Raw genomic sequence first — 144,179 nt, 5'->3', positions numbered from 1 at the left:
GGCCAAATTCTTTGACTGGATTCAGACAAGTGGTTCCCTGTGTTACTTTTGTCTTCAAATTGTTGTCTTCTCAACAATTTATTGCAGAATGAAAGCTCACATGTGTTCCTACAAATATTTTAGTACATATGGGTGTATCCCATTATATGTGAACTGGCCAAGAAATGGGATAATAACAAGCATTTCAGAGTATTATCAGAAAACATATTAAAAGATACTTTAAACCTCATTTCTGCTCCAGGCCTTAGTCATGGGGTGGAGGTAGTCCTAATCTGTATGGGAGGAGCTATGCAGTCATACAACCATGACTGTGGCACACTAAGGAGCGAACACTGCACTAAACAAAGCTGGTAGCAGTGCGGAGGAGGGCAAAGCTCTCTGAATTCTCCTGATAAATCCACAACTATACAGCCGTGCAAATGAGCTGCAAATTTCAGGGTGAAGTTTTAGAACCTAATCCTGCTGCCTTTGAAGTCAAGGGAGAACATGTCTTTTGCTTTAAAGAAATGACTGGGCTCTCGTAAATCTAAAGTATTTTGCACAGTCAGTTATTCTGAGACTCATTACTTGTCCTTCAAAGAGAACAAATAATTCAGTATTTTTAATGTAACTTTAAAAGGCAGGAAGAAAAGATTTTCATGCATACAGTATTCTTTTCAAAACATGTTTCTCAAACCCTTTTCACCAAAATATGTTAGTCGTAGGTATCACTTGCTGCTGTTTATGACTGTGTACTGAGATAAAAAGCTTTCCACTTGCAAAGACAGTATGCATGTGTATACTGTTGAAAATAGTGAAGAGTCCTTTCTGCCCTCTTCATTCTGATGTTAACCTCCCTGACAGCTACATGTTGTTATTCAGCTTCATAAATTATATGTAAAATAAATATGTATGTAAAATAAAAGTAAAAATACACCGAGCACCAATGTTTTCTTAGAGGTTGCTTGCTGCCATTAGATGTTTTCTCTAGAATGAGTGAAAAATGTACTGTACTTTTCCACTTTTTGTTTATTTAATGGCTGGTTTAACATACAGTTGCATGTCATTTTAATTAATTAATGGGATGCACAAACATTGTTACATTCATCTCTTATTAACTGATAGGTTGTATGCATTTCAGGACAGAATTTTTAACTAAACGTGATGTGTAAGTAAAATCAAAAAATATTCAGATTATTGTATATTGCCTAGAGAAGCTGTGGATGCCCCCTCCCTGGAAGTGCTCAAGGCCAGGCTGGATGGGGCTTTGGGCAACCTGGTCTCGTGGGAGGTGTCCCTGCCCATGGCAGGGGCGTTGGAACTGGGTGATCTTTAAGGTCCCCTCCAACCCAAACCACTCTGTGATTCTACAGTTGTGTATTTTTCACGTAGTCAAAGTTTCCTACACAATGATGGGAAATCACTATATAGTAATGTAATTGTTAGCTTTCATCCTAAATTTAAGTATTGAAATTACTGGGAATTTGGTGTTAAGACTGGACTACAGAAGTGAGTAGAATGAATGTAATGACAAATGCTGTATGACAAGTAATACAAATTTACATTCTTTGCATTAACTTTAGATCACAGCAGCAAATAATAGCACCACATAATTAATTCACTGGGGAATATTCATCGTGAGTAAGTAAGCAGCCTGAATGTCAGATCAGGCCTTAAGTGGTAAAGGTAAAATAAAGAGCCAAGGAAGCCTGCATATTGAGGTGTAAAATATCTGTACAATTACATGTTGCAAGTTTACAACTTGATGGTGACTACTTATTTTTTTTCCTTTTTCGTAAGCCAGATGGTGGTAACATTTTTCCCCTCATTCTAAGTATTTAGCATAAATTTCCAACAAGAATTTCACAACATGAAATAATACTATTTCATTTTTCAATTTCTTCTAAATTATAAGCTTGCATCCTCTCTATGGTGTTAAGAATGTCCTTCTGTTCGTACAAGGACAGGATATGAATTATGTGGCAGATACATCTTTTGAAATATATACTAGTAAAAAAGTTTTCTGTGAAAGAAAATGATAGAAGATTTAACCCAAGTATTTTCACTTGAATGTTACAGTCAGTTCCTGATTATTCAAAGCACTAGAGATTTTGAATAAAGTTAAAATACAGACAATGTGAAAGACGTATTTTAAACTATAATATAATAGTAAAATGTACTAGGTAACAGAAAAAGAAGTCACTGATGGATTATTCTTCTGGACAAGTAGCCTTTCCCAGTATTGTATAAGGGCCACAAGAACAGACCAAATAATAGTTGTTTTTGTAAGGATGATCAGTTATCATACATTGTCATAGAAAAAAATCTGAAACCTGAAGAGGCTCCTGAGAGACATTTCTGTGGATACACTTCACCACAGATGAACTTCAGAAAGGAAGCAGGTACTGATTCCTACAAATTCTTTTTTCTTTTCATTTTCTCTCTTAAAAAACAAACAAACAAAACCAAACCCTGAACCTCATAACTTTAGTCTCTCAAAAGTCTCGTTTTGGACATGCACTGGGAAAGCAACTTAATGCAATGTTTTATAATAGACATAACTGCGTGTCAGTTACATAGCAAATTCTGTGCAATTTCATAGGAACTGTGAAGGCTAACATGGATATTTTGAGACAAGGATAAAAACATTTATTTTTGGTGTTGTTTTTTTGTTTGTTTGTTTGTTTTTTTCCAGTTTTTAAGGTGTAAAGGTAAATCAATACTGCTGTCACGGGCCACCAAGTCAACATGGACATTCATCTTCTGGCAAAGGACAGAAGTTAAAAATTGGCCTAAAGGACAATACAGCACAAGCCAACAGTCACTCATGTATGGATTAAAGACATATGAGAACATCTTATCATGCTTAAAATGCCTTGCCACTCCCTTTTTAATGAACTTGCCAGTAAAAGTAAGATTTAAGACAGAGAGATGATTATCTAAATCATGTATGTTAAAAGAGCTTCTTGGGCTTAGGCCTCTAAAAAGTGCTTCTTTCAAAGAAAGCAGAACTTTTCCATTCCTCAGATACTGAGTGCATCTCAGCCAACATACTCAACAACTACCTGTAAACTAAAAGGTTATATGTATGCCTGCGAATGTTGTCTGGCGTTGAGGCTAACAGCCACATAATACTTCATGCCTACGTTACTAAACTCCTTAATTCATCATAACAGGATAGACACATGCATCTACTGCCCATTGGGAATGGTTCATGACTCACGCTAACTCCCAAACTGTGCCCAGGAATTGTTTGGGAGAGTGCACACTGGCATGCTTTTAGTCTGTGCCAAGGTCTGTTTGAACACTAATACACAGTTTTTAGACAAATTATTTCCAGTGTCTCTGAATGTTTTGTGGCAGTTTCATTTACATAACATTTTAGAGACACACCTAATGCTGCCTCCTCAGAATGATTAGTCAAAATGAAGGCAAGTAACAGATAACTGTGGTGCCCCACCTAGAGATAAATCATCTTTGTATTTCCAATTAATTCTTTATTGAAGTAATTCATCATCTAATATTTTAACCACAAAACATCACAAAAAAAAAGTTGATTGGAATTTGGCCATCAAGTTATATACTGGTTCATCTGAAGACATGTGGTTGCTAAAAAACAGTAAAATGTAATTCATTGTTTTTAAGCTAAATACGGAAAAGGAGAAAAGATAAATATGACATCACTAGGTAGTTTCCAAATGATGAATATTCCTCTTACACATTCTTTTCTCCAAAAAGGGGAAAAAAAAAGGATGTTTCCATTTTATAACTGGACACAATTGGCAGCTTGATTCCCAGTGTGGCTATAGGGACAAACATCAGTCCATCTGCTTTGTCAGCACTTCAGAAGATGTGTGGGTGCTTCATTCGTGGGCCAGAAAGCAGTATTAACTTGTCACAGATTTAATTTCTCACAGACTTCCAACACCAAAGGCACAAAGCCTTTTTTTTTTTTTTTTTTTTAACTTCTGATGGGGACAATAGGTCATCCAGAAAATTGAATTGTTGACTTGGAGAAGCTGCCTAAGCTTTTACAATGCAATTACATACTGATAGATATATCTGCCTACGTGATGCAACTCTGTTGCAGAAAAAAAAAAAAGATCGAGAGAAGAATATACCTTTTAGGAATAGTTAACATGGAATTTAAGTAGACATAACTTAAAAATCAAGTCAAAACAATCTATTTATGAAAAATGTCCTTTTCTGCAACATGATCTATGATTCTAGTTTTTCAATGTTCACATTTTTACATTTGCCCTCTGTCTGTTTTAAAATATCTACGTGACCTCATTTAGGTTCCCTAAACATAATTCATACTTTCATCCTCGTAGAGTAGAACAGCATAGAAAATCTTGGCCTAAGAGATACATGTTTGGAAAAACAAAATGATAAGCATGCACAGTTTTCTGAGAGGTTACAGATAAGAGGAAATTGTTTACAAATCTTGACTATAATGAAAGAGCACTGGAATGAAAGAGCACTAGTACGTACAGAATTGTTAATTTATGTTAATTTATAGTTTTAAGTTACTACTGAACATTTTGTGGATTTGCCTACTTTATCTGCTGTATTCTTCATAAAGATTGCAATCCTGTGTAAGTATTGTACTCATATAAAAGAAGACATAGTGACTGTCCTAAACAGGCTGTACTATATATACCTGTGCTTTTGCTTGTCTGTTCTCTGTGGAGATATTTCAACACATTAAGGTAGCCTGTTATCCATAGTATTGATGCTAGATAAAATATATTGCAGCTAGTGGTCATGAGCAGTGCTCTTTAAAATCACTGTAAGAAGCAGTTAAAACTTTGTTGAATAAGAACAGCCTCCACCAGAATATGGGTGCATGTCACCACCCAAAACAAAGGCACATGTGGGCGGCACATGTTTTGTTGGGTATTATTTTGAGGATAGGCATGTGTGAGAAAAAAGAAATGCCATAGAAACACATGCAGAGAAGACACAGAACCCCAGACGCAGACCGGAACAAGCACTCTCATAGCTCTAAGTAAAATGGAGCTAGAGAGATTTAAGGTGACTATCAACCAAAAAGGACTTGAGACTTCATGAGTGAAATTTTCCCTTGGTTTCAGAGGAAAGGCACATATGCACAATCTTTGTAAATTGAATGCATCCAAATATTTGATGCTATCATATAGTTTTTCTGACAGAGACAACCCACTAGTCAAAACATGTAATGTATTTCCAATTTTAAACACTGAATGGATCAGCCTTCTGAATGGATCCATAAATTATAATAACCTCGCAACATTCAAAATATAAATTTTCCTGACAGGAAAATATATATACATGCCACATAAAACACTTTTTATACTTCCATCCACTAGATATTTTCCTGTATTTACTCATTACTTTTGTACTTTCTGTGGTTCCATTTCTGTTTCTCTACATTTCCAGAGTTAAGTCAGTCTTACTCCAGGCTACCCTAGTGATCACTCTCTTCTGGTCAAAGTGTTTGTTTCTCCTGCATTTCCTTGGGCAATGTTTATATTTTCTCTGCCATTAGACTGTTTTCCCTAATGTATTGGAGCGGTTTCCTTCTCACTTGCTCCCAAGCATAGAGGCAGCATACAAAAGCCCTTATTTGCCTTCTTTTACTATCTTGACTTTTCTCATTGGTAAAAATAATTCAAAATCTGAATCCCTAATTGTTCCTCTTAAAGAATCTACCGTCTTAAAAGGTAAGCTATGATCTTACCAGTTTTATTATTTCTGGTAATTGTGTTTACAGACTAGTTAAACGCCCCAAAGAAGAATGTGTCTTTGAGTAGAATGTGAACGTATAATTTGTTTTGGTGAGCATGCCATTTTAATTTCATTTTGCCCTGCAGAATTTATACGGAAAATGTATTTGTGTTTGAATAATGTTTGCATAAAGAAGTCCGTTAAATAAGGGATAACACATCGGTAAAGAGATTAATTGTAAAAGTCATGTTATAAAACTCATATTTAAAGTATAGTACAGCATAAAATGTACTTAAATGAAAATAGGTTCAGAAAGATTGTTATATATGCGTAGACTGAATTACACTTGAAAGTATGATCTTTCCATTTAAATTTTTTTCACACATAGTTCAGGAATCCTCACTTAGACTACACAGTGTAAATGTTTCATTTATTTCTTGATTTAAAATGTACATGTTGTTCTGTGTTTATAGTTGTGAAGAATTTAGCTCATTACTTATACTATGAAAAACTGGATGTTCGTACAGAAGTACTAAAGTTGACTGTTCAGCCTAGAGGAATGTTGAGTCAGGATATACAGGCTATATATTTTGATGCTATCCTCATCTGAGTTTTCTTTAAGTAAGCAGTTTAATGAAAAATGTCTCATCTAAACAAATACTAATAGAAGTTTGGAGGGTTTTTGTTTGTTTTAGAACCTAAATTAATAAAGGTGAATGCAGCTTTTTCTACTCCATTTGAATTTTGAATGGAGAACATCAGGTTTTATTTTACACTTAGTCCTGTGATATTCTTCTGATCACCTCATTTCCTAAATCTTCTCATTTATACCATCTAGAATTTCAAAAGAGAAAAATGCTTAATATTCCTATGTCGTTGGTGACTAACCCAAAAATATTATACGCCCTGTGAGGAAAGGATTGTCACGTAAGTATCTTATGGCCCTTCTGTAAGTTTGTTTTTTTTTTTTTCATTATTGGAATCTTGTGTAACGTAACACTTTGATGACCTTTCACAGCATTGTGAATTTAGTATAAAACTGCAAAACTCTTGAACATTCAAGATCTATCAATCTGATTATTTTTGGCAGTTAAATAATTTTTTCTCTGTTTCAGTCCTTCTTTAAAAATCTTCTTCCCTTCCCAAAATAAAAACGATGTGTGTGAAGGTTTTTCTTACCAGGCTTCTACCACTTTTGCCCTCTTCTAAAAGCAGTTCAGAGATGTCTGTTTGAAACTTCTTTATGGATGGGGCTCTTCACATGTAATAGATATAACTTGTCCAGTACCCCAAAGTTTCTTTCAAAATGCTATATACTGATGCCAATATGCCTGAAATAGAAAAATTTAATATGTAAGTTCAGGGAAGTTATGGAGCGGTAATAATCTGGTAATAGAAATAAAACTACATGCCTAGGTAGCTGTAGAATAATAGCTAGTTCTTGGCTTGGGAATGTTTTCTTCGCATTGGCAAAGATTTAAAGGCCAAGTTCTTGCAACTGTTTATGTGCCAAGGAAAAAGTTACAGTACAATTAATCTAATAGGTTTCCTCTTGTATACACACTTTCCCATACACACTTTCCTTTGACTGCAAAAAGATACTGCAGCCTTTTTCTTAATTAAATGCTATTTTTGGTTGTATGTTAATTTAGAGCTCAAGAAAGGTTCTGGATTGCTAGTTTAGTAGATTGAAGTCCTTATTTATCCATAAAAACAAACAGAGCAGGAACAACAATTAACGCATTCTTCCTTGTGCTGTTTCACTGTTGTGCCCCAGAAGGACCACCACCAAGGTTATAATATAGTTCAATCTCTTCTCTGTTGCATGTGTAGACTCTGTATATACTTATGTTATGACAGTATTACTGCTTATACTCTGAGCTGGTATGCAAAATTGGGCAGACAAGAAATGTTTATTAACTATATACAAAAAAATATAAACTAGAAGAGGGGGGAGGGCTTTCCCAAAGATTATACCCTTCCCGTTCACCTCGTTTTAGGCTCTTAATTTGTTTATTCTGTGTGGTTTCGATTCACTTTTAAGTTTCAGAGTTTCTCAGAGGAAGTGGGCTTGGCACTTTATATTTGCCTGGGAAGCATTGCACATGCTTATGACTCTACAGAAATATTTTCAGTATGATGGAAAGCTCTCATGTTTATCACTAATAAGTTGCTCTTATACCAGCTACTTCATGACCATTTTAAGTGACCTCCTTTTCTTTCTAACTAAGCTCAGATCAAAGGACACAGTTCCTTGCTTTCTTGGGAAATCCTTATTAAGACTCCACAGGATAATAATTTAATAGCAAAAAAAAACATTTCTGTGTAACATTTCTGCGTATGCATTCTTCCATTTTAAGCAGATCTATGGGAGCACAGCCACCATTACCAAGTGCCCCAGCCCCACCACCCAGAGATCTGGAGGCACTGGGTGCCTCAGCGTGCCCCGGGAAGGTCCCAGCTCTCGGTGCTCAGACACCTGCTGTGGGACCCGTCGTTTGTTACACCTCCACTAAGCAGCTTTTGGCTCAGAAGGGCAGGTTAGATTACTGTCGGCACTACAGAAAGCCACCAGACTCCTGACTGAGCAGCAGCACCCTGGGCTGCTCCGAGGCGGCCGCTGCCCCCCCTTTTGTCACTCCCAGCCCCACTGCTACCACCGCTCTCATGCCCGCCCATTTCTTCTCTTCTCTCAGTCCCACGCAGGTAACCGGGGACTGACAGAAGCAGCCCGTGAGGAGGGAAACTCCGGTGATGCTGGAGGAGGAATTCAAACCGGCTCTAAAAGCCCCTACAACTCCGTGCCGGCCCCAAACGCCCTACCGGGTGCCGCCGCGCCTCCTCCCCCAGAAGAGGCTGCGACACGGCCCGGCCGCCGACTGGAACTGAGGAGACCTGCCCTCAGAATTTTACCTCAGCTTCACCTCTTTCCGTTAACAGATCCCCTCCTCGTTATTTATAGACACTATTTATCCATCTTCCTTTGAAATTTTGTCATGAATTTTAGAGCGAGTAATTAACAATGTGGAAGCAGGCTCCCCCCCTCCCCGGGTAATGGAGCAGTCCGCTGGGTTCCTTAGCGCCGACTCTCGGCTTTTAACTCCTTTTCCGCCAAACCCTGACCCTTACGTGTAAAAGGTCATTTCTTTCAGACAAATGGCTCGGGTCCTGCCTCGAGCCCCGCCGCACTTAAACATCTGGGAGAGGGCGGTCAGGGTGGTAAGAGCCCTCTCATATGGACGGTGCAAAACGGTGGAAACGGCTACTGTCTCCCCAGGTGGACTTAGATGCCACCAGGTAAAGTCACCCATCGTGAGTTGCTATGAAGTGTTGTGGAGATAAGTGACAATGCTTAAATATTGATTGGGTAAACGGCTTCTTCTTTCCTTTTCCTTTTCCTTTTCCTTTTCCTTTTCCTTTTCCTTTTCCTTTTCCTTTTCCTTTTCCTTTTCCTTTCTTTTCCTTTCTTTTCCTATTTTGATTTGCAATGTAAACCTCTGTAGATCCTGCTTGTTGGCTACCTGCCATCGAGGTCAGTGATCCCCCCCTCTCTGGAAGACATGCCTCAGTCAAGAGAGAGCAGTTGCTCCTTTCAGGTAGGTTAAGTCACATTCCAGAAACAACATTTTTTTTTCTCTTATCTAAGTTGTAACTGGAGATAAGGAGATGACCCAACCTGAGACCTGGGGTCCTACCCTACAGTTCTCAATTTAAGCACTTAAGTGTCTACGGTGAGACAGATACAGGTTTGGTCTTTCCTGATTACAATTTCTAATGAATTAAATAAAATTGTACCAAAAGTACTTACATATTAAAATAATGTACCGTGAGGAGTCTTAGATCGAATTTCTGTTTCTTCGACTATTCTTCCATTTCTCTATTCCTGCTTCCCTTCAAGTGGCAATTCAATCCCTCAAAAAGCTTCAGTTATACTATGTAAAGCTTATGAAAAACCTGTTGACGTCTTTTCTGTTCTCAGCCTCTTCAGTCTCTTGACTGTATTGAACACTAGAAACCCCGTTTCCCTTACTCAGAGTTTCCTCTTGGATTCAGAGCACTGTCTCCCTCTGGTATTTTCTGTGCCCCTCTGCAAATGTTCTTTGGCTGCAAATGTTTTCCTCCTGTTATTTTCTTTCTCTTATATCTTTGCTGGATCAAGATCTTTCTTTGGACCACATTTTTTTTCCATTATCTTTCACTCTCTAATTCCCTCATGATGCTGTTCTGAACCATACTCAACCATATGGTAAGAACTATTTACCTTTTTAAAGTAAGAAATGGGGGAATATGGCTTGAACTAAATGCAGAAGAAAATTATTACTTTTACAGCAGTTTATTAAGATTATAAGGGATGTGCTGGTAGCAGTGAACATGTGGAAAGAGTTCTGGTAGAATTTCTGCAAGTTCGTGTCTCCTGCACTAGAGAAAGCAAAGAATTTCTTTAGTGCAGGAGACATGAACTTGCAGCTGTTCTTCTACCAGAGATCTAGTGTAGGACACACTGGAGTGTGAGGATTAGAGGACTACACTAGTGCAGGAGACACTTTTCCGGAAGCCTCCCAAGTTGTTTGTATGGATGCACATGTGATAACTCATAGAGTGCTTAAGGCCAAGCAAGGTAAGTTACTTATATTGCTGTCTGATAATTAGTGGATACTGGTATCACATTTCCTATAACAAACTAGCATTAGAATATTTAAATTTAGTACAGCTTTATAACTTCTTGTCTGAAAAGTGTTTTACACATTTGGTTTATATTTCAACATTAGGCCAAGTTTTCTAATCTAGAAAGCACACAACTGCAACTACAACCCTTAAAAGTAAAAAGAGAAGGAAACCATTTTGCAAAATAACAACAATAAATTGCAAGATTTTGATTAATACGATGCATAAGAGAAATGTCTGCTTTTGCTTAGGGAACTTGTGCAAGTTTTTTTTAAAAAAGGGTAAACAAGAGTATTGTATTCACTCTGTGAGTTTAGTTGTTTGCTTCTCTTCGGTCAAATGTAGAGCTTTTCCTTTTCATATGAAGTGTTGGGAGCAGTGGGAACTTCCAAAGTTGTGAAGTTGTGGTTGATTGAGTTGCACTCCCAATTTCTCTGGTTAGGCTACAAAGAGCAGCTCTTTTCTCTCCCACTGCAGTCTCAGAAATGCTTATGATTTTTATTTATTTATTTATTTATTTTGTAAAAATCCACAGCTTATTTTTCTTCCTTCTTGTTTGGGTTGTCTTCATCTTTTCAGAACAGCCATAACTTTTCCTTACAGTAGGCACCTTGACCATCTGTTTGTTGACATTTCAGGCTCTCCATACCAATGCTTTTTTTGCAGTGCCTTAAATTGAATGTCCCTCATGGCATCTGTCAGCTTCTATCTAGTTCTCATGTCAAGAAATTCAGTATTAGGATTATATTTGCAGTAAGTTTATTTAGGTATAGAAATACATAGCTAGGTCAGAAGAAGAACTCTTAGTCATGACATGTTGAGAGAGAAATGACACTGTTTAATCATTTAATTCTGGTTTGGAAAATACCCTAAAATATCCTAGCCACAATAAAATGTCTGAATTACAATTCCCCTTTGATGTCTGTGAAAATACCAATAGATCTTTTACATTTTAGCACTGTTTTATGTAAAATTTGTCCTGCAACCCATTTTTCCTGTACTGCTTTGATGGGATTATTGCTTTATAGATGCAGTAAGAGAAAATGTTATGTCTTCCTTTATTCTGTGAAATTTTACCCTAAGATATGTTTTGCTGTAGTGTTTTTCTCTTGTCCTTATTTCAAGGGTTGAGCAAATTGTGTCCAGTTGTTCTATTTCCATAAAATAATCATGCCAGTTTTGTTGCTTGTTCATTTACAAGAAAATATCATTTGTAGAGAATGTTCACTTCCCATCACAGCAAGGCAATAGTTTAATTTTTAACCTACAAGAATGGAATTTATAGCATTTGAAAATATCCTGATCGTTTCTGTCTGAAATGGTAAAAGGTTAAGACAGGCGATGTACCCAGAGCTGTTGGGCTGTTTTTGTTTGTTTGTTTGTTTGTTAGTTTTTAATATTTCTGGTCTAACATCCAGTCTTCTGAGAGAACATCTGGCAGGATAAAGCAGGTAATGTGAAATCCATCAGTTAGGGCATTCAGTCAAGGATCTTCTTCCAAACCAATGAAGTTTGGAAGCATTATGTGTGCATCTGTGGAAAGTAACAAGTGTATTCCTAGGCACTGTCCTCAAGAGCAGGATCGACAGAAAGCAACTACTATTACCGCCTATCCACAGCCATTGCTCCAGTGCTTCATATTTCCTCCCCACTAGATGGTGATATAGGAAAAGCTCTGTCTTCCCTGTTTGAAGGAGAACGGGTTAATCTCCTATGAGCTGTCAGAAAGCAATACGTTCAGTCTTATGTAGTCTTTTAGACGTAAGTGGGCAATTAAGTGTGCTCTCAAACAGAACTTTTCTCCTGTTTTGTAGAAGGTGCAGTGTATGGTAAGATTAGGAAGAAAGATGAATTTAGCTCATGTGAGTCTGAATAATTAATATATAAATACATGTGGTGATAATACTAATGTGCAAACTTATTAGGACACTTTCGAGGAAGATATATTTTAGAAATTTGACATTCTAAGCTTGTCTAACTTGAAAAGAATGGTTTAATTCAGCACATAGCAATCATACAGCATGACTGACTGTGTGAAAGGCCCTAGTTGTAATCAGAGAGAACAGTGTCTGGAACTGCTTGTGATACAGGGACTTAGATATGTAAAGACAGAAGCAGAAACTGGAGCTATGTATACATTTAGAAGAACTGGCATTTTTGACAAAAAAAAAAAAAACAAAACAAAATAGAAACGGTACAGCATTAGACAACTGGATGTTACAGAGCTGTGCAAAAGTAATAGTACATATGGAAAGTAAATGGTGACAATTCAAAGTCTCACATTTCTTTCTTAAATGGGGAACGTCAGTTTCTTAAAGAGATGAAAATCCCCTTCACTTTAGCAGTTTATAAGTGTGGGTCACATACAAAATATTTACTCCACAACTCTTACTCCCCAGTAATTTTTCTGCTGCTTTCTCTCATGCTCTATATGTTATCTGAGTGCTTATTCTCAAGACCTGGTACTTCTAAAAGGGCGTGGGTTTTCAGAGGTGCAGGCTACCCCCTTGTAAATATAAGGTATGGTATACAGGGCAGTGAATAATAAAATTCATTTGGAAAGCCTTTTCTGGGGACAGAGGGACCATCCTGCATCTGAGGAGAGGAAAAATCTCTAAGTACAGGCTGAAGTTGAAATTGTCATGATCAAAGGGCACTTTAAACATGTTCATCTCTGAGACATGAGTATCATTCACAATATTTTATAAAAAAGTGAATGTGAGAAATTTTACAAGACACTGGCAAGTTTCGAGATGCTACTCTGCTGTGGCTCAGTGTCTCTAAAATACAGAGGCAAGACTTATTACTACTTTGAAAAAGAAATCTGAATCCTGTCAACCAAATAATAGAGACATTACTTTGCCTTCCTGTTTCATAAGGCCTCATTTATAGCTAATATTTATGCTGTTACATTTGTATTTATGTAATATTTGTATTTATAATAGTGACAATATATACTACATTTATAAATTAGTTGAAGTCTGAACTGAATATTTTAATAGACAATAGGTAACTCTGATTTCAAAATGCTAAACAACTTCAAAAATTAATAGAGGAGAAAACTAGAGATAAGTACATGTCACAAAGTTTGTTTTTGTGGTATTGTAATCATTAGAATTAGGTTGTCTGAAATAATTTTGTTTAGATAGAAGATTTTATAATATCTTAGTTTTCATTATCTTGGCTACAGAAAAATTAAAAATACCTGAAAATGTCACAGAAATTATTTTCCTCTTTGTATCCTGCTGTCTGAAAATCAGTGGGATTATCATTTCAGAATCAGATACATACACAAAATTGCTGTTATTTTAATTAATGTTTTCTGTAGATAACACTTTATCTGTTACTCTAAGCAAGATTTTAAGTTTATTAATCATTGATAAGTTAGATTTTTTACAGAGAGACTCAATGAATTGCTCAGAACAGTTAACTAATCAAACAATTGCTTCACTGCCCACACTGAAAAATGAGATTTGCTGGTATGGATTGTTTTATAAGTATGATTATTAACATTGGATACCAACACAACCTGTCTGAACCTGAGTAGTTCGGACCTTCCTTTTGACTTCATGAGAGTACCTTGAGGTTATCCATCATCCCATCTTACCATATCTCTTATAATTACAAGACTGTCCTCTTCACATCATTGATACTTATTATCCCATCTTTACAGGGACATCATAATGGAGAAATCTGTAAGCATTTCTCTTTATTACTATTGCTCTGATCAGGACCAGATGACCTGCATCCTGCCTACACTGTAGCTTCCACCGTTAGAAACATCAGTAGAGCTGCATTAGTGGAAGGAAGACAAACAAACAAAACTCCATACAAAGATTTCTTTAAAACTGTCCTACGTTTGCTGGAATTTCCATATGCTATTTCATTTTCCCTCTTATCTTGACTGAGACAAGTGTTCAGACATTAGCTACTGCAGAAAGGTCCTGTCCACCTTACTCTGGGAACACATATATTTTTAGCACATTTTTCTAATGCCTTACTTGGTTCCCACAGTCATTTCAGCTTCTAATCTGAAGTTGCTGTCTTCATTTTTACAACGTACCATAGTCTTACATTTAAAAGAGACAGCTAGATACCCTCTATTTAAAAGATACAGGTAAAATCATTATTTCACAGTCTCATAATTGGTGTGAATGATTTTTGGAAACACAGTATTAGATACTAGATTTCCAAATTTGAAACAGGAAGACTTAACATAGCAAAAAAATAGTGGAAAAGTGTAAAAAAAAAAAGTGTAAAATAGGAAAGTTAATAAAGTGGTAAAGCAACAGCATTATCAAAGTAGTCAGTGCTGAGCAAAGAAGTGATTTTTTCCTTCTTTTGATGATGCGTGTCAGCTATCACAAAGTTTGGGTGTCTGCCAGAAGCTAGCCGAAATTTGAAAATACTATAATGTAAGAAAGGATACGAGAGCATTCTGAGTGAGGAATACATGGGAACTGGGAAGACAGTGTAATAGGAAAATTAAGAGCTGAGGTACACACTGGAGCGGTCCAAAAGATCTGTGAAATGTGATTTGCCTCTAAAGAGAAAAGTTCATGTTTTCCCCTATACCTGTATTTATCCTTGTGTCCATTATTTGTATGGCTTAGTATTATTTCTACCAATTTGCCTGGGGTGAACATCAGACTTTCTATGCTGTGGTTCTAGCTCTGGTGGGAAAATAATTAATAACAATAACTTTATCTGATGATGACTATGTTGTGATGTGGGAATTATAAGAGTTTTACAAGAAGGAAAGAAAAAAAGTAATCTAGAATCATGTCTTGAAATAAACCAACTAACATCATTACATTTAAGTGATAGAAATAATGGCTTTAGAGAAAAGTTTACAGAAATGCACTGAGAATCAAGTCTTAGTCCAACACAGTGGTGAATTTATTAATCAACACAAGATTTAAAATGGTGCTTATATATCATAACAGGTAGACACAGCAAATACTGACACTCAAAACTAACAACCAGTTTATGCTGCTCTGGAACATGATTTATGTCTTGATTTTTAAGACTCACAAATGTGAATTATACTTTCTTAACTATGTTCCTACAAATTCCATACATACAACCATGAAATAATTGTTCTTATAGTGTAGCTATTGAGTTTTACATCTAATTGACTATTTGCATGAATGAAAAACTGCCATATCATGTTTCTCTCCTAAACAGAATCAGTACATGCCATTGTGCACATAGTAATTTTTGAATTCAAACCATAGAATCTGATGGTAATTTATTGATTGTACAGTGTCTTCAGTAATACACACATATTCTTTATTTCCATTTTGAACCAAATCACTAATTTCATAGTACTTTTGGGTAACCTTGACATATATAATTTTTTTTTCCAATTGAAGAGAAGAAATGGATTGCACTGCAGAAAAAGTTGTCTGTAAAATAACTGTGTTTCAGACTTTGTGATAATGCTGAACTGACTACTGGAAAAAAGACATCCCTTGTTTGAGACCCAGTCACTGTTGTTCGTTGTACAGTCTTACTGTAAAGCTTGGAATTTTCTTCACAGCAGCATTTGGCTTGGGCAATTTCAAATATATGGGAGCTATAGAATACCAGATTTCTAGTTAGAAACAGTTAGTTTTCTGAATAAGAGCTACATTTATGCTACAGTGATTCATTTGTGTCTCATTTTCAACCCTGTATGTGCCTTACAGTCCTTTAACATTAGCTTCTCCTCTGTCCTTTTGTTGTTTCTTGCCATTGTTGCCACTGTCAGTTTGTGTTCATTAACTCCTGGGATATGGATCTTCGATCCCTTCCAGCTCAGCTAATTTTCTGTTTTCTGAGCTGAAGTATGGAATCTGTATGGAATTCTAATCCTCATTCTTGATTGCTAAAAAATCTAGTGACTTTGTTTGAAAGAGAATATACGTGTTGTTGTTTATAACAGTCATTTGTTAGTGGAGAGCGCCAGCAATCTTCACTGACAAATACGAAAGTGAGAAAACAACCCCTCAACCAAAATAGTTTGTGGCTTAGATAAGCAGCTAAGAGAAGAAGGATTGAATGAGAAAGAAGGCAAAAGTAGAACTGAGCAGTTTGTTTAAATTCTTTTGTTTGTTCCCTGATTATTAATTTATTTGCTTAGTAGTTTGAAAATGCAGAGTATTTTGTTTCCTCTTACTAGTTTGTGAATGTTTCATTGTAAGGAGATCTGACATCTGTGGGCCTTTAAGACTATAATCAAAATATAGAGGGAAAAAAAAATCCTCATGTTCTTCTGTTAGAGAACTTAAAAGATTTGTGTAGCAAAAGAAAAAGGAATGTTTTTAACAAGCTATTATTGTAAATTCGGAGAAATAATCTATTGATGTCAGTACATCAGACAAATCTCATTTCTGCAGAGTATTACATTATTCAACCTTGGGATGGGGGCAACAGTTACTTTAGTGTTCACTATGAGATTTTCATTTTTCAGAGAAAGTTACTCTTTCAAAGAATCTTTGATATGATTTATGTACTCTCCTAAGTTGTGTAAGATTCTGCTAATACAATTTAGAGCAGATGCATTCTCTTAATAGAAAGTGTGACAGGCAAGAGTAAAAGCATTTTAAAATTGTCTCAAAGCATCATATATGTGGTATGACCCACATGGATAAGACTGCAAATACTAGGACCAGGGCCAGGACATATCCAAATATGTTTCTATTTATGGTAGTTTCCATACCAAGAATCTTTTGTAATCACATCAAAAAGATGATGAAAGCTTCCCCAGTAAGATCTCAGGCAAGGTTAATGGTGCAAGTACTGCCTGCTTTCCTGCAAAGATGAATCATTCAGTGGGCAAAGTACAGCCTCAGCTGGAGCAAAGAAGTTTAATTTGCATACTGTATGCCTGCAGTGATGAACAGCCCTCGGAATTTGGAAGAACAATGTGGTGTGTCTTTTCCCTTGGAAAAAGCTTATTTGACAATTACTTTGCTATGCTTTAGTAGCCACTTTGGACAGTGTGATTCCCCTCAAGTCTGATCAACAAAAGAGCTCGTTAAATAATAACATACTGCTTTAATTTTTATTTCACTGGCTAAGTACGTATCCTGCTAGGGAATCTTATGGACTTAAACATGGATTTTCAAACAAATTTCTTGCTCACGATTCTGCAGCCATTTCATTTTCCTAAGTTTCTTTAGAACTCTGTGTGACTATTTCTTCAGACATAACAGATGTCCTGTACTATTATTATTAAATCATATTATTTAATCTCATATAATTTTCATAAATGATTCATTAAACAAGGTATAAAATTTAGTACATTACAATAAAAAATACATTAAAATAAAATTCAGATTAAGGTTTACTTTCCATGAAAGACATATTCTAATTTATAATAATAAGTGAAATATCTTACTAAAACAGTAATTAAAGCAACCATCTGTAGGAGACAATGGTCTTAAAAGGTTGTCTTGCTAGGTTATAAATGGTCTTAAGGGAAATTAAGTGTGAATGTAAGGGGACTTCTGAAATTGTATCAGACAGTCCTGGTCTCGTGTTTAGTGGTGCTGATATATTTTGGAATTACGGGTCTATAAAACAACTTCAAAGTGTTCAATATTTTTTTTCCTATGGTAATAACACCATAATGATCTAAATATATTTTCACACTGGGACAGGTATTTGGTTATAGGCTAATAATGACATTACCATAGCTTGACATCTTCCTGGCGTTACTGAGCTGTTGAAAAATTTTGCATCTAAGATTTGCATCATACATTTTGCATTAAAATAAATAGTTCTATAACTCACAGTAAAAATGCTTATGTTGATAATCTGTTCTAGTGTTCGAGTTTGCCAGTTTTAAAAGAACATGCTAACATTTTGCACTGTTTGGAAACCCAGTCAGTAAAGCACTCGTTTGTGCAGCAAGTATCAAAACAAATTAAGCAGATAACAACTGTACCAAGGTAAACTAAATTAAATATAATAGGAATAGGATTAGATTTTATTTGCAAATGAACATCATAAGGCATTTCATCTAGTAAGGTATACTTAACAAAAAGTATCAAAATAAGGAGGAGGACCTGGAAATCTTATTCCCTAATCAAGACTATGATCTGTTTGGCCTATCTGACTTCATAGGATCAGTCTCATGACTGAAGTATGAATAAAGAGTGCTAAGCCTTATTAGGAAGGAAAGACAAAAGAAGAGGAATAAGATATTTGGCTGTATACTGAGGCATACGAGCTTGGTCTAAGAGGCAGAATCTGTCAGGAGATAAACCTGTTTAAAGTCCATTGTGCCGAAAATAAAAGTACAAAGACCAAAGAAAAATAACAAAGGTGCTTTCATGGTTAAATAGAGTCAGATACAGAACATCAGTCCAAGGCAATGGGGTAGATGAGATCATTTCAGACTTGGCTGACCTTTGGTAGTATTACAGTAGATAGCAGGATGTAAAGTAGGAACAAGTCTTTGGAACACATTGACTTTTTTTTTTTTTATTATTATTATTCAAACAGTAAGAAGAAGAAACAGGGTGAAGTGCATCTGTTGTTGAAATCATGTACAGAGTTATCTGAGAATTCGAAGGTGAAAAATAACAATGGTGAGTGTAGTCAAGAAGTTATAGAATTCATGATCCCTGGAAGAGATTAAAAGAGCATTTGTAAATAAAATCGTATATGAGAAGATTCTTATGGAAAAAGGAGCTCAGGAATGCCAGATACTTAGGAAAAAAATATTAACGTCAGAGATGAGACATATTTCAATGTGAAGCAGGTTAGAATAACCAAATTCAAAATGCAGGGTTGAAAATGTCAATTCTGTAAAGAAAAATCATGGATTACTAGTAGCTAACTTGAATATGTGTCAGCACTGTCATGTCCAATAATAAAGCACGATATTTAGATGCTTAAGTAGGAGTTTCCTGAGTAAGATACAGGAATATGTTCACTGTATTTGAAACTGATATCGCCAAAAGCAGAGTATTTTGTTCAGTTTTAATCACTGTGTTTCAAGAAAGTTGTGGACAACTGGAGAAAGCCTACAAAAGATCAATGAGAATAATGTCCCGGAAGGAATGACATGCATAACAACTTTGAATGAATTCAGGCTGTTCAGCAAAAAGAAGGAAGAGCTTTCTTGAGAAAGCTCTCAGAGCTACGTTCAAACATCCAAAGTGTATCCAAAAATAGTAAGTGGTACAACGTGTGCTCTGGATGAGACAAGAAATAACAGCTAATTTTGTAGGAAGGAAGATTTCAGCTAAGCGTTAGAGAACAAAAAGTCCAACAGTTTAACACTGTGGTAGTTAAACACAGGAGTAGATGGCCTTGACAGGTTGTAGAATCTCTGTCACTGAAGGTTTAAGGACAGGTGCTGTGAATAGCTTAGATTTTGCCTTTGCTCAGGACAACAGACTAAATGAGTTCCCTGTCAATTCTGTTTGGTTATTAGATTTTACTTTGTACTACTTTACAACATGAAGTCAGCTTTGAGAAGAATACAGAGTAGCGGAAAGGTAAATACATAGTTTTTATCTGAATGATTGTCCTTTATTAATACATATAAAATATATACATTATTATTAATTATGCATTAATAAAGGACAATCATTCAGATTTTACATATTTTTTTCAGATATATGCATCATATTTGCTATGTGATTTTAAAAGCAGAAGACCTGCATTTTTTGGTTCCAGCTGGAATGTCAGATTGCAAGAAAGAATATAACCAAATTTCATCTCTCTAATGAGACACTGATGATGAACATGGTTTGTAGTAATTCACTATATTGTAGACATAACGGGATTTATGCCTGTATAAGAATACATTTCTTCAAAGTAACCTGTATAGGTCCAAAGAAATATAAGGAAAGTAAAGCCAGAATTCTTTCTCAAGGAGCAGTGATTTGATCTAGTCTTTTGATTTAAAAGCCTTTAGATTATACTTATCTTAAAATCATTTATTTGTAATGAATCTCCATTAGGCAACAGCTGCAGAGCGTCACTCATGAATCTGATCCTTGGCTGCTGCAATGGCTGTCCTGAGGCTGGTCTTGACAGTGGTACTACATTTAAAATAGACTATATTGAATGAAGTTTAAAGTACGGAGCTGCAGTCAAGAAGCTCTTCGGCCATTAACACTATGTTCATTAGTGGAAAAAAAAAATATTGTCTCTTATCTTTTCTTATTGTTTGTTTGTTTTCTGTTTTGTTTCTTTTCCCCCCAGAGTACAGCAACTCGGAGATGAAACAAGTCCTTCTCAAGTTGAAAACATCAAGGAGTTTGCTATTGGAAATTGTCTTTGATTAACCAGTTTTCTGTTGATACTTCCTGCTTTATCATTATTTTGACTTTATTATTCATGAGCTACCTTTAAGATACTGTAAGAGTAGTGTTCTAGCCATGGTCGTTTAAGGATATAAGTAAGACTAGAATTGTCCAAGGTAATCAGGGGTTGTAGATGTTAAGTCTGATGGTGATGACCTTCGCGCATAAGCATTTTAAGTAGCTCCCATCAGTTAGTCAACTTTTTTGTGTGTGTGTGTGTGTTCTGTAAATTCTATTTCAAAGAACATATTTCAGTGTCTTCTTTGTTTTAGTTACAATATGTATTATGGTTGTTGTATAGTTTTTCTCCATGTATTTGATGCATTTGCTTGATGAATCATTCAGAGATAAGAGACCTGACCTAAAATCCAATACTGTCAGTAAGAATTTCCTATGCACTTAAAAGGAAATAGAGCTAGGCTCTGAAGAAGTTACCATGACTTTCATGAGCTGCTGTTATTCCAAGAAGCTGTTACAATATTGCTCTTATGTCATGTAATGCAGCCTTTGTAAGTTGGTAATATTAAGCAAGACAACGAATTTTGGGATTATCTCCAGAATAGAAACTCACTTTTTTCCAAATATGTGATTTAATTTAGGTTTTTAATGTTTTCTAAGGAAGTGTAACCGGAAAAGGAAATCCAGACTGGTTTTATTTCTCTGTGTATTTGGTACTTTTTTGTTGTTGTTCTGACAGTGACCAGTTGATACAAAATGACTAGGTACCCATCTTTAACTCATTTTGTATTTTACCTATCACAAGTGTAGGTGGTGCATCTTGAAGAAATGCAGGAGGAAACATTTTCTGGAGAATTATTTAACAACTCAGTTCCATTGCATTTTCCAAAGTTTAAAAAAAATGTGGACAGTATTTGCAGGTCATATTCTTTTAGGTTTTACTTATGACAATAAAAACAACCACTGTTTTTTCTCCAGAAGCTTTATTACTAGTACCTGTCCTGCTCCAGTGGTTTACAAACATATGGGAAAGCTGATTTCAGTCTTCACCCCAGCAGCATCCACAGTCTGTACTGCCTGGCAAGCAGCTACTCCTTCAGCCAGCATGCATTATGCTTCCTCTTTTCTTGTCCCTGTGATTGGGAAAAAATCTGTGACAAAAGTACTGAAGCCATTGGTTTCACTATTCATTTCCAATTATTTTCCCATAATGCCTATAAAGACTATATCATGATCATTTTTAGCAAATTACTACATTATGCATAACTGTCTTGTTTAACTGTTACTTTGTTGCCCCTTTCCTTGCATCCACCTTACCTATTTCATTTGCTTGTATTTGAGAGTGATTATTTCCTCTTTTGAAACAATCTTCTTTATTTCTCTTTATTTTTACTTATAATTAGTTCATGACCTGTCCCTTTAGGACCATGATCTACCATTGAGTGGTAGATAATCCAGATAATAACAGTGAACAAGAGCAGAAATGCTTTGTTGGTTTCAGTAGAACTCCAAATTATGCTTTACGTGATTTTAATATCTGGTCTCAGAAATTCCTTAATCATACTTCTTTTGGGGCATCTGCAATGGTTTTCTGGGGTTAAAGCTAGTAAGTTTCAGTGCATAAGCACTTAGTTAATTTGGTTCTAGTTAGTAAAATCTGTAAATCCTAAAGTCACATAGAATCATAAAATCATTAAGATTGGAAAAGACATCTAAAATTACATATGGAAAAAATAAGTGTTTCTCTCTAGAAAAGCAGCACACATTTGAAAGCAAGCCTTGATAAACTCTGTCGGGCTTAATTTCCCATCTTCATCTCTTGATTTTCTCGATGTCTGTAATCCTATTCCTTTAGGGTATTTCTTTAAAAAAGTGCTTACTACAACACTGTTCTATCAGTAGATCAAGGTATTCATGCTAAGGTTCAGTATTCTCTTAGCACTATCAAATTAATGAAAGGCACATCTGTGTTTTTCAGTTTTCAAACAACTATCTCACAGGGCTTTGGTCTGCACTGCAAAACAGTCTCAGAGAATGTTAGTAGGTTTTCATTTAGATGAAACTGAATGAGGATGTGCAGGCCAGTGCACCTTTAACCGCTAATAGTCATTCAGTTCATGGCTCCAAGGCCTGCAACACAGACAGAAAGCACATTGATCCTCAGCACCAACCATTTTGCTGCATAAATTGACTTCTGTGGCATTGTTTTTCTTGCTAACATATACAGCTATTACATCTTCCTTTGAGGTGTGCCCCTTGTTTGGTAGAACTTTTGGCCATAATTAGTTCTTTTGTTACTGTCATGTCATTGTTAATCCATCTCGTAAATTACAAGGTCTGAAATACTAAAAGGGTAAAAATTACAACTGTGAACTAATATGATTAATTTAATCTTGGTCTACCTAGCATTTTTTTCATGTTTATTGGAAGTAATACAAACTTTTCTACCTCCTTTTTCTGCATTGTTACTATTGGATGTAAGCAACTGTCGTAGTAGTTTATAAAAAAAATTGTAGTCTCTTGTAAAGAAAGGCAAGAGGAAAACTTTACTTCAGAAAATGCCTGAATCAGATGTTGTGGTATTTAGTCTTTTTTGTTGTTGTTGTTGTTCCTAATCATAAAATTCATTTACTAATGCTTAACTGATGTTACACGTTGTTTGAAAGTATTTCAACATTTATCTATTCATCCCTGCAATGATTTTGGCTACTCAAAAATAAAGAACATTGTTCCAGGTAGTAACTGTTGAAAGTAAGATTGCAAGGCTGTGAGCTGAGAGGAGGAAATGATTTCAGCTCCCAAATTCTTTGTTTTCCATAGGGTATAGACAAAAGTTTGTAGTTCATGCACAATCGATTAATTGTCACCATTAAACTTCATCACTTCCATCGCATTTAAAATATCAATTCCACCAATACATACTAAACCGAAGGGCAGCCATTTTAAACACTGAATTTTAGTGTAGGAAGCAAATTTTTAGTTTTGATGACTGTATTTTTTACTGTCCTATGAAATGATTTTGGCATGAAAGGTACTTTGGAGATAAAGATGGCGTTTTCCTTCTGTTACTGTAGTCATCTCAATTTACTTAGACTGACACCATTGTAATTGTGGGATGGGAAACAAAATCCCTTGACGATAAAAGACTGAATCCATGTCATGACAAATGAGGTTATGAAATGTAATTACTTTGCATGCCCAGTAATGGTTTTCCAAATGTACATATACGATTATTTTTTAATACAGTGAAATGGCTCTATCTGTAAACTGCTTGAAAATGTTACTACTTACAAATGTAAGTTCAAAACAAGAGTTTATTTTCAACTCAGTAGGAAAAAACAGAAATGTGGAAATCTATACACTGCTTTTAGAAAAGAAAAAAAATAATCAGTACTAATATTATCATATTATTCATGAAGCCCTAGACTATTTTAGAGTATTGGAATATTACAGACTGCATAGTGGGCTTTAAAATAGAAAGGCAACATGGCCTTAATTGCAAGAACGTTCCATGCATTATTATAATAACAATTTGCTCTGTGATTCTTTTCCCAGTCATTAAATCTGTCAGTCTATAGCAGTGGATAGGTGCATTTGTAATAATATATTACTTTTATTTAACACTTCTAAACCAGAATGTAGTTGTCTTATTCCTAATAGTTCAACAGGAATAGATGTAGGCACTTTTGGGATAAAATCTGACAATGTAACCAAAGGAAGCAATGCTCCTTAGGTATCTTTAATACATGAATAAAGATGCTTGTAGCGTGCATCAAAAACTGCAGGAAGAGTTTTGGTAGAAGTGATCTAATTACTTGGGATAGAATATAATGAAATCACAAAAAGAAGGTGTCGTTCTGTTCTTAATGATAAGATTTGCTTTAAGTGCAAATGAAACAGGGATGTCAAAGAAAATAGAAACGTTATTTGTAGTAGATATATTCCTTAGATTCCTCTGATTCAAAGTCTGGCCAATTTGACTTAATGTAGCTTCTCATGTAATCTTGTGATAAAAATACAAGAGTGAGAGTGAAAAGGTATTTGATTCATTCCCACTAATTTTTTTAAAAAAGTAAATTTTTGCTTGCAGTGATCAACAATTCAATTGATAGCTACATGTTTCGTAAGAGAGAGAGATCTAAATATGTGTTCTTTGCATGTAGCATTCCAGTTATATACAAGGAACATTATTGTTGTTTAACCCCTATTGCTTTTTCTGGTTGCTCTATTATGAAAGTTTTGGCTAATAAGTACATGAGAAATGAAGGTTCTGATCTTTTGTATCCCTACTCTCACTCATCTGTGATCATATATTAATGATTCTATTGAAACATTAAGTCCCCTAAATGTTCTGTTGTTCAGCATCTCCATTTTGTATTTGCTTATTTATCCTCTGGACTACAATTAAAATCTGTGGAGTCATAATGCTTCCACTTCTGCTGCAGTCTTTTTTCATTCCATGATTATTTCCTACTGTCAACTTTGCAATTCTTCCTTTAAAACAATCTTAAAAAACAACCAAACCAAACCAAAAAACACGTCTCAAATTTTGGAAAAAACAAACAAAGAAACTACTTAGGTACTCAGGGAGACTGACTGACTGTATTAGTTTATCTTCCTGTATTTTTGTAGAGTACTAATTTTTTTGAATCCATATAATGTGCCCCCATCCCAGGTTTTGTATGCATCTCTAATTTTTATTCCTTCTGCTTCTCGGATCTTATCCTCTTCTCAGTAACTCTTATATCTGTGAGAGAGAAGATGTCAATAGTGACAGTGCTTTAGTCTCTAGGAAACTAAATCTTTGGATTTCACTGTAGATCCTTCTGTTTGTCTTAGCCCTTTCCTTATTGTTTCATAATATTATGAATATCATGAATATTATAAAACTGCAGGGAGTGTATGAAGAGTATGTTATAATACAAAGGTAAATTCTATGCCTAGACACATAGGAACGTTAAATTATCTGTTAAAAAAAAAATCATGTTTTTTTATTGGTCGTTCAGTGCCACCACTGGTAATGTCCAATGAAAATGCCTTGGCAAATGAACCCCTGATATTTCCCTTGTTGTGTATTTTTAACAATAGTACAATATTCCTGTAGTTGTTTTGTTATAATTTATATAGAGACTACTACAAAGGAATTTTGGAAGAACTTTGTTAATATTTTTTCTACCATCATTTTCTAAGAAATAGATTTATTCAGTTCCATCTTCTGAAAAGAAAAGAGGTCATTTTATTTTTAAAGACAATATCATTTAATTCAAGAAAGTATGATTTTTCATATATAAGCTGAAAGCAGAATACCTCCCTTCTGTTCATAGCTCTTCACAGAATCACAGAATGGTTTGGGACCTTAAAGACCATCTAATTCCAACCCCCCTACCATGGGCAGGGACACCTCCCACCAGATCAGGTTGCTCAATGTCTTGAGCACTTCCAGGGAGGGGGCATCCACAGCTTCTCTAGTCAACTTGTTCCAGTGCCTCACCACCTCTGAGTAAAGAATTTCTTCCTGATGTCTAATCTAAATTTACTCTCTTTTAAAAAAAAGACATTCCCCCTTGTCCTATCACTACACTCCCTGACAAAGGGTCCCTTCCTAGCTTTCCCGTAGCCCCCTTCTGTTACTGGAAGGCCACTGGAAGGTCTGCCCAGAGCCTTCTCTTCTTCAGGCTGAACAACCCCAGCTCCCTCAGCCTGTCTCCATAGGAGAGGTGCTTCAGCCCTTTGTGGCCCTCCTCTGGACTCATTCTAATACTTCCATGTCCTTCTTGTGCTGGGGTCCCCAGAGCTGGGTGCAGGACTCCCAGTGGGGTCTCACAAGAGCAGAGCAGAGGGGGAGAATCACCTTTCTTGCCCTGATGGCCATGCTGCTTTTGGTGGAGCCCAGGATATTGTTGGCTTTCTGGGCTGCAAGTACACATTGCTGGCTCATGTTGAGCTTCTCATCCACCAGTACCCCCAGGTCCTTCTCCTTGGGGCTGTTCTCAGTCCGTTCTCTGCCCAGCCTGTATTGGTGCTTGGTTTGCCCTGACTCAGGTGCAGGACCTTGCCCTTGGCCTTGTTGAACCTCATGAGGTTTGTACAGGCCCACCTATCAAGCCCGCCGAGGTCCCTCTGGATGGCATCCCTTCCCTCCAGCGTGTTGACTGCACCACAGTTTGGTGTCAGCAAAAAAACTTGCCGAGGGTGCACTCACTCCCACCATCCATGTCACTAACAAAGATATTAACATTTAGATGTTAGATGTCAGTGCCAGTCCCAATACTGACCTCTGAGGAACACCACTTGTTACTGGTCTCCACTTGGACATTGAGCTCTTGACCACAGCTCTTTCAGTGTGACCATCCAGCCAGTTCCTTACCCACTGAGTGGTCCACCCATCAAATTAATGGCTCGACAATTTGGAGAAAAGGATATCATGTGGGACAGTATCAAATGCTTTGCATAAGTCCAAGTAGATGACCTCAGTTGCTCTTCCCCTGTCCACCAATGCTGTAACCCCATCATAGAAGGCCACCAGATTTGTCAGGCACAATCTGTACTTAGTGAAGCCATGTTGGCTGTCACCAGTCAGCTCCTTATTTTCCATGTGCCTTAGCAGAGTTTACAGGAGGATCTGCTTTAGTACCTTTCCAGGCACAGAGATGAGACTGACTGGCCTGTAGTTCCCTGGATCTTCTTTTTTCCCATTTTATCCCCTCTTCCAGTCAGTGGAGTTTTCACTGGACTGCCACAACTTCTCAAATATGATGGATAGTGGCTTAGCACCTACATCAGCCACTTCACTGAGGACCCATGGATGTATCTCATCAGGTCCCATGGACTTGTGCACCTTCAGCTTCCATAGCTGGTTTTGAACGTGATCTTCTCCTATAGTGAGCTGTTCATCATTGTCCAAGTCCCTGCCTTTGCCTTCTAGGGCCCAGGCTATGTGGCTGGAGCTCTTGCCGGTGAAGACTGAGGCAAAAAATCACTGAGTACCTCAGCCTTCTCCATATCCTGGGTGACCAGGTCTCCCATTTGCTTCTGGAGGCGGTCCACATTTTCCCTAGATTTCCTTTTATCACTGATGTACTTACAGAGGACTTTCCTGCTGCCCTTGACCTTGGCCAAATGTAATTGTAACAGGGCTTTAGCTTTCCTAACCTTGTCCCCAGCTGCTCAGACAATTTCTCTGAATCACAGAATGGTTGAGGTTGGAATGGACCTCTGGAGATCATCTGGTCCAGCCCCTTTGCCAAGCAGGGTCACCTAAAACACATTGCACAGGATGGCATCCAGGCGGGTTTGAATGTCACCAGAGGAGACTCCAGTAGCCTCTCTGGGCAACCTGTTCAGTGCTCTGTCACCCTCACAGTAAAGAAGTGCCCTTTCCTATTCATCTGGAACTTTCTATGTTTCAGTTTGTGCCAGTTGCCTCTTGTCCTGTCACTAGGAACCATTGCAAAGAGTCTGGCCCCAGCTTCTTGACTCCCTCCCTTCAGATATTGAGATATACTGGTAAGATCCCCTCTCAGTCTTCTCCAAGCTAAACAGACCCAGCTCTCTCAGCCTGTCCTCAAGTGACAGGTGCTCCAGTCTCCTAATCATCTTCATAGCCTTCCACTGGACTCTGTCCAGGAGCTCCATGTCCTTCTTGTACTGAGGAGCCCAGAACGGGACACAATACTCCAGGTGTGGCCTCACCAAGACTGAATTGAGGGACACTGCTGGACATCTCACTGTCCACTCACTCATCTATCCCATGCTTCCTGAGGTTGCCTCTAAAGATGTTGTAGGAGATGGTGTTGAAAGCCTTGCCGAAGTCAAGGTAGACAACATCCACTGCTCTCCCCTCACCTACCTAGCCATTGTTTGCTTTCTCTAAAGTGTTAGAGAAGGCCCAATCTGGAAAAAGATAATATGAGATAGGAACCTGTTTTTTATGCTCTTGTTTTCAAAACGTTATCTTCAGACTGCAATTGGAACTGTTGGGAAATGCCTGCTTGGTAACAGCAATTACGTTTTCAAATTATTTATATTGAATTCTGTGTACTTTTCAGTCAATGGTATATACTTAACATGTATTAATACCATATTTTTCTGACTGTAGGTACAAGTGTTAAACCAAACGTGGTATGCTGTGTAGTAACTATGGATGATGATTGATTATGCTTCTACATGACTTGGTGGCTGCTTCTCTAAAAGGAAAAGAAAAAGGAAGGATGTTATAGGAGGTAACATTAGCCTGAAAACCTTTGATTGTCAGACTACTTGAGAGTAAACATTTGTGTACTTTTTACACACAGTTGATTTGCTTAAAATTGTGTATTATTATTATTATTATGATTATCAATAATAATAATTTATATATTTATATATTTATATTTATTTATATATTTATGTATTTATATAAATTTAATAATAATAACAATAGTAATAACAGTAGTAACAACAACAACAATAACAATAGTAATAATAATAGTAATAATAATAATCACCTTGTTCTATCAAGGTCAGCTACCCCCCAGGACAGAGATTCCACAGCCTTTCTGGACACTTGTTCTGTATGAGCACCCGTGTTGGGAAACTTCATTTTTCTGTCTGGGACATCTCCATCTGGAAGCATGGGCCTTGGAACTTCTCAACTTTCCGCCACAGAGCACCTCTGAGAAGACGCAGGCTTCATCTTCTCTACTCCTTCACCTACCTTGACTTTAGCAAGGCTTTTGATACTGTCTCCCATGACATCCTGCTAGCAAAGCTGAGAAGGTGTGGGATAGATGAGTGGACAGTAAGGTGGGTTGAAAACGGGCTGACTAGCCAAGCTCAGAGGGTGATGATCGGCGGCCCAGAGTCCGGCTGGAGACCTGTGACTAGTGGTGTTCCCCAAGGGTCGGTGCTGGGTCTGGTCTTGTTCAACATCTTCATCGACAACCTTGATGAGGGAATAGTGTCCACCCTCAGCAAGTACACCGATGACGCAAAGCTGGGAGGAGTGGCTGACATGCCAGAAGGCTGTGCTGCCATTCAGTGAGACCTGAACAGGCTGGAGAGCTGAGCAGGAAGAAACTGAATGAAGTTTAACAAGAGCAAGTGTAGAGTCCTGCACCTGGGAAGGAACAACCAGACATATCAGTACAGGCTGGGGGATGACCTCCTGGAGAGGAGCTCTGCGGAGAAGGACCTGGGGGTCCTGGTGGACAACAGGTTGGCTGTGAGCCAGCAGTGTGCCCTGGTGGCCAAGAAGGCCAATGGGATCCTGGCGTGCGTTAAAAGGAGCATGGCCAGCAGGTCAAGGGAGGTGAGCCTCCCCCTCTACTCTGCCCTGGTCAGGCCTCACCTGGAGTACTGTGTCCAGTTCTGGGCTCCCCGGTACAAAAAAGACAGGGATCTCCTGGAAAGAGTCCAGCAGAGGGCTACAAAGATGATACGGGGCCTGGAGCATCTTCCGTATGAGGAACAATTGAGAAACCTGGGTCTGTTCAGCCTTGGGAAAAGAAGACTGACGGAGGATCTTAATGTTTACAAATATCTGAAGTGTGGGAGAAGGAGGGATTTGGCCAACCTCTTTTCAGTGGTATGTGGGGACAGGAGAAGGGGAAATGGCCAAAAAATGGATCACAGGAAGTTCCGCACCAACATGTGAAAGAACTTCTTCACAGTGAGGGTGACGGAGCACTGGAACAGGCTGCCCAGGGAGGTTGTGGAGTCTCCTTCTCTGGAGATATGCAAGGCCCATCTGGACACCTACCCAGGCAACCTGCTCTAGGGAACCTGCTTTGGATGGAGGTTGGACCTGATGATCTCTTGAGGTCCCTTCCAACCCCTACAATTCTCTGATTCTGGGATTCTGATTCTCTCCTTACTGCTGATTGAAGGAGATCCCTCAGCCTGCCCTTGTGTGCCGTGTGCCCTGGCCCCTCACTCCCTCGAACGCCCTGGGCTGGGCCCACACTACACACATCAGTACCTTTCCTGTACTGGGGAGACAAGGAGGGGATGCAGGAGTCCAGATGCAGTCACAAAAATGCCACCAATTAAGAGACGAAAGTTGTTTTACTGTTTTTTTTTTCTTTAAATTGTTCTTCTTCTTATTGCAATTTGTGGCCCCATCTTGGAAAGAACTGGTGATGAAGCATCTTGAATGGAATTAATGTTATGCTCCAGTGCTTCTTCCTGGCAGACGTGAAGTCTTCTGCTTCTTGAGAGGAACAGCTGTCTGCGTCACTGTTTTGAGGGATCCGCTGCTGTTCTCCGTGCACTGCCATGGAGGGAGCGGCTTCATCTGCCAGCACCTTCTCGTTGGGCAGCCTTCTCGTCCTCAGGCTGAGACAGCCAAGGCCCAGCACAGCCCTGTGAGTGGGGCCTCCTGCTGCCCCGGTGCAGCAGCCGAAAGGAAGCCAAGTCTACTCTTGCCCTCTCCTTGGGACCCTGTGCAGAAGAGATGACATGTCTGCCCGAGAGGTGGGGATGGGGAATGGGGGATGTGAAAAGAGGCCATCATGCAGGCAAGCCTGCTAGATGGTTCAGGGATGGCCTCCTCCCAGCTGCTGGTGGGGGCAGAGGCTGTGCCGTGTATACGGAGCTTTCCAGGCTCTCCTGCAGTAGTGATGTTGTCTTGCAGGTGGGAGCCCTGGCACGATGACACTGTGCCCAACCCCGTGGGTTGGAGGCGGATCCACATCCATTGTCTCTTTGTCCTCTGGAGCTGGATCCACCTCCATTGGTTCTTTGCCCTCTGGAGCTAGGTCTGCTTCTGTGGGCTCCACATCAGCAGCCGCGGTCGCTCCGCTTCCGTTGGCACTCCTCTGCCTCCACTTCCTCTTGGGTTCCATGAAGCGCTGAGACCCACGGAGTTGTGGGCAGCTCTTCCCCCAGGACCTCTTAATTGCAGCCATTGCTGGCAATCGCTAGAGGGCCTGGAAGTTCAGTGAGTGGTGGGCCAGGTGCAGGGGGTTTTATAGGGGCCCAGAACAAACTGGGGGGCAGATGCCCTTGTGACATCAGGAAGCCTCAGTGATGGCCCCTGTGATGGTGCGCCACGCCTGAGGTGAAATATGGCCGTGTTGGGAGTGGGCTTCTGTGGCTTGAAAGAGGCCCTAATGTGGAAGGAGGCCTGGAGGTGTGAGGAAGAGAGGGAGGTCACTCTGAGGTCCCCCCTTGCTCTCATCTCTAGTGTTAAGGAGGAACCTTCTCACCACTTCTGTCATAGAATCATGAAGGTTGGAAGAGACCTTCAAGACCATCTGGTCCAACCATCACCCTACTACCAATGTCACCCAATAAACCGTGTCCCTAAGCACCACGTGCAGCCTTTCCTTGAACACCCCCAGGGACGATGACTCCACCACTTCCCTGGGCAACCCATTCCAATGCCTGACTGCTCTTTCTGAGAAGAAATGTCTCCTCATTTCCAACCTGAACTTCCCCTGGCGCAATTTGAGGCCATTCCCTCTAGTCCTGTCACTAGTTATCTGCGAGAAGAGGCTGACGCCCAGCTCCCCTCTCCTTCCTTTCAGGCAGTTGTAGAGAGCAGTAAGGTCTCCCCTGAGCCTCCCCTTCTTCAGACTAAACAACCCCAGTTCCCTCAGCCGCTCCTCACAGGACTTGTGTTCCAGGCCCTTCACCAGCTTCATAGCCCTTCTCTGGACATGTTCCAGGGCCTTGATGTCCTTCTTGTAGTGAGGGGCCCAAAGCTGAACACAGTACTCAAGGTGCAGCCTCAGTAGAGCAGAGTACAGGGGGACGATCACCTCCCTGGTCCTGCTGGCTACGCTATTCGCGATCCAAGCCAGGATGCTGTTGTCTTTTTTGACCACGTTCTCAATCCATATCACTGTTCACTCTTCTATGCCACAGTTCTGAAGTTTCCTTTGAGTATGTTGTGATAGACAGTATCAGAATTTTAAATGTTGGACTGTGTGATCTTAGAGTTGTTTTCCATTCTGAATGATTCTACGATTCTATGATTGACTTGCTGAAGGTAAGGTAGACAACATCCACTGCTCTTTCCTCATCTACCCAATTAGTCATCCCATCACAGACAGCTATCAGATTTGCTAAGCATGATTTCCCTTTGGTGAATCCATTATGACAACCTGTGATTACCTTTTTAGTGTCCTTGTGTTTGTGGATGACATCGAGAATGAGCTGTTCCATTCCCTTTCCAGGGGTGGAGGTGAGGCTTACTTGTCTGTAATTTCCTGGGCCCTCCTTCTTACCGTTTTTGAAGACTGTAGTGACAGTTCTTTGAGAAGAGACCCCAAAGTGGGGAGGGAGTAATAACATGTAAAACATTTTACCCCCACTCACTAGTTTGAAGTTTCCTGTGGAGGGATTGCTTGCAGATTTTGTTGCAGGTTAGTGCTATTCCTTCCTACCCTCCCACACTGCCAAATGCTGTACACAACCATAAAAAAAATTGTGGTTGCATGTAAGAAACAGTTCTACTTAGGGGCTGGAAGAACCAAAAATTGATCCTGAATAAGAAAGAAATATAGTGCTTCATGATAATAATCACATTTATTTTCAGATAAATTTGATTTTGCCTCACTAAAAACAGAGTCATTTTTCTGTCCTGAAGTTTTGATATACCCCTTTTTACACAACTTTCCCAGTGGTAACAGGTCCAAGATTTAGAAGGACTTCATGAACATCAGGTAAAGATCATGGCAGACCGTTGTGTTTATGTAAAACTTCTGTGACAGCTTGGTATGTTCTGATTGTTCTTATGCTAACCAAAACTCCATGAACATCAATGATGTAATCCAGAGCCATAAGAAGACATTTAGAATCCTAGTTGATTTAGAATCCTTGTTGATTATGAATAAGTCTTTGTACTGAACTCCACTGAAGACTTGCATACCCTTTTTAACTGGATATTTATTCAAGTAGAACGTTACAGATCTTCACATATGTTGAGTGGCAGCTCTTTTAATGTGGAAGGATGTTTCTCGGAAGTTATTGTAAGACAAGTTGTACAGAAATATTTAACTGCATACAGTGTTAATATAAATCCTACTGTATTATTTACTGCCTTGTGTTTACTATCTTTATTTTGTAACCTAAGAAAACTACATTATTCAATTTTTCTTTTCAGATAAATGTAGTATCTACCTTCTAAAAACCTTAGTCCTTGAAAATACTGTTGGGAAGTAGATTACTTTCCTGTTTATATTTAAAATTTCTAAATTTCTAATTTTCATATAAATTAACAAGCAACTTTATTTCTGAAGATTCTCTTGCTGAGCCTGTAGCTCAATTGAGAAGATTGTTACCAAGAATAAAATCATTCTGTTTGTCAGCTATGTGAAAAATTCTGAGACAGTTTACTAATGTTTATTTTCTATTTAATTATTCAGGCAGTAAAAACTTCTTCACCTTGAGAATTAAAAACAAAAACAAAAACACAACAACAACAACGACAACAAAACCTTTCATGAGACACTCTGCATTGGGTTTATGTGGCAAGGTTTTGGTAGCAGGGGGCCATAGGGGTGGCTTCTGCGAGAAGAATCCAGAAGCTGCCCTATGCTAGATAGGGGCCTCACTGCTGGAGCAGGCTGTCCCCCTGCAGCCCATGGGTCCCACAGGGAGCAGATCTCCACGCTGCAGCCCGTGGAGGAGCCCCCGGTGGAGCAGGGGGATGTGGCCCGGAGGAGGCTGCGGCCCATGGAGAGCCCCCGCAGGAGCAGGCCCCGGGCCGGAGCTGCAGCCCGTGGAGAGGAGCCCACGCAGGAGCAGGGGGTCTGGGGGGAGCTGCCGCCCACCCGTGGGGGACCCGTGCTGGAGCAGTTTGCTCCTGGGGGATGGACCCCGTGGTACGGAGCCGTGTGGGAGCAGTTCTTGAAGAGCTGCTGCCTGTGGGCAGCCCCCGCAGGCTCAGTTCGGGCAGGACGGCATCCCGTGGGAGGGACCCCGCCTGGAGCAGGGGCAGAGAGGGACCCTGAAGGAGCGGCAGAGATGATGCATCAGGGACTGACCGCAGCCCCCATTCCCGTTCCCCTTCATTACTTGGGGGGAGGAGGTGGAAGAGGGTGGATGGGAGGGAAGGTGTTTTTGGTTTCTTTCATTTGTTTCTCACTTCTCTAGCCTGTTAGTAACAGGCAATAAATTTTTGTATCTCCCTACTCTGAGTCTCTTTTTCCTGTCGCGATAATTGTTGAGTGATTTCCCCATCCTTATCTCAACCCCTGAGCCCTTTGCATCATGTTTTCTCCTCCCTTCCCTTTGAGGAGGGGGAGTGAGAGAATGGTTGTGGTGGAGCTTGTCTGCCAAACCAAGTAAAACCACCACACGCTCACATGCTCAAATCTTGAGCATAATGAATCCTATCACCAGAACAGAGCATTAGCTTTCTAACTGGACAAGATTAGGTGGAGTTCAGTGTTGAAGGTCCTGATTATGGCTGAGAAAGTCATGTAGTCTGATTTATGCAGAAATTGCAGAAAAGATTTAAAGATAAAGTGCCATGTCTATGTAATAGCATGGAACATAATTACATATATTCTGAAATGCATGACAAAATAATTGCTGATACCAATAGAAGGAGAACTGAGTCAATAACTTGTGAACAGCAAATTTCTTTCATAGATATTTTATACATAGCTGGCACTTGTATTTGCAAAGAAATTAAACTTACAGGAAGTACAATGGACCTTTGTCAGGGAGTATAGTGATAGGACAAGGAGTTATGGCTTTAAACTAAAAAAGGATAGATTCAGATTAGACATTAAGAAGAAATCCAGCCAGGCAAGATGGGGCTTTGGGCAACCTGGTCTGGTGGGAGGTGTTCCTGCCTATGGCAGGGGGGTTAGAACTGGGTGACCTCTAAGGTCCCTTCTGACCCAAACCATTCAGTGATTCTGTGACCAGTAAAAAGTTATCTTTGATTTAGGGTCAAAAAAATGTGAAGCAGAATAAAAATATTTTAGTCACACCACTTTCTGATGCTCTGCATTAGGAAAGTATGATGATTCTCTTTCAAAGTTCAAAGGAAGAGCCTACTTTGTATTCCTTGTAGAATACAAAGAACCTACAAAAGCCTACTTGCAATTTTCAGGCAGACGAAAAATATCATCACAGGTTACAATAGTGCCAAACTAAAGTGGCAGCAGTGTGACCTGGTCTTAGCTGTGGAAAGAATACTGTAGCTTTTCAACATCAGTTATTCTTCTGGAACAGAATTGGGATAATGAAGTATATTTGTGATTTTGGGAGGAAACACATTATTCTTTGGGGGACTGGCTGAAAAATTTTGCTTTTATACTTTATGTTGTAAAGGAGAGACGTCAGTTTATTTAATATGAGCAGTTTTACAAGTGGGTAGGCAAGCTACCTGAGAAAACTAAAAACTACACTACATTTTGTGATTAGTTGCTAATAAATGACACATTCTCATTACTAACTTATATATTAAGTAAGTAAGATGACTTGCTGTGTAGAAGAGGATACAAAATAAATTTTGGTAAGTGCTATGTTTTAAACTGAAGGAGTGGAAAGACAGAGGACTCCTGGGTATGTTTACAACACGATTCTTACAGACAGATATGCAGTCAAGTAAAAGGAAACCCAAAATGAATCACATACACTTTCCTTTTACTGCTACCCAACATGCTTTTTTTATGCAAGCATATTTGCAAAATGAGATTCATTTATTATTTCCTTTCCTTTCATTTATTCCTGTCACAGAACAACACCCTTTCAGTATTCTTCCCTTCATTGCATTAGCATTACCAGTTATAACCCTAAGCTAAATCCTACTGATTTGAACAATAGCAAAGTGCTTTTTGTAATCAGTCTTCTTAAATTCTACTTAAATTTGTTTGCTTGTTTGTTTCTATAAGATCTGCTGGGATGCATAACAGATTATATTTAGGAGTGGGACTATTTAGCACATTGAAGAGAGGCATACTGCTAAAGATCAAGAGCCTTTGAAGTGTCCAATTTGCCCATTTAAATCACATTATGGGCTGCGTATCCTAAACTGTGAGATTTATGAATTACACCATGTAAGGAATGTCAGTTTACATTTCTTTTTGTATTTGTGATAAGGAGGAGTTCATTACATGGATTATAGCAATAAACTGAGAGTCATTGGAATAATACTACATTTTGTCTCCACCCACCAGAGAATTATGTCAAATATCTATTTTATATGTTGGGGTGTCTCATAGTAGTTATAGTGAATGATACTTTCATTTGGGAGAAATAAAAAGAAAATGGAAAGTCTGTAAGTGGCTCATGTTTTTAAAATACTTGCCATTTGTATTTACTCTTTGCAAAATATATAGCCCTTGAACCATCAGTTGTAGCACAGAAATCAGTACATGCCTTTCATTTTGGAGCTACTGAAAAGTTCCAGCTTAACTTGTTTCCTCCAAAGCAACAGAGTGAAATGTTTGAGGGGACCACAAAGTTCTGCTGAAGAACCCTGTCTGTATGTGGAGTATTTTGAATTTGACTTTCTGTCCCTCATTCTTCTCATCCCCACTTCAGACACAGTGTTATATTATCTTCTTCTTTTCTCTGTCCTGTTTTTCCCCTCTCCTGCAGCTACTACTGCAGACAGTGTTTGCACATGTCATTCAATGGTGAATGGTTTGTGATTATATCCCAGCTGAGAAAGGCTGAGAATTGATACATGGCTGTCTCAGTCAGCAATCAGAATGAAGCTTTGTAAAGCCAGTGTGTGTCATTGTGTTCTCAGCGTGGTGAATCAGAGCTTGTGGTTGCACTGGATAGATGCGATACATGTATTGCGGTATGAGGAAAAATGGTTACATATGAGAAAAGTGCTTGTCAAGCTCCTGTAGCCCAGACTTTCACCATTTACCTTGAAGATTCAAGACACAGATATCTCATAAACTGTTATTAATTGTTATCCAGTCCACATATAGACACACACAGAGAGCACCCAAAATATGAATGTGTACACATGCATTCAATCTCTTAAGAATTAATGCTGGAGTTCTGCCAGATCTTTTTTTCTCTCTGCAGATTGTCTCTGGTGACATCTTTAAGCCAGTTTGTAAGAAAATGACTGACGTGTGCAAGGAGGAGATTTTTTTTTTTTCCCAGCCTCCTACAGTCTCCTTTCTTGTGACTGAAAATAAACATTTTGGGTGCTCTAAGAGAAAAAAAGAATTTTTTTAGTCACATTTTCAAGGTATATCCATAAACACTAACTTCAGAAAGCAATATTTATACAATATCTGTAGTACATGCTCAGTTCCGAAGATCCATGGAAATTGCCACCTGAATGCACATAGTGATATTTGGGATGATGTGAGGCTTCCTGGACTACTCATCTCAAAAGCACAGGGCCTGTGCAATAAGCTCTATGGGAGCCTTTTGCATTTTTATACATTTTTATTTTTTTTAATTTATTTATTTTTTCTAAATCCCTGACAATCTTTCCAAAAGCTAATCTTTAACGTATCATGTTGTTCAAACATGAGGATATGTCAACAGTTATTTTGAAATGCATTATACAGTTTAGACTAAAATAACTGCACTACCGTCATGGTATTTGTTGACTGAAGTTTGGGGCAAACAGACAATTAAAGGTTAGAGATCTTTAATGATGAGTGTTATTGCTTTTATTGTTTTCTTTGATTGTTTTTGTTTTGTTTCCATGCATGATAGTGGTGCAAAAATTCTGAGAGTGCTCATAGAAGAACTTGCTTCCAAAGTTTGACAGCAAAAACAACTCTCAACATTTAAGATTCAGATGATTAAAAAAAGGAGGTTTGTAACAGTTGTTTATAAGGCGACTTATAAACATTTTTCATTAACTTTTCATTATACCTATGAAAAAGACGGAAGTTAGCCTGCCATACATCAGATAAAGCATTCCCTACAGTAATAGGGAATAATTAGTATACAAATACAGGACACTTTTGAGCCCTAATCTGGGCCACCCTAAGCATGACTAGCCTCCCATATTTAAGGGAAATTACCTGAAATAGGAGAAAATTCAAACGTTTTTAACCACTGAAGAAACAAACTTTCATGTCAGCTTTCTAACAGCAGAGATGGTAGTGAGTAACCTGTCTCCTTTTAAAGCAGAGCTTGGTAAATGTATAAGAGAATATATGTTAATACTGAATTTGAAATGACACTTTTAAATGGACATCACTTTCCTTAGTTCTTGGACTGTGGTTATGGTGTCTGTGAAGCTGTAATTTTTCTGCAAATGTCCCTGAGATTTTGTCCCAGCCATTTTCAGTGCTGGCGTTTTATTCTTCTTAAGCAGTTCTTGATGTAAATTGGTAGATCTGGAAAAGGAATTGGTGCACTTACACATCTGTGGGACTTCTACAAGCACAAAAGAAATCTCTTCAAATTCATCTGAATTTGGGACAAAGGCAGTTTCAGAGTTGTTATATGAAAAATTTAAATAACTAACCAAATTACATTTGAATTTCCCTGTAACAACTTTGAAAGATTCTGCCTTTGTCATACATTCCGATGGGAGAAGCATTCCAGGAGTCCCATGCACTCCATTAGTCTGTCAAAATGGCACTATCCTATTTTATTGCTAATTACTTTTTTGTTATACAGTAGCAAAGACACTCTGCATGTGATTTTTAAGTGATTTACTCTTCTTTGTAATTAGATGGTATGATTAAAATATGCTTTATATTATGTCACTGTTTCTTTTAAAGGATGACATTTATGTTGGGGGAGAAGCTCATAAAATAATGACAACCTGCTTTGATATGATCATCCCTTTAGTGAATTCTTACGGTATCAAAAGGCCAATAATTTTTTCTTTGTTCAGAAGTCACGCTGTAAAAAGACAATCTACATTTAAATAGTGTGCTGTAAGTTATTTGAGAGCTTACAGAAATGCTTGTAAGATACTGACTTTATTATCATTCTCTTAGGAAACACACCTTAGAAAGGAAACTTTTTGGCATTCTCAGCTGGTTTACATGGATAGGTATTTTCCCATGAATGACTCATTTTCTGTAGTTGGGACTAGTTCACAAATACTAAGAGATGAATGAAGATATCTGTTAGGTAATTGTGCTCTTTGTTGTTTATTGTTACATTTATAATTTTTCACTATTCTGCATATACTATATATAAAACATTTAATCTCTTACCCCTCTCCCAACCTTCCACTTCTGGCAGTAGGGCACTATGCTTGATTTCAGACAAGATATTTCTCTAAAAATTAATTTTATCATGTTCCTATAGAAATCCTATTAAAGATCTCTGCACTTGGTTTTTAGACTAAGATTTCCAGCCACTGATAGTCTCTAAGTCAGTTAAATGTTAGCACAGTCAGTCTACAAAGTTTTAGCCAGTATGATGTCTGTTGAAACCTGTACTATCACAGCAGGAGCTGGCGGTGCAGTGGAAGGAGGTGTCTCAGTAGTTCATTCATTCACCAAGTGATTGGAAGACCCTCTGTTACTTCAGTAGGCCACAAGGAAAAAATGAATGGCTTTCTAAGGAAAGAACTGATCCTGATCTGAAGGACTGTTCATATATCTGTTCTTGTAAGGCCTTGAACATGTAACTCAGGGTGGCGTCAGTAATACTAGTGAGAGTTTCTTATCAAGGTAATAAGCACACTATTCTGAGGGAATTAAATGGATCACTGGCTGGAGAATCCTAGGCGGGAACATGAAGCTAGAACATGTTTGTTTTCTATTTCTCTATTCATGAATTGTAGTCCTCAGCAAATTTACCTACTGCAGCCCTGCAAAGGTATCTCTGCAGGCCTTATGGGTTGTTAGGGGTCCAAGTCCTCACATTCTTATCACTTCTCCATGGCTGTAGGCCATATCTTCCAGAGGGCTCTGTAAAAGTCTGTGTCTAGCAGTCCACAAAGCAGTTATTCTTACACTGTGTCTTTGAGCTATAGTGCTGTCACAAAGTACAATCCTTGAGATCTGAGCTGTGATTAAAGTGTGTCTGGACTGAGCTTGGATAGAGCTGTTTACTGCTGGGAAAGATCCTAGACAGCATAGATGCTGCTCTGAAGCTGGAGATCTTCACATGAACTGACTAACACCAAGTTCAAGAAAGTCAAGGCTGCATTATATCTACAAAGAAGACAAGAGTTCAGCTTACCTGCCAATTCTATGAGAAGTTGTGTGAGATATTCAGCAAGGAGCTGAACTTTGAACTTCTGACCGTCCAATACCCTGTGCTTTTGGGAAATGCGGCTATAGGTAACTGACACCAAGCAACCTAGTATATAGGGGAAGGACCTCATTGCCAAACCACTGGAGTCCATGTTATCTTCTTCACCATCAGAGAGACTGGGTAGCTGAGAGCAAGTCTCTGGTCTACCAGGAGCCTAGATTTAAAACATTTTTTTCATACATAGCTTACAGCATCCCAAATGCAATCCTATCCAGGGAAGAGGATCCTGGCAAACACCTCATGCAACAGCTACCTGTAGCCCAGTCAGGATAGGCCAAGGATATTAGCACATACCACTCTTAAATCCAGTCTAGGTAGGGAACTTATGTCATACATTATCTGCCACAATCAAAAGATCACAGCTATGAAATCTACTTTCCAGAAGAGCACCTGAAGTAGCAGGAAGTTCTCAATCTGTTCAACATTCATATCGGTGCTCTAAATATGCAGGAAGGAACAGCCAGTGTAGCATCTCACAGAGGAGTTCTCACATAGGAGGCTACATGCTAGTGGTTCTCTACTGGTGGTGAGCTGAAATCACTTCTACTGAGAAATAAGGGAAGACGAGAGAAGTTTTCCAACAGCATACTGAGGACCAGCTCTTGCTGGTGAAGCACAAAAAGCCTCATGTTTATTTCTGAAAATCTTAGCACTAAATGCATGTAGCTGAAGCATCAGTGTAGAGAACATACTGGCTGTAGGAGTCAACAATATGGGTTATCAAACCTGGACACATATAAGGCACCCTCATATACGATGTGCTATAGCAAAGAAAATCTCTGTAGTCAGAGATGTTAGCTGCTCATGATTCCCAGTAAGTGATATAAGCAAACATGGGTAACAATAGCCTCAGAAGGAAGGTAGCTATTGATCTGTTTTTATCATGACTGTTATAATAATTACATTTGTTGATATTTTAAATCACTTTAGGCTTTATGAAAGAAAACAATTTCTCATAATAAAACTGTGAATGAATTTAAAACTGTGAATGAATTGAAAACTGCCTTTCTGAAATGCTGAAAAGGACAAAATCTTTCAAACTCTTTAACAGAGTGAAGCTTCCTGTGAGACTTAGGTATTAACGTAAAAGTAAAGTATAGAGGAAAACTGGAAATGAATTTGGAAATAGCAAGAACTTGCAAGGACAGTGAGAATTCTGCTTTGCAAATAAACATCTGTGAGATACAAAAAATGAGAACTGCATCTAATTAGAACATGAAAGAAAGAAGATCAGATACAAGGACAAACATAGTTTCATTAAGAGATGAAGAAATCACAGAACAAGCCAACGCTGTCATACAAGAGAGTTGTTGTTTCATCCTTTTCATAAAAGGAACAAAAGCATAAAACTACCTAGTTTTCACCACAGTTTTCCAAGCACTGCAGAATCATTGGTACTGAACAATAGGACAAAGCTCTGATGAGCCTGGAGCAAAGAAGGCTTGGATGAATTTCTTAACAGATGTGTGGAGTTTGACTAATGAGTGGTTTGTGACTCCAGAAATAAGCTAACTGAAACTGAGGTAGGTAGTTTAGGTTGGCATAAGTTACCATTGCCAAAACAAAGTTGTCTGCTTCTCTTAATTCATTGCTGCTATCGGCCCCTTGTCTGTCCTACCACAGGTGTTCAGGGAACCCTATCAGCCAGTGAACTAACATTACTTTTGGCCTGTGCTAGTCTTGCTAGGTACTTCACCTCCCGGCTGGGAAAAAGCTTGTACCAGAACGAGGAGAGTGTTACAGAGGCGGGAATGACAAGAAGGTAAGACTGCTTGTTTGGCAGTGTTGCTGGCTTATTTGGCTCGAGACATGCATAAAGTTGTGTCTTGTGTTTCCAGATAGGAAACCAATCAAAAAACAAACAAACAAACAAAATAACAAACAAACAAACAAAAAACAGGTAGAGACAAGAAGATTACAGTTGTCCAAGATGAAAGGGTTTTTTTCATACAGTAACACAAAGACACCCAAATGTAAAAGGAATTTGACATGATTTCAAAAGAGAAATCCCATGCTTTTGAGTGGGGAGATGTAAAATATTAGCACAGTCTTATCCAAAAGACCTAGAATTTGCCTTGTTGCCTGTAAAGGATGCAAAAAAAATAAACATTTAGGATTGGATGTCTTTAATAAACCAGGATATATTCCATGGAACATTACATGTCTCAAATCAACAAGGATTCCAATTGGGTATAAAAAGAATTGAAAATCTTGCAATTAATTTCTTGGTGCTACACTAAAGTCATGTGAACTACATGTAGTGTAGCACCAAGAAATTAATTACATGATTTTCAAATGGAACCAAGAAATGAAAACATCTCTGTGTTTTCTAAGACATGAGACTACTATTAAACAAACCTGCAGCAATGTTACTGGACAAACATAGTAAAACCAGATATGCTAAGAATTATTATAGACAAGAATTTCAGAATAGGGTCTTTGAATGTGAGCATTACATCATGAAAATTGCTCAGGGTGTGATTTTCAGCTGTGCATGAAAGTAAAAACTTTTGGAATCATCAGTTATGTGAAAAAGAAAGAAAGAGAAAGAAAGAAAGAAAAAGAAAGAAAGAAAGAAAGAAAGAAAGAAAGAAAGAGAGAAAGAAAGAGAAAGAGAAAGAAAGAAAGAAAGAGAAAGAAAGAAAGAAAGAAAAGGAAAGAAAACTATACACAAAAATTGCAGTTTCAACTTCTCTTTTATATGTTTCTGTTTGTGTGACTTTCCTTCTTTATTGCCTGAGCAGCAAGACACACTGACAGTACTTTTAAGGTAAAAAGTAAATATCAGTTAATTCTTGGTATGTGATGAACTTGATGACAATAGTGGGCTGTGGAATGCTGTGCTAGGTATGAAAGAAAAGAACTTGTCAATGAAGAGGAGCAAATGCCACAGGACTGAATGAGGTTAACTTGAGACATGCTTAGCAACAGAGGCACAGGAGAAAGGTGAAGGGTATTGTACATGCGGAAAACAAGAGAGATTATAAAAACTTCATGATACCTATTAACTTACTACAGTTAATTCATCCTTTATCTTTTGAAACTAAGTGCTTCCCTCAACATTCCTTGCACTGGCTTTACAAAATAAGGTGAATGAGGTGAAAAAGAAAAACACTGGATGAAACACTGTTTTAAAAATAAACAACAGCAGTGTACTTCAAACCTATTTTGAAATTAATCAATAATACACCTATAATCTTAATCAGTGTAAGCACATGCAGAATGGAAGTCTTTTTCATAACATCATCTAGTTGTTTATGTTTGCAGAGCACTGAGTAAAATGGAAAAGATTGCTGAAACAGGAAAATTGACAGTTTTCAAGTGTCTTCTTGGATCTACAGTCACTGGAAGTCCCATTACACTTTTGTAATGCACTATACCTTTCAGAAAATGATAATGTCATTACAGAATTGTTTGCTAAATGTGAAAAGCAAGCACAGACAGGAACTTCTGAGGCTTGTTTTCAACTAACTACAAATAGTGAAAGCAAAGAACTTCTTGAACAGGAATCTGAAGGGAGGATAACTTAAGACCTCCAATTTTTGTGAGCAAAATTTGAAAATCTTAAAGGAAAACTACCTAATGATCCAATCTTCAGAGCTTTAGAGAAAAATTGTAGATGGATGCTCAACAGAAAATTTCCCAAGCATCAGGAAGCAGAGAAGTGTACTAGGGTTATTGAAATGAAATTGCTCCCGATTATGGCATTCTGTACAAAGTAGTATTCACATTTCACAATTCCCAGGAAATTGTTGTAAGGCTATGTTACAGTCAAAAGCAACTTCATTTCTGTCAGATTTAAACAGTCAAATCAGGAACTTTCTGTAGCAATGAATGCTTTGGATATATTGGTCTGGTTTCTCTAATGGATTCTCATCCCTTCTGACAATAAGACTTGGAAAACTACTGTATCACTGGAAAAGAGGATTCTCTGTTCTCAAAGTGTACTGCTAATTAGTCATTCCAATTTAATTTTGCACTCTTCTGAGCAGACACACCCAGTCTCTTGTGAAAGATTCAGGAAGTCCATCTGACTTGCAAGTTCCTGTGTTAGAAATATGCTTTTAGAATTACAACTAGAATATGTTTACAGCAGTGATCCATTCTTCATAAACAGGAAGGTCATTTTCATTGTCAGGGTCTTGTTCAGAGGGTTATGTGAACACCAAAGTCATCTTTTCAGTGCTCCGTTTTAGCTTTATTCAGAGGATCTTAACTGCAGTAAGTGTTCTATACACAGATATATCTGAGTTACTGAGATACATGATAGCCAGCAAGATCTACTGTCATTAGTAGTGTCTCTTGTTTGTTTTTTAAAGATGGAGATACCATTCTCCACTTTTTAAAATGGGATCTACACTATAATGAAGAAAATTCAGTGAAAGAACATAACGGCTTTATTCTGGGTTACAAGCTACTCCTTGCAGATACTTGTACCCACATTTTTTGTGCAACAGTAGTGTTTGAATATGACACCTCTCCCTTTTGTCGTGTTTGAACTTCAGAAGTGTCAGATTGCTTTCCTTTTTTTTTTTTTTTAAACAAACAGACAAACAAACAAACTGTTTTTTAACCATTTATTAGGAAGTTGTTCTTTGTCCAATGCCTTCCGTCTGGATACCAAAATAATATGACAGCAGGGTGGGGAAGCATTTTGTATTTTGAGTATATGAAGTGCATCCTGCAGATTTTCATGGATAAGGTGTAGAGAAAAAATAGCGCGACGTACAAGGAGGAGGTACAGGGAAAACGTTGCTTCTTCATATGGGACATCAACTGCTGCTTTTTATTTTTTTACAGCCATGGTGTATTATAATGCCGGTATATACATATCATAGAGTCCCCTGTCATTTTGTAAATTAAATGTTGATATATCTAAAACCTTTAAGTATGTCAACATTTATTTAAATAGTAAGTGGCCTACCACATCCACATCAGCACTACACAAGGGCATCATTTTAATATGCTACTTTCAGGAGATTTTGCAGTGAAATTTCTGCTTCAGACATTGCTGCCATCTGCATACAATGAAATGACATACTGTTGGTCACCACTGACCAGCCCGGATATTTGCAGGTCATTTATGATAGGAGAGGAAGACAGTTTCATCACCAAAGTGAGTAATGAAAGAGAGAAAATGTAATCTTGATAGATAATCCTGTTAAGAGGGAAATTGGAAAGTATTTAAACATCCTGCTTGATACTAACAGGCTATTCTTTAGGATTAGATCTGAGATTAATACTCAGTATTCATAGACATAGTTTCCTTTGTAGTTACGATCTTCTCTTGAATCTAAGGTGACTTGCTTTTTTGAAGATGATAAGGACTGAACTTCATCAAAGCAAAACCACATAAGCTTTTAGAAAAAAAAGATATCTTTTTTAAGGAACACCTAATAATGTTTTATTCTATTTGTATTCCATTTTGAAGATACAATTGATTTTCTATCAAAAGTTGACCTAGTTAATAATTTTCTTGAGAGTCAAAAAATGGATGCAAATTGTCTTTGTCCAGTTGTAATGAAGGCAAGGTACCTTTCCTAGGGAGCCAGAGCTAGGTTCTGTTTTACAGATGAATAGTGAAAAGAATGGTTTGGGAGCTGGGCTGCCTTGGGCAGCTCATGAAAATGCCATATTGCAACCTTTTTCAGCTGGGGTGGAAAGGGTTACATCGCATTCCTGCTCTTTACAGTGGAACAACTCTGTAAGCCATCATTAACAGATTAACTCTCAGTGTTATCTTGGGTCTATCTCAATATTGGATCTATGCTAATAACAAATCTATAAATATGTAGGACAGTCATTGTTTTTAACTGCAGCTCTTCATTCTTCACTAGTGTAACAAAGATTACATGATTTGGTTGAAATCTGAAAAGCCATTTAGGTAGCTGAATGCATCCATCAGACTTAATTGAACTGTATAGTTAAAATAAAATGTTTTGGGGGGAACAGTTGTTTCAATCTGCTAGTTTTTATGAGTCCTAATAATGAAAGTAATTTTCACATTTTAACTCATCTCTTTTAACTACTTCAGTGCAAAATTGAGAACTAGAGATTCATGAGAACAAAAATACCTGCAGAAGGACACTGCCAGTAATAAGTACGACATTCTATTGCAGAAATCTGATAAACTGAATTTTGAAATATACACTTGAGATTAGAGGCATATTTTTAGGAGAACTGTCCTGTGCAATCTGTGCATTTGAATTTTGGAGAAAAATACAAATACCTATGCAGTAACAACTTGATTATTGACACTATACTGAAAGACCTGATTCAGTGTAAACCAATGTACGTTTGATCCCATGTACTTTGACTTACTCGTAATACACTCCATTTATTTTTACTTTGCTGAATCAAGACCTGATTTACAAACAGAACAGGCAAGAGGGAAAGTCTTGGAGAGTCTTAGGTTGTCAGCCAGGGGAGTAAGAGATCTTTTCAGCATAGATGTGAGGAATGAAGTGAGAGGTCTGGAAGAAAAGAGGGAGGTTGTTTAGAGTGTACAATATCCAGCATGAATAGCTGTAAGCATTATGTGTGGGGAAATATTCAGATACTGGAAATAAAGAAGCCTGGCAGAAGAATTCACAACATTAAATAAAATTACATTATAGGAGAAAACACTATAGAGATGACAAGGTATTGGTAAAATAATATAACTACAGATATTACTGCTTTTGTCATGCATTCATAACTGAAGCATTTTCTCCTCTTCTTCCTCTTATCATCTTCTGCTCTACGCTACTTCCTGCTTTTCTTCTCCTTTTTCTTCCTATTGAACATAGAAAATATTTTCTAATATGTGATTTATGTGATTTTATGGTATAATGTGTTCCATATATTGTGTTGTTAACATATTTACTGAATGTTCATGTGCATTTTTACTGAAAATGGAGTAAAAACAAAAATATGTTGACCTATGGATGGACATATTGGAAATGAATATGGGATTCAGAAATTAGTAGGCTCTGAAGGTTCCAGATGGAAAGAATGCTGTCAGGCTGCTCGAGGCAAACTGGTGTGGGACCTGAAACTAAAGAGTCACTGTAACCTTCCACCTCGAAACAGGAGATGCAATACAGAACCCTTTCATGAGGTTAAGTGTTATGTTTCCTGCAGACTTGAAACAAAGAGGTATACCTGGATAAAGAGAAGAACAATAATAACAGAAACTGCAAAGCTTCAAAGAGACACCACAATGAATATGTTTATCTTTATGATTGCAGCTACCCTGCATTTACACAGGCTGTGCAGCAAGTCTTACATATAATCAAGCAACATATAGGGCAGCAAACAAATACTTTAACCAATGCCACTATACTTATGGGAACCAGCAGAATATGTTTTTTCTTTTTTTTTTTTTTTTTTTTTCCCCTCTGGGGAAAAGAAGAGGTAAGACTTAAGGTGTATTTTGAGATAGGCAAGTGGAGAATCACTCTAGCATGGGAAATGAAAATTTTCCAAGCACTTGAGGCAGTATGATAACAGTCACTGAATTTCACAAGAGACAAAGAAAGATCTGGAAAGGGGAGTGGGCAAAGCTTCAGTAATACTGAAAAAAAAAAGAATGCAAATAAATTTCTTTGGCCTGTAATACAAAAATTGATTCAGCTTCTACTCCCATGTATTTTTAATTTCTGAGTTGAAGTCTGAGGAGGGTATCTTTTTCATGGTTTTAACTTCTGCAGCACAGAGCTACGAAGACAAAAAAAAAAAAAAAAAAAAAAAAGATAGGTGTACCATAGATGAAAACAATATTGTTAAAGAGAGCCAAAAGCATTTAATTTCATTGTGAAATGGCTCATTCCCAACACTTGACTTAGGATAACAACTTCATCAACAGTGAACCGGGAAGCTGCCACACGTGCTAGCATTGCAAACTCATTTCAATACTAAGAGCAGAGGTGCCTGGTGAGACATCTTACTTCCTCAGGAAAAGTGGACACAGATGGAAAGGGTAGGAGTAAGCTCAAGTTCTGATGATTATTTACTGAAAACAACACTCTGAATCATTGGTGCTGAAGATCTCATCTTGAACCAAGACAGCGCTGCAACCAGGAAGTCCCACCAAACATTCACAAGTGGGAATACAGACCAAATGAGCAATTTCTAATAATACACACCTTCGACACACTGAGTTGTAGTGCAAGCTAAATGCTTCCAAACTTGACTGGAGCAGGGAGTTTATAGTTAGCTCATCTTATCAGTGTTCTACCAAAATGTAAGCATTATGACATCATTAGTATCTTACACAGATTTTTTGACAACACAAAGAGAACATTGAAAGAAATGTATTCTCCTTCCTTCCACAGTGATCAGGGAAGATAATCTGGATCTAGCTAGCGGAAACTTTGCATTCTTTCTTTGCTAGCATTATAAAAGCCACATCAGACCAAATCCACATTTAACGTAAATTGGCTTAGTTTCTCTGAAATTAATGACACTGTACAAAGGCCTTGTACCCTATATTATAGATGATGCCAAAGAGTCTGTCAGTGCTGCTTGGCTGTTTGAAGTTGGTTGCTTTTGATGAGTGATGTATGAACATTACAAACTAATACTGATGCTTTAAATCCTGCCAAATTGCATGTTTGCTTATTACCTCTGAAGTATAAAAAATAAGGAGATATAAAGCATGCATAACATCAAATCCTTTTTTTTTCAACACTCCTTCTCCCCTGGTCCTAAATAAAATAAAATAAAATAAAATAAAATAAAATATGAAAAATTGCTACAGAAATGCAGTTAAAAATCTTCTTTAGTTATAGCACAAAATGAAAACAAACAAACAAAAACCTTTGAATGAAATTCCCTTTTCTTTAGTTAGCTCCCAATGATGTTTACATTATTCTATTAGGATATATGACTCCGTTAGCATTCAATATGAACGATGGAAGAATCTGACTCTTAGCCAGTTTTGAACCACAAGCATAATAAAACGAATTAGTCTTGAAGATAGTGTAGGGATTCTAAACTACTAATTACAGCATGAATATTCCAACATTTTTCAAGAGATATAAATGAGAAAATAACCAATTCACTGGGATTATAGTTATATGGAACACTTACCGCTGTAAAATAAATCATGTGGGAAATAATTTCAAAGGCAGATCTGGGAAACAGGTCTGTTTTCACAGACTTGCTGATACAATTGGATGTCAAATTGAACTCTAGACCATCCAGAAGAAAATGGGTATGATTTTTTTCATTGAAGGTGTGGGAATAAGAAACCATAAAACCAAACATTTTATTGTTTACTAATACTAGATTAATAGAAAACTCTGAATCTTTGAAAAAAAATTTCTCATATTTTCTAGAGAATTTGATGGAACAGGATGAGAATATTTGAAAAATTACTAGCTGCTGTTCAATTTTTAATATTTCAAATTATTATAAACATAGATCTTCAATATTTGCACTACTCTGTTGTCCATAGTGTATAAGCCTATGTTTGAAAAGACTTTTAACTCTGGAGGAATGAAAATAAAATGGTAGTTGAGTTAAGAGATATGACATCAGAAAGGACTTTCAGTTCATTTAATTCTTCCTTTCTTGATTTAATGGATTTTTTTTCTGTATTTACAATAGCTCTTATATAGAACTTTTCATCCATAGATCTTAGAAGACGATGAATAAAATTGTCTTTATATAATTAATTATGTGGATGATATGCTTAGTCAAACACAAATCACTGAGTTTAATGTAACGGTCCCTTTGGCCTTAAAAGTCATGGGATGTTTGTACTTAGTTTACAAATGAAGGTACAGAGGATGGAAATGAGTCAGCAGAGTGAAATGCAGCAAAGCCGAGCAGAGATGACGTAGCTCAAGCCCCTGCCAAATTTAAACAGAAACGAACTACTCTAACAAAAGCTAATGTGACAATTAAGGCCTCTGAGTGGCACAGATGACACCAGAATCTCACCTTCTATTTAGGAAACTAATAACTTTCAAGCTGAAAAGTGGCACTTCCTACAGTCAATTTTGTCAAAATCCAATTGACAACATTTCGTTTGGAGATCAATAACATGGAAGACCATAACTACCCAGAATCCATTGCAGTCTGTGGGTCAATAATGTGTTGTTTGCTGACAGGTTATAACAGTTAGGCAGGTGATGTTTTTATTTGTTGTACCAAAGATGATAGAATCAAGGACTTTATAAAGTTCCTTAGGCTGTTATTATCTATCCAGACATTGACTGTGACAGCTGGATCATAATTTTGCTGTTGTCCCTGTACACATGCATATTGTGTGGACTAAATGCAGACTAGCGTACATTTTTTAAGGTAAGTCCTGATTTTATCCTGTGCTCTAGGGAGTCATTTGTGTACAGGTGTTCCCCATTAGCTCTCTCTTTGTATTACTTTCCTTGTTTTGACCGAGGAGATCCATGCTTCTCTGTAACAGCTAGCAGGCATCACTCAAATCTGTTCCAAGATGCTTGATGAGGAAATGTTGCTCAGGTGCTGCTGGTACTAAGGCTGAGGTACCAAACTTCATAATGTTGGGTACGCTTAGGGTAACAAGTGTTTTCATGCATGGAGATGCCTGTCTTTTCCTCTTCATCTCTCTGCTCAGTACTGAAAATACGCAGGAGTCTTTTTTTTTTTTTAAGTTAATTATTATTATTTAATTAAACAGTTGGTACCTAGAACAGAAACTGGCAGTCTGCAAAAAATGTCATGCACAGCAATAAAAGCAATATAAAGTCTAATGGAATGCCACACACTGAAACTTAGTTGCTTTAGGAGGCCCTAAAATATGTATAATTTAAGTAATTTCCACCACATTACAAAAGCACTACCAGCCTTGTATTTGAAAACATCTTTGATTAATAATTCTATAAAAGGTATTATTATTATTATTATTAGTTTCAGGAAAAGGTACACAAATTTAAATAAATCACATACATTTACCCTTTCTAAGGTCAAAAGTAAAAAGAGACCAGTCTTCCCCAAAACAATTCCCGTCCCGGTATCTGCAAAAGATGATCTCCTAAGATGATCTCCTGAGGAACTAAAAAGAGGTCATTCACTGAGTCTAGATATCAACACAAACTTTTAGTCAGTTTAGAATAAGCTTATATTGTGAGTGGATGTCTCTTGTGGAGAATTAATAAATAACAGCATCCTTACGAGTCTGAATGGGGAATTGTATCTTAAGAAACTATCTGACCTTAATTGTCAGATAGGTCAGTGATAGACAGGTGATATCTTACACGATTTTTAAGATCGCATAGACCAGAAACTCAGTGTGGAAGTAAAGAGGAAGTCATTGTAGCAGACAAAACATGAGTGATGGAAGAGCCATCCTGCTGCCTCTGTGCGGGTCAGACTGCCTCAGAAACATAATGGATAGACTGTTCCTTAGGTGAAGGCAGAAAGGTCAGAAATGAAGCTATCCTTGCCAAACTTGAGGTATAGTCAGGTTCAGACTGGGGTTTTTGATTTTCGGTATTTAACTTGGCAATGGAAGGAGGAGAGGGAAGGGAGTACATGTGCACCATAGCCAGTGCAAGGACACCAGAAGCAAGGGAAAGCGATCTTGCTCGCTAGGCAGCTTCTGGAAAATGGATCCTTGTCTTTTATGTGAAAGAGTTTGTGTTGTCACTACCTGTATTCGTACCTGCAAGTACCACAGCTGCTTGCACAGGTTCAGCTGCATGACTGTGAAGAACATATCTTTAGTTATGGTGTTTACGTATGTAAACGTAAATAAGATGTAAATTTAATCTTTTTTTAAAGATGTAAAAAAAATGTAAATAAGAACAGCAAGGACATTTTGAGGTGAGAACAAAAGTGAACAGTATGCTCATAAGAGAACTAAAGTTACTAATTTTTCTATAAGGCTCAACAAAAATATACTAAGCCATACGTTTCTGAGAGTTCTTATGTATGAAAAAAGAAACGTAGGGCACTTGGATTTTTTTACCCCAGAGTATATTTTCTATTAATTCCAATCTCATTCTGAAGACCTTACTGTTACTGTTCTTCAGTGTTGTTAAATAACTTTATGCTTAATTTAAAATACTAGTCCAGTCAATTTAATTCATACCCACACCTTGGAGGGAGACCTTTGAGACCTTTTAACTTCCACCAAGATTTCTTCAGTTGATTTCTGTTTTTCACTTTGATAGCATGTTTTTATAAGCTCTGATTTCTCTAGTCCCTGTTTTTTCTTAGTTGTCCTGCACTTCAAGAAGCAGAGGAACACTCTTCTAGTAGCTGTGCTGGGTCACTACTGTGGATCAGTATCACTGCAGCCTTGTCATCTAAAGATGTGGGATGGAAGAAAAGCAGGACTGAAAGTCATCCGCAGAGAAGACGAGGAAGCTAGAAGACCTGCCAGGATCAAAGTGGATTAGAGAATTCCCAGGGTCTTTTCAGTCAGGGAAGGAAGGATACGTCAATGAGAGAAGGTCCTGAACTAAGGAAGAGGTGCCATTTAAATAGTGAAGGTTGTGGCCCTGACCACATTACACAGCCAAAAGTTATGCCTGGGTAGGAAAGGGGTAGAAGTTGGTCAGTACCTTCAGGATCTGTGCACTGCAGGTTCTTTGCCAGAACCTTTGTTAGGAGTATATGGACCTGGTCCGCTCACTAAATTAAATCGCAGGCTTGAAATATTTCCATCTGTAGACATGTGGAGACGTCCCTACATTTGTCATGCTAATAGGAAACTCAGTAGACACACATCCTCTTGCCAGGAGAGTGAATTTAATACATTATTCATTATGATATTAGTAAGTTCAGCATCTGGATTTTTGTAAGATTTGCATTGTATTTAAAAAAAATATATTAAGATTAATATGGGTGTCATAGGATTAGCAGTGTCCAAAATAATATATTTAAAGGTGCATAAGCTCTTAGTTACTTTCCAGTGTACCATAAAAGCAGTTATTTCCATAACTAATGATTGGCACAATCATTAGTTATGGAAACAATAATGACACAAACAAATTGCAGTAAGAGAGCATCATCCCAGAATGACACCAAGGGGGAGAGATAATGCAAATACACATCTACTACATGTTTTTAACATAGCAGAATTTTTAATGTAATATTGCTGTTCCAAAAGCTAGTAATCATGTTCATTATGTGGGTACATGCTTGCATGACAAAACAAAAACCCAACAAAGAAGGACTGAAGTCACCTATACAACATCTCTCAGATTTATCTTCTGGCAAAAAGGTAGAACAGGTTAAATTTTTTTCCCTTACTTTGCCTAGTAAGAGGCCTTCCCTGATACACATTCACAGTGGCTACACTTTGAACTTTAAATGCAAATTCATGCACTTTGGTTTTTAGGTTGCTTTTCAGCTCTGTTAGCAGGTGGAGTCCCGCAGATACTTTTGTTTCTACAGTGACGTAACTATAATCTGCACTGTCTTTATTGTCTTTTTTTTTTTTTTTTTTAATATTGCCTAGCACCTCTGGAAGAAATATTTCCATTCCCTCTCTGTCTTTTCCTCTTCACTGTGAGATTTAAGCAAGCACAGGTGAAAATTAAGGCTGTCATTTACAACTAAAAATGCATACGGCTCTTGTTGGTGCTGTAGAAAAGTAGTCATTAAAAGGCTCATAAAAGTACAGTACAAAAACTAGGAAAATATATGCTGGTCAGGCAGGTGGAGCATTTGCAACATCTATGTAATAGCTGCAAAATCTCATTACTTGGAGTGAGAAACTATCTGTATGAATCCCAAGCATTTAAATTAGCATATGCTGTAAGCAGGCTTGGTCACCTGAGTGAACATGATTAAAGCTCAACATATCTTTCTTTTAGGTTTTAAGTCCAAAATCTATTCCAAAACCAGCCATAGACTACTACACATGACAAAAGTCTTCAAGCAGCCTTGTCCTTAGAAATTCTGGGACCTCAGGAAAATCTATTCCATACTTTCTCCATCTCTTTCACTCTCATGCAGTCCATTGTATATCGTTTTTGTTGCGTCTTACCAGAGTATCTTTTTTATTATTATTTATTTATTTATCCATTAATTTATTAGTTAGAGCTACATATTGCCTTTATGCTCTGGAGAGAAAACCTTTTGCAAACACAATAAATAAATAAATAAATAAATAAATGTACTGTCCTGTTACGTAGTGACAGGTCTCCATTCAGTGTCCCTGCAACACATTACCATAGTGACAGGAGGTGTTGCTAGGAAGTTTTCCAGTGGTTCTTAGGATGCTGACCTGAATGTTTAAACCTTAAAGGTGTCGCTAATGTGTGCCTTTACAATGAGAAGTAAAAGAAATGAAATAATTTGTCAATACTAACATATTGTTCTGTAATGCTTTGCAATGAAAGGGGTTTTGTAACAAGACCCCAGCAGTTGTCCAGGGTGATGGACTGGTTTTCTGCTCTGGTACCCTACAGAAGTTCATAGAGCTCAGGGACAGAATTCAGACAACCTGGTTGTCAAATCACAAATCTTTTCTGTGCCACTAAAGAAGATTTTCCGTTTCCTCTAGATAAGAGGAAACTGGAAAGCCTTGTTCCACATGTAGGGAAGTTGACCAAAAAGCTCATTATTGTATTTATGTCTGTGTCACAGCCCAAGGCCTGTATTTGTCATGAGTTTATCTAACAACTGAATAAGGGCTAAGCTGAGAACACATTAAGATAACAGGAGGAGAATGAAGCAAGAATGCAGAACAGGAGCCCTCCATGCCTCATCTACCTTATTCTAGCCCAGAAAATATTCTAGCCCAGAAAAGGGATCCATTCTGTTGATCACAATTACTCTTTGAGTTTTCAACTGTATTGGCACTAATTGGCACTTTACAGTTAATGTAGTCACAGTTAAAATTTTTAAACTAGAAAGTATACAACATTCCTTTAACTATATTGCTTAGAAAATCAAAGCTGAAAGTTTAGTATCTTATCTTTTTTTTTTTTTTCCCCAGATATGTCTTGAAAAATTAAAATAGCTTAGCTCCTTAGAGACTATGTACATAAAAAAAACAACAATGTATAAGCTGCAAAATCTGTAGGGATGTTTTTTTGTTGTTATTTTTTTTTCTTTAACACACTGCTCTTCCACCTGGAATAAAAAATACCATTAAAGCATTCTGATAGATTTTGTGTGTATGTGTATATTTTTTCTGATGGTTTTTGTGTAAGTTCTACAAAACCCAGAATCTAGGATTCCATTTAGCTCAACAATTTCACATTTAAAATATTAGATAATATAGCGTTTGGAAATCTAATTTGAAGAGGAGTAATCTAATTATTTGTGTTTAATTGCAGCAACATACAAGTGTTGGAAGCATTTAAAAGAGAAACTCCTAAGCTTGCAGACAAGCTGATAGCAATACCATCTGAAATAACAAGTGCTAAAGCTTGCTACTTTTACATGTTAATGAGAAGTAACAAAACAGTTATTCCACTGTAGGGTCCAAAGTTAGTATATTAGGCAGGTCCTGCAAGAAAATTTGTAGTTATGGAAGGAACAGTGAGCTGGATCATTTTTCCATTCTTCCAATCTTTTTTTTTGAAAAGAGACATCTATGGAGGAGGCCTGTGTGACACATTTCACAGAGACATGTTTTTGCCTAGAGGTTACTGAGCATCTTCTTCCAGGTCCTTTTAAGATTATATAATTCCTGATTGAATGACTCTCTCTCTCAGACAGGCTGAGAAAGCTGGGGTTGTTCAACGTGGAGAAGAGAAGGTTCCAGGGAGACTTGATAGTGGCCTTTCAGTACCTAAAGGGACCTGCAGGAAAGCTGGGGAGGGACTCTTTGTCAGGGGGTGGAGTGATAGGACAAGGAGTAATGACTTTAAGCTGAAAGAGGGTAGGTTTAGATTAGATATTAGGAAGAAATTGTTTCCTAGGAGCACATTGAGGCACTGGAACGGGCTGCCCAGAGACGCTGTGGATGCCCCATCCCTGGAAGTGCTCAAGGCCATACTGGATGGGGCTTTGGGGAACCTGGTCTGGTGTCCCTGCCCATGGCAGGGGGGTTGGAACTGGGTGATCTTTAATGTCCTTTTCAGCCCAAACCATTCATGATTCAACGATTGCAACTAAACTGCATCATGAATTAATTGGTAAGGTTAGGACTGGAAGAGAGATTTGAGAAGAAGGAATAGGTACAGTCAGGTTGTCCAAGTTTAATTAAGCTAAACTGACAGTACAGGAGAACCTTGAAAGTGCACTTCATACTTTTACTCAAATAGCCTTTAGGACCTGTTTGCTGAGAGGTGTGGCTATTCTGCCAGGATCACAGGAAGAGATTGGAAGGGGTAAGCAATACTAAGGGACATAAACACCAACAGGTACTTCAAGCAAAGGAATTTAGGTCTGAGTTAATTCATGCTCCTTGAGTTGCAGGTAGAGTATTCTTGTAGATTTAAAGTACAGGTTTTGAAGAGAAGAAGCTGGGAAGAGCTCATAGTTTAAGATTTATTCCTTATAAAGACAGAATTTCAAACTTAGGTTGTCCTTGGAGGAAGAAATGTAAAGCTTTTTAACAATTAGGTTCCTAAGTAAAAAATCTTTAAAAAAAGCTGAAATCTTATGTGTTATTGGTACAGGTCCTGTTCTTTGTACTCCTGGTCCAGTTATTGTCATGTTCCTTGTCCTTAAAAATTCTGAGACCTATCTCATCAGTCACAGTGACTACTGTGGGACATGCATAGTTCACCTCTGGTCGACCATTTAGATGAGAGCTGGTTCAGTACCTGTGAGATTTCTGTACTTGCAGCCATAAATATACTATTTGCATATGGCTCTAAGTGTTGGCTAATTTTCCTTTCCTGCTGTCCCTACAATCTTGTTGTTACTAACAAGTAATCTGCCTCGGTGGCCCTCTCCTCTATTCAGACTGGTGATGTGACTCAAACTCTTAACTACTGCAAGGCTGACTTTGAGAAAGAACTGTTAAGTGTGACAGAATATGCCTTTATTTATATACATTAAATCCTGCACTTTTCTGAGGAAGTTTTGCATTCAGCTGAGGGACTGTTTATATGTGAAAGAACAGAGAATAATTTCAGGTCCAGATCCTTTTAATAACTGCTTGTCTGCTATGTATGTCTTTACTCATCTATAGGAGTCCTGGCTACAGGTCCTAGCACATAGTCAGGAAAATAGAGTATTAGGAACCTCTTCAGTATTGTAGTTTTCTTCTCCAAACAGACTTAAAGAATAATAAAAAGCTGCTCTTGTCAAACAAAATCAACAGTACTTGGAAAGGGCATCTATTATGTGCTATTTTGCAATAATAGGACTGCAATTTACTTTAACTGTCCAATGCTGCACCCCGGAGGTAAGAGAGCATCATCAACACTCTGAAATAAAAGAAACTGAAGCATAATGCTTCAGTGCCTTTATGGCCCTTAGAGCTCATTTTGAGCATCATCTAGGACAATTCTGACCTTTCACAACTGCTGTGTATCGCCTTTGAATATTTTGGTTTTGCATTTGAGAATTACTGTAAGGTAGTGTGCTTTGGCCAGGACAAAGGAGTTAGCTGCTGTAACTGCCACTGCACTGCTATGAAACCATCACAAGCTGTTGTCTAGTGATTAAAAATGAGGAAGTACTTGGGTCTGTCAGCAGTTTCTTATTGCAGTGTCTCCTGAACAGGCACCTATTTTGACCCTAGCCCAAGTCCTCAAACATATGAGCCAGCAGTGTGCTCAGGTGGCCAAGAAGGCCAACAGCATCCTGGCCTGTATAAGAAGCAGTGTGGCCAGCAGGTCTAGGGAAGTGATTGTGCCCCTGTACTCGGCTCTGGTGAGGCCACACCTTGAGTACTGTGTTCAGTTTTGGGCCCCTCGCTACAGGAAGGACATGGACGTGCTCGAGCGAGTCCAGAGAAGGGCGACCAAGCTGGTGAGGGGTCTGGAGAACAAGTCTTACGAGGAGCAGCTGAGGGAGCTGGGCTTGTTCAGCCTGGAGAAGAGGAGGCTCAGGGGCGACCTTATCGCTCTCTACAATTACCTTAAAGGAGGCTGTAGTGAGGTGGGGTTTGGTCTATTCTCCCACGTGCCTGGTGACAGGACGAGGGGGAATGGGCGAAAGTTGCGACAGGGGAGTTTTAGGTTGGATGTTAGGAAGTACTTCTTTACTGAAAGTGTTATTAAGCATTGGAACGGGCTGCCCAGGGAGGTGGTGGAGTCACCATCCCTGGAGGTCTTTAAAAGACGTTTAGATGTAGAGCTTAGCGATATGGTTTAGTGAAGTACTTAGTGTTAGGTCGGAGGTTGGACTAGGTGATCTTGAGGTCTCTTCCAACCTAGAAATCTGTGTCTGTGTCTGTGTCTATTGAGTGGTGGTAGACTTCCAGGAGCACCACAGGTTTCTAGATCACTTTCCTCCTTTCTCACCTTTTCCTCACATGCTTTTCATGGCTACCAAGTTCTGCTGGACTGAACTGAAATCTGAAACAAGCATGGAGCACACACTCGAGGTCAGATTTACTTTTGAGCTGCTGCAAGTTTTGGTAGCCTTAGAGTGACAGATGTGTTCTGCAGACATGGCACTGCAGAACACTTGCAAGCCTTCCTTTAACAAGGGATCAGTTCAGGTTTCTGAAAACCTGCTGAAGCCTAGGCAGAGTCTGAGTGTCAGGTGATCCCTCCAGAACCTGAAAGTGTTTGCGCTGCCCCCACAAGTGACTGGAAAATACACATATTAATGTGTATTTTACACAATTAACAGCTAAGTAGAACCTCCTGACAGACGTGCATTCAGTTTATGCAAAATACATTTTCAAATCACACAAAACAATACTCTAAACAAAACACTGCAGTATGCAAAACACTCACCTCTTGGTGTAACTGAGAGCCAAGTAGGCTCTGGTTTGAGTAGAATTAGCTTCTCTTAATGACAGTAAAATGAAAGTGTTGTAAGAAAACAGTGCTCTTCAGAAGATAAGTAGTGAAAGAAACACTGTCTGGGGAGCAGATCAGGTAGCTGCAGACATGAATTTCTGTTCCTAAAGCATTATTTCATGGTGTGATCTTGGCTAAATCAGATTCTATGTCTTCATTTCCTCAGATATTTACCCACTTGTAGGAAAATGCTTTCAAATCCTTAGATTTATGATAGCATCTGAAAGTAAAGCATCATTACTGCTGCAATTCAGTTGCCTTCTGAGCTATTTCTTTTCTGATTCTCTCTGGTGAGCATAGTCTGCTGTACTTCCACTGAGCAAAGCTTGCAGTCAATGTCATTATGGCTTTCTTCCTTTTTGAATGACAAGCAATTTTCTAGAAACTCTTGTCTGTCTGTACAAAAAAAAGGCACTTAGTATCAGATGTTTACAAAATGTGGCCGATTTTACTGGGCTTTGGGAACCTTGCAAGCCCATGAATGGAATGTGCTTTCCATCCACCTTGATGGCAAACTCTTCCTGGATCTTATATTGTCATTTTATAATGCAGCCCTGCAAGTTACAGTTTCTTAAGTTTCAGAGAGGGATCCCAGCCTGTTCTTTGGGACTTCTTAATTATATTAGTGTAAATGTTACCATACTGAAACCAAAGAGAGTTTCATTTCTGTAACAGTTTTTGTATGTGTGAAAGTTGTCAGTTCCTTTTGGATCTAAACACTCTCAAACTTAGAATAACTCTAAGTGGGGCTTTTGTTCTTACGCCTATACCCCTGTGGTTTCAATGGAAGCAGCCTAGAACTTCCTGCTGCCGTGGGTCTTGATGTAAAGGTCCTTCCTTCCTCATGTGGCCTGCATGATCTTATATGGACCTCCAGACTGTCTAGATGTTGGTTCTGCATAAAATCCTACTTTCTGGATTATGGTAATTCTGTCTTTCTTACAAGCATCCTCTTGCAAGCATGCACAAAATGAAGAGTTTAGTCCCAATTTTGTAAAAATAAATAAGCAACAGCCCCCAATTTCTTTACTATTTTTTTTTTTTTTTTTTAGCTATCAATTTCACTGAATCATTTTAATAAGTAATTTTATCACATATCTGTATCCTTAGTTTTAACTGAATAGCCAGCTCTGCAATAAACATAGCAACATGGCTTCAGGTTTGTTCTTCAAAGAAGTACTTGGATATAGGTAATTTGAACAGATTCTATATAGACTTTTCATGCTAGTGGGAGTAAAAGCATCATGTGCTGTTATACCTGATTGTTGCAGATCAACAGATGTTCAAAATTACTTTGTTCGTCCTCAGTTACAGTTAGTTACACACCTTTTTCTGCCTGAAAATGTACTGAAAGATCATAGTTATTCCTGTGTCTAGATCCACAACATCCCACACCACCTCAGAGTACAAATTCAGTGAGTAGAAACAACAGGCATTGTTGCTCATGTCCTCTTCTTTTTTTGCCATAATTTCCAGAATGCCTTCTTTCACATATTCTGTTCAATCCTTGGTATATTTTTTCCTTCATATATTGATGGGCAACCCAGTTTCCTGTCTTCTACTAAAATTAGAATGATGAAAATGTTGAATGGAATAATATATTTTGAGTTCTGTAAAAGGCTCTTTCATATACAAGAGGTTTTCCCATAGAGCCCACTATTTCTTCATAATACACCTTGTAAAATCAACATCATTACATTGCCCTCTGGTGGTTTGAGTTGGTAAAGTACCGTATGTAATGTGAGGGAAATAATTGCCTTGAGGAATTAAAGAGAGAAAATTTAGTTAAGGAAGCAATAATATTATAGTTCAATATCAGCGTAGAATTAAACAGCATTTGAATACACCACCATTTAACTGACAGAGATGAGTTGGATTAGAACAATAGCAAACATAATTTTGAAATAAAGCTGTAGTCAGTTTGTTTTAAGAACTTCCAGTATGCTCCTTTTTTCTCAAAGACTTTCAATATGGTGTTTTAGAAGAGAAGATTGAATTTTAAAGACCAAGATTACAAAAATAATCATCCTTTCTGATGAGCACAAATAATATGATTGCAATAAAAGATGAATAGACATAATGAGAAGAGTCTCATACTATTTGTGTAAAGGACTTGAAGCTGCAGTAATCTATCTGTTGCAGACAGATTTCCATTCTCATGAAGAACTCGCTATGGATTATGACTACAAGGTCAGTATTTTAAGCTGTTTTATTTTAACCAGAATCCTTTTTGCCCACATGAAGCTTTCTAGAATGTATAAACACAAAGAAATAATGAGCAACCAATGATAATCTGCCACATCCCTTACTAAATCACAGTTTCTTATCATGACCCCTCAATATGATACGTTCTGCACAAAAGTCTAGGAGCATGCCTAGGATATTACCTATATTACTTTCTGTGAGAAAACAAAGTGGAATTTTCTTCTATAATCTGAAGTTATTTGATCTGTAAAATTTTATCTCAGTGTTCAAATTACTTGGCATACTCGTGTACTCTCAGGATGATGGTTCTGTACCTGCATCAGTACATTGCTTTCAGTGGGTTGCCTACTTTTTTTTTTTTTTAAAGTGGGAGGGTGGAAGAATTACGTGTGCCACATTCTTCTCTGGCACAGCATGCCCACAACCTGTAGCTGAAATTAAAACCTCTGCTTCTCTCTCTCAGCCCAGAAGCAGAGACTTTGTGGTGTACAAACAAAACATCTAGTGTCAGCTATGTTTTCTCATCACATATTCACATATTGGGGCAACTGCTGAACAGCCTCTCTCCCCCTCACCACTCCTGCACTCAGCCCCTGCATGCAGACCATGACTGTGTGTGACTGGGATTCATCTATAATATTTACTTTATATATATATATAAATATATATATATATCTTTAATATATAATATAATATATATATTATATAAAAAGATATATATATATATCTGTATCCATTTTTATATATATATAAAATGCATATATTATACATGATATATATATATTTATGGATACAGATACTTAACAGTAATGGGCCATAGTTTCACACACACTGTTTCTTTCTTGCCTATGCCATGAAAGGAGAAAGTTGGCATAGGCAGCTGTGCAGGGATTCTCCCAGGAGAGGCGAATGAGCTTGTCAAGCTTATGCTTTGGTTGTAGAAATGCATTTCAGTGGCTCCCACGTCTTCTCCTCCTGCTGCTAACTGCATGTCACCTAGTTACAGTGCAGCATTGCTCTTCCCCTCCCCTCCTGCCCTGTCAGGGCTGTGAGCTGAGGACCTGCTGTGCCTACCAGACCTACCAGGACAGGCAGTGTGCACGACAGTAAGCTTGCTTCCTCCTTTTCCACCACACCCCTGCTACTTAAGACATTTCAGGCAAAGCCGCGTCTACCACATGACATCCTGCGGCCTGATCTGTGAGCTTGGCATGCCAGCGTTGTGCTTTACAAGGTCCCCACATTTTCTTCCTGCAAGCAACATGTAACCATTACAAAAGAAGCACAACTTGACCACTAGCTATACCTGATAAATAAAAGTGGATTTAGAAGCCAAATTATGGACAGAAACAACTAAAATTAGCCTTTAGATTGCTTTTGCCATGGAACCTTGGGTCACAAGGAACTGAAAATTTGCTTATGTGCCAATTAAGTCACAACCTCGACTGATGGTTTTTAGAAATGTATCATGTTAAAACATCAAGCAATATGTTGCCCATCCTTATTATTGCTCTGAGCTTTCTAGAGCATTTTAATGTGTTCATTACGTGTACAGGCAGTGGGTAAAACCTCTTCTCCAGAAAGAAGAACCATAAATCTAAGCATGGAACTGTTCCAAAAACTATCTTCTAAAATCATCCAAAAACATGTCCACCTGGGAATGAAAGTGAAACCATCAAAGCAGACAAATGAAGATGACACTGATCTTAGCTCTGATTAAAAAGGTACAACAGTTTTGTACATACTTCAGATTCTTGTGTACAGAGCTCAGCAAGTTAGTTTTTCTTTAATAAAAAATGAAAATATTTATGTCATCTAGAAGAAATTCATCAGATTATTTCTCATTTCTCTTAAAAACAGTAAAGGGTACCGTACCCAAAGACATTATTTTTGAGGCTTGCTTAGTGATTTTTCTCTGTCAGTTATGAAAATGCTGACTTTAAAATTAGAGAAAACAGGGTTGAACACACAGGATTCTTGTGCCTGTGGCCAGGTCAGGAGATTGGAGTGGATTTAAGTTATATTTATGGTTTTTGTCCTCCTCATAGGTCACTCTGGCCACCAGTTTGGTCACCACAAATCTCTGCAGTGGGACTGGTGTCAGTGGAGCCTCACAGCACATGGGGGAACCAAACACTTCCAGGCACCAGTGGGGGGTACAGGCAACAGTACAAGACTTCTGGCCAACTCATGGCTGCCTTATGAAGTGCCACAGGGGCTCTAACAGGTGAGTTTCTAATGATGCAAAGTCAGTAGAGGTCAATGTGCTTTCTAGAGCACTTCCAGTGTTGTCTTTTAGGACGAAACTCTGAAGATAATGGAAATAGCCATAAAGTTGCCATACATTTTTGTGAGAGAGAAAAGTAAGCCTGTTTGCATTCTTTGTAATTGCTTCACCCTTTCTAAGTCCTTTCTTTCTACCTGTTTCTGTTACACTGAAAAGTGTAGTTAGTATATCTGAGGTAGGTGGAGGAATGCAGCAGTGTTGCATCAGACATAACTGGAAAAAAAACTTATCCTAGTACTTGCCATGAAGCTAAGCTTTTTGGAAGACTACTCAAAGATTATTGGACCAAATCTGAAGATCTGTTTTCAACCCTCCAGCACCTTACAAGCTTGGGCCTGCAGGAATAACATTTAAACTCTCTTTAGAAAGAACCAAACAACTGAGTAACACCATTACACAAAAAGCACAAATAAAGATGATTTATTTGACGTAATAAGTGCAACAAGCAGACCAAAATAAACAATCCTGTCACTGGCAGCCATTCCTTTTTGCTAGCATTTGCCTCCTACTTCTTCTGCCCCATTTTCCTCTTCTGAAAGTTAGGAACATGGCTACTGCCATCTGGCTTAAAGCCAGCAGGAAATTTCCATTGTATCACAACAGATGTGTTCTTCTCACTTACTCTCTCCTTTCTCCCTTCACCTTCCCCCACTCTTCCTTATTTTTAACGAGCTTTGCTTGGCCTGCTGAATGCTCAGAGCTTCACCAACAGCAGAGCAGTGTAGCCAGACCCTGCTCTGGCCTGAGAGACCACAGATCCTAAAAAGCTCCTGATTCCAGCTGACCTCCTGCCGACCCCTGTAGCCTGAACATAGTACCCCATGTCTCATTTCAGCCCAAGTACCCCAGGATTTACCACAGCAGGAGGTTAATCTTGCCTGTGGGCAAATGGCTGTAGATGCTGCAGATAGAGTAACTTGTCATCACTGACAGGACCCTTAGACTAGAAAGACCGATAAAACAAGTAGATCTGCATTGCTGAATTTCCTGTACTCTTGGTTTCTGTGGGGTGCTTGCATTGGATTTGGGTAAGGAGGATTTTATCTAGTGATAGATATTCTGTCCAACTACCATGTTTTGACACCATGGATGTGCATTTGTTCTCTTCAGCAGATGCACAATGAAAGAACCATGTGGGCTTTTCCACAAAAGACAGCACTGTGGCAGCGAGTGGCAGACACTGGGTGTGATGCTTGCCCATTTCTCTTCCTTACTCTATGAATTGTGCATGCTCAGTGCTCTGAGCTTCCCCCCAGAAAAAAAAAAAAAAAGAAAAAAAAAAAGAGGACTCCACTGTCAGTCTCCCATGCAAGGCAGGACACACTGGAAGACAATCCTCAAAAAGCAGATCCTTTACTCTCTGCATCTAAAACTCATGAAGTTGAGTTGCAACAGAATGATACAACAGCAGGAGAAATGAGACATGGCCTGTATGAATGCTTTCTTCTGATCTAATGCATACATAGTCTTAATCTGATTTTACACTGCTAGGGTAGTAGAATTGGATTATTTATTTATTTATTTATTTATTTTTAATAGCTGATAACCTGTCTTTTTGATTATACTGTAACTTTTGCATGCATCCATTTTTTCTGGATATGTTGCATGCTATTATTTATCCCTAATGAAGAAGACAAGACTCCCAGTTATGAATCTGGAATACACCGTGTTGGCAACATTGTACTCAAACATTTCACAAATATCTGTCCCTGCCCATTGGAAACCAGCCTCTCTGTAGCATTTCTCCTACTTCCATAGACTTGTCTTTGATATGTTCTTCCTGCGAAGTATTTGAGGAGTAGGAGAGAAATCTAGAGGAAGAGCATGTTATACACCTAAGGGGTTATACATGCTTTTTTTTTTCAGACTGCCAAGGAAAATCTTGCTTTTCCAATATATGAACTTTATAGTACCTGTGTAAGTTCAGCCAGCAGTGAAAGAAACTTAACCTTACAATTGCATTGCACCTTACAATTGCATTGCACCTAGAGCATTCAGTCATTTCCTGCAGCTCACCCAGGGTGCAAAAACTTGTTTGCCTTTGTCCACAGGAATGATGTTACTGCAAAACTGATCTAGATGCAAAATATGAATTCTCTTTTCCTGCATGAAATCTGGGCTGAGAATCTTGTGGGGAGGACAGACGTAATTGAAAAACTAGGCACAGAGCTGCACAGCGGTAATTACAGGTTTATACTGTGACCAGTGTGGATTATAGTTTTGTTGTTCATAGTCTCTCCAACAAGAAAAACAGACCCCTGATATTATTGTATGTGTAGTTTACATCCCCAAGATTCTCTTCCATGTGCAGCAGCCTACAGGATCAATGTTGTACATAGGTTGATGAGTAGGGACAGGAGAGTGCTTAAATCATTATTTGAACAAAAGAGCCAATTAAACGTCTCTCAGGGCAGAATATATACTGTAATCTCACTAAAATCAATAGAAGCTGGAAATGAGCTAGACCGTAGATGAACTCAGTGCTTTATATTTGTAATATTCTAATCTCTTAATTAACAAGATGCTCTTAACTCTGCCATTTCACTTTTTGGTGATCTTAGCTGATGGTATATCTTCAGATTCTATCTTCATATTGATAGATCACAAACCAACCTGAGTCCTTCTGATCCACCCTCCTTTCATTCACTCATTTCTCTCCTTGCTTTCTTATGAAGTTAAATGTTCACACACTCTCAGCCAAGTCTCTTTATCTTTGTTCCCAAGCTGTTGCTGCTCCCCAGATATCCACCCATTGCCATAATACTCTTTCTGCTGCCTAACCCCTCATAAGCCACATAAATGGGGGCTGCTTTTACTCAGCTTGCAGGACTTGTGGTTTCTTGGCATGAGTGAGGCATAGCTCCACCAACTGCTAATTATGCTAGGGGATAGTTTGCATATCACCGTGCTGTTACAGCACTTCTCTCACATGGCCAGCAACTATTCTGCAGGCTCCGAATGCAGGTAGCTAAGTCAGCCCACCACTGTTTTATATTCGCTCTGAAGAAACTACTTTGCTCTGCACCATGGTGAATTTTAGAGGCATCGGTAGAGTTATATCAGGCTTTGTGCACAATCTGGACCATAGAAGATAGGATCTTCCGCTAGAGATCTGTGGGATGCAAAGCGGTTGAGTGCTTTTGGCAAGGCTGTTTCCCATGGATGTGTTCATTTATAGTTTCTTAGCATTTAATTCTGAGGACGGTAATAGGTTTCCTGTAGCCCTAAGGCGGAAGGAAGTGCTGCTGGAGCCACAGACTTCTGCTGGCCTACAGGGAAGTATGCCAAAGTTACATGGCTGTTCTCCTTGCTCAGACAACCTCCATAAATTCTTCTGGTTCTGACTGTGCCAAGGCAATCCCAGAGGTACTTTCTGTGGTGATGAGGGTTACATGGCAATAACTTACCTGGCTCTGCCTCATGCTTTGGTTTAGTTGCCCTATTTGCATTTTTCTTTGCCCATTTGCAGAGCACACCTCTGTGTCCCTCAGTGAAGGGAGTGGAAGGGCCAGATCTAATCCTTAATGTTCACAAAGCATTTCAAAGATGCCATTACACGACTGCTGTTGCTTTTTTAAAAATGCATTTTCCTCCCCTGTCATGCATGCCGTACTGGGCACTTGCATGCTTTGGGGATGTTCCCATCAGAATTTAGTGTCCCATGTGGAAGCACAAGGTGCTGCTGCCCTGCTGGGCCTGCTTACTGAGCCATACCTTTCTATGTGACTCACGCATCTTTATGCTGCATGAATAATTACTCTCTGAAATTCAAATTCTTCCAACCTATTTGTGGCAGAGATTTCTTACTTCAAATTAACATTAAATGTTGCATGCATGAATCCTGTATGGACTGGAAAGGGAGGGGTGGGTTTGCTTTGTGACATCCACTTCCAATGTCAGATGATAGGAAACTAATAAATGGGTTGGTGACAGGAGCTGGATTTTCACAGACTGGCTAGAAGTGCAGTGGACAATTTTTACTGTGGGGGAGCAGTGGCTGCAAACATGACTTGGGCACAATAACCTAAGAAGAAACTGAGATACTTACTTGAGCAAGCTCTAAAGGCTCAGATTGAGGCAAATTTGGTGTTTCTGGCAAAAATAGATTCCCCAGGAGACTTTAGTCATTTCAAGACATCTGCTTGTAGATTTAGAGAGGGGATATTCTTAGTTTAGAGAACCCTTCTCCACCTGATCTCTCCTGGTATAAATGCCACTTACTTCAAGCAGGAAACCAGAAGAGCTGTGAAATGAGCAAACAACCTGTTCAAATTGCTAGTTACTTGCTGCTCAACAGCACAATAAATACTTCATTGAAAATCCCAGGACCCACGCAGAAAAGTGAGCACACTGTCCTGGCTTAAAAGTGATGCTGGATTTCACCTCAGGCACAGGGGCTGTGTCTGGCCACATTCCTTCCCAGTTCACTGATGTTCTTAGGTAAAACCTGACAGTAAGCAGGAGACATGTTCCCATGGATTTTGGAGATTTACGGGTAGATCCTGCAGGAACACCCATGATCCTACATAGGTTGGAGCACAATGTCCTTATTGTCCACTCAGCACTTTGAAGGAGTTACTCAGTTTGTTGCTGAAGCCAGATGATTTATTTCCCTTAGAAAGTTACCAAAGGAAGGTCTGGGAAGGTCCTTGATCATGTGCAGGGAATTCAGTATAGTCCTCTGCTACCACTGACTCCGGCAGGGCATAAACAAATGTAATTTTGTATCTTGCTCTTTCCCATGCTGCAAAATGTCCTGCAAAACATTTCTGCATTCCCTTTCTTACTTTCCCAGCCCCCCTCTCTTTTCTTTCTCTCCCTCTGCCTGATGCTCAACCTGGTTTTAATGAAGATGCTGCTGCCAGTAAAACAGTGGCTATATTTGTTTAATGAGCCTGTTCTAATGTGTTGTTTAATTGCTCCATTATTTCCTTTGTCAGCACTCTGGATAACAAAGTTATTGGTATTTGACTAATTTTTCATGCTTGAATTAAAATATATCAGTAAATACAACGTCATCTGCAAAGAGGAACTACCAGCAAACTATGGGGATTTAGGGACTTGGTTTTTCCTCTCACTCCCTGAGCGGTAATTACTGAGATAAATGAAACTTCTGGGTACTGTTATTTCAAATTGAGATTTAACTGCTTGCTTCCCGGAAGGGAAGACATCTACTTACTGTTTGAGTGAAGTGTAAACAAGAACAGGTGTGGAGATACTTAGTGAAGGACTCACAGGGAAGGCAGACAGTGGGATGTTTGTGCTAAATGTTATGTCCCTCACATGTAGGTTAAAAAACAAATTAAATTAAGGAACCACTACTAATGTAATGTTTTTATTTGGGACAGTATCATCTCCTCCTCTAAGGAGGTGTACTCACAGAGCACTTCAGGTCCATTTTCCAAAGAGGGAAAGGTTTATAGCATAATCACTGGGAAATGAGAACTCAAAGCTCCATGAAGAAAACATGCTACAGTCCCTATGGCCTGAGCTGTAAGGGAGAGCATAGACCTTGCTTCTATCCTATGACTTCCTTCCCCACAGAGCACCTTTCTGGCCTGCAAACATCTCTCCAGATGAAGGGAAGGGAAGGGAAGGGAAGGGAAGGGAAGGGAAGGGAAGGGAAGGGAAGGGAAGGGAAGGGAAGGGAAGGGAAGGGAAGGGAAGGGAAGGGAAGGGAAGGGAAGGGAAGGGAAGGGAAGAATGTGATCCATAGTGATATCAAGCAAAGCAATCAGAAAATGATGAGTGGATAAAAGCAGCTTAAAGGTCTGTTGACTTTTTGCAAGAGGATACTTTCAAGTAGGAGTGATTTTGAAATTATCTCAAGTAACAAAGACAGGCTTTCCAAAGCCTTTTAAGCTGCAAACGACAGTAGTTTCCCTTTCTGTGCAAGCCCAGGCTTCTATAACCCCTTGAGACATCCTGTCACTGATTAGCGTAAAACATCAGAAAGCCAGAAACTTGGGAAGCTATCTGGGACTGGAACACACCCTCATTATAAAACTTGTGATTGCCGCAGTACAACATCCTTTCTAGCTCCTTTCATTTAAACACAGGACAGCAAAAGTTGAGGGGAGAGCAAATCACTGTAAGTCCTACTGTCAAACTTAGCATAGTGAACAGCAGAGGAGATGAGGAGGCTGGAAATGATGATTGGAGCTTCTGCTGAGACAGATGAACATAGGGGTTCAGGTTAAGATGTGGTAAATCAGGTACAGATGCCGCTTGGGGACAGTGCCCTTGCATCAGATACTCAGGCACTTTCATCATGGTTGTTCTGACAACAAGACTGGAATTCAAGCCTGTAAACTGATGCAATAGTGCTTACAGAGCAGGCAGCAGGGGATTAGTTACCTCTGTGATGGAAAGAAATAAAAGAAAAACTCCTAAACAAATATATTTTAGGCTCTGAATTGTAATTAGAATACAAAGAAAATCAGTGCTGCAGAAAAAGATGTGTCAGATAGTTGAAATTATGCTAGCTGTCAAAATGCTACATTGATCTTAAAAGATAAAATCTAGAAAGTGCCAGTACTTTTCTAAGGTTTCTACATGGGGAAAGAATACATAGGAAAAGCCTTGGGAATCCATTACAGCACAAGATGGGAAATCTTGGAAAAGGCAAAGCTCAGGTTTCCAAGACAAATCTCTGAGTCTGTATTCTAATGATTTTGTACATCTGCATTTATATTCTTATGTTCTACCTTCTGAACATAACAACATATCTTTTGATTATCACATGTTGAATCATGGGGTCGAAATATCTACCTTATTTTAAATGGAATTTTGGTGAATTTGTCGGCAGGCAGTGTTAGGTAACTGTTCATCCACTTGAGAGAAACTCTCTGGATCTCAGTTCTTGCTTCAAGCTGTGTTTGTGTGTTTGTATTCATTGATTGTTTAAGACGAATATGGAAGTGTGCATTAGAGTAGAGACCAAAATATAGATGCATATCCAAATCACCGAGCAACAGAATGACAGTAGTTCTAGCTCAGCTTAATTTCTTTTCCGTGTAGTAGCATAACTTCAAGCACAGGGAGGTACCGTGCTGTCTCCATCTGTCCCCATCTGAAGAGCTTTTTCCAGGGCCAATTCTCACCTCCAGAGTGGGTACACCTTCTGCAACTGTTTAATGTAAGGTACTTTCCTTCTGTGTTATCCAACAATCAGTCAAGGGGAGAGCAGCACCATTTTTTCTGGCAAGATGCTTTTGGTGGAGCAGCAGCCATTCACAAAGAGCTGTCTCTTCCAGCAAGTGTACTAGTGAGCAGGGAGCCAGTCACCACTGGCTTAACCCTGTGATGAGTTCTTGCAGGGAGACTGGAAGCAGAAAGTTACATATTGACTGAAATTTCATTTGAATATTCCTTGAAAAGTTTGGAATATTGCAGAAACTGATAGGAATCTTGTGCTGCTCATAGACGTAATGGATCTATTATTCATCAGTCTACGCACTCTACAAAAAGTAGATTTGTGTGTGTTAATAGTAATTCCTTTGAAGTCGTCATCAAAAACAGTGGGCATGAACTCTGCAGAGTCCTTGAAGTGACTTAACATTTTAAGCCTTTAGGATCTACAGGAAAACATACAATAAAGAGGAATAAATAAAATACTTTGAATGGGCATCAGGTGTATCTATTTGACTGACACACAGTGAAAGAATGGCTGCACTAGTTACCAGGCATTGGCAGATCTTCTGTATATTTGTTTGTACAGGTACGTGTGTGCTGGTGTACGTGTTGCACAAGAAACACTCACTATACTCGTTACCAAGTTTCATTCATGCTTGAAACAGGAATTACAGGATTGCAAGGAAATTATGCTGTAAATTATAACAAGTAGGTTAGAACAGAAAGAATTTATTAAATAAACTGGAGAAAGTCCCAGAGAGAACAAGAAGAAAAAAAAAAATGTTTGTAAAATATGCTGTTAGGAAAGGCTGAGGGAATGAGATTTATTTAAACTGCAAACACAGCTACGTCTATCCATACAGCAAGGGTATTCTAAAATGGAAGGTGATCAGTAGTTTTGTGTTCTGGTGAGAAAACAGTAAGAAAAAAATCATGTTCTATTGCTGCAGAGAGGACTTGAATTGAAGGTTAGGAGATGCTTCTAAACTGGAATGTAACTCTGGAAGATTTTGACAGCCATGTTAGATTTCAAGAGCATGTTATACAAACACCTGACAAAGATAGTGTTGCTTGTACCTGATCTTGCTTCTATACAGACACTTATTCTACATATCTCTCAGAAACCCCCATTGCTATGGTGCCAGTTGATCCTGATCGTAGTAAAATGTAAGGACTTGGCAAAAAGCTGAAGGAAGCAAGATATGGGGAGCAAACCCAACAAGATAAAATGCAGCATGGATTCACTAGGTGTAGATCAAGCCAACTTTCCCATATCATATTCTTTCTTAATATACCTAATTTTATTGACAAAAACAATTTACTTTGGTATTCATTTCTTTGGTATTCAATCTAGTGTTTGGTGATGTCTTGAAGAAAATTATTAACTGAACTGAAGTAGGTGAGTTTGTATAGAACTGCTCAGGAATTTGAAGCACTGGTTAAAAGAGAAACAGAGAAGAGTAACATTGAAGGGGGGATTACTAGTAACGTTCCCCACTTGAGACAAATCTTAATAATAATTCTATAAATTATTTTAATTTAAAAAGAGGTCAGGTACTGATTAAATGCATTTGTGCAAAGTGCATAGTCATAGCACTTAGGGAGTAGTAACAAGATTTTTGCTATAAACTGTGAGATAATTAGTTGAAAATGTTTAAAGGATGACTGCATGTAGCCAGAATAAGCTGGTAGTAAAGTTGTAAAAGAGATCTTGAAATGTGTCAGTGAGGTATTTAGTAGCTACTAGGAAGAATTAATGTTTTTGTGCATCCTTAACTTCCTCTGAAATACCATTAGCAATTCTGGTCACTTATGTGCCAGAAGGGTAAGGGCTTGAATGTAGAAGAGGACTGCTAGCACAACCAGGAGAGCAGATATATGTAGGAATAAACTAGAAAAGGTTTATTCTTTGTCCAGCAGAAAGAAGGCTGAGAGGAAATAACAAACAAAATACAACCTTTCAGTAGGGATGGGGAGTGAAAAGAGCTACATATGTGGACAAATGGATACCAAATGGATAAATGGGTGTTAAAGGACAAATGAGTATTAAATGGTTTTATGAAAGCAGGAAATAAAAAGGAAATTCCTAACTATTGGGTAGGTTAATAAGCAGCTTCCCAATTATAGTGATAAAGGTGAAAGGAACAGAATAACAACAACAACAAACAAAACAAACAAACAAAAAAAACACAACAACAACTAAAACATCTTAATTACTCTTAAGTAACTAGAGCCTTGGTAAATTCATGCCAGGAGATGTATGAGGTAGTATCTCTGACAACAGGGCACCCACATCACAAGATCTTGCTTTCTTGCCTACTGTCTTCCGGTAATAAAAATACAAGTCTTTTGCTTTACATACTGCTGTGGTGGTTGGGAACATAAGGACTCCCATCCTGGATCAGACCTCCAGTTCATTTCATTTGATAATTTGATTTTGGCAACAACAGCAAGCCAAAGCTTCAGAGAAAGTGCAAAACTGCTAAAGAAAGAATGTGATCTAGCATACCCCTGGGCAATTTTCCTCCTACTCACCACACAGAGACTGGTGGATGCCCTGAAGCACAAGAATTTCTCTGTCTTTTAAAAGTTTGTGTATGAATTTATCTGATGTGAGTATGGATGTTTGAATTGTCTTTATAAACATGGCAACTCTTCTGGATTCTACTGAAATCTTCACCTCAAGATAATCTGAAGTATCTGACTGTAGCGTGTGAATTTTCATGGACTCCCACTTTGCCTCTTCATTAGATAGAGAACATACATGGCACATCTTCTTTCCACTTAATGGAGATTGTGGACTCCTAATGTCTTCTTTAATAGCACTCCAACTGATCCTGCTCCTATGCTACATCTGTCTGGCAGGTTCTTCTTGCTGCTAATATAATTTCTTTATCTTTCTTGGAATGCCCTGTTGCTGCTGTATAGTTTTTGTTTTAAATGTGGCCAAATATGAACAGGGAGGAGCTGCTATTCAATCCATTGGGGTAAAAACAACAAAAAGAACAACAAAAGTGCCAAAGTAGAAGTATTTTCTGCTTATATCCATCTTCTCTGAGTATAGATTTTTTGATACTGCTTTTTGAAATGTCTCTTTTTGAAAGTCATAATTGAAAGAAATATTAAATTCTTAAATCAGAACAATGAAAAATGAGAGCAATGCACATAAAATCCAAATTGAATTTCAACATATCATTTGTACTGAGTGCCATATCTAAAGGTAACATTATTATTTTGAAAAATCTATAATTTAACAATTTTTCAAAAATAGAAGTATTGTATTGCATAGTACAGTTATTCTACTTGTCAAGTGCCAGAGCTGCTAAGCTTTCATACCTTGTGTATGCACATGTGAAAGTTCCACGGCAAGCTGGTTCTCTTGAATATAGATAGACATCTCTGTATTTTATTTATTTATTTATTTATTTATTGGCTTCCCTTGAAATAAAAACAGAATTCAGATCAAAATTCTGATTTAAATCTTTCAGGGAAAAATGCTAGAAAAGGCCACACTGCTTCAATCTTAAACAGTAAAGTTTCATATGATGTTTACACTATACAAACAAGAAACAAGGATAAAGACCAAATAACAACGGTTCTGTTTAGGACCACTAGATGTCAGGCTGAACGAAGAATTAACACAGCCTGATTTGGGTGAATTTCATCTTTTTGTGAGGGATTACTGCAAAGCCTATGAATCCTCTTAAGAACAGGAGGAGGAAACAAGTTCACAGTCCGTGGACTGTCTTTCTCTTTAGGTCTGTGTGTCACATCCATCACTCGAGCTTTCTCTTCTCTTGAACATTAACAATTACATATTGTATGGACAGCACATCTTCTGGTCCAAAACACTTTGCTGGAAGGGCTTGAAACCTCACCAATTCACTGCAGCTTTTAGATGCAAAAATTCCAGTGTGTGGAAGCTAACAAATTCAGTGCTGCTTCTTGTCTCAACCAATTCCATCACACAAGGACGGATGGCTGCCGGCCAGTCTCTGAGAGGAACTTCAAGAAGCGCCCTTGCTGAACAGACAATGTACACCAATGTACAAAATTTCCCACTTCTAGTTCCAGAGAGCAGTAGACAGGAGGGAAAGCAGAGTAAAGGAGGAGAAAGATTAAAAGAGATAAAAATTAAATGAGCAGAACTGCTATATATAAATGTGTGATTTATTATGTGATGTCAGCTAAATGAATGTTTACCCCTGGCAAAAGTAGCTGGTCAGGTCAGTGAATGATGGCCCCATGATGAGCTTATAATGGTTTACAGCCCTGACCTGTTAAGGGAAGGAAATCAGCAGTCTTCCCTTGCATCATGCTTGGCACAGTTGTTAGAATGGAGACATCACATCACATCTGAAGCCCCCAGAATATTAATATTTTTGATATTTGCAGCTATCATCAATACTCCCAAAAGAATGTATTAGAGGGGTTCAGAATTGACTCATAAGTCTGACTTGCCACATGGTAAAAAATTTCTGCATACTTTTTATTAGGACCCCTTTTCAACACAATAAAAACTTAGAATGCTCAGTGCCTCACAAGAGAGAGAAAATGCAACAACTTCATAGCACACCATTGTAAAATATCTTTCTTCTGGGTTTTCTAAGTAACATATTTAATAAAATGCTTTCATAGATTGTGGCTTCCCTACTAGGGCACTTAGAGAGCTCCACCAGATTCACAGTGCAGGATTTCCCCTTGCAAAAACTGTGTCAGCTTCCTTGAAACAGATTGTTTTTATTCACATACTGAGTAAATTTATCCTATTATCTTACCGTGGAAGGAAATCAGAACTGCTGCTCCATAGTTCCCAGTAGCCCCTGCACCTTTGCAATACTGTCTCTCTTGTGTCCAGAGCTGTGATTATTTCTTGAGAGTGCTTTACCCACCAAGCTGAAGTATACTGTGACAAGTCATGAATGAAAGGAAAAAAGGAAAGAGCAAAACTTGACTATAGTTTGCTGATTAGGGCTCTAAAATAGAATCTCTGCTCTGGAGTGGCTGTAAACAAAGTCCCGCCTGTGCTCCTGGAATTATTTTTTACAGTTCTGTAACTCTTCTCTATAGTTTTAGCAGATCATGAACTTTTTGATAGTGGTGGAGTTTCTGGGTGGCTTCGTTGTTGCTAAAATGAAAATCCTCATGCAATTTGATGAAGATGTTCATTGACAGAAAAGTCAATATTTGATGGAGTAGCCTTTGAGGGATGATATTTTAATAAGATTCAGTATTGCAGACCTCAGATGTTCAAAAGCATGAGTTTGGCCATTTTAAGGCTGTCAAAAACATAATTGTGGGCTGTTTTTCCTTGCTTTCTGGTTCTTTATGACACATTGTAATCATGTTTCTAAACAGCCAGGTAGGCCAAAACTGTATTTTAAGATAGTGTACCCCAAATTCTCCTGATTCTTACTCTAGGGGTTTGCAAGGGATTCCTGTAGAAAGACTAACATTTGGTTTGACTCTCAAGTCCCTCCAAAATATATTATGTCTGTGTACTGTCTATATGTGTCAATAGTTTCCAAGTATGGAAAACTACCATTCTCATAGCAACTTAGCAGATATCAGATCACCAAAGGAAGGTCCCTTCGAAGTGGACCAGTGAGAGTGGAAGAGAGATTAACAGTTGCATTATACTCCACTGTGTTAGAAATCAGAGTTAGCAAATTAACACATACACCAGCATTCCCCCAGTTCTTAAGAGTGTTTCAGGAATGGTGGCAGGCTTTTTGCTTAAGAGACCTTCATCTCACCTGAGGTGCTTGGATAAAACACATAGAAATGAACACAGGCACAAAAGAACCAATGTAACAAGAATGGAGGTGTTCACAGCTGAACCTCTTTAAGGCTGTGCTAAACAAAGGACAAGATGAATGATTATTCATGTGAGTAAACTGGATTACAATAACATTTTGCAGCTGAAGCGAATGTGGCTTTCCTTTTTTTTTTTTTTTTTTTTTTTAAATGGTGGGGAAATGTTTATTGTAAAAACATTTGCCACACGATGGCAGCACAATCCAATGGGACCAAAATTTTGTCTGTCATTGCTGGGAGACATTTCGGAGTTTTCAGGAGGCTGATTGTTACAGAGCCACAGTACAGCTAAAAATGAAGCATTGGCAGCATCTGAATAGCTCTTTTGCACTGTGGATGCTAAGTGGCACAGTGGGTTAGTACCATAGTCTTTTTCTCCTGGAGACTGAGCCCTGCATCCTGGCTTGGCCTGTAAATGCAAACAAGCTGGGTGGTCTCATCCTGGTCCCCGTTTGTGCATATCACAAAACCACCACACAATTTGGGACGGCCAGGAGCTGCTGCCTGGGAGAGGAGTGGAGTTTGGCTGTGCAGGGAACAGCAGGTCCGGGGCAGGGTGAACCAGCAGATCTGTGAAGGGAAGTTTGTGTAGCACCTGCTCAGACTGAACGACGGTCACCATCTGACATCAGTTCTAATCATATTCAGAGTATATTTACAGTGTAGTTTATTCCCTGTGCATGAAATCCGAGTCAGATCTTTATTTTATCCTTCCCCCTATTGCTATTTATGGGACTTTGGTGCCAGCAAGCACCATGGGATTTGACTTGTTTTTATGTACAGTTACAATGAACAAATTTGTTTTGAAGTAAAAGTTGCTCAAATACTCTTCAAGTGTCTACAGTGCAGGAGCTGATAGTCCAAAGCTCCTTTGCTCGAGGGCGATCCCAAGGTCTGGAAGACCCATAAGTCATGACCCAGGTGTGTACGTCAGCTCTGCCAAGTGGGCTCTCCACAACCTTTATTTCTTTATCAACAAACCTGGTGCTAGGGTGATGGTTTTGTCCCAATTTTACTTATGGAGAACCAAAAAAAACAGAAAAGATGAGAGACTTGTACAGATTTATGAAGGGGATAGGACACTATTGAGACCTAAATTTGGGTTTATGAACAGCCACAGCAGTGGGGTTTCTGGAGTAGAAGCTGTACAAATGAAGAGAAGAGCTAAGAGAGAAAGTGGGTGGGATGGAAAGAGGAATATGGTACTGGAGAAAATGGGAAACTGCTTGGGGCACTGGAAAAAAAAAAAGTCAACAAAAACAATGCAGGAAAAAATTTGATGAGAAATAATAACTGTAGTACTGGAAAAAATATCAGTAAAGTGAGAGGGTTTTTTATTACTTTTAGAAGTGTTTTTTTTTTTTTTAAAAAAAAACAACCCAACACTTAAAAAGTCAATGACACAATCAAGAAAAAAAATCTGAACAATCAGAAAAAGCAGAAAAATGTGCAATACCTGGAGAAAGGAAGCTATAAAGAGCAATGAAAAAGTGTTCTTATAAAAATATATTGCTGAAAAATTCAGTTTTTGAGGCAAGGTGAAGGTGTGCCAACTTTTATGAACATAACTGATATTAAAGTGAGGAGCTATTACAGAAATGTTGAAATATTTCTCCGTGATATTTTCTTAGCTAAATGGTTCAATATCTTATGTCAGAGTAACCATTCATTTTACAGCTATTTATTTTAATTTAGAGTAGACTAAAATTCATTCAGAAATGAGATAAAAATGAGATGTTTGAAGAAATAGAGAATGAAATATTTCATTATACCTGAGGCTGACATTTTTTTATTTGTTAATTTTATTTTAACATTAAAAAAAAAAATTTCATGATGACCTGGAAACATTATACCTCCCCCAGTCTTTCAGTTCTCTCACTGAAGTGTAAACTCAATTATTTGTGCAGCCCTAGTTGTGTAATGAGGCATGCTGAAGAACTTCAATTAGATATGCAAGTGCTCCTATAGTAAAGTTTTGGAATTTTAGATACCTTTGGGTATCTTAAAGACATCTGAGGAGCCAGGAGGAAGGCAGAGGGACAGAAAAAGAATCGCGATGCAGGATGTTGTCATCTGACTACAGTTCTCTTTGTTATCAGAGGGAATCTCACTGCTTCACTGATGTTGCAAGTCTGGGTTTTCAGCTTGGCATGGAGGTGCAGACATCTCTCTCCATCTCTCTCTTACTCCATACTCCCGGTGTAAGCCGATATCTTAGAAAAAAGATGACAGAAAGCCAGACAAGGAGTGAACTATCACTTCATCTCTTTTTTTTTTTATCTTTCTCTGGGAAAGAGCTGATCACACTGGGAGCAAGTTGATCACACACTGTTGATCACAGCAAATACAACTAGCACACTTGATCACACCAGAAGCAAGATATGCTCTTCTGTACCATTTCCGTTGTAACTTTTTTAAACCAAGTACATGTTATAGTGTCAGTTGAAAGAAATGCCCTCAGTTTCTCATCAGTTGTGCCTGCATTGGAACACAAATTTTACTCATGCAAACCCAGTTCTTCTGAAAGGAAGGCAGAAGTACTTTCTGTGCCAGTAGTTGATTTTCTATATGCATGATCCTTTTGCTTTATATGGGCCACACACTGTCACAGAGACATAAATTCTTGCCTAAGAATGGCATGGCTGTATTGTATCCCAACTACTGAAAAATTATGGAATACCAGAGATCTTTTTTTCTGGGTGGGGTGACAGAAAAGTCAGTGAGACCACCATGCCAGAAATGCCTCCAAATGATACACTAACCCTCTTTTCTATGGCTCTTCCCATTACAATAGGAATTCTAAAACACAAAGATACCTAACTGGACAGAATGAATAAATGTGTAGATAACTTGGAGAAAAATGGAAAAATTATGCTTATGCACTTCATAACTCCATCTCTTCTTTGATTTTTTTATTTTATTATTTTTTTAAATCCTGTTTGTATTTATATATGTTTTTTGCTCAACATACTACAGGTCATTTAATAGAGGTCATTGTCCAGTGGTTTGTTGGTGTATGCTCAGGAAGGCAGGGCATCTCCCTGCTGCCTCCACGTGCTCCAGCCAACACAGATTTCCAAATTCAAGTGATTAAGCTCATGTCTTTTATATCTTCCCACTCCTTCTGGAAAGACATTCATTTCCATTAGATGGTATCTCTGCTAGCTGAAGTTGTTGCCAAATGGACTTTGACACCATCCCAAACCACTTCTGTGAGAAAAACAGTGGATTGTCTAGGACAACTGTAATGTAACAATGCTGTAATATCTTAGTCAATTGACTTCTATTACTTCCCACGACACTATGACATTTCTGCATTTGGACCGTGTAATTACACATCCAAAATGAAATAAATACTTTGCAGTTGTTGAATAAATTCAAATATAAATGTTTAATATTTTAATATTTTGCAGATATCAATATGAAGTTATATACCTGAATTTGACTGAAATTAAGTTTGATTAACTTTGGTTCTTTTTATTTTTAATGTTCCTCTACACCCACCCTTTCTTCATTCTTTTTTTCTGTGCTGTTTCATTTATCTACTTATTTTTTTTGGTCTTGAAACTGTAAGCAGATATATAAAATAAGGAAGACTTGCTATAGCCAGACCCTACTGTATATAACAGCCTGGAATTCCTAAGTTGCCTATTATGGGTTCATTTGTTTTGAGTTTGTGTGAAGCTTCTGTTAGAGAGCATTTGAAAGAAATCCCCCAATAAAAAGCAGTAATGTAAAACTATTTTTATTGAAAATACATCTACAAAGTAATGTTTCTCAATCCACTCTGGGTGCATACCAATGCAGAATCAATAGGGGATGGGGAAAGGAATTTTTCTATAATATCTGATTTCCAAAAGAAACAGAGTTAGTATAAAAAAAGATCACATACTTTGTGACACAATTCATTTTTCTCAGCTGATGTCATAGAAAGACAGCCATTTACATTAAGCCTTTGCAATGTATTTCCAAACAGAATCTTAACAAAAATTAAATTGTTATGCCATAAATTCTACAGTTAACATTTATACACACATTCTGAATACAGTAGCTATATAAAAATATCTCTAATAACATATCAGAAAATGTCTGAATCCTAGACTTGTGTTCTGTTAGAAAAAAAAATAAATCATTCTTGCTTTCTTTCAGCCAGAGATTCATTTAGAGCTTTGCAGGTTTGACTGCTCGACAGACTGGGTTAAACCCGGCTTACTTCAGTCACTGAAGACTTCCTGCCCATACTGTCTGGGCTACTCAACAGGAGAAGTTGGGCAGGAGTTTTCAGTCCAGAAAAAAACCAGTCTTGCCTTGTTACTTTAGACACAGAAAAAGATTTGACTTCAATCAAGGTGCTGACATATTCACTACAGTGAAACACACTGTATTTATGTTCTTTTAGAGACAAAAGCAACATACTGAATGTTTTTTTCTGAGTAGCAACTGGGACATTGCAAGGGAATCCTTCATTTTTATTTATTTATTTATTTATTTTTAAACAGGGAAGGCAGAAAGAAGAGAAACTTATGTTTGAATAAAAATGATTGCTCAACATTATTGTGCCTTTCAATTAATATTTCTTTATTCCCCCAACCATAACTGTATTATTAAACTTTCCAGTTTAACCTCTGTAATAATACAAGGTAAAAAGGAAAATATATATAATTTACATTTCTAGAAAAGGGCTTCATCAGAGAATAATGCTGAAATGAACAAACAGCCACAGGATTAAAAGTGAATTATCCCCTTTTTTTCATTCTTTGTTTATCTGTTTCCTGAAAGAAACCTACAATATTGCTCTTTAAAATTCTTTCTAATTAAGTTTTCAACATTTATTATAGTATTTGCTATTTTGCATTTTATACATTTTTTTTCCCTAGAAAAATGTAAAAAAGCACCCATTAGTTTTGATTTCTAAAGGGTTGTTTTTTATTTTTGAGATGCTGCCAATAAATGCACAAGGATTTTGAAAATTCTCATGTAGTTAGGGAGCCTTCTCCAGGTGGAAAAATGTAAATCCAGCTAACAGCTTTATTGCTGTCAGTGGAGTGAGCAAGCATTTGGGAGTTTTCCAATCAGAAAATCCCTTGTTGGCATAAGGGATTCAGATTTAGAATCCAGTACCATTAGGATATGATCATCTCACCCTTCTGCACCTTCTGCAGAGGGATAGCACTCCCTCCTGTTCTTATTATTGCTTATGAAGGAGATTAATTGGCATACCCAGAGCATATTTTTTTAATAATTTTTTTTCCTCCACACATAGATTAAGATGCATTTCCAGTCCCAGAGTCAATACAGCCTAGGGCTTTGCTCCTACAAGCACTTAAACATGTATATTGTTCAGCTGGGTTGTGGTGTTGAAATTATTGGGGCAAATCCAGAGTGGAGGTACGTACATAAATGTTTGCAAGTCAGTGGGAGCTGACTAGGTTTTTGTCAAGATCAGCTGAGGACAATGCAAAAAACTGTGTCCAGATAAAATCACTTTCTCTGAAGTATTTCAAGTCAGCTGATAAAAGTGCTGATTGTGTTTTTGTTTTGTTTTTTCTTTTTTTTTCTTTACCTACATATCTCTCTTTTTTTTTTTTTTTTAATCCTTTCAATTACAGTCCTTTTTATTGTCTTGCTAGTAATTGAACAAGGATGTAATGCTAGGACAAAAAAACATCAGATGAAAAAACAAAAAATGTTAATTTACTTAGCTGAATGCAGTTATTAAGTTAGAAGTATTGATTGTGTGCTTATAGATGTTAGGAATTTCACAACAGGTATTTAAAAAAATAAAACCATTTTCAGGCTCTGTTATCTGTTTTTACTTTCCAGTTCATAAAAAAAAAAAAAAAAATCACATTTACAGGACCGAGTAACACACACACTGATTTTTATTTTTATTTTTTAACTTAATTGATTATGATTTTTTTATCCCCAGTTATCACTTGTATAGCAGGACAAGTGTTGTTGCCTGTTAATTTTCTTTTTTAAGTGGGAAGGCAACATATACCTTGATCACTGCTAATTTGGAATATATTTTCATTAATTCTTTCAAGTGCAAGCATAAAGGGAGATTACAGGGAATAAGTGGACTTGGTAAATTCATGATATAAATGGCTGGAATAAGTGTGTATTTTCCACACTTGTAGTGTTGGACTCATGCCTTCTTTACCCTACATCTTGGTTTCACTATCTAATGGTTTCTCACTCTCATTTTCTTGTGAAATCAGCTGATATGGTTTCTTCATTTCATTTTCCTCTATCACAGAATTACCCATCTCAGCATCCCTGTTCTTCAGCTCATGCCGTGATAAGTGTTCAACAATTCCTGCTCCAATGGAGTCTCCCAAGACATTGGTAGTGGTACGGAGACGATCCCTAAAAAGAAATGGTAAATTAGCCTTGGCTTTACCGCTTGTTCTGGGAAGCATGCAGACCAGTTGTTTAAACAACCTTTTCATAACTACTTGATGATTCAGTAATTTTATGTATATTCATTTAACTTAACTGTTAACGCCACGATTCCTTCTACAGTAATATACAATATACTAGGATTTGGAGGCACAAAATATGTTAATACTGTTGGTAACCTCACAGCAATAAGTATCTGTGTGAAGAGCGTGACAAAGGGAGCATATGACAGATGCTTCTCAGAGGTATTTCTATACTCTGCTGGTTTGGGCTGATATCCTCTCAACACAGAAAGCCAATGAAAATGTATGTTATTGTTATTTTCCTCCTGACCATAAACTACAGTCAGTAATTTAGTAATGAAATCCTGCTGAAATGATTCAAAGTGGTTAGATAATCATTTGAAGACATTAACATTCTGAAAAAGACATAGGCAACTTCTTACAGGGATCATTTGGGAAGACTGAAGGGTGAAAGTCTCTGGAAAATGGGCAAATAGAGGTTGGAAGAAATGATCCTCTATTAGTTGTGATTTGGTTCTTGGATTTCTCTAAGAGATTACCCTATATACCTACAAGTGTAGCCGTACTGCAGACAGAGGAATAGAAAAACTGAAGGATGCTGGGTAAGAATTACACAACTGTTTTTCATTTCTGTGTCTATGGGGAAGATGTAGATTCCTGGATTAGACAGACTACAGGTCTGTAATGAAATATGTCAGGTCTGAACCAGTCAACTTCCATACTTTGAGCCTGATTGATGGAAAGGTTTTCATCAACTGCCCTCCCCCCCCCAACCCCCCCCCCAAAAAAAAAAAAAAAAAGACTATAGCTTTTCTGGTTGAATTACAGTGTATCTAAAAGTTCTCCTAGTATGGTAAGGATCCAGATTTCTAAGTAAAACTTTTGCACACAAGAGGAACCATCACTAAGTAACACCTCTTACCATCTGGTCTAAGAATATTCATTAATTGCAAGAAACTGTGATTCTTTTCAACATTTCTTTCCAAATACCTTCGACAGCAAAAGTACACCACTGATTGCAATATTGTCAAAATGTCCCTGGGTACAGCACTTCTAAATGTGGTCTAAGCTCTTAATGATGCTGGAAAAGTACTTACAAGAACCAGTCCACTGCAATGATAAGAGTGATATCATCTGTAGGCAAACCTACTGATGTAAGCACAATGACCATGGTGACCAGTCCAGCTTGAGGAATGCCTGCAGCCCCAATACTGGCAGCAGTAGCTGTGATGCTGAGAAAAGAGACCACAAGAACAATTAATTGACTTTCATAGTAAACACCTTATCATCTGGCAAACATTAACAACAGATATGAAGCAAGAATGCATTTGCTCGGCAATAAAGAAAAAAATGACTCCAGTCCCTAATCTGAGAACTGCACAGATGCAGGGGTGTGTGGATTTTAACCTAAAATGTATACACTAAACCTTTATCCAGAACCATGGACACATGATTTTGTGATTGTAAATACCCTAGAAGATGCTAATGGATGGTCAAAAACATAAGTACATGCCACCACTTGCTGAACAAATGCACTCCAGCAGCTCAAACATGTTAAAAGTAAATTTGATGAGATAATTTTGTCATGACAGATCTAATGCAAAAAGTTTTGTTCTCTGTCTACCTCACTATAGAATCATAGAATCATAGAATGGCTCGGGTTGGAAGGGACCTTTAAGATCATTGAACTCCAACCCCCCTGCCATAGGCAGGGATGTCACCCACTAGATCAGGTTGGCCAAGGCCCCATCCAGCCTGGCCTTGAACACCTCCAGGGATGGGGCATCCTCAGCTTCTCTGGGCAGCCTGTGCCAGTGCCTCACCACCCTTCTACAGAGAAGAATTTCCTTCTAATGTATAATCTAAATCTACCCTCTTCTAGTTTAAGACCATTCACCTCTGTCCTATCAATATCTACCTGAGAAAAGACTCCTACTCCAACCTTTTTGTAAGACCTCTTTAAGTATGGAATGGCCGCAATGAGGTGGCCCCAGAGCCTTCACTTCTCCAGGCTGAACATCCCCAGGTCTCTCAGCCTTTCTGCACAGGAGAGGTGCTCCAGCCCTCTGAGTATCTTTATAGCCCTCCTCCGGACCTGCTCTAACAGGTCCACATCATTCTTGTGCTGGGGGCCCCAAACCTGGATGCAGTACTGTAACTTTATGCCAAGTGAATTATAATCTGTCCTCTGGCAGTTGGCATTCAGCCACCAAAAAACAGAAAGCTGGCAGGAACCCTGAACCATACACTCTAGTAACTTGGCATAAATATGCTTGTTCACACATGGTTTAGGAAGAATATGTTTTGTCAGGTGATTTGGCAGCGAGCAGCTCTAGTATTAATGAATGCGGAATTATTGCCTCAGAGTGTGGAGGCAGATTTATGCCTTCTGTTGATGAATATTGAATTAAGCTGGTGTTTGTTTTTTTTTAAGGAGAAAAGCACTTCTGCTGGAAAATCTCCTATATTCCCCATTCAAAACTATCTGAATGTTCACTACTCCTGAGTGATAAATACTTTTCTCTCTCTGTCCTATAGTGTCCCTTTCTCCCCTTGTTGACATTTCCTTCTTTTGCACAGGTACCCATCACCCTTTTCTCTTAAATTTTTTGAGTTACATAATGACATTAATACAGATCGGTTATCATCAAGAGCTACATAGTGTTTTTTTTTTTCTGTTCTATTTCAAACATGAAGGCTTGTGTGCTTGAAAACATACCCATCTTCTCCACCTCTATCAGCTGAACTAATAAAGGGAATTTCTACTCCTTACACACTCCTTACAAAAACTCTATTTGTATCCTGAGACCATCAAGACAAGGAAAACACCACCCCTCTCAGCCTTACGATATCCATGGTACCATGCCACTGTGCTGCTTTTAAGCTATGGCTTGGTACATGCAATGCAAACTATCCAGTACTGATATCCAGTCCACAGCTCCCAGCAGCTGCATGAATTCTTAATAAAGAAAATTTTAATGACAAAAGAAATTAAAAAGTTATTAAATATTGTTCCTGCCGACTCAGTATACTAAGTGCAGTGATAGGTGTGTTATGCTCTAGTTTTTAAATGTTTACCTAATGGAGAATATGTGCTGGGGGGCGTTTTCTGTGCAGAAGATGTAAATCAGTTATTCAGCTACTGTAGCAGTTCTTGTTTTTAGGTCTAGATGCTTTTTTTTTAATCCCTCATATAACAGCAAGAAGGAGTCATCACAAAGGTGCTTTTATTAGGTGTAGGTAGTAATGGCTTCTGTACCTGATTGTGATAATCTGCCCAAAGTTCAGATCAAAGTTGTTAACCTGTGCAATGAAAATTGCAGCCAAAGCCTCATATAGAGCAGTTCCATCCATATTAATTGTAGCACCGACAGGGAGTACAAATCTTGTAACTCGTTTGTCCACGCCGTTTATTTCTTCTAGACATTTAAATGTAACAGGTAGTGTTGCAGAACTGAAACAAAAAGAAGACAATGCATGACACGCTACTCGGTACACATTTTACAAAGAGGAGTGCAGAAAGTGTCATACATTATTATAACAAGAAAGATTGTTCTGATTGTCTTAGTTTTTGTGTGATCTACCAGAATATTAAGAATAAATAAATAAATAAAGCCAAGGCTGAATTTAAACATTTCTAGTAATGCAGATTCTCCTAATGTACTTGGAAAGATTTTCCAATGGTTCATTATTGTTACTATGTAGTCTCTAGTCTGAATGTGTCTAACTTTAGTATTTGTTATATTTTGTTATACTTTTTATCAGATTTTGTTATACTTTGGCATGCTAGGCAGAAATATCTATTTTAAAACTCCCACTTCCCATTTTTGATGCCATGGAGTTATGAATGAACCAATCCTAGGCATTGTTTTCCTGAAGTTATACAAATTCATCTATTCAAACCTTCACTAAACAGCATATTTTCTCCCTCTTTATTTAATGGCTCAATCAAAAGGGGCATTCTGATAGATGATTACACCACTTTACCACTTAATCTTTGCACTCTGCTACATCCAAATAAATAGTCATCCCATTTAAAGATCAATATAACTGTACAATTTGCTTCCTATACTACAGGAATGCCCATTCAACCCACACATTGCCAAGTTACATTTCAGAGACACTGTCTCAGAAGGAAGGATAAGGTGGCTACTTCATAAGAGTGGACTGGACTCTTTGTTTTTGAAGATGTATCACAACACCTGATTACACCAAAATAAAGAGGTTTTTCAAGACTCAGCAATTCAGATTACTCTGTTTCTGTGATGTCTTCATTGCTAAGTACTTCACAGACTTTCATGTCTTTGAAAACTTTATCAATCCTGATAAAATAAAAATACTGATAAAGTATTAAGTAAAGAAGGGCTGTGGAAGATTGTGCTAGAAAATCTCTTTGATGGCAGTCAACTTACAGTTGAATTTTGAACAGTTTTTAAATGCACTTGTAGTGTGCTCTCTTGATCCAGCATCAGTCTAGGTTCTTACTCGGAATCTTGAGTAGCTCCAAGTTGAACATTTCACAGACATTGGAAAATATTCTCTTAAAACTATTAGCGTTATGCATCAAAGTTGTAGTATCATAAAAAATTAGATACTAATTTTATTTGGCACTATTTATTTTCTCTTAAACTGTGTCACTTGTCTTCAGTTGTATCATCTTCCTAGTAAAATCATTATTAATAAATTTCACTTTTAGACATTTCACAGATTGCAAGGATTGACATCAAAATGCCAAAAACTTAGCGATGAAACTTAGTAATTGTCCCTCTTTACCCACTAAGATAAAGACATTGTTCCTTAACAGCATTTTTATTGATACAAAACTTAATTGGATTCCACATTAATAATCCTAATAGCTTCTCATCCAGATCTTCAAAACGAATCCAAACACTAGTGTCTTGAATTTATTTATGCAGAATAGCTGACTGAAAACAACTATTTTTAGGAGATACTTTAAGAATCTATTGAAATAGAAAGTGCTTTATGAAAGGTCGTATGGTATAGGAAACCTATATTTGATTGTAGCAATGTTTCCATTCATCATAGGTGCAAACAGGATTTTTATTCATGTGAAGTTCCTCTGACCTCATCAACAAGGAACAATAGGGGCATTTCTGTTGCAGGTTGTACCATCCATCACTGGCTACCAGGATCTTTAGTACAGAATATCACATGCCAAGAAGGACTCTCACACTCTTTCATGCAATCCCTTCTGAGCCTTCCCCTTTGCTGCTCTGTTTTGCCATGCACAAATGTAAAGTTTTGTTTGCCAGCTTCACCCTTTACCAACAAGTGGTTACAAACTACCTATAAATCTCAAAGACCAAGGCAATGTCGCAAGGGTTCCAGCCATAGAGTGTGCATCACCAAACACACCTATTTCATCTCTGTTCGAGCAGTCTCATAAAAAATAAGGTTCAAGTCAACATAATGATAATAGTCATCTCTATCAGAGAGCAGTGGAACTGCAATTAAGTGCCCAAGTGTACATTGAAATATGAAGTTAACCAATTATATTAGGCAAAATTGTTTCTCAAACCAATAATACTACAGAAAAAATATGGACTTAAAATATTCTGTTATACCTTGAAGACGTTCCCAAAGCTGTGACTAGTGCCTGGATTAGGCCTCCAATAAATACCCAAGGGTTCTTACGAGTGATTAGGAAGTACAGAAGAGGTAGGACAATGACAGCATGAATAAGCAAACCAATGATAACTGTTACAGTGTACATGGCAAGCTGACCACCAATCACACCCATATCTTCCATCTCAACAATTTTTCCAGCAATCAAGAACAGGATTCCAAGTGGTGCATACCTGCAAATAAGAAATTAAAATTTATATTGGACAAAGCAAAAAAAAACAACACTTCTTCATCCATATCTTTGGTGTTTATATGCAAGCATGAATGTAGCATTTACTGGTACAATGACTGTAATTATTCAGAAGTAATTTGAGAGTTTAACTGTTTAACTCTAAACAGCTCAACCTGGATGAAACCACAGCAGTGAACATTTCTAATAGACTCTGGTAAGAGGAATACAGGAAGAGGAGATGTATACTGCACCTTTCATACACGAAATCTTAAAGAACTTCTTATAAGGCATGAAAATCACATAGAAAAACTGGGTTGGCCAGACACAGGAAAAACTCTGCCATGTAGAGATGAACCTATAGAAGAACTGTCTCAACTCAAAATTCTTCAGCAACTTTCTTTAACATGTAGGAAGATGATCTCCCTTTGGAATTCAAGTGTCAAAAGCTGGTTTAGCCAATTCTGGTATAATTCTGCCTGTGTGAATGAAGACTCATCCAACGCCGTTGCAGACTATGCCAAGTGCCCAGTGCTTTTCTCTCTCCACTACTGTTTCCCATGTTGCTGGGGAAGGAACTCACACTTCCAATGATTCAAGTGTATTCTGCCCATTCCTAGTGGGGCACTGGATAACACTAGCATGGAGCATGGCAGAGGTTATGTATGGCAGAGGTTATGGCTCTGTTGGGCCCCAGCAAGAGTAGTCTAATCTGATTTTTCTTGTCAGTAAGGACACCTACAAATGAAGAAGGAGCTAGAACTCAGCATAAAACTCTTAAGATCTACAGAAACACAAATCTGTTACAGCTAGACTTTTGATACAGCCTTATTTCCATAAATGCCAACCCATCTTTTTACAGTAAGTTATCAGAGTACACCATTATCTAGCACATCTCCATTGCACTTTTAGCCATATAATCCATGTAGATATTTCTCAGATACTACTCAGTGCTTTATCATTGTAAGCTTGCTGGTAAAGAATGAGAAAAGATTTTTTCATTGTATAGATTTTTAAGATGTTAAGAGTTTTACTTATATGTATATTTATTATTATTTAAATACTATATTATAATATATTTATTTATATACTATGTATCTTACTCTTTATATAGTTATATGAATGTATATATAAGCATATTTATATACTTTTATATATACTTATATACTTTTTAGTTTTGCAACTAATACTGCAAAATAAGTGTGTTTGTTAGGGCTTTGTGGTTTGGTTTGGTTGTGTGTGTGTTTGTGTTTTGTTTTTTGGTTGTTATTTTTTTCCATAGTAAAGAAGACAACAAGACATTTCAGACTATTTTCATAATTAACCTTCTACATGACAAAAAGATAAAACTTCAGTGTTTAAAAGAGTTCATACCTCTTGTTTGAGGGAAATGGTATTGGTTTTATTTATCTACTGAACACAACAAGGAAGTAGAAAAAGTTATGTATGTTTGTGTGCAGTGCAGCTACAATGCAAGGACATATTTACACACTACACAGGAACCAGGAACCAGTTGTGTTGGAAACTAAAGATAGCAAAGTCTTGCTGTGTAGAAATGTGATTATGGGAGACATTTGTTGGTTTCCTTTAGCGAAGTCTAAGTAGATTATAAGGACTTTGACAGCATGTTGTTTTGATTATTGTCTTTATGAAGACATAGAATGGCTCTGTATAAGCTTTGCAAATTCTGCCATAGATCCTGATTTTGCTCCGGGTCAAAAGCCAAGCAGTCTGAAAGACCAGGCATTTTTTTAACAAATTACTTATATATACAGAATTACAGTTCTTGGGTTCACTTACCAAAAAGGCTACAAGGAATTTAAGATCTTATTGTCTGACTTTCTGCTAGACAGATTCTAGCTATTCAGTGCATGACTGTGGTGAAAAAAAAAAAGTTAGTAACTTAATGCATAATTTATCAGAGGCACTTACCACATGATTAGAGCTACCAATCTCATGATAGCCTCATTAAGGCTATCAAAGAAGTCTTTTAATGCCTGACCTTGCTCCTTCATGCTTCCGATCACTAAGCCAAAGCTAATTGAGAAAACCACCAAGCCAAGGGCATTCACTCCATTTACAGAACCTGGAACAGGAACCATTTCCTCTTTCATTTGGGTGAGAGTTTCCATTGCTTCAGACACATTGCTTATTATGGAAGCCACTGTGGATGTGTCATTGGACGGAATATCTACTTTAAACATTCTCTTTTCATAGTTAGTTTTGAACTGGTAAAACAAAAAGAACAGAAATATGGAAATCATGTGAATTATAGCAGACAAAGGTAAAAAATCACACATTAAATTATTAATTACTACCGTAGGACATTTGAATTCTTTGTGTAGTACTTGGTGGTAAAATGAACTATGATGAAAACCTGGCTTTCCTGAAAACAACAAAAATCTGTATTGACTTCAAGAGCTAAATCTTCTCCCCCTTAGATTCCAGAACTTGCTCTCTCATAAGTATGTTGAGATCTAAGACATATTTATCTGTCTAGCTCATGAGCTTTGTGACAAAACTATTGATTCTGAGTTTGCATTTTTATAAATCATCATTTTTCCCACCGACATTTTTTCAATTGTTGAATAAATAGGTCTTTTTTTTTGTCTTTTTGGAATACTTTTCATGTGCTTTGGATTTTTCTTACTTTTTCTTCTTTTTGAATTAGAAAAAAAAAATAGACTGAATGTAACCTAAACATAACATGCACCTTTTTTTCCATATTTTATAACCTGACATTAGGACTTTGCTATGGCAAAGCCATTAGTTTTCCCTGCTTTGCCTTAACAATTCATTATTATTATTACTACTACTACTCATTATTATTATTATTATTAAGGAAAGGATTTTACTTTAAATCTTTCCATTATGTAATGGGCAAATCAATTTCAAGATCTCAGTATGCTACTAAATCTCTGCTTTGACAACCTGTACTCCACCAAATCATACTTTTGAAAAGAGAAATATGTGCCCAGAATACTTCTTTCAGGGTTCAAAAATCTCTTCAGCCCTGTCCTGATTAAGTTCTTTTGAGCACAAAGAATACTAAATATTACTAGTAAAATGTATCTAATATAGCTCAGGATGCTAAATATTATTTTAAAGAAATGGAATACAGGTGTAAAGATTATTTAGCAACTTTGGATTTTTATTTCTTTGGTCCTGCCTACAAAACTCAAATCTCAGGTCCAAGAGCTGTTGTATTATTAGTAACATTGGGAAACTATTGCATAGTCTGAGAGTATTTGAGTGAAATGGAGCTTATGGACTAAGATGGACCTGAATATCAACACCTAGCAACACTGACCTAAGTTTCTGTTATTTTCCATGCCTCAATAGTTTCAATGTACAATTACAACATATTTGCTGTATCTCCTAAAGGCTTTAAGTCTTTCAGGATTTCAGGTAAATTCTTCTTACAGGAGATTTATGGAAATATTCTGAATAAGATGTCATAAGATGTAAATCACCATGGAGTTCAGATATTCTTGAGTTTTAAATTAAATTTGCTTAAAAGCTTTAAGTCTTGTTCTGCAGTTAGAAGAGGCAGCTGAGCTGTTCAAACAGTTGGCTGGCATATAAAAGCATAGCTCTACTCCCTCAATGACTCCCATCCAATCTGTGATAATTTCTTCTCCGTGTCCATTCAGGTTTGATCTCCCCATGAGCCAGTGCTCTTTAAATTGGCAGGAAAATTATCAAGCAAAAAGATGGCCATTTTTTATACATGCTATGGAGGTAAATCAGCTCACTGAGAAATCAGATGCATGCCAGAAGTGGCAAAACACTGAGAGTGGGACTACACAGCCAGGGAAAGAGGGCATGGGATTACCTCTTTAAGTGACAGAGAGGTATTAGAGTTGAAATGGAAATTGCCTAGAAATTAACAGCAAAGAGATTTTATTTCAGTCCTGATAGGAGTGTTTAAGTATTGCCTAATGCTATATATATAATTATTTTTTTTTAAATGTATGGATATGATGGTTGTATTATATGTATATTTGTATTTCTGTTTCTCATTATGAGAAAAACTAGGTAAAAATTCCTAAATGCAAATATCTGAAGTGTGTAATTTTTTGTAATTTGTAATTGTGGGCATGCAGATTAGAAAAACATGAAAAAGTAAGCTCCTAGTGAGGACTGGAATTAAAGACTAACACTCTGCAGAATTTCCTAGTTGCATTTTTTTTCCTCCCCTTCTTTCTCTAGGCACATCATAACTGACTTCTGCCTGATTCTCCTCCATTATCTTTAGATTATTCTCTCATTCCTATCTATATGAGTAGGTTAAAAGAAACACATGATATGGCTGCTAGACAGTGTTAGATGTGTGCTGGCTGCTTACTGTTGGAACAGGTTAGGAGCTAAGTCATAAACTGCTTTTCTTTCAGTGTTACCACAATCTTAGTTTCTGCAAGACATCCCCCCCCATGCTGTGTCCCCTGTGTTGGAGCCACTGGACTCAACAATTATGATGGGGGACTGACAAAGAGTTGGGCAGCAAATACAATCACGTGAAGTTTCTGACTTTTGAAAACGCAGCTAGAAATCATATTAGGTTGCAATAGGCTTACTCCTTCATTATTATTATTATTTTTTAATTATTTTTTCCTGCTGATTATGGAATTCTTTCCCAATGGGAGGATGCATTTGATTGTGTATTAGGTAGCTCTCTCTTTAGAGGTATAATATGGATTGTAGGATCTCTCTACAAATTCTGTTCCCATTTCAACTACTACTGTGCACTCTGTGCATTACTGGTGCACAGAACTCTAGATCTGTTCTGTTGACTCACCCTGTTGGTCAGACTAAGTGTTCAGAAATGTTAGCTTTAGCCCAGGGAGAACAGTCTTTCTAGAATCCTTCCCAGTGTGGAGAACAGCGGAGAAAGTGTTTATTTAGAATGGCATTCAAAATGGGAATCTGAGCAACAGAATTAGAGCTTTCTTTGCTTTTATTACTTTATTTGCTTTATTGTACTTCATTACTTTATTTTTATTACATTTTTATTACTATTATTTTTATTTTACTTTATTTACTTTATTTTTATTACTTTATTTGCTGTGAGGCATTCACTTGAGCTGGTGATTCTTTCATTATTGATAAATGAGGGTAAGGATAAATTTGTGGATATGTCTGCCTTCCTATGCACAACATTGTCTATCAAAAGTCATGAGAAGATTCCTGGTGAAACAAAAGAAATTAAGAAAAACCAAATACAGGAACTGCAAAGGAGATATCTACCAAGGAAAAAGTGTAGGTAGAGGTTTATTCTTGTTAGTGCTTTTTCAGATGGCACTAAATGCAAAATATTTGAATGCTTGATGACTGCAAAACAAATTTTATGTATGTGGAATGGTGAAAAGCCAACTGTTTATAGACAGTGATGGGGTTAAAGAGCACCTTCAAGAAGATAGAAAATGTCAAAGGTTTTGAACTAGGTGAGTAATAACAGAGTTGATGATTACCACTTTGCAGAAAAACTTGTGACAGACATCAATTTGTGAGTTTTTATGAAATCCGTATTTGCAGGGAGATCTCTACTGTATCTTGCTGGTAATCAGGGTTATTCGCGATTCTTGCAGATCTAAGTAAAACTAAGTAAAACTTAACTCTCCTAGATTTTTTTTAGCTCAAACTGACATTTTAATATTACATTACAATTCTGCATATCCTCATTCTTTTCCATCATTCAGTAATGGATGAAATGAGATAAAATTGCTCACATAAAGCACTCAGTAGGCTTAGGGTTTCAGATGGGCTGGTTATGCTTTACTAGATGTCTGCACAACTATACAGGGCTAAACAACATCTCTGTGGTGCTGTCATTTCTGAGGTTGATTGGTACATTTTATCTCCAGACAGAAGCATTTCTGCCTGGTAAGACTTTAGATGCAAAATACTCACAAATTTTCCATTAATTCATGTATAGAAAGCAAACTAGAAGAGAGGCAAATACTATTTAATACATATTAGTACTAATAGTTTTTTATGAGAAACCTTATCTGTAAGTGAACTATAAAAATTTATATCACTGAGCTGTTGAAAGGTTAAAATATATCTCAACCAGCCAAAACTATCACGAGGAATAGACAGTATATATTATATTGATGTCTGGATGTGTGATTTACAATTCCAATCCCCCTGGTAAGTATGAGTTAGGGAAAAAATATTAATGAAAAACAGCTCACAAAAAAAGAAGTTACTTGATGCACCTTTCCAATTCTTTAAGCTTTGGCTCACAACCAGTTCCACCTGCTTTGTGAATACAACACAATGACCCTCCTCAAATTTGTAGACTGATTATTCTTCTCCTGATGTCCCAAGTTCATTTTTGTTTCTTTTGTCTTTTTATGCATTCCCAGAGCACAGCACAAAGAATGACCAGTTATAAAGCGGTTACTGCCTAACAAGCAGACTGCTCAGCCACATGATAGATAACATCTTTGAATTTGGCAAAGAAAGAGAAATTAAAAGCTATTGGCTAGAACTGAAAGATAAATCCAAAGGTTTATTTGCATATCCCCTAACTGCGGGTGAATATAGGGGTATGGAGAAGCTGTTGAACAAAATTAACTAATTTTAGTTGTGTGGAATATTTATCTGCAGTCAGTCTTTTCAGATTCTCCTGACACCAATAAAAATCACAGCCCTCTGAATGGTGAAGGTAGCAACATATGTCATACGGAAATGACCAGCTCCACAATAGTGGTGAGAAACTGGTGAGTGGTGAGAAAGAAAGAGAAAAACCTTCCAGTGCATTCTAATTCAGATATCTGTCAGGAAAGAAACTTGCTTTTGGAAAAGGCAGAATGTGAGCATCTAATATATCAACAGATGTGATTTGAATGTGGAGAGTGTATGCCAGTGATGGTTTCCACGTGTGCAAAGCTGTTGATCAGTATTATGCATATGAGGGTAGAGAACTATGAGTATTCTTTGTATGGGACTGCAAACATGGTGTTGCAGAAGCAGATGAGTGACAAATGGATAATCATCCTTCATAAATCTTTTAAGATACTTAAGAAAAACTTGATATGAGCTTTTGGAAAGAAAGTTTGGAGTCAGATGTACAAAGTCATCTGGATACCTATGAATCACAGACATACTTGTTTCTCCTGTAAAATGATTTAGTGTAACATACCTAATACAACAAAAAATCAAAGTTTTGCTACCTGATTGAGAAGATAATACTACCAGTTTCAGTAAGCATATCTGCTGATGAAAGTCAGAAGAAATTTTCATTAAACATTTTCTGTTTATTGAACTGTTTTTAGGCTTTAAGCCATTTTTAGCCTTAAAGCTAAAATTAAGCCTTAAGTTTTTAGTCTTTAAGCTGTGAAGCATGTGAGAAATACAATATATGTGATATAAACAGAATCTACAGGACGTCTTTAACAACTTAGATTTACGACTGCTAGTCACAGAGCTGAATTTCCTGTTGCTGTAGGAAATTTTATTGAACAATTTTTATTTTTTTTTCAAGCAATATATTAAAACTGATGAGCTAGTTCATTCCCACTACTCCTAATTTAAGATTTTTCCAGCACTTCATATTTAAGGTAATAAAGGGTAAAAATCTTACTGTAATTCCCAGTTTAAATTCAGTTATAGTGATTTCCTTACCAATCTCTGCAATGGCTAATTCACTTCGTTATTGTGCCTTATACTCTTTCTTAGAGTAGTTCACTGTGCCAGGGCGTACTGACTTTTGCTTTTGTTGGATATCTCAATACAAAATGTTTCAACTTTCAAGTAAAGTAAAGTTGTAAAATTCAAATTGTAAATTCACTGTGTAAGTGAATTTCATTTGTAATTTTCAAGTTGTAAATTTCACTATGTGTATCTTGTGGCAATGTCATTCATAAAAACATCAACTGATACACACCCAGCATCTCAATTCAGCAACTTCCATAAGTTTGGAAGCTGGGCCTTCCCTTCCTAAATTTTGTAGTTCTTAAAATAATTGTATCCCTTGCTCAACTATTTCACTTCCCTCTTAATATTAAAACCTCTGTTCTACAGAAGTCCAAAAAGATTAGAGTTGTTGCACTTCTGTTGCAATCCCCACCCCCACCCCAAGAAAGAAAGAGAGAGAGAGAGAGAGAGAGAAAGAAAGAAAGAAAGGAAGGAAGGAAGGAAGAAAGAAAGAAAAGAGAAAAGGAGAGAGAGAGAAAGAGAGAAAGAGAGAGAGAAAGAGAGAAAGAGAGAGAAAGAGAGAAAGAAAGAGAGAGAGAGAAAGAGAGAAAGAGAGAAAGAAAGAGAGAGAAAGAAAGAGAGAAAGAGAAAGAGAGAGGAGAGAGAAAGAGAGAGAGAAAGAAAGAAAGGAAAGAACAAAAAGAAAGAAAGAAAGAAAGAAAGAAAAAAGAGAGAAGAAAGAAAGAAAACTTTATTTTTTTTTGTTGTCCTATGTATTTTTTATTTTCATTTATTACTAAGTCTTTTCTCTTTCCTTCAAGGTAGCCATAGCCTTCAGTAGAACCGAGATCAGGCTAATGGATTATCAACAGCTAAAATCAATTCCCAAATATTTTTGCAATTGCAACTCAAAAGGCTGTATAATTGCTTTCACCGGTTACAGATAATAACTTCTGAACTTGACAGATTTTTTAAAAATACTTGCAACTAGATATGTAACCTTAAGCCTTAACTCTTTCATTATTTTGAGATGAAGATGATGTAATTTCCTGACTTCATTACGTTTTTGTTTTGTTTTGTTTTGTTTTTTTCTAGTTTAGGTTAGATCTTTGCATTTCCATACTGTCCTTTTACATCATTGTCCTGACTTCATAGTCATCCTTGCTAAAAAACAAAGTGATAGTATTTGTTGGTTTTGGACCTGCATCTTGTTTATCTTTAACTTTAAAAAAAATCTTTAATGTAGAAAGTCACTACTTTTAATTGGTCATGGTTTATGCAACTAAAGAAAATGTCACTGTTTCTTTTAAATTCTCTCCTTCTGTAAATCAGCCTGTCTTTTGGAAGTTTCTGTTTTGTACTCTTGCTTTTTGACTTCCACGTTCCACCTTATTTAATTGCTACAGCAATAACTCTTAAATATTATCAGGTCAAGATTTTCTGGGGGCTCAATATGAAGCTATTAGATTACGACAATACACATTACAGGTTTCCATAATGTCCCATTTTTAAAAGAGGAATGTTAACTAGTTACTATCATATATATATATATATATATTTGTAGAATAGTTTAGGTTAAGCTGAAGCTAATTAGAGGGCAATATGGGAAGCAACATAGAAAGAGCATTCCTACCACAGGCAACCGGATGTCCCTTTGTTTCATTTGCTTATTGATGTTCACAAAAATTGTTGTGTCAGTTTCTAACCTATGCACATTTTCCATGAGACATTCTTGAACATGTTCCAGTCTTTGTATGATGGTGCATATCTTATTAGTATCTCCCAATTTAACAGAACACTTTTTCTGAAAACTAAATTCCCTTTAGTGAAGCTTGCTGTAGACTGATGAGTTTGACATTATGAAAAAAACTTATTGCTTTGTTTTTGCCAGGTGGGTTTTCTTCCCTTCTCACAGTAAATACTGAGATGATAAGATTGAAAACAAAGATCAGACTTGGTTGGGGGTTATTTTGGTGACAGATATCAGGGCATGTAAGATTTGTTTCTGCTGTACAACCATAGGCTATTATTAAAGAAAATGCTTTTACATTTAAGTGTCTTACTTTATTATATGTTTTAGATGTAAAAATATTTTTTACCTGTTTAAAGCAAGCTTCCACCAGATTTGGAGGGAACATATTTCTGTGAAAGAGAAAGAAAACAATATAAGAAGTAATAGGACTCTAGTAATACCTTAGGCAGTGGCACAGCTAACAATAGGATTGACCAACTAATTTTCAAAGGAACCCTAAGATGAATATATATTTATGCATACAGTGAGTAGAGCTTTGCATACATCATTGGCCTGGTTAGCTTTATCAGGACAAATTGCTGTAGGGTTGGATAGACCATAGACAATTATAATCTCTGGATCCAATATCATATAGCAGGTTTTGTTATGAAGCAGGATATTAGCTATTTACCAAATGAACAAAGCTCTGTGTGTCCGTACTGACTTTGTATTTATTAATTAAAGTTTGTATTTATTAATTCTTTCTGAATCCAGATTAATAAAGAAGTTATTAATATTTAACTATTTTCTACTTCTCAAACATTTTTTTGCAGTCACATAGCACAACATGAATTTCATTAATCAATTTATTGCCTTGTGATTAAAAAAATAAATATTTCTGAATTTGGAGTATGCTTTAATAATAACACAGACATATAGTTACATATGTGTGTGTATATTTGTTACATATGGGAGTCTGTTTGCTTTCCAGAATGGTGGTATTTCTGAGGGAATTAGAAGCAGCCTAACTGAACAAATCTGGAGGAATCTGAGTGCAAACCTCTTCATGGGTCTTTCTGAAGTCCCCCTTCCTGGCAGCATGACTCTTGGAGGCCTTTCTCCATGTCTCTGGCTTCTCCAAATGGGTTAGTGGAACACAAAATTTTGGTGGCTTTACCTGTGGAAAAGCTCCTGAGTTCAAAACCTCAGCTTCCCTACTCCCTGGAATACATCTATGACATATTAGCTCTACAAAAGAGGTATTGCAGAGTCTCTGAGCAAGGAGAAAACAAGCTTTTATATCTGTGCCCCTCTATTTCAAGCATTTTATTTGCATGTTCCTGGAATTTATTTCCCATCCATATTATTTAACAAAGTTGAGTAGATGCACGCAAATTGGCAGCTACCATTCAAAATTAAGATGAATAACTAAATCAGGGATTCAAGTGAAGTGAGAAAACTGTCAAAAGTTGGAATAAAAGAAAGCAGAGGAATTTGGATAATAAGGATTGTGCTATGGAAAGAGGGGAAAAGACCCATGCAGAAAGCAGAACAGAAATGTTTCTTTTGTGTGTGAAAGAATCTTTCTTTGAATATTAAAAGCAGCTTCTTCCCTTGCAACAGCCTGATTTGAATATAAACCCATGTATTGTAGCATTGTAGGGGTTAGAAACAGTGATATTGCATAGCTGAAAGAAATTTGGCTAGTTTATACAGTCACTATCTACAATTATCCACTATTTTTCTCATGCAAATCTAAATATTACTGTTGTTGACATTGATACAGAAAATGTGCAATATCATAGCCATACCTGATTAAATCAAGAAAGGCATCTGCTGCTGTCACTTGCACAATTTTGCCTTCTCTGTGCATGTTTTCTTTTGTACCTTTCCCAGGGTGGATGATGACCACAATGATTATACCAATCAGTACAGCAATGATCGTAGTACTCATGTAGTAGACTACTGCTCGGACTCCCATCTTCCCTGATGCTTTACTGTCCAGGGCAGCAATTCCTAGTAAATATAAGCACAAGCATGTTCACCTCATACAGTTGTGAGTAATGACTGTAAACTCAGCATAATGAAAATAGGTTTGTGGGAAGAATTTTAAGACCTTTACATTTAAAGATATCCGGCATAAACCATCCCTCTTTTGCAGCTCATACTGCCACTGTTTTCACATCCCACCCTTAATACTTGCTACCACCCGTAACACCTGCTATTTCATTTTCTATTATAAGAATTACATCTTTTTGTGCTTTGTTTACATTTGTAAAAGGCAACGATTATTGGTCTGACACAGTGTGGCACTCCCTAGATCCAGTGAGCCAATTTTTATCTTTTTATTAACATAGTTACCTTAATCTGAGAAATGTGCCTTAGAAATGTGCTTCACCTAACTGGTAATGGTAAAAAGGAAAACAGAGTACTCTCAAGAAATGTTGATAATATATGCTACAATTAATGTCTATGAAGAGTTTTCTTCAATCCTTAAAGGAATGACCTGAGTTTACCTCTGTCCCAAGCCATGGGAGTTTAAAATAGATTAAGTGCTGTTAGCTTGTTTCAGAAAATCCTTGCTATTTTATGAATACGCATTTAGAGTCCTTTATAAGCTTTGCAAAACTTGTGACATTTATCCTAATTCTTGGCTGTTCTTAATGTGTCTGGTCTAATGTGAATACTAGGGTGCTCAGTATGGCATCTGCTAAAGTATTTGTTCACCAGTTTGCACCAACAGGGCTGCACAGTGGTTTTCAAATGAAGGTGCAGTTCTGCCAGGGAAAGAGCTCTGAACCTCTCAGGAGTGTCTCATGAGGACTCTCAAATGGAAATCTCCTTCTCTTTCTAAACAGGTGCAGTTACTGTTTGTTTACCTAAAATGCCACTTAGCACCTTCTCCTTAAAATTTCAAGTAGTCAGTAACTTCACCGTTCTTGGTGGCTATACCATCTGTCCTACACCAGTGCTGTTTCTTTTGGAATAATGCTTTCAAAGTGCAAAATGAAGAAAGGGGTCATGAAAGGATCTCTTTGCTGTGTTATCTTCTCCAATGCACTCCTATATGGCACTGTCTGATCCAAAATTTTGCCGACCACTCACATATTTATCTAGTTGAATGCTCTGAATGTAGAGGATATAATGAATGTTGCCCAGCTCCTGCTCTGAGTACCAATCTTAGAAGAGAAAACATTTAAAATAGGGCAAAAGGAGCAGGTGAACATAAATAATACGGAAATATAAAACCAGAATCATGACCTGGCAAAACTAAGTATTTTCTCAAAATGCTTGTTACTAGGTACATTGTACTTCTGTTTTCCTTTTGAATGAAGAAATACGTGCTACTGGAGTTACAGTGAAACTACTCTAGATAGTCACTGATGTAACTGAGGTCAAGGCTGCATTCCAGGCTCTGATCAGATCTTCAAAGTACAAAACCAATCTCATGCTTCATACTTACCATTTTCATTTTTCCTAGGGCTCGCCTGTTCTCTCGGCAGAAACCATTACAGCCAGTAAGATTTGTACCCACAAAATAAATTGCAAAGAGAGACCACTAGATTTGCACCCTGAATGGCTTGATTTATGTGTTATTGTAACAGAAGAGTGAAGTGTTAGGAACACAGTAAGAAACTGAAAATAGAAATCCAACATTTGAAGCCCTGGATCCTTCATTTCTCTACTCAGCTCTTCCATCAGTATCAGGGATGATAATGTTTATGGTAAGTTTACATTCATACATTTTGAAATTCTGTGAGAAAATTGGTAAATGCTAAAAGTAATAAAAAGTTTTCTTATTTTTGTGAACAGGAAAGAAATCCTATAGCCAGTCTTGTGGGTGGATGGAGGATTGCTTTTTTCTGAGTCCTCAAAATAATGCAAATGCAAAGTAATGCAAGGATAATTAACCAGTATAGAAAAATACAGCTAATAATTGTAGTAATGCAAGTACAATTAACCAGTATAGAAAAATACAGCTAATAATTGTTGCAGTCTTTCAGATCTGCTACTGAGTTGCACAGTGTTTATATCAGACAGCATTTGTTAGAAATTTTATGTTTAAAGCATCACTGTATAACAAAAAGAAATGTAATTTTAAAAGTGAAAAATCAATGCATGCGTCCTAGTCCAGCCAACTTTGCTTTTATATATTTTAATTGCTGTTTTACATTTTTACTTGTTAGTTCTAAAATAGAAGCACTGGGTTGTACACTTTTTCATTTTAGCTGAGATCAGTTTTAAACTTAGTTTACATCTTAAAAATTGAAAGGTGAATTTAATCTATATAATTTAAAAAAAAAAAAAAAAGGAAATGCATAGATTTTAAATCAATTGGTTTCCAGAATCCTGCCATTTCCAGGTAATAGATTCAGGACCAGATACTGAGCACTGCCAGTCTACAGGGTTCACAGGCATATGAGCCTACTGCTTTAACCAATTCTGATCTCTCTTTGTATTCCACACTCGATAGTAGGCTGAGCAGCCTACACTGCAAAAATCACTAGGAGTCAGTGTAAGGCATATCTTAACACTGAAGATAGCTGTGTTGAAGGATTAGAGCTTGTGATCCTACTTCTTTCTTGGACTGATTCTGGGATCAAGTGGTGAACTGTGTGTAACTGATATGTCAGGGAGCAAGAGTCATGCTCTTTTCTTTGTAAGCTGCTTTCCAGCTTGGTTTCCTATTATGTGCTCTGGCTGTGAATACATGACCCCTTGCTTTAGGTTGCTCAGTCTCATTTCTGCTCTTGCTTATCATATAAATGACTTCTCAGCTTGAAAGTAGGGAACAGCAGTTCCTCTCTTCTCAGACTCTAACTGCTCATGGCATGTATAGCAGGAAGCATTCAAAGCAAAGTGATGGCAGGCGTACGTATGAACAAAAGCTATATGAGGGGGAAGCAAGCTCTCACCTCAGAGAGCACTTACTGGGGAGCTGCTCGGCAGCCTTCCCTCCCGCCCACAGGAGTTAATGAGAAGCCAAGGATGGACATGTGGTACCTTCTAGGGCCAAAGCTGCAAAAGCTTCCAGCACACCAACAGCAAGACTTATCTAAAAAATATTGAAAATCTGTTCTTAAAACATGAGAAAATGAAGGGGTTTGTTTTCTTTCTGTTTTAAGATGTTGACAGGGTTTCGTAGAGCTGAATGGGTCTCTGGAAGGGTCCTTAATGAAGAAGCAATAAAGTTCACTCCAAAGCTTTCATGTGTCACAAACCATTGTATCCTCAGTGTGTCTTTTCACAGCCAGCCAGCAAAACTCCCGTTGTCCCACAGGAGATGTATGTGCCCCTTTCATCCCACTCACTGCTCTCTCCTCCCCGTGGCTGCTGGTTCCTGCCTCTCTGCCTCTCACTGCCTCCTCTCCTCCTCCTCCCTCCCCTTCTGCAAGGGGCCTGGGAAACTTTGCTGGTCCACCAGTCCCCATGCACAGGGATGCCCTGGAGTTGTCAAGGCAACCCCCAGCAGAGCGCCTGTAATTCCTCCTAGCGTGTGCTCGCAAACAACGTGAATGGGAATGATTTTTTAAGTGTTGATGGGGAGGGAGGGAAGGAAGGGAAGAAAGAAGGGGGCAGGCATAAGTCTGTGAGACTGCAAACAGACTCATACCCCTGCCTGTCCTCTCCCTTCACACACTCTTTTCCCCTCTTGAGAAATAAGTGATGAATCAGTCATGCTGTGGGTGAAATAAAGATGTAATAAGGAGTTCTCCTTTGCCAGGACAAAAAGCAAAGCTTAAGTGGTTCTTCAACAAAGGTGTTGGAGAAGAAATGAAAATATTTTGGGACATAGAAAAGGCAGCAAGCAAGTGAGCAGTGTAGTTGCAAAAGAAGGAGAAAGAGAAAGAAAGGATGGAGGGAAAAGGAGAAAAAATCTAGTTAGGTGAATTTGCTAAATTTTGAATTGTTAATTTGATTGCTCTGATTGTTCACTTAATTTCATCATGGGTCTGCAAATTATCATGAAATGATCATGCAGCAGTTCTCTTGAATAGCTACTATATTATTACTGGTTTCAAGTTAATTATATTTTTATTGTACTTATGAGTCTAAATAATACAGAATACTGAAATATGTAAATCTGGAGGTGCCTCTATTGGTATTTGCTTTCCTAGACAAAAATTCTTGTGTTTTGTATAAGAGATACGTTCAAAATATTTTTAAATTTTGGTTACTTTAAAATTAATTTTGATGCACAATGAAGAAGATTTAAAATACATAAAATGATGAATCAGTTCTGAATGTGCGTATAGAACAAACTGTGCAGTATGGTCCTCTTAAATATTCACTGATGCAAATAAAAAAGGGAGGTTTTCTGAGATCATTATTTTTTTTTCCTTATTCAAAATCTTAGAACTGTACTGATGGTACTTTCTTGCTAATGTAGATTTTTGTATTAATTTCCCGAGACTGATGTTTCAGACTCAGTTTTTAAGAATAAAACATTATGAACAGAACATCTTTTTACTGCTAATTATTTTCCTGTTTATTATTTGGAGTCTCTTCGTTAGGAAATTGCATTTGCTTGTTAAAGACTGTTATGGTGGAATAGCAATAATGGCAACTGTTGATTCAGGAGTGTTGCCCTAATTTTGTTTCTTTTAGGTTGTCGTTCACTCTCCTAATGAAGCAGTCTTAAATGAGCTACTCCCGACCCCCTACATCTACTAACTGAGTAAACGCTCAGTATGAGATTGTAAGAGCAATCTCTTTTGTGTATGTTGACGAGGATTTCTGGAAATGAATAACACTGTGTAAGGTCATGGTAAAATATCCTGACAGAAAAATTCTAAGCAAAAGCATTATTTAGGAAAAGACAGTGGCAGTACTGCCTGACTTTAATTAACATGATTAATTAAGCTCTAAAGCTTTATTCTAATAGCTGCTGAGCATTCCCAGAAAAGAAAAGTCAAATAATAGTTAAAGTTTTGACAATTGAGTCCTTCACAAGATCAGGGCCCATTTTAGTCCAAACTCAAGTTTATTTCTTTTAGTAGCAATAGCAGTAGAAGAATGAAATTGCAAGGAAAAAAGCTAAATAATATTTTCAAAAACTTTATGTATTAGTGAAGTTAATGAATATTAAATTAATACAGCTAATGATTTCCTGAAACCCCATAAAGTACAAGTCTAAAATATAGTTCTGCATGCATTTTTGCATGAACCAATAGGACAAGCTGTCCCCAAATCTCAATTTAATTTATTCTTATATGAATATAGAAATTTAAATAATGAAATTCTATGCTTTAATAATTTTTCCTGGTCTATTAAGAACATTTGACAAATCTCACAGGAAAAGTAGTACTTATGTTTGATCCAAAGTTACATGACTGTGATTAAGCCAAACTGACTAATGAAACCCATGGCTGGGATGTAGTAATGCAATATAATGAGCCAATTAAGTATCTAGAGAGGCTCTTGAAGTCATGCCCCACAGCTTTGTAGTCCAACTCCACCAGAAAACTATTCACTTTGTATTTTGTAGGGTTAGTTTTTTCTGTCAGTCTTCTGAATCACCTCAGGATGGTGTAATATTAACACCAAAATTTTTACGAGGGAAGCAGAAGGAGAGCATGTCTGGGAGTAGACAGCTAGTCCTTTTGGCAGCTCTTTGCCATTACTTCAGGTTGTCTGTAGTGTTAGACCACATCCTTTGCTATTTGGTGGCAGTGCTTCTAAAGCAAGTTCTGTGTTTCTCACTTTGCACTGTTTATCTTTAAGCTGTCTCTGTTCTCACCACACAGTTGAGCAAACAACATGCACCAGCTGGATGACAAGGAGAGAACAAAAGGTGTGTAAAAGAGCACCTGGGCTCTGGAGAGCTCTGGAGGGCCATGGCTTCTCAAGCCAGCACTGCCTTCCAAAAAATCTGCATAAAGATAGTCCCAGGAGTCCACATAAGCGCATAAAGTGTTGTGCCTTTCTCTGTGGATTCTTCACCACTAAAGCAAGCAGTAAGGTTGCATATGATGAGAAGACAAAACAAAACAAAACAAAACAAAACAAAAAAACAACTTCTAGAGGATTCCCACCCCACCATATGTATATATTTCTGGTATTCATAAAGCTATTGGTTTGAGTTACATCTGAATGTGGACGCTGGATACTTCTCAGTGATAACTGATGCTGAATTACTCTTAAAAATCCTGAAAGGTTTTGCACATACAATAACACAGTGATGCAGACTGAACATCATATTCCCATTGGTCCAATACTTATTGACGGATAGAGTGTACAAAATATGCTAGCAAATAGGTGTAATTTGTGCTTAGGGCAAATGTATTTCCTCCATCCATTTCTAACTCTCACTAAGGAAAAATAGCAAATAACTGACCATGTTTGTTTGGTCTTCATCCTCCTGTCTGCAACTATGCTCTTCCAGCTGCAGTTTCATCATTAGAAAGGGTATGTATGTTAAAACACAGTAAGATACTGTCAGGACATTACTGATGAGTGTCAATGGTAGAGACCCAAATAATCTCCATCAGCTTTACAGTGATTTTTACCTTTCAGTTAATCATGGATAATGAAAGATTATTTTGTTGTCATTCATCACCAATATTGCTTTTTCAGTGGAATAAATTCATTTTAATGGTATGAACCTCTTCTTGGTTTCAGTGCGTCAACAAAAGTTGTTGTCTTATTTTTAAAAAAATAAAGCAATTTATGTTGGAAAGTGTTTCCTGGGCCATCAAGTATACTACTCTGATACAACAGGCAAATATATTATACAGGCTTGTTTATAAATTTCTCAAGCTTGAGGTTCAAATCAGTTGCTCATTTTACCTTAGCTGTTCTTGTAGTAGTATATTCCACAGCCTTGCTCTCTTCTTACTTAGCTTGTTTCCACAGTACTTTTCACAGTTGCACAAACAACTTCACTTTCTTCCTTTAAAATTATTCTCTGTCTCAGGACTGTGTCAGTCACTGAAGGCAGGGAAGAATTCAATAATCTTCCCCAGACGGTGGTTGTTGTTGCTAAATCATTTTAGACACCAAAGTATTACAGCCCCCAGTAAAAGGAGATATGTAAATAGCACTTAGATGCTGCATTTATTGAGTGTCAGTGATATTTCTGTTACTGAAGGGTTATGCTGTATTATTCTGAAGACCATAGTTGATTTACTCGCAGGGGCTGCAAGATGCCAGAGTGTGTTTGGAGAAGTGCATTTCCTGAAACTCACATCTGCCTGAGAAGAAGCCTGCTGTGGGTCTGTTTAGATACCCATTTAACTCTTCACATTATTCCATCTTTTGCTCACTGTATTGGAATGTGCCAAACAATATGCTTTTTGAAGGGAAACTAGGGAGTAATTTATCTTCTTTATGTGTGCTAAGCAGAGCAGGAGGTAGAGGCAAGCAGGGATTCACAGCAAGCCATGGAGCAGTGATTAGTAACAGCTGACAGTCTCAAACCAAGACTCTCTTTCTTTGGTTACCTCATTGTAATAACAGAGTACAAAGGACTGACTGTCTTCAAGCCAAGAACCAGAGACCCAGGAACACAGAAAATAGCAGCTCACTTTTTTTTGTTTTGTTTTGTTTTGTTTTTTGGTAACAAAACACTGCTGCTACCTGTACAGTGCAATTCTAAAAAGACATCATTTTATATCCAGACATTTGGGCTAAAATTTCCAGTAAATAAGATTCTTGCTGGGCATAAAGCTACTCATTTTCTTTATCAGGAGTGAAACAATGAGCACAGAACATTTGCTTAAGAAAAACATAATGTAACATGGTAAGTTATATCAGTTTGATCAGAAAAAAAGTTCATTGTATTAGCTGATAAACCAAAGCATGTTAAGACAGCTTGAATCCTACAGGACATGTTGTTACAAGACTGAAATAAATATGCTAGTAGTTAAAGCAGACTTCTACTCTATTCCTCAAGGATAAAAATACCACTTTTCACTTATTCTGAACATATTGCCAAAAATGTCTACTTTAAACACAAAACACACTGCATCCTGGCAAGATACGATTGATAAAGATACTCTTCCCTTCTGAATGCTGTTAAGCATGTTATATAGTACTCCATAAACTTCATAAAAAAGTACCTTAAAATACACGTGGAAGCTTTTAATCTGCTAAAAGGCAGGTCTGCGTTTTGGCAGACAGTGCCTGGAGCCCTTCAAAGACATGTTTTTGTATGTGCAGTACTTATTAAATAACATTCCACAAATGTACAGGGCTTCTGTTATCTGACTGGCTCTATATCACGTGATGAAGCTGTAAACTATTTACTATGCTAACGCACTCCTGATCTAACTTAGCCGCTACTGAAAAACATTGTATGACATACTTTGGAATGCAGATGTGAGATTAAAGGTATCCCTAAAGGAACAGTAACTAGTAATGCAGTCTAATGTAAAAATGCATTTGCTTTTACATCTTTGGTATGTAATATATGTCTGAAGAGGCACTTCTATTGAACTACTATAAAAATGAAATGAACACAATTCTAGTCAGTGAAGTGCAAGATTTAAAAACTGGAAAATTAAGGTTGCTTGACTTAAAAAAATAGAAGTATAAAGGTAGAGATAGATAAATCTTTGTTTGCAAACTGACATAGGATTTGAGGTACAAAATCTGTACCAAATACTTGTACCAATCTGTGATTTGTCACAGCTCTAAGAAGGAGGCGTCACCTTCTCACTCAAAAGGTGATCCAGCATTGATGGCCAGCCAATTTTTGGCTGTTCAATAAACTTCTAATAATACAGTGATGGTATTTCTTATTCGGATGATTGCACACTAGAATCTGAAACTGATTAAATTCATGCAGCAGCCATCATTTGGAAAGAAGTTTTGCTCACTTGGATGTGACTCAGCTAAGATTTGAACCAATAGTGATGTGCTTCTAGTCTGTACAGTAACAACCTGTCCATCAGGTTTCTGCTCATATTTTAATTTTAGCGAAACTTTAAAAACATTGAGACATCATATTTCTTTACTCTGCAATACTAAGGCATTTTGGGAAAGAACTGCATGACATTGCCTTTAGATATGTTAGCAACATGTGATTTTTTTTGGAATAACCTGAAGTTACAGTAGTAACTGCCCACTCACAAAATAATCTGGTATATTTTGTTGTTGTTGCAGTAGCTACAATTTATCTTTGGTTTGTTAATAATCAAAGCTCAACTGTCTTTAAGAAATCTTTCCAGTGACAAAGTTCTTCTGTGTCCAACCCCAAAGTGATAAATTTTCAATTTGCTTTCAAGCTAGCAGTTTAATCATCTGGTGTGGTTTTATCTATTGATCTTGCACAGAATTTGTCTGAGCAGCTCATGGAGCTGTTGCTTACTGCTTTGTCTGTGATACAAACACTATGCTGGTGTTTACATGTTCTTGTAATCCTTTCAGTTTATTATATTATTTCCCATTTTTCAGGCATTTTTTCAGTGTGTACTTTTTTTGCAACACTGTGTATACTTTTATAAGTTGTTCTTGACTGATTTTTACTTAGCTCCCTGACTTTTCTCTTCTCACATCTCAGGTATAATTTTAATTTCCGCCAAGTTGTAGTGCTATCTGCATTCACATGAAGCACCATAAATCAACTCGAATGGAGCACCACACTGCTGTTGATGGTCTGTTCCCCAAACTGATTTTAAAGTATCTGTTATCTATCTATGACAATTAAGTCAGAATAACATTAACTTGGATTTGATAAGAAAAATTCTGCATATTTTTTGCATACCATCAAGACCTGAATCTTCTTTTAATAATGAATTGAGAAATAATCTGAGACTTCCTTTATCAAGTATATAACACCTGTTTGAAGCATATGGGATTCAATGCAGACACCATGGCAAAGAAAATTTTAAAGGCACTTTCAATTTTATGAACTGGCAGCTTTTTAAAACACTACCTATAATCTGCCTGCTAATATTTTAATTATAAATAAGAACATCCTAATTTATGAGACCACTAGCATATTTCTATTTATTTATTTATTTTTACAGACCATAGGGGGAAATAATATTTTAATTACACCCTATCTCTGCCCCAAGAGTTTGAAAGGTAACAAACATGAATTTTAGCAAGAACTTTTTTTTTTTTTTTTTTTGGTGTGTGTGTGTGTGATTTTAAGGCCATAGAATCATAGAATAGAATGGCTCTTGTTGGAAGGGACCTTAAAGATCATCGAACTCCAACCCACAAGGTTCACTGCTGATATGCCATATGAATACTACTCAGGAGTCATTGCTTTCACTGCAACTAGTCAATTACACTTTAAATTGCCATTACAGTTTGGATTTATTTTTTTTCATAGTTGGGTAATGATGTTAAGGCTGTTCTGAGAACTCGTTATGAAAGTGTGGAACTGGAGTTTCATGTGAATGGGCTTTTGTTTTCCTCCTCTTCTCTCCTTTGTTTCTGTGACCTCTTGAACTCTGGGTCACTGATTCAGTTACAGCCTTGAAACATCAAAGTCGTACATTTTTTGCTTTGTCTTTCCCCACCTTACAGACTTGTAGGAGGCAATGGGAAGAAGTTAAGTCTTCCTTTGGAATGCCTGACAGTAGCAATCAGTACTTTTTAATAATATTATTCAACTCTTTTCTGAGATATTATGGTGCTAAGTAGGGCTGAAAAAAAATGTTTTGGCTTCCATGGTTCAAGTGATATACAGAGCCATCTAGGCATCATCTGCTTACAAGCAGGACTTAGCATGTGAATTTCTATGAGAGGTATGAGGTATCAAAGAAAATATCAAATGCTTTAAAACTGAACAGATGAAAGAGAAGGGTTTTTTTAGGTTTTGTTTTGTTTTTTAGGTTACTGTTATTTTTGGACTGTGATGTTAGCAGAACAGAGAAGAAGCTTATTTACTTTTTAATGATCTATTAAACATTGAACATCAAACATCTTGAATTTAAAAGCTTTATTTTCTCTGTGGTTGCAGGTCCTTTGCACGGCTTCATTAGCCGTGAGATAGACATTAGCAGGCTTAGTAAGCTAATGTTCTCTAGCTTTGTTTTCAGGGTCTGGGGAGTTAAGTTGTACTGCAATTGTAAATACTAGACAGGGCTGATTTTCATTGCAAGAATGTATTCATTAATGAAACAGGCATTCATTAGGTGGACTCTCGACCAAAACATATTTTTTCACTAGCTCTTAAAAGGAACTATATTCACTGGAGAATCTCCGATTTTATCAAATATTCAAATCTAAGTTAGAAGTGGGTGGTGAAATGTTAGAATAAAGTAAGTATTTAGCTTTGCATACAAGTAGACAGAGCTGTTTATGGAGGGAGGAAACAGTATCAGCATGTGAAAAAATGTGAATTCTCTTTAAGTATGTTACCATCAAAAACCTGCTCCTGAAAACATGGTTAAGTAAGGCAACTTCATGAGGCCCTTCAAACTCTTCCATGAAGTAGTGATAAAGAATACTGCTTAAAGAATAATACTAGAATTGACAGCTCTAACTACTCAAGAATTACATGTCAAGCTCTCTAAATATTGGAATAACTTAAAAATCAACATTTTGTAGAACAAGTACTTCTTGTTGTCTGACTAAAGGGTTTTCAGGGTATAGTCTACTTCTGAGTTTTTACTCACATCCAAGGAATAAAAATATGCTTAGATATTTGACATTCAGGGAGGATGAGTCTTTAAGAATATCATTAAGATCTGAATGCTTCTGATGGCAGGAGAGTAGATCACTCTAATGTTTTCTTTATTCCCATATTTCATATTAGGTATTAGAACTGAATTGTTATTCAATTGTGTAAAACTGTAAAGAATATGATCTTTTAACTTCCCATATGGTATTGCCCCATAAATAATGAGACAATTTTTTTTTTGCACAAGTCTTTCCGTATCGTAATTTACTTCTTTTTGTCGACCATCATTGGTATAACTCCTGCAGAGAAAAAGGTCCCTTCAAGAAAAAAACTGTAGAGGTACATGGGACAATTGTATCAGATGAGTTGAGGAGACAAAAGTTAAGAGCTAACCGTTCCAGCTGTTTTCCTTGACGTTTTGCAAGATGTGTTCATAACAGCAGGAACTGACTTTGTGACGCACTAAACTGCCCTGTTCTGCTAACTGTGCAAACCTCTGAGGAATCTGTGTTTGCACAGATTGCACATGTCCCTCTTTCAGATGGCAGTGCCATGCTTTGCAGTAATGAACTCTGGGTCAAGATGAGAAAAACTAAACACACCACCACTGTTGACCTGAGAAACACTGAGACAGGCCATTCAAGAAAAGCCAGCCTTGAGAACAGTCACTGGCCTGTAGAAATTTCTTTCTCACCATTTCCGGAATTTGGATGGTACTTGCTACCTTCCAGAGACAGACAGATGGGGCTTTTAAGTGAATGTAATTGACTTTGCTGTGGTATGTATCAGTGACATCACTGTGCTCAGTCAAACCTATGGAGATCAAGTCCTAGAGAGAGTAAAAGGAAAAAGGCTTTGTGTAAATGGGGGAGAATGTCATCAGGGTGGCCCATGTAAAATATCTGAGGCAGTACATAGAAGTGGCAGAGTATGCCCAGACCTAGACAAAATGTATACTTCCTAGAATAAATGATTACCAAAACCAAACCAAACCAAGCAGTGATTTCTGGAGCTGGTGGGATGTTGTGTGAGCTCTGCATCAATCTTTAGCAATATAACATCACCCTGGACTGACTTACATGAAGAAAACCAGATTAGACTCATGTGAGCCTGAAAAAGTTCACATCAAAAGACTTTCCACGCAATTAAAACAGGATGTCGATTCTGTAAAGAGATTCCATGTTTCAGCATACATTTTGCTGTGTTCAGGGCTGCCTCAGGAACTAATTTAGAGACAACTTTGCAACAAGAAAATAAGGAAAAGGTACCATACCCTGTGTCATGTATCTGCAGAAAGTTATCAGCTATGAAAAGTAACTGTGACACAACTGGAAAGCAATTCCTAGCAACCAGGCAAGCTCTTAAATTGCTATGATATCTTCTGAGAGAATCTTCACTGCATATACGACAGCACTGTTTATGTTTTGTTGCATTCATTTCTCAAGGTCTGAACCAGAGGATACAAAATATATTCAGAAATAACCAGGCAGAAAAAATAAAGAAGAAATATGCGCTAATAGGTGCACCTGCTTAAAAAGAATTATAGTGGATGCAGGATTTGCTTTGTGACTGTAACATGCAGCTCATATCCCAGACACTGATGATTCTTATATCTGTAGTCTCAACAAATCTTTCCCCAGCTAGAAATTTCTGTCCTCACTATCTCTGTTTTCTCCTCCTCATCTTCCCTCACCAGTGCATGGCGATGAATGACAAACTGCTAGCTGAGCAGTCTTCCTCCTCTTCCAGACAATCAAATATTTCAATGGAACTCAGACCCCAGGCTTGAGCCTTGTAGTTTCTGTGGTGTGCAATGGCATTCCTCATTATCAATTGCTCAGAACACAGGTGGGGCACCCAGCAGCACTATCCAGAGACAGGTGTTCAATATCTCTGCCCCTAGTAATGATGACAAAGTTGAATCTGTTTTAGAGAACTTTTTAATCCAGATATATAATTAAAGGGCAGCATATAGCAGATCCAGTAATTACATTTCATTTTCCAATTAAACTGAAATAATACATTAAAGGTCAACAATTGCCCATTATCAAAACATGGAAAAATAAAAATTGAGGGTGAAAACAATGGTAGAGTACCTAAGGAGAGCATTAGAGTCTCCTGTTTTCGAGAGCTGACAACCTTCTGCTTATATGCACAGGGTTTGGTCTGCAGATGGTCCTTCTGCAACGATCTGTGCAGCTAATGCAGGAAGTAATTTGTGTCTGTCAGATTTTATAATGTTGATGAAAGGATGATGTGCATTACTCCTGCTGGTGAGCAAGTAAAAGTAGCACTCCCAGTAGCATTCCTGGTGTCCCCAGAATGCACCCTCAGGAACATTCTTGATTGAGGGAATGTTCTTGGTTGTTTAGATGTTTCTGTTCTATACGAGTGGTTATGGCAATTATCTTTGTGCTGCCTGTGTTATAGCAAAGACAAACTGACGAAGAATTAACTATGATGGAGTTGTACTCATGCATGAGAAATAAGGATGCAGACCATGGCATTCCAGCTACAGGTAAAGAGGTGAAAGCAGTAGAAAAGCAAGAGCTGCAAGCTTAATAGTCAATGGTGGCTGTATCTGTGAACTCTCCAGTTTCATTTTGAAACTATTAACTTATGGCTTGTACCAACGTGGAGCACAATTTAATTGTGTGCTGTAAGAAAAGTACTTCTTTTATTACAAATGTGCTCCCTGATTATTTCATTGGACAGCCCATGTTTCCTTTATTATGAAAAATCATTATGAGATATAATAGTACTACTCCATCTAAGTCTCTACAAATGATTCATGAGTTGTGTAGACTTTTACGGCAATGTTCCACACCAGTTGTATCTTTTCCAAGCTGAAATGCTGTAGTCTGTTTAATCTCTCTTTGCATTTCACTGCAACTCCTTACCACTAGTAAGCCTTGTCACCTTCTCTGTACTGTTCACAGCGAGTCTGAGAATGCTTTCCTCTGTACTAATGACCAATCGAGAGCTAATGATTAGGCATAGTATAGCTGTAGTATGGTCGCCTTTCCCAGGTGTATTACTTTGCACTTGGCACCATTCTAAATCATGTCATTTTATCAGTCATTCACTATTGAAAACATAATTCTTTACAGTTTTAGTCTTCAATACCCTGAATAAAATGCTTGCTTTCAGTGTCCTAATTCCTGAACTGCAGAGGAGACTTGTTTTTTGTATTTTGTACTGCAAATTGTACAAAATGCAAAACCAAGTCTTTTCAACTTAGAGTTTAGTGTAGCTAATTTTACGTTTCATAATATTTTTGTGGTTTTTACTTTTCAGGTATGTTTTCTTTGTAATCAATTCAAATGTATTTGCATTAAAATAATTTTAAAATATTTAAAAAATTGTTATAAGTTGTCTCTAAGATACTTTAAGTCCTCCTGCATTTGATAGGAACAGAAAACAAACAGAGAGACATAGGAATGTTAGTAAAGAGATAGTGTGGGTTTACAATGTTCCATTAGTGCTCAGGCAAGAAGCTTTAATTGTTACAAGCTCTTCCAAGTAGGGTTTGTTTTTTTTTTTTTTTTTTTTTTTTTGTTTGTTTGTTTGTTTTGTTTTTTTTCCTGCCAGTGACTTCCAGTCAGCAAGGAAAGTCTTGATGTAATGCATTTACATAAAAAATCAAAACAGAGCCTTTGTTGGTGGGAGTTACCAGCTAAATTGGAAACCTATGGAGAACACAAATTCAATTGCAGTGTGTAGTGACCTGTGAAACAGGACATTTAGTTGTGAAATGACCAAAAGTAGTGGTTCTCTGAGAAAAGCTATATTTTGCGGTGAAATTTAAATCAGCCTTTAATTAAGATCTGTATGCAAACTTGAAAGATTTTAGAGGATATTTTGAATTTTGCTTTCTTTAAATACTACAGGCTTTCTTCATGAAGACCCTTGCTGTTTCTGTATTACTGATTGCAGAGAATAAGACTTCCACAACTATGCTACTGCTTACTTTCCACTTTTTAGGTATAAACAGATTTTATTTTATACACTGTCATTTTATGCAGTAAATTCATCTTACTGAGTTCTAATTTTGAGTGGTATCTGAGTTCACTTGGGATTGTCCTCTGAGAATCTTGTGAGGAGAGATTCTGGATATTTCCTATTGCAAAAGTGTTTAGAAGTGAGATTATCATCGTTAAGTGTTCATTTTATGATCTTTTCTCCTTCTGTAGCTCCTTGCTTTCAGTGTTTGCATAAGTTAAGGTATATAGGATTTGCTGAGTAAGAAGCTCTATCCAAAGTTTTTTTTGTTGTTTTTTTTTTAGCTTTACAAATACATATAACATTTCTTTATTGTTTTCTAACATTAATGGTTTTCAGAATGCTTTCTGATTTACAACTGGGTATAGTTCATTTCTTGCTGGAGCAATTTTTATGTAGAAACTTGTTGAGGAAATATGTTTTGAGGAACCATATGGGGAAACTATGAGGAACTCATAATCAGATTGATTGCCAACACCTTGAAAGCTGATATTTCTAGGTGCTGAATAGTTTCCAGTCTACCTTTTATTTTCTTAATGATATTTCAAAATGCAGCTGCCCTGTTACTTAGACTCATTTTGTAACTGCTAAAAGCATTTGTCCAAATTGTATTAGAATTACATGACATAATTATCAAATATATCCTGCCAACATCCCTTTAAAAACTGTGTATAGGAGGGTTCCAATTTTTTCATCTCTTAGTACTTGTCTAAATAATGATTATTAGAGGTTATATATCTCACTTGATAGACATTTGGTTTAAACAGTAATACAAGTACTAAAGATCTGGTGTTTGCAGTAATTGTAGTGTAGTAAAATGTGTATAAAGTTTCATCCTTTTTCCTTCTACTTTTATGAACATAGTGTAAAAATTACTTCTCTAGCAAAGCGTTTGTAGATTTTTAGGTGCTGTTGGCCCTAATCTACCATACACATGTTAGTTCAAGATGAAATTGTTGTAGAACTTGGATCTGTACTAGTACTGATATTTCTTCTTATTTATATATTTATTAATTTGTACTCCTGCAAGGGATCCTATTTACAAGATTAATGTATTTTCACAAACTTATTAACTTGCACGGCCATATTTTCATCCATGGAGAACATGTGTGTCTCTTTCTAGAGACACACAAATCGAAGTGTGAGTTTTCCTTTATTTGTGGAAAAAGTATTTATCTGTCATCCAGTTATGCAAATTGCATATGTAAATGCACATATGAACGCATAAACTGACGTGTGCATGAAATGTAAAAGTAAATAAAATTAAATCTTCCATGCAATTCATTTTTCATGGCAATGACATGCTTATATAATATGGAGGAGTGGGAGGAAGATGGAAAATTGCCTTAAAAAGATGTCATTTTTTTAATAAAATGTTTTGTATTAAAAGAAAGGAATAAGAAAAAAATAACAAGTTCTGAGGATGTTCATTGATTGGTTTCTCTTAACAAGCTTACTACTACATATCTACAGGCAGCTCAAATACACTGGTAATCTAGAAGGTGCTTCATTCAAAGACAATTTGTTAGTTTTGTTCTTCTGCCCCAACTAGACTCTACCAAGATCAGTATAAAATTTATGATTGATTTGATGGGTTTTGATTGCTCTGATTTCTAAAATAATTTTGTGAGGACATACAAAATCAGTGAATTTTGGAAATGTTGGAAAAATTGCAATTTTTAGAATTTGGACATGGATTTATTGCTCTGGTAACCAGCTAAATTGAACAAACAGGGCCTAATTGTTTCTCATTTGTCATGTATGTACTATATGAACTGAATCAGTAATATATTTCTTAAGCTGAAACACAGAAAAGTAAGACTGATTTTTGTAACATTTTTGGCTTCCAGTGTTACTGTGGGTGCCCAAGATGTTTATAGGTCTGTTCTGCTGGAAAGAATTAAAGGGAATTCCTTTTTCTTCCTGGGAAAAGAATATTGCTGACTCCACAGCGTTTGTTCCCTCTCTGGAATCCTGCTGGTACTGTGCTAAGACTCAGTATAACAGACATAAGGATTACATCCATGTTTATACATATGGAAATCAGGGAGACATTTCCCATCTGTTGAAACATTTCTGCATGAAAACAGACAGCACCTGGGACCTCGTAAGTGATAGAATTTTTCCCACAATAGACTTGTCAGTGAGAAGACAGGATAACACTGGAACTACTTGGAGACTTTATGCAGCGTGGCTTCTGCTTCTACAAAACTAGACACAGGTTGGATTCCCAGCCTGTTCCTTGAAGAGGTGATGCAGAGGTCTCTTTATGAAACCTTCCTATTGTTTCGTGTTCTCTGATGCGGGAGGTTAGAAAAAAACAAATTCAAAATTCTTGCACTTTATGTTCACTGCCATTAACTTAAAGTGTTAATAAGGGACATTACAAATGTCAAAATGAAAAATGCTTATAATTTAGTGGAGAAAGGATGTACTGGTAATATTTAATGGTATTTGCATCCAGTTACACTTGATGGGTATTGTCTCATATATTGGAAAGACAGATATAAAACATCATTTCTTAAATTTAATAAGTTGGGACTATAGCCTTTTCTAGAATTATGTCTTTATGGGGGACTGGGTACAGCTGCCATATGGATGTGGAAGGCTGTGCTATTGTATTACAGTTCCCTGTCATACAACCTAGTTTAGGTCCATCACACCTTATGCTATCTTCAGGAGAAATTATATTTAACGTCATGGCAAATACATTCTTGTTAAACATATGGGTCTATCAAAACAAACAGTCAATTTCTGCATATCTGTTTTTTCATGATATCACCATAGCTAGCTGAAATCAGGTAACATCGGGTGTAGCTTTTCCGTAGCAACTGGCTCAGTGGTGGCCCCATACCATTCTTGCTGTAATTATTTGCTCAAGTTTATTTCCATCTCCACAGTGATATAAATACAATAGCTATACACTTTGTGTCTGCTGAGCCATGAAAGCTTAATGTACCTGTCTCAATTAAAGTTTTCAGCATATAGTCATCTCTGCTGCCCAGTAGCTATAAATAAATAAACAAATAAAAGAAACCAACACACACCTTTGCCAGCACTACATCTGAAAAGAGAAAGTACAGATACAAAAAAGTAACATGATTTGCCTGAGGTTACATAACATGTCACAGCATTAGTTTTCCACATTTTATATCCCTAAGTTGCTTTGGGCAAAACTGGGCTTTTCACCAGCTGAATCTGTGTTCATATCCAGATGCTGCATTTTTCCTGACTTACGTAATGGAGTGGCTTAGAAACTATTTCTCGTTCAGTTATTTCATTGAATATTATCTTTGCTTCATTATAGGTATTTTCAAACAACTTAGCATTAATTATGGTCTCTGCTTGTGTTTCAATTTATTACTTGAGTCATGCCGTGTGCCTTTGCTTTTATTTTCCTGAGGGGATAGACCATGTTCCTTGCTACTTGCTTTTAGCATTTTCACCATTTGTTGCACACCATGGATAGTTGAAATCAGGGGCATCCTACTTACATCTGTGGTTAGTTAACAGGACAATAGAAATCCACACATGGAAATCCCAGCTCTCTGCACTTTATCAGCTTCTTCTGTAGTTTGTGTAGGGGTAAATACTATGCATATGTTGAAAAAGTCCGGGGACAAAAACAGTGATGCCTCTGACTTTGGGTAAGGAAAGTCACTTGTGTCTCCTGCAGTTGTCTGTGTTGCAGTCTGACATTGAAAGGCTACATCAGAGACAGAGAAGTTTCTGTATCTTCCAGAATCCATGAAAGAGGGTCATGTCATAATTGGAATTAGAATGGGAAATTAATATCAAAGAAGACATACTATGAACTACAGATTGTTTTCATCTTTGAGGTAATTGTTCCACACCTGTCCTTGACGTATATAGTAAAACACATTGTATGTTTTACTATGCAGCCTGCATTTGTATAAGACAATTCACAGTCTTATTTTTTTGTGCACACAAAATCCTGATCTGTGATTAAATTTCATTCGTATTGTATCAGCATTGCTCCCATTAACACTTCAGGCAAACATTATCACCTACTGCACAGTGTGTTGCACTGGTACTCATGATCACAATATTTGCTTGATTCTACTATTGCTGACCTGATATATCATCTCTGGCAGTCAGTAGACCACTCTGTTTCACTATTTTCACATTCCTTTTCTTCCAGCTTGATTTAAGCTAGTAAATATTCCCGGGCTGTTTTCTTACTGTGTTTGACCAATGTGCAGATTGACTGGGCTTTTACGTTTTGCTGGACTTTACCAGACACAGATACCTGAAAGAAATGCACTGGATTTAATTTTAGTTTATTTTCATTTCAAAGTAGTGGTCCAAGCTTCCAAAATTTTGGGGAGAGAGATAGAGCATGTCTGTTAAACTGAACTGCGATCATAATTGTGCAAAATGTTTGCAAATAAGTCTTAGAAATTTTCTCTAGTTTCTTCTTTTTTTATATACATTGTGATCTAACTACGCTTTTTAATGACTGGTCATTAGTTATTTTCATAAACTTTCCGCCTAAATGAAGCATGCAGACAAAACTTGTGGGCCACTTATAAGAGCTGGAATTTTAATGGCATGATGTTCTTTCTGTAAACAGCTCAAAAAAATGTTAACATATAGTCTTTGTAATGTAAATCTTGCAGTCTTTGCCTTTTTCATGATGAGTTGAATTGTTAGCATATGCACATACGTTTATTTTATATAATTGTTAGGGACAATGTATATTTTAAAATAATTACGTCAAGCAAATTGTTTATGTCAAATGCTTCGAGTTATAATAAAATAAGAAAGTATAAAATATTCTGAACTCCTATAACTGCAGCAAATTCAAAACAGAAGTGGAACAAAACTGTCAGCCTTGTGTTTGTACAAGAGTTCAGTCCAGACTTAGTCATAAAATAACCCATAATGGGAATTTTCTCTATGTCGCTGTTTATTTTCGTTGACTTCCATATACTATGCCTTAATTTTGCCCTAGGCTTTGTAAGAAATACTGATTGGGAATGCTGACTTAGGAGTTCTCACACTTGTAAGACTGTAAAGACCAGCATAGAATATGCATAGGATTTATGCCTAAACCACAGAAGATGAAGAATACAGATATTAATATAATCCCATTTTCCTATAAACAATAAAAGATGGTGAAAGGTATGCAAATAACCTCAATTTTCTCCCAAGCAGATGTTAGTACATGCCTGGTAACATGTACATCAAAAGATAGAATCTCATGGAGAAAACTGTGTACCTGCTTGAGCCACATGCAACAGTGGTTAAGTCACAAGTCAAATGTGAATAAAAACCTCTAAATGGGATTCTGCAATGTTTCTTTAGTGAAAACACCAAAAAGGTCTTTAGAGAAATGTGACAGAGCTGACTTAATCATTGACTTAACCATATTTACCTTGTGAGAGTCTGTGAATGACTGTCAGAACTGTTTACTTGAAGAGCAAGGCTCCTCACTTAATCCATTTATCTTTCTCTAATGTAACAGCCCATACCTTCTATAACTATTGCTTCATTTCTATTCTATTTTATATGCCTTTCAAAGAGTTTGCAAAGGAATGTAATCATGTCAAGCCTATTTCTAATCCTTCAGACATCATATGTTCTGATACCTGTTATATTGCACACACTTACATGAATGCAAATGGAAACCCAGAACATCATCTCTGGGAGATATTGTCATGCCTACAAACAGTAAAAATATTTATTCAGATAATTTGCAGTGGGAAGAAATAATTACATTATCAGCATGTAAGACCCTGGAGGAATTTTATGGTTACAGCTTTGCCAAATAAAATACAGGAAATAAGAGACTTGGCTCATGGATGCACTATAGAGTGGTCTTAAAACTTATTTAAGAAGGATAAGACTTTTATCCAATGAATTAACCTATAATGTGTGAAACAAATACCTTGATAGTGTCTATGAAATTGTACAGTAGTATAGCTGTAATGATTATAAATAATGTGCTAAATAAGGTATCACTCAGTGTAGAAAATAGTTTTTCTAAAGTTTTTAGCAAAAAAGGGGAAATTTTATCCAATAAAAAAAGATGTGGTACTGCTGTATTTAAGGATTAAAAAAAAAAAAAAAAGAATCAAATACTTCATTTGGAAATTGCATTGAGTTTTCTGTGATAATTTCCTTCCTGACCAAGGAATTTTAAACTCTTGTTATTCATCCTGATAATAAATGTCTGTACTTCAAAGAGAAACTCTAAGAATAATACACTCCACAAGGGAAACACTGTGAAGCACCAGTATAATAAGATAAATCTTATAGGTAGATGACATTCTCTTTGCCAGAAATCTTGATATAGTAATGTAGAAGAACGTTACCAAAAAAAAAAAAAAAAAGTTAGAAAGAAGAGTATTGTTTAAATACAGGGACGGAAGATCCTTTCCAGACTAGAATTGGCTGGGAACTCATTGTTTTGGTATTTTGATATTTGGTATATTTTTCATTGCAAGGCCAGATCCTTGTGACACCTGTGACTCTGGATCTGGAGATCTATACCTGAACAAAGGGTTTCTACTTAGAATTTTGAAAGTAAGTTAACTCAAGTCCTTATATAGGCTGATCTACCAAACTTCCTGTCTTGTCTGCAGCTCTTCCCAGTAAAGGGAACCATTACTGATGTAGATTTAGAAGGAACTGAGCAGGTAATTTCTGCTTCAATAACTCATCCTACAAAATATAGTAGCAGGAGTAGCAGCAGGAGTCTCATCTGACACTGAAGAAAGATAAATGTCTCTCCCTTTCTATTTTCGATGGTTCTTCTATCGATGCCTAGCCAATCTGGGGAGTTTTTTTGGAGGTGAAAGGGATAAGAAGACAGTAAGGACGTATGAGAAATAATGGGCAACAGAATTATACACTGGTTGGGAATAAAACCTGTTACTGTTTCCACTACAAGATCCATAAATTTATCTAGTTTCAGTATGCATTAAGCTTTCAGTATTCATATAAGATGAAACAAGTATTCATACAATACAGAAACAAGCTTTTCCTTCTCCTTGAAATATGTGAAGGCAAATGATTTTACAACCCTGAATACCCTAATTTTCTGCTGTTAGATTAACAGTTTATATATGTATGTAGTCTTTAGTATCTTTGAAGATGGGGCCTGGGCTCATTTGTATTTAACAGGAGATCCTAATATTAAAATGTTTGAAAATCAGTGGAATAGAGTATGGCTTATAGTCTCTGGATCCTCCGACCATTAAGGTAGTGTGTTGGGTATTTAGGTCCTAGGACCACACAGCAAATGCTATGATTAGGTTCTCCAAGATGTACCATTAATTTGCTGATAGTCTAAATTATTTACTTTATTTTCTTCAGATAATTAATAGGATAAACACATCACAGGTACATCCTGAACATCCATAAAAGAGAGGACTTTCATGAAACTTAGGTGGAATGGCAAGACATAAATGACCACATGCAATTAGGTATTGTATGTGTAGCTCAAGGAACAGCTTGAAGAAGCTTAATAGAGTTGCTAACCAGAAGAAATAAAACCAGAACTGATGGAATGAACTTTCTTCCAAATAATATATATATATATTATTATATTATATTATATTATATATACAAAAGCTATTTTTTCTAATCTGTTGCTAAAAGGACAGGAGGTAGATGTTTTACAGATCAGTAGCACTGGCTATTGTTCACAATCAATAATTGAAATTTTCTTGGTTCTTGGAAATACTTTTTTCTGAGATTTATTCTGTTTGATAACTGTAGGACATTGTGGAGGAAGACATCTGTTTAGAAAGTAAGAGAAGAAAGTGGAATACAGAGTCAGCTACATACAGTAACTTTTACAGTTAGATTGTCTGGGCAATGGGAAAAGCATCTTTTTTTTTTTCTTTTCTTTTTTTTTGTGTGCCTGTGTATTCACACCTTTTGCTACATTGTCCCTAACACAGCAACAGAAACAGTATTGTTTTTTTTTTTTCTTTCTTTCTTTCCCTTTTTTTTTTCCCCTGTAGTTCTTAACTCTTCTGTTCTAGCACTTGGAATATTCTTTTTTGTCGTTGTTTTGTTATTCACTGTGTGCCTCTTTATCAAAGTAATTAAAAGAAAACTTCAGAATTTTTTTTTTTTTGTTTACCTGTGACTAAGCTGGACACAATTAGTGGCAAGACCAGCATTTGCAGCATTCTCATAAGTAGTTCTCCTGGAAATGAAAAGTACTTGACTTCCCGATAGCTCATCTTGTATGATCGGAGAGAAAATCCAAGGATTACACCTGAGGAGAGAGAAAAGATAGTCATAACATTATTCTAAAGTAGTAGTAACATCTGAACATGTATATCTGTATAGTAGTTAGTTGGCATACCTGATTGTAATATGCATTTTTTACTGTGCTCTAGATTGCACTCCTGATTTTCTCTCCCAAACATCAGCTACTTATACGAGTAGTCCTACTGAAGCCAGTGAATTATTTTTCACTGTAACAGATTCAGAAGGTTGATTGCATTTCAATTTTACAAAATCACGATTTGTGTAAAAGGTACATCTTGAGTGTTAATGAAAGGGAAACAGTGCCCTACAACTGCAGCAGAGTGCTTTGACTTCTGAGATTTTGAGTGTAATCATATATATAATGCATATGCATACTAGTCACCAACCCTCAGAAGTCTTGTCCATGCCTGTTTTCTCTGTTGGGCCTGATCCTGTAGACATGTTTCAGATTGGATGAGATAACCAGGGGAGACTTAGCTGAGAATCCCCTTGTGGTTAGATCTTTACCCAGCAAAACAGCACCAGGATGTAAGTAAGCTTTATACATGCCTACCTTCAGACACACAAGCACATGCAAAGAAGCATTTAATGGGGGTTGGAAGGTCTTGCTGGATAATTATGTGGTGGGTTTCAGTGCCTGAGGGTGTGGGGTGAGGGAGTGCCTGAACCCATTTGTCTTGCTATGAACAGATAAATGGTACTTGACAGATATTTAAAAATGGAAGCCATAGACAGACTGACATGTGGCAACCCACACTTCTCAGCTAGGACTTCCTCACCTGGCACAAATTGCCTTATTTTCTTACTTCATTATTTGGTTAATTGACACTACTCATTGCAATGTACTGAGCATTAAATAGTTTGGTGCCTATATGATGTAGGTTTTCTATATCAAGCTGAGCAACACATGGCTGTATCTTGAGCACTCCTTAACCACACAGGTAGTGAAATTCAACTATCCGTCTTTTGCACTCCTGACTCCATGTTCTTGCCCACTGTCTAGCATTTATGCTAATTGTGCCTGTATAGAAAGTTGGATCAGAGAATTGTTACTGTCACAGAAATAATTTATTTTACTGGGTTAATTTTCAGCCAGGTCAATTCACTAAGGTGACTTGTTCGTGTGGCTGCACAAGATTTGGTAGCTCCACAAGGGAATAGGTAGAAATCTGCCTTGAAGAAGAGTGTGTCTGTCCTTTTTGGCAGCCAAGTAAACTCAGGTGTCCTAAAACCTTTCATGGAACTGCATCGTCAGTGATGATAGGCAGTAGAGCACCCAAGTTCACTTCTAGAGCTTGTTAGAACTTGGGCAGGCCCTGATAATGCTATAACATTGACTAGGTCCAGTTCTTGATCACTTTGTGTTTTTTTGTTGTTGTTGTTATTTTGTTTTTTAAACAGGATTTTTGATTTGTAAATCCATACAGTAGATTATAATGTTTAGGTTAGAAGAGTCCAGAAAAATGCAGGACAGAAAACTCCAATATTACAGGATAGCGGAAAAGTGATTAGAGTACAACTGGAACAAGTCATGCAGCTCACACTACAGAAGACGTGTAGCAGTGGAAGGTATTTATTTTAGCCTCATTCATATTCCATGGACTCAGGTAGTTAAAGTGCATTTTGCATAGATTTTTTTTAAAGTAAAAGTAGATCATAAACCACATAGAGAAAGGGCCTCAGAAGACCTGCATTAGAGTTCCCTTCTTTTCAATAAGGTTTTAAATTTCACTGCAGCGTTACTGCTTATTTTCCTTTTACATGGGAAACGCATTTCTCAGATATAAAGAATTTATCTGGACCCTTTGTTTCTGCACTTAATGAGCACTACATTTTGACAACTGGATAACAAGCAAATAGAGATAGACCAGTCTCTTACTTAGGCTGCAGTCCTGCAATTAGTTCCACATGGATTAATCTCTGCACCAGTACAAAGCCTCTGTGAATTTAGTGAGGGCTTCTAAGGCTGCTATAAGAACTAGTCCTTATGCTATACTATAAGGGCTTTATTATCTGGTCCTCTACTGTCCAAGCTGTACAAAGTGTGTTAAGAAAGAATCAGGGCCCAAGCAGATGGCAGTTTCATTGAATACTGTTGGTGGTGGGAGTAGGTTTCTGAAGCACCATGCAAACCTGTTGAGCCTTTTTTTTTTGTTTGTTTTTGTCCTAATATGTTTTGTGCATTATTACAGTATTGCCCACCACTGCAGTTTACAAGAAAAAAATTCTACAACATGGAAGGAATGTGCCCTGGTGACCTGGGCTGACATCTGATGGTTACTAATTCTTCAGCCTTAATCTTAGCATTGCTATTGATCTATGTGAAGCCAAAATAAGTTCCCCTGACTCAGTTTCCCTACCTGTAAAATATAATTGCTATTCCTCCAAAGGTCTGAAAATTGTGTTAACATAGTGGTCTTACGTGCAGAAGAAGGAATTTAAGAAATTAAATTTTTTGATTGTAGTCTGTTAATGAAAGAAGAATAGCATGGTTTTACCATCCTCTCTTGATTTTAGAAAATAGGGAGAAGAAATTTCTTTTTCAGTCCTCAGTATAAATATCTAGATACAACATATTACCTCATGTCAAAGTTTTATTAGCAAAAAAATATAAAATTGAAACAGACAAGTAGAAGTTGGCAAGATAACTCTAAATTCAGGGCCAACATTCACAGGTTTAAAACCTCTATGATAACACCATACAATCATAATTTAAAGACAGGCACAATGACAAAGTATCAACATGAATTCTGGAAATTAGACATGGTATGAGGTATTAAACCTTTGGAAGGTGTGCAGTATTTCAGCAACCATCCATGCCCGTGCATGGTTAGTGTTGTACTGATCAGCAAGCCCCACAATCAAGACTGAGAAGAGTAAATACTGGAGCTGGCCTTTCTCAGTAAAAGTTTCAAGTTTCTGATTAATTCTGAATATTGTAATGAAACAAAGCCTTGTGTGAAACATTCTCCCACAACCTGTTGTGCAGGTTTCTGTCTACCCTCTATAACAGAAAAGAACAGCTAATCTACAATATCAGAGCCTAACTTCCCAAGTGGTAAATGGTGTACCATATCCACACTGCAAGAAAGCATAGATTTCTTAACAGAATCTGTTCTTCTTTTTTTTTTCTCCTTTTTTTTTCCTTTTCTTTTCCTTTTTTTTTTTCCTTTTGCTGTACAAAAAACAGTAGTGTTTGTTTAAGTTAAGGAGATGAATTTTGCACGTGTATAGTCGTACAACAGACTAATATTGCTGAATACTTTCTACAGTTATTAAAGAAGATAATTAGGTTAGAGTTATAAAAAGATGGGTTTTGAGGTGCACTTCTCAATGATACAATTAAATTTATGGAAACACTGATTTACAGATAATCCTGATGATAATCAGAATAAATAAACTAAACTATTTTTTAATATTTTTGTTCCACTGTAGATGTTCAAAATAAAACTCAACTTATATGAAGAGAGAATTTAAAAATTCAAGGAGCAGAAGGGGAAAACAAGGTTGATGGTAATAGAATTTAAATAACAATAATGGTAGGTATGATTTGGGATTGTTTATTTCTAATGCGGGAAAACATTGATGATTGGCATAAGTTTTTCACTTTCAGATGCTGCAATATCAGAAGGAAAACAGCAGTTTTCATATGAAGCTTTTCAAACTGTGGGAACATCTATGATTGGTAATAAATGTAAATAAACGTATGACCTTCTATATCAAGTTTCTGAAATGGACTAATATCGAAGTGTGATGAATTGAGTATTAAAATCAGGGTCTGAAGCAGCAATAAAAATATTTTTAAACTATTCTTTTTTTAGGAATAGTTTAGTTATGGAACTTTTTTTTTTCTTTTTTTTTTTGTCTCTAGTCATTATTAAAAAAAAAATTGTATTGATCTACCAGAGTATAATCAAATTATATTTGCAAATGAACTTTAAAATACTTCAAGGAAAAAGTGAAAACTTTCTTAACTACATTACAAAATGCCTTGGTCTTACAGTGGTAGAAAACTGTTTCACACAATTCTTTGTGTTACATAGATGAAATAGATACATGTTGTACATCTACACATGGATTTAAAACACCACATCAGTAAAAAAAATTAACCATAACTCTTAGAAGATGATAGGCGGGGTTTTACCCCGATCTAAATGCTTACTTAAGAACTTTAGGGAAGTCTATCCTCCTCCTTACCCTATTTAGATGAATTAGGTACGAAAATTTAATAAAGAGGGAAGGACAATTTTTTTTCCCCCCTACTTCAACTAACTGATAATTTTAAGGCAATAAGGAAGCTCCTAAGAAATGGCACGATATTTTTAAGTGAACAATAGCAGCAGTTCTGTTAAACAGGTGAATTCTCAATTTTTGTAATGAATCCTTAAAAGTTTTTCATCTCTCTCTTACATCAGAAACACACAGGAAATAAACCCATAACATTTGGAGTGTATATTTTTATAACGTCTATGCTCTCTATATTTTCATGCAGAAACTACAAAATCCAGCAGTTTTATTCTTTAATTCATCATAAATCACTCAAACCTATTTCAAGAGGAAATTACTAGATGGTATATTAATAACAGTGCAAAAGTTCCCTTTAAATAAGATCTTCTGATTCTTACCAGTAAATCTCAAAACACTGTTAAACGAGGTCTGCATCAATATCCTTTTCTTTAACAGTGGACATACAGACTTTTTCTTTTCAAGCAAGAAATAGAAAGTATCATCATAACTGGGAAAGATTACCTTAGACTAGGTAGAATGATCACTAAAATAACTACTGTTAAGAGTGATCTTTCTGAATATCTTGTAACCAGCAAGCAAATAACATTTTGTTCTATAACAGAAGTTGGGCTACAGCCGGTACGAGAATCAGGCTCCTACCAGTTTAATGGGACATTGTATATTTTTGTTAGCTGCACAACCATTTCATTCTTATGTTCCTGTGGAGCCCTGGAATGAATGCTTTTGTTCTTTGGGTCATTTGTCTCTGCTTAATTTAGCATTTTGTTCTGACACCTTTTCTTTTAAGAGCCATATTCAGATAAGGTTTCAACTGTATTTACTTGAGGCAAACAGGTAAATAACCTCTCTAAGTGATAAGAAATACTTTAAGTCGCCGACAATAATAGTTCTTAAGCTCTTCATCTTTTTTTGCTTTCACAATATTATACTTAACCTTCCCTTCACCCCCCATTCCCCTTACTCCCCTTTATATTACCCGATCCTTCCTTCCTTTCTGGTTTTCCTTATGTGGGTACAATGACATGTTCCCTTTGACACCACTTTGATGAACCTAAATGCTAGGTGCCTAACATAAGTATTAGATAATTAAGTACTGCAGCAATTTATTATTATTATTATTATTATTATTATTATTATTGTGTGGGTGTGACTTTTTTGCTATTTTCATCAATTTTATCGTAAAGATTGGCTCTTGTTATGCTAACTGTTGTTCAGTAGCTAGATGGTTACTTTTAGTTACTCAATCAATTTAGGTCTGTAGCTGTTACTGCTCTTAAGCATTTGAGAGCTAAATCTTTTGTTATATAGTCATCAGTGCCGCCTTACTACTTTTCTTCAACCTTTTTTATCCTAGAGGTGTAAGATCTCTCTAAAGGTCCTTAACATAAAGTGTGTTTGGTGGGATAACTGAAAAAGCTCTCTGTGAGTCTTCGTTCCCAAAATAGGAAAATCCCCTTGGTTCAGGAGAGGCAATTCCAGACTGTTTACTCCTGGAAGTCCTGTGGTGGGCAAAAAACAAAGGTAAGAATGGGCACACATGGCATCAAACTGAGGGGGATTGTGTCGTGGAGAGTACCAAATTGCTACGGTTTAAGCTGATCCAAATTTTTACTGTTTTAGTGCACTTGTCAAATACTGAGATGATCTAATTTGGGAGCTAAACTAGGGAGGAACTATTTTTACTGGGACAGTTTTCTGCCAGTTTACTTCCCTGGGCAGGTTTACTGCTGTGCTGGATGGCAGCAGTGCTGGTGTAATTGAAAGTGGAGAAAAAAAACAGTTGGTGCTATAAATATGCAACCTATGGCAGAGTAAGACTGACTTAATTGATTGCAAAAACATATCCTTAAGCAACCTTATCAGTTACTCTTCCTCACAAGCCATTCAGAATTGGGGATAATAGGTAGCCTGGAGTTCCTTAAATTCTCTATTTCTGAGGGTGAATTATTTTCAACAAGAACCTGCTGCTCTTCTCCAGACCTGAAGAAGACCTGGTATGAATTGGCTTAATAAATTATTTGACTTTTCTCTACAGCTCTTAAATGACAGAGGCCCAACAGAGAATATCACATCTATAGTTGAATATCCCTGTGGTGTGTTCCTGCACTTTTAACTGCATGATGCTAGAGCAGTAGAGAGCTTAAGGAGCTGTGCTCAAAGTAGCTCACAGCTCTCATATAGCGAAGCAGACTATGGGTCAGTTTGGACACAAATAGATCTGTTTACTTTGCTGAAGAGATATGATGACAGGAGTCAGGGGAGAAGTCCTTTAAGAGAGCCAAATATCCTAGATGTGCTTGGGACCCAGAAGCCTGTGATATGAGATTGTGGTGTGGGATAGTTCTAGCAGAAAAATATTATTTCTTTTGGGGAAAAAAAAGAATGAACTACCTGGTTTATGTGTGCATAAAAACAAACAAACAAAACCAAAACCAAAACTATTTTAGTCAGGATGCACTATACTTATTGTGCACAACTGGGCTACCCCTGGGAGTCCTGGATGGCACGCAGTGATGGTGGCAGGCTGGTCGTTACCCACGTGCTACAGAGTCTGCTGCGCATGCACCCATGAACCTTGGGGCTCTCTGAGACTCCCAGACATCAAGAGATTCAGCTGAAACTCCTGCTTCAATTGAGCCGTGAAAGATCAAAAACAGCAGAAAAAAAGCCTCAGATTCCATCTGGATAGAATTCTAACACTATAAAAAGAGACACATCCAGAGAAAAAAAAATGTACACCAGAGAAAGTTACACTGATGTCAAAGAGTTGTTCCCTGTATCAGAAGAGAAGTCTCTGTGCTACCCTTGCTCAGGCATCACACGTGTGCCATGGTGCTCCCAGCTGTACCAAGCGGAGGCTGAGCGGTAGTGCTGCAGCCACTGCATCAGCAGCTCCTGCCTCCTGAACATGACCCTGAAGATCTCCTTCATTCAGTGAGTGCCGTTACCTTCCAAAATCACACCAGACTTGTAACATCAGTCTGCAGGTACACTTTGCAGAGATCCAGAGGCATTTTGTAATTTTCATGTATTTTATAAGCATTTATAACTAGGTTAACATAGCTTTGCAGGGCACTCAGTTTGCAGCTCAGACTTAGGAGACTCAAAGCCTGTTAATGACTAACTTTAAAGGGGCCTGAACTTCTGAAAGACCTTGATAGCTATGACTGGGCAACTTGCACATTGTTTTCAGCTGCAGACACAGCATCTCTTCCTTAGATTTTGTGGACAGAAGGCATATGGTGTGAATGAGGCATCTGAAGCTGTGCGGAAGAACTGATGTAACTAAGCAATGAGTAAAATCACTGCTTTATGAGACACAGCCTATATGAGGACATTTTGCATACTAAATTTGAGGATATAAAACATTTGAGTGCTGTTTGAAAATTAAAATAGACAAAAATGCCACCAGCACCACCAAACAAACCATTGAAGTCTGTGTTCTGCGGCTTTTTGGCTCCACTGTTATCCTCATAACATGGTTTCCATTCTCTCTCTAGTTATTTGGTTCGTTTGCCTTTCTTCCCCAGTCAGGAAGTAATTTTCTCCCTTTTATAATACATCAAAAATATCATTCTTGTTTTGTCCAACTTAGGCTTCTCTGTTAGTCTTTAATTTTTTTCTTGACTATTCCCTTGTATTTCTTGAAGTGTTTCTATATTTTCTATATTCCTAATTTCATTCTCACACAAAAGACTTTATTGAAAGACAGACTACTACTGGTTTGGCTGCATAAAATAACATATAATTCCAGTAAGATTCAGGAATATTGTCATTCTTACTTTCTCATATAAAAAAGATATAGCATTAAAAAAATGTCAGGTTACATTTAGTGAAGTATTGTCCAGAATTAAGGTATTACTTAGCGCTTTACAAAATTAGTCATAACTTTTTTTCATGCCTGGGTTTACTTTGCAGCTCCACCTTCTTGACTAATGCTCATGTTTTTACTCCCATAAAAAATAATTCCCAACAGATACGAAGGCTGGTCTCTTGTAAAGTTTACATAGTTCCTTTCTCGCCTGTTTTTCCTCAACTGGAAGCTGACATAGTCCTTAACAGCACCAAATTCTGTTTTCCCTTCAACAGTTCCGTTTGCCTGACTGTATTATTTTGTCTTTTTTTTTTACAGTACAGCAACACTCAGGAATCACAGTCAATGAGACTGAGACCTCTCAGTGCCAAGAACTTTGTACAAATGTACTCAGAAAACAGAGCTCTACTCTGAAGAATTTCTGGTGTAGTCTTAACAGAGAGCCTGAGGTTAGACCTTGGTAGTTGCCTTTATTTGAGTTTTTTAATTCCACCTTAGACATATATTACAAAACACTTCTTTGCAGGCTTGGCTTCCTTGATGTGCAGTTTTATATGATCATTTGTGGGAGGTTCACATTATGCATTCATATCTCTGTGGAGCCAGCCCAACATCTCATTCCTACAAAACCACCTGTTAATTTAACTTAGTGCTGATAGTTTAAATCTGTAATTGAGGTGTTTGCCACTGAGGATTAAGTTTTTGTTGAATCAAGATACGCCTGTGCCAGAACTGTTTGGTCATGGAACATAACACGTGGCAGACTTCACTGGAAGATTTTAAAGATTCTTTTTCATCCAGTATTTTGCTGACACATGCAAACAACCTGGGTAGACTGAGAAGAAGGATTTCCTGTTGTAGAACACAAGACTGCTGCCATATCAGATTTAAGTACTATTGTAACCCTATTAGATTTATCACCCAGTATACTCTTTCAATAGGGCATTCAAGTTCGTGACTGAAATTCGTGGAATCATATTATCATCTTTTCAAAAAGACAGCTAGGATGCTTTCAAGTCTCTAGCTATTTGATTTTGTTAAGTGAGCCATTTTTTTCCGCTATTATAACTTTGATGAAACTATCCTTAACTAGAATTTCCCATCTATTTAGTTTACTGGTCAACAGTCTCTTTCAATAAATGAATTTCAAAACCGTTTTTTTTCAGTCGATTCCAAAGAAGTCTCATATGAGCTTTTTAACTGATTGACTTCTTACAAGTTGTCATTTGAGGGATGCAGTGGGTGGTCTGTGATTCTGAAAATGTTGTACCACAGAGAATTGATTTGGATGTAGCTGGCATATAGGTTATATATATAGCTACTCTCTTCTCACTGTTAGTCATTATTCAGAATGGAAGAATTTCTCTACCTTAAAGGTCACAAAAACAGCAAAGGGAAACTGGCACCTGGAACAACACTTAATCACAAAGTAAGTACCTGAGTCCAAATTGTGACCTTCAAAGTCCCTCTAGGTAAAAAGCTTAGTGCTGAGAATCCATGAAGTTAATTGGCACTTCTCCATTCATTTTGGAAGACCCCTCACTTCTCACTGTTCTCAGAATTTTCTCAGAATTGCCATGACCTAAACATCAATTTGCCTGTTTCCAGTGTAAGTACTGGGGGCCTAAAAACTGACCTGAGCATGTCTGACACATACATGCAGAAAATCAGCTGGATTTGGGGTGCCCTGTGTTACTGTTCTTACTCCAAGTTTTGCTTAACAACCCGTGGCTCCTTGCTTGTTTCAGCCATTAGGTATATGTATTTGGTGTACGTATTTGCCTTTAGAAGTCTTGCATTTCGTTCTGCCCAATGACACAACGTTGAAAGGAATGGTGGAATTCATCCTGTAACTTCAGTTTTGAAAGGAAAAGTGTGAGCCAATTCCTCAAGCAGTGTTGACACCATTCCCAAAGTGAAGGTTCATCTGCTTCTGGATCTTGATTGGGTGAAAATATCTAGCATGGTCCTGACTCACTCAGCAAGGAGTGGGAATGTAATCCTGCTTCATTTTTCCTCCTGGCAAGTTTTAAGCATTTATATGTTTGCTTTCTGGACTTGTGGGGGTCACCTTTCGAATCTGCCATCTCTCACCCATGCACTATAAAGACATCCAGGTCTGAGCTTTGTATTCCACATGTAGCTTCCCTTACTTTTCAGACTTTGAAGAACTAGGTAATATGTCCTTTTTCATTCAATGTATGTAAAAATAAAAAGATTTCAAATGACATCAAAAAGTATGCAGCAGTCTAATTCATCAATGGTCTTTTGTTAGTACTCCCAGAAATTTCTTTATTAACAGTCCCGTTATAATCACACAATTGTAACTTCTGTCTTTTTTAATCTGGTCCTTGTGAATGGCAGAAATATTTACTTCAGCCAGTTTGAAGGATCAGTGTAAATTATACTTATCATGTAAGTCCCATCTTTTATAGACCTTTCTTGAACAAATGAATTTTCTGTTATGCCAAGTTATCAAAATGGTGAATACCAAGCACACAGTGTACAACTGCTAAGCCATTTATGATCTTATATCAATACCAATAGAAAATAGGTAGCCATGTTAAATTTAACAAAAGAAAAGTCATTTCTTCAGTTTAAGGAATTAAGGTTCAAAAGGTGAATATAACTACTGCTAAGAGAAAGATCGTGGGAGTACAACTACAGTGCATGGATAGCAATAACACTTTTGTTTCCTTCTGATTCTCATGTTGTCTTTCTGGTTTTCTTTGCCTCTTTTCCTGCTTTTAAATGTTTTCCTTTTAACTCTTTTATAGTTCCATGGACCTATTTCTTTTTTTTAATTTTTTATCCAAAAATGTTTTATAAAATCTCTCATCAAAATGAACTTCTTTTGGGTGGGTTTAAAGAGGTTATATATTCATATTCTGGGTTTTCATCATGTTATTTAAAAGTACACACAGTATCAGTACAATTCCAGCTCTGTTGGGTTGATGTAATAAATGGAGTAATCCAGCATTTACTGAAATCTATCAGGAATAATTTCCATTTGTTCTTTTCCTATTTTTTATAGTATCTTCCCTATTCCAAACACTCTTTTTTTTTTTTTTTGTGTCGATATGAAGTAAAATGGCATGTTTAGGAGCCTATTTGCTTCGTAATACACATTATAGACATCGTCATACTCTGTGAATATGGAGAAGTTTGGAGAAATTAGTATACAAGGAAGAAATCTCTTAGCTTTTTACTTTAAAAATAAAAAAATAAAATAATTATTTATTACTTAGATATTGCTCAAAAGGTCCAGGCTGAACAGAACTATATTAAGCTAGGCAACAAATACATGACAAAATATGGTAAATCCCAAGGATACTGAGTTCTAATCTGAAGCTAAATAAAATACAAAATCTGAATGTAATGCACAGTAAAAGTACAGAATTGGGAGGATGGACAGAGGATATATACAGCTAATGTGACTGCATGGATTATTTTATGCATTTGCTGGTTCTGACTTTTTAAAGAAGGCATGAAAAAATGAAAAAGATAATTAATATCTCCTGGCAGCTATTTATCCTGATCTAAAAGTCAATGCTACAGTACAAAGCATCAGAATGTCTATATTTGTATTTCACTTTTTTTTTTTTTTTTAACCTTATTCAGAAGATTGAATTTCTTTATTTACCTCTTTCATACTGGATTTCTTTGTATACTTTTTCAAATACTCTTTATCTTGATTCATGTAAAAATACAACTATTTTTTCTTCGGTATCATAAATCCCACACAAACTTTTAGATGCCTGATTATTTCAAGAGTACTATGTGACAGATTCACACTGGAAGAATGAAAGTTTCGGGAATCAATAAACAACTGTGTATGCCATCTTGGGCTATACCTTCATTTTGGCCAGCTGAAAGGCATTCCAGTGCAAATGACAACTCATTCAAGTCTTTTCAATAGCTAGGGTGCTGGTAAGAAACTTATGTTAAACATTTACTCAGCATACAAGTCAGTAGCACCTTGCTTATGATTTTGTAGTGCTTTGCAGTCACCATAGTGACTACAGTGCACACATGTTGAAAAGTGGAATGGACTGGCCAGCCCTAAAACTAGCTGATTTGCTGATGAAAATGTTTTTTTAGTCCTCTCTGATGCTCATACAGCCCCAAATTGTTTCTTAATGGTCTTTAATATGGCCATTTTTTCTATTGTTATTTCTGCTTTGATAATATGATTGCCATGTTGTACTAACATTGCAGGGAAATTTTTCATTAAATCTCTTAGAAATCACATAAACACCCTAAATGTCTCTGTTAATGTCCTGAATTCTACCCACAGACATGAAATCTGCTTTGTATGAAGTAGTATTACATAAATAAATTTAAATTGAATTTCTAGAGAGAGATTTGAGAAGGCCATCAATGCCTATATTTTCAAACTGTACGAAGAGAGCAGTGAATGATTGTTTCTTTGGACTGATTTATGACCACTCAGAAATGTTACTTTTCAGCACCACTTTGCAAGTCCACTGATTTGTCAAATTAGAGCAAATAGGAAGTTAGTAAGGTAATATTTAGCATATTCTATATCTTTACTAATATCTGCACTGTTACTGAATGCACAGCTGTGATTCACAGAGCAGCCACATGTATTGTTGTTACTACATTGTGTATGGCAGTCTGACAACTAGTGCTGTTTCATTTCATTAACACCAGAGTGTACGATAAGACATTAAGACTGTGACAATAAATGTACATAATTTTATTTTACAAGTAACTGTTAAAATAGTGTGCTGTTCATATTTCACCATCTGACATTTATTACTGGCTACTAGATAGCAGAATTACAGCTCTTTGTATTTCTATACTTCTTACCCTTTTTGAAAAGATCATGTTTTAATTTTTAAGTGTTGCACTGTTTAAAGAACCATATGGTGTCTGTTTATTTATTTTTTTCCCCACAAAATTATAAATATTACTTAACTTCAAATAGAATTAAGTCTTGGCTTAGGAATTTATTGCTATATATTTGGTTTCAGTATATTGCTAGGAAGGCTCACAGTAAAAAGGAGCAATCATGCTGGACAGGTTCTTTAGGAGAGCATGAAGACAAAGACAGCCTCTGAGTTCAGCATAAATAGAAGGAATTCCTCCTTAGCTGTCCCTAAGCTATCTTGCTTTTCGTGTATACATCTTATCCTTTTGTCCAGTATCACATTTCTGTCTTTATATTTTACCATATTCTCTCTCCTAGGATTCACCTCCCACAGCTCTTTCTCTTACAGTGATGGATCTTTGCTTTGTTCTCATGCAAATTTTACCAAGGCTGCCTTGAGCACTGTCACAGTGCACATTGCCGGTGTGTAATGGGGTCAAATTCCCTTCTCTTCAGTGGATACAGAGGACTGACCAGTAGCAGAAAAGATGTGGCTTCAATACACAAGACAATGTCTTTCTTGTGGGTGTTATCCAGGGGTTCCATCTAACCATATATCATGGACTTGCACCTCTTAGGACTCATTTTAAATTGTTGTCTGGACAAGTTGTGTGTTGAGATAGGTGAATCTGTTGCTCTGCACAGCTTTTCATTGTCCAGGTCTTTTAGACCTTCCCCTGCCTCCCCTCCCTCCACCCCCCCCCCCCTCCACCCCCTTTCTGAATTATGAAGGAACATCTGCAGGCTTTTTATAACTCTACTTTTTTGGGGCCGTATGGACATTGGAAACGCCTTCGTCCCTACTATCTTCATCCTGTATTTTTAGCTAGCTGTTTGGTTTTTGTTTGTTTGTTTTTGTTTTTATGTTGGAAAGTTTGGGGATCCTATGTATGGTGCATGCTGTTGTAGAACAGATTTGGTATGAACGTATGGACCTCTCACATTCATTGTGAGATTGTCTGAATTACAGAGGACTGGATGCCATCACACAGCCAGAAACCCAAACCAGCTTCCAGAACATGCTCCATCCCTGTCTCCTTTGAAAGGGACTATGATAGCTTCACACCTATGCAAAAACTGTTTTTTTATAGTACTTCACATCCTCCCTCTCTGTGAACAGCTTCTCAGAACCTCTGTGCACTGTGATCTTTCCTTCAGTATAAGTTCAGAATTCACAAGAGATTCTTGGGCATTTAAAAGTCCTTCCAGAATAAAGTCTGGACTCTTTTAGCAGTTTTGGAAAAATGGAAGGTAGGTAGCAGAGAATCAAGTGTCTGCTAGAGGAAGGTATTTTGGGTACAGGATGATGAAGTTCAGTAACATGGGAGCAAGCGCAGCCTCTGTGATTTTTCCAGTAATTTGGCTAACACTTCAAGGTTTGTAAGACTTCCTGAAGATTTTCCATGAGCCACCAGACCTCTAGCATACCTAAAATTGCTCCTGCTCATCATGACACCCTAAATTCACCAATGGTCAGCTTCCCAAATTCATCTCACACATCTTTTGGCTTTTGCCAAGACCCACTACAAACAAACAAACAAACAAACAAACAAAAAAACTAATTTAATATTTCTAGGTGGGTCAGCAGAATCTGAAAAACGTCATTGTAACTCACTTTGGTGAACACTTTTTCTCAAAGTTTCTCAAAGGGTTTGAAAGCACTTTGAGTTTCCCTGAAATTGGCAACAATTATAATTATGATGCAGTACTAAATAGACACTACCTGTGCAAAAATGTGAAGAAGACCATTCTTCATATTTTTAGGAAACAGAGAATGGTGTGCAAGTAATTCTCAATGTGAGTTATAACTTCTGGCATGTTCGTAATTAGGTTATTAAAGAGTAATTTTTTTTGTATTGGAGCAACTAGTGAATTTACTTTAGAAATTAGTTCAGAATTGGATTACCAGCAAAAGTTAGGGTAGGTGGTTATATTTTCCTTATTATGTGCATGCTGGAAAATCTCTGCTCTGTCTGTAAAATAGCCATATGCAAAACAAACAAATGCATGTTGCAGCTTCATGCTTTTTTCCACAGACACAAAGTTATCTGACAAACTCAAATGCCTGCTACAAGCTACAGTCCCAAAACCAGGCTAAGACATAATCCTGTACACTTGACCTCTACTAGCATCAACCCTGTCCAGCAAAGAAGTCAGAAATGCTTTCTGTTAAATAGGGTTTTTCATCTTGCTCCCTTGGCAAAAGTGGCCTAAAAGAAATGTTTCTGAAGAAATGTTGCATTCTTTTAAGCTAAAATTTGTGTTTTCCTGAGTTGAGTCTTTATGAACATTGCTGGACTGACAGCCTTAGAAACTGATGTCTCTATTTGTTTAGACTACAGACAGCATTATACATCTTTTCTTTTAAATGATTCAACCTTGACCTGCGCATAGTTTGGTTTCCACCTATTTTTACATGTTAGCATCTCTAATGAAACAGTCAGAGGTGCTAACTGGTGTATTAATTTTTCGATGTTAATTACTGTCTGCTAGGAAAGCCCATCATCTGATTTTGCATAGATCACCAAACAGCTGAGGGATGATAGAAGTTTTGTTCTTGCCAAACTAGACAGATGCAGTTCAACCAACAATACTTTTCCAGACTTTTCAACCAATTGTTCCCTTCTTGTTCCCTACTTCTGAATATTTCCACAACAGTGAAAAATTCCCCAAAATAGAAGTTTTACCTTTATATGAGCTGCCAAGTGTGAACTTGCTGTTTTAGTCATGAGTATACTGTAAAATTACACCAGAAATGGGAGAAAATTTTGGAATATTCCATAACAGTAATGAACAGACTCTTTTCTGAACATTACTCCAGACATGTCTGGTCCATAAGCATAATTTTAGCAGCTGGGTCGTCTTAGGATGCACGTTTTCATCAATTCTCCAGCTTGTGTTCCAGCCTTACTGGTACTCTGAAATGGCTGTAGGTGCTAACAGAGCCATGGACTCACATTTGTCACTACTCATCTAAAGCTAATTGGAACATGCAGTTACTGTAAACACACTTGTCGAGACTACATTTCTGTTCCCGCATTGCCAATTTTATGGAGGTCTGTGACACTGGAGCTATGTGACAGTGAAAAAATTGTAAGAGTGTTTTAGTCTTGTTGTCCAGTATAGACAGATGTTGATCAAGGAATTGTATTGCTTAGTGGTTGGAGGGTGTTTCAAAACCTGCTCGGTTAGTTCTGCCTTTCCTGAAAACTGTAGACAGAATGCCTATAATTTGTACCCTTGATATGAACAGTAGGGATTCTTTTTTTGCATTGAGCAAATTCTTAGTTAGGAATGAAAAGCACTTTTGATCAAACAGTATAGATAAACATGAGAGAATGGTTTTTCTGTTACAGCAACAAAGTACTTCATTTTACCCTTATGCAAACCAATATAACTCTCTTCCAGAAAAATACCATGAAAGCTGAAAGTAATCTAAAATAATCTTGCAGTAGTGGTGCCAAACAAAAATAAGAGTAAATCCCTGAAATTTAAATTCCTAAAGAAAGACATAGAAATAGAACAAGCAGATCTATGCAAAACAGCATCATCATTAGCATTAGGGCCGATGTAGGTTTAGGACATATACCCTTATCTTTAAGTGTTAACATTTGGGTTTTGATGATCAGATTCACAGTTTCATACCTAAACTGATCAGAAAATAAAAAGAAAAATGTATGGTAAAACAATAATGCTCTTGCTCACACTATAAGGAATATCATTTCATGGAACATATGGTGGTACCATGTAGAAAATTAATCTGTATTTAAAGGAAAATGACCAGAGGTGATCACATAATTATATTAAGTAAATTTTGTTTTTTAAACATTTTTTTCTCAGATTTTTCTCTTTCTTATGTGAACAAAATGTGTAGCTGTATTTTAAATTAACATTTTGTTGCATTCCAGATCTAAGTGCTATTTAATGTTCTGGATTCCTCTCAATACATTCTAAAAAAGGCATTTAATCAGGTGACATCTTGCAGTCCTTTGAACAGGTAGCATTTCCATTGTTGCCCCAATTGCATCTGAAAGATGCATGTGTAAGATTGTGAGCAACTGAGCAAGCATAAGCTTGTACTTAGTTTTGACAGGTTTGCATTTGTCAAGGGAAAACTACAAAGATTGAGGCTCTGATATAGAAATTTGCTCAGAAATGTCACCCTTTAATTTTAAATTAATTCACTGAGGACTTCTGTTTACATTGCAAGGTTTTAGTTTCAGCTAGATTAGGTAAATAAAAATTACATCCTGAGCATTTTGCTGCCAATTGTTTTGGTAGAAGATTTTACTGAGAATATTCCATTCAGTTATTGTACCTGGTTCCTTAAGAGGAGAATCCATAGAACAGCTGATTTCTTTCACCACAGTTTTCCCTAGAATAATTAAAATGGCTCTTTGCAAAATTTCAATGTGCTGGTGTCAGAGCCCAAACTCTCCAAGCCAGAACACCCTTTATCAGTTCAGAGGAATTTGGGATCTTTTTTGTAATGCAAATTGCCCAGGCAAATTGTCATTGTCAAATGCATTGGAGAACAGAATATTCCTATTGAACAAATTACTCACCAAGAATCACAGCAACAACGGTGAAGAGCACAAAGGCATTCCTCAATAAGTAACTTTTAACATCATCCTTTGTTATGCTCTGCACCTTTTTTTTGGCCAGAAGTGTACGTTTCCGGACTCCTTGTTGAAAGCGTTCCATCCTACTTCCACTTTTGGGATCTTCTCCGTTACCTTTAGTCATCTATCTTGCAGAAAGTTTTCTCTTACACTTAACTTCTGTCAAAATCCCTTCAGAAAAGTGAGAGACCCTTTTCCGTGGGAGGTACTGGAGAAACCTGTAAGACAAGAAATATCAAATATTGCAATAAGATTTCAGAGGAATGGTTAGCCATATATTTACATGGAAGTGGTTATTCTTCATGTTTCAGTACAACTTGTATTATTTGCAACATCTAAGCTGTTGCCTGTGAGAAGAACTCTCTGAAAAGGATTTTATGAGCTGTTCAGATGGGTATCCTGTCTTCAGAAATTAATCTGAATTTGCTGTCATTCTGTAATTTTTTTCCAGTTGTTAGAGAAATAGTAACATGAAATAGGTACAATACCTGGAAGTATAAGTAATTATAATGTTTAAAACTATCTGTCAAGCTTACTTTTCATTGGTCCATACCATCTTAAAAAAAAAAAAATCTAGCTCACCTTTACTCTAACCAATGGAGAGAAATATTTTGCTTGAAATGGAACGTTTAAAACGTTCTGCATTTCAGATGTTTTCAAATGGTTGACTGCATTGTCTGAATTCCTCCTTTTCACATGGCAAAACCCAGCAGGAATAGTTTATCTATCCCTCAACCACAATTTAGAAGATATGCTTTTGACAGTTTTATGTTGATAATGTTCATGTTTGAAGCGTATAAACTATTTAGAGCACATCTGTAAAGTATCAGAAGTTATATCCCACTTAACTTCTCGCTTCTGACCATAATACAAGTTCACATTGCAGAGTAATGGCTAGCCTGGTCCAACAGCAACTATGGGGACATAATCTGATTTTAAGAAATCAAACACTGAATCAACCCTAAAATGTTTTAGTATTAAAAATCCTTCATTAGAACATTATTTTTTGTTTCTTTGTTTAAAAATTAAATATTTATGTCTGCTTAGTACGAACTTATTTAATAACAGAGTCTGCACAAAGTGTTTTCCAGGCTGAAAATCCAGTTTTCTAAGTGTTCATTAATCATGTTTTTATGATGAAATTAGAAATTCATAAATGTTCAGAGATAGTAGTTTCCAGTGAAACCTGTCTATTTATACACAATGCAACTGTAACATCATAGTAAGTTTAGTGCTTAAATACCTTTTTTTAGGAAGCGGTTAAACTGTAAATACACAGGGTTTTGAAACCATGTGTCTTACAGAAAATACCACATTGTAACAAATTTATTTTGATGGGATTTGATCACTGCTTTTTGAATTACCTTATGTTTGAACATTGGCACTTGAGTACAATATTCTGTGTGACGGAATGACGCATGCTTAACTTGTTAGAGTGAAAGCATTCATAGACTGAACTAGATATTTACATTACTACGTATTCCAGCTTGGACACGACTACTGTGTGCAAGAAGGATTTTTTCAGATGAATTAATTTTCAGTATTTTGTAAAATACAGATTCATTCACAGTGCCTTTTGTTTCTGAGACGATTCACACAACTAGTCTGTCCTCTATAGTTTAACAGTAAGATCAAGAGAGAACACGGTTATAGGCAAAAGTATCATTACATTAAGTAACATACAAAGGAGGAGAGAGAAAAAAGAAGACTTCGTTCCCCAAGCCCCAGCAGATTAAAAGATCGGCTCACCTTTTCAGATCTGCAGTGTTGTACACACACGGAGGTGGCAGATAAGGCAGGGATTTCCCAGCAGATACAGCAGTTCAGCGAGTGGGAGACAGAGAAAACTGACAATCTGCATGTGCTGGGGAATACAGCAACTTACTATCCCTGTAACTTAAGGAAAGGGGAGGAGACTGTCAGCCCAGCTCTGAAAAAAAAAAATAAATGAAAACACATCAGACGAGAGAGGAAAGCCAAGCTGCTGGAATATTGATGAGTCTTGGCACAGTGAGAACAGGGTCATTTTCTTTGTTTTTCCTTTTAGACCACTTTCACGCTTTGTCAGTTCAGCTTCATTAGAAATGCAAA

At 37.3% G+C, this 144,179-nt stretch overlaps 1 protein-coding gene across 1 annotated transcript; it reads right to left on the bottom strand.

The window, feature by feature from the left end:
- Positions 1–83,230: 83,230 nt before the first annotated feature.
- Positions 83,231–143,954, bottom strand: SLC1A3 (solute carrier family 1 member 3). Its single transcript, XM_035563754.2, has 10 exons — positions 143,838–143,954; positions 142,032–142,306; positions 124,377–124,514; positions 100,491–100,695; positions 99,047–99,089; positions 91,239–91,534; positions 89,077–89,310; positions 86,751–86,945; positions 84,589–84,723; positions 83,231–83,435 (listed from the first exon to the last, which is right to left on the bottom strand). The coding sequence occupies exons 2-10, from the start codon at positions 142,210–142,212 to the stop codon at positions 83,231–83,233; spliced, it is 1,632 nt and encodes a 543-aa protein (XP_035419647.1). The 5' UTR covers positions 142,213–142,306; positions 143,838–143,954.
- Between the last annotated feature and the right edge of the window lie 225 nt (positions 143,955–144,179).

This window comes from Cygnus atratus, chromosome Z (genome assembly GCF_013377495.2).
Source record: "Cygnus atratus isolate AKBS03 ecotype Queensland, Australia chromosome Z, CAtr_DNAZoo_HiC_assembly, whole genome shotgun sequence".
Taxonomy (NCBI): Eukaryota; Metazoa; Chordata; class Aves; order Anseriformes; family Anatidae; genus Cygnus; species Cygnus atratus.
The sequence above is the reverse complement of the archived record's forward strand: the minus strand, read 5'-3'. Positions and strand labels throughout refer to the sequence as shown.

What these genes read in the sequence shown, in the direction of transcription:
- SLC1A3 (XM_035563754.2), bottom strand. Translation starts at nt 142,212, where the DNA reads ATGACTAAAGGTAACGGAGAAGATCCCAAAAGTGGAAGTAGGATGGAA. An exon ending in TGTGTCCAGCTTAGTCACAG is followed by an intron (nt 100,696 to 124,376) that starts GTAAACAAAAAA and finishes TATATTTACTAG; the next exon opens with GAATTGCTGCCCTGGACAGT. An exon ending in ATTGCAGTGGACTGGTTCTT is followed by an intron (nt 83,436 to 84,588) that starts GTAAGTACTTTT and finishes ATTTCTTTTTAG; the next exon opens with GGATCGTCTCCGTACCACTA.